Here is a 140038-nt window from a genome sequence, read left to right on the forward strand (position 1 = left end):
TTGGCCTATAGCCTCAGAAGAGCAGTAAGGGGAGGGGAGGTACATACTGTACACTGTTGACAGCAACATACATCTATCTTGTACTGTACTAATTGCCTGTATTTTGGTGGTAATGTAGCACAAATAGTTTTCCTGTAAATTCACAAATATAATACTTGTGGTGTATCAGCAGTGTGTAGTCTCACATTATCGCTTTCAGATGTCACTTATATTGTATCAACTGTATCTACATAACCTCTACTACCCTTTTCACACTTACTGGGCTTACTGGCTTGAACATTTGAGTATAGCCACAGATAGAACAATGAGCCAGATATTTCACTGGATGTATAAATGTGAAGCATCCGGTTGGCGTTTCCACTCACTACCAAACATGGTTATGAGAGGAAGCCCAGTGGCCAGCGGTGGGAGAAGACTGAGTGAGGTGGATTTTGGCCGACATTCTGCACATTTTCTCCTTGATGAAACATTTGATCTCAATACAGTTTTCTGTTTCCAAAACTAGAATCTGTACCAAACAGTGGACTACGTTGTGTAGACTTTATCCTTTGACAAAGTTTCTAAAAATTGCTTTGTTTAGAAGGAGTGCAAGGGTGAATTGCACACAGGCACTTCCCAGAGTAGGCGTTCCCTAACGGAAAAATGCAATTAAATGCTAGAATGCACCAATAGGATCTCGCTAGCTCGTGCTTGGCTCTGCCCACCTCCTTGCTTGTTCTGCCCACTATGATTCATTTGCTCCCATTGGAAATGACATGCTCTGGTCTATCTTGGGTTAGTTATAAATATCTTTGGTATAGCCCTAGCAACTATGGTGGATGCGGAACCAGTCCAGCGCAGTACAGCTCAGCTTGGCTTAGTTGTGTGAAAACTGTACTAGGTGTAGAGTGTGGAGTGAGCATCTTACCCAGCCATGCGAGCGTTGCGTGAGGTGGAGACGGTCCTTCTGCCCATGGTCTGGGCCTGCATACTGCTGGCTCCGGCACTGCGCAAGTAGCTGGCTGACTGGTGGCGGTTAACTCTCCGGGTCGGGGATGGGCTGGACACCCTAACCTGGTAGGAGGATGAGCTGCTGCTGTCCTCAAAGTGGCGTCGGTAGGACGAAATCCTCTCTGGGCTGCGACTCATGTTGGCGGCTGCTTGGGTTTGTCTATCTCTGGGTTCTCTGGAGGTGGTCAATCTTCACCTATGGGACCTCTGCTACTTTTGCTGTGCACTAGCTCCATCGCCTGAGGCTCTTTATACTCCACACGGCCCGGCTTAGCCCAGCCCAAAGGCATGGCCTGGCCCAACCCAACTCATGAGCCAAGACCTCTGGAATCTCTAACCTCAGCACCACACTGGGCCAGACCTGCCATGGCATTCAGACATCTGGCAGCACCCTGCGAGGAGCTGAATAGGGGCTATGGAACAGAAAGGCAGATAGAACAGAGGCAGCACTAGCAGGGCCCATTAGGCAGTAGGTGCATGCAGCAGCAGTCACTGATGTAATCTGCTCAGATGGGGCAGGGGGCTTTAATTGCACGCAGAGCATAGGGCCAGGGGGTGACCCGATGAGGTCAGGCTGGCTTCAGAGGGACAAGGGGCTGCCTGAGATTTGACATAAATTAGAACTTATTAGTCTGGTCTGTTTTTACACCCTAAACACTAACTGGCCACTCCAATTACTAACAAACATAACCCCCCAAACATACTCACAGGCATAGACAGTAAGCACATACACTACCGTTCAAAAGTTTGGGGTTACTTAGAAATGTCCTTGTTTTCGAAAGAAAAGCAATTTCTTTGTCCTTTAAAATAACATCAAATTGATCAGAAATACAGTGTTGACATTGTTAATGTTGTAAATGGCTATTGTAGCTGAAAACGGCTGAGTTTTTATGGAATATCTACATAGGCATACAGAGGCCCATTATCAGCAACCATCAGTCTTGTGTTCAAATGGCATGTTGTGTTTGCTAATCCAACTCTGCCTAGAAGGTCAGCATCCCGGAGTCGCCTCTTCACTGATGACGTTGAGACTGGTGTTTTGCGGGTACTATTTAATGAAGCTGCCAATTGAGGACCTGTGAGGCGTCTGTTTCTCAAACTAGACACTCTAATGCATTTGTCCTCTTGCTCAGTTGTGCACCGGCGCCTCCCACTCCTCTTTCTATTCTGGTTAGAGCCAGTATGCGCTGTTCTGTGAAGGGAGTAGTACACAGCGTTGTACGAGATCTTCAGTTTCTTGGCAATTTCTCGCATGGAATAGCCTTCATTTCTCAGAACAAGAATAGACTGACGAGTTTCAGAAGAAAGTTATTTGTTTCTGGCCATTTTGAGCCTGTAATTGAACCCACAATTGCTGATGCTCCAGATACTCAACTAGTCTCAAGAAGGCCAGTTTTATTGCTTCTTTTAAAATGATAAACTTGGATTAGCAAACACAACGTGCCATTGGAACACAGGACTGATGGTTGCTGATAATGGGCCTCTGTACGCCTGTGTAGATATTCCATAACAAATCAGCTGTTTCCAGCTACAATAGCCATTTACAACATTAACAATGTCTACACTGTATTTCTGATCAATTTGATGTTGTTTTAATGGACAAAAAAATTGCTTTTCTTTCAAAAACAAGGATATTTCTAAGTGCCCCCAAACTTTTGAACGGTAGTGTAAAAACTGTCAAAGATGGTGACACTTTATTTTACAGTGTTATTACTATAATAATTATTGTACATACAGTGTAGGTAATGAATACTCATTGTTATACTGTACTTATAGCAGTAAAACGTTTCACAATAAAGGGGCCATCTCTCAGCTGTTTACCAAAACAGTGGCGGGGTGTAGGCTGTTGTTGTTGTTTGAAATGCAGATTGCACTTTAAGTTCAGTGAAACAATGGGTATTGATTGACAAGATTAATCACATATTAAAGTGTTACCTCAAATACAGTACATTGTTCTCTTGTCCGATAGGCCTTATGCCTGATCTGAAAAACTGCAACATTGTGTGAGGGTGTCAACACTTTTACGAGAGATTGACAGAATTTCCATTGGTAAGATGCTTTCCATTTACCTCAGAGCTTGCAGGCATGTGGGATGTGGAGTCTCCTCTGCATATCTCAGTGATGAGAACAGAAGCTAAGTATGCCCACCAGTGCTGTTCAACATCTAATCAAACTATGACATCACTCATCCATAACATACTCACTCCATTGCACAAGGGTGCGCGGTGCCGGAGCCAAATATAGAGAGATATACAGTGCCTTCAGAAAGTATTCACACCCCTTGACTTTTTCCACATTTTGTTGTGTTACAGTCTGTTACAGTCTCGCAAAGAAGGGCACCTATTGGTAAAAAAAAAACAAGAGCAGACATTGAATATCCATTTGAGCATGGTGAAGTTATTAATTACACTTTGGATGGTGTATCAATACACCCAGTCACTACCAAGATACAGGCGTCCTTCCTAACTCAGTTGCCGGATAGGAAGGAAACCACTCAGGGATTTCACCATGAGGCCAATGGTGACTTTAAAACAGTTACAGAGTTTAATGGCTGTGATAGAAAACTGAGGATGGATGAACAACATTGTAGTTACTCCACAATACTAACCTAAATTACAGAGTGAAAAGAAGGAAGCCTGTACAGAATACAAATATTCAAAAAAATGCAATAAAACTTTTAAAAAATTGGCAAAGAAAATACATTATGTCCTGGATACAAAGTGTTATGTTTGGGGCAATTCCAACACAACACATCACTGAGTACCACACTTCATATTTTAAAGCATGGTGGTGGCTGCATCATGTTATGGGTATGCATGTCATCGGCAAGAGCTAGGGAGTTTTTTTTAGGATAAAGAGAAAAGAATAGAGCTAAGCACAGGCAAAATCCTTGAGGAAAATCTGGTTCAGTCTGCTTTCCAACAGACACTGGGAGACAAATTCACCTTTCAGCAGGACAATAAACTAGGCCAAATATACACTGGAGTTGCTTACCAAGATAACATTGAATGTTCCTGAGTGGCCTAGTTACAGGTTTGACTTAAATCATCTTGAAAATCTATGGCAAGACTTGAAAATGGCTGTCTAGCAATGATCAACAACCAACTTGACAGAGGTTGAAGAATTCTAAAAGAATAATGTGCAAATATTGTACAATCCAGGTGTGCAAAGCTCTTAGAGACTTACCGAGAAAGACTCACAGCTGTAATCGCTGCCAAAGGTGATTCTAACATGTATTGACTCAGGGGTGTGAATACTTATGTAAATTAGATATTTCTGTATTTCATTTTCAATAAATTTGCTAAAATTCTAAAAACATGTTTTCACTTTGTCATTATTGGGTATTGTGTGTAGATGGGGGGGAAAAAATCTATTTAATCCATTTTTAATTAAGGCTGTAACACAACAAAACGTTGAATAAGTAAAGGGGTATGAATACTTTCTGAAGGCACTGTAAATTACTATGGCTCTGCATTGTCCTAGAGAAGACGTCAACTTATCCAAAAATATTTATTACTTTCTGTTTTTGGCTATGTACCCTTTCATGAACAGGGTTCGGGTCAATTCCATTTACATTCAGGAAGTAAACTGAAATTCCAATTTGCCTCAATGGATCTCGTTGCGAAAAATGTGTAATTGGAATGACAATTTACTTCCTGAAATGGTATTGGCCCCAACCCTGGTCATATGTTATTTCAAGATGGCAATGTAATTAAACAGAGAATGTTGAGCCAGGGAAATTGTTGCTTCTGAAGCCATTCTAAACGATCTGCCTCTCATTAATGGACCTGAATTGTGTTTATGGTGGTTTTTTAGTTGGATGAAGTGTAGAACCACTAGGTGAATAGATGCCCGTGGCTATGTACTTGTGTACAAGGACTGCTGAATTTGTCAACAAACTTGACACATCTATCATTGATGACAAAGGAACTTGTGAATGCCTTCTGGAGGTTATGTGGCAAATTCATATAGACGTATTGGTTATTTGAAGTGGTTACTAGATACAGTATATCACCCCAGTGCAACAGCTTTCTACAGGGCAGGGATTAAGTTTCCAATACCTTTTTCATAGCAGACAAATATCCTAATTTAATTCAGTTATATCGCATTTTATATGGCCATGTCTGTTATTTCATGAGAACCTGTATTTCCCTAGTAAATTATGTTCTTTGTTCCTTGTTATAGATTTAGCCTAGTTTCCATTGCTCAATCCTCGGAAAACCTTTGACAATAAAAAGAGACATCGTAAATCAATGTGTGTTTATTTCATTACATAAAAAAGCTAAATAAAATAGTTTATTTGATCAGTATATGCAGCACCAACCTACCTACCTATATTATATCCAATAAATGCATGTTGTATTCACCAATGCTCATATTCACATCACAGGAGAGACCTGGGCCACGTTGAGTAGGCAAACATTGTGAAACGTTGCAGATAGAAATGTCACGAAGAGATGTAATTCTTTATTCTGCATTTCAATAAATCAAGTTTATTTTATAAAGCCCTTTTTACAACAGCAGTTGTCACAAAATGCTTTACCAGTTACCTGCCTAAATCCCAAAGAGAAAGCAAAGCAGATGCGAAAGCATAGTGGCCAGGACAAACTCCCTAGACAGAAAAAACCTAGGAAGACACCAAGAGAAAAATCTGGCTCAGTGGGTTGGCCCATCCTCTTCTGGCTGTACCGGGTAGAGATTTATAGTACATGAGGCATTTAAGGCCTGATTGTTTTTCAGTTCATAGTGTATGTTTCTCCGACTGATGGATAAGCAGATAGAGAATCATGTTTGTCCTACACAATATATTTATATCTGAACGTGTCAAAATGTTGTGCACTGCTGAATGCAGCCCAGATACAATCTGAAGCCAAAACATTTGGTTTCCAACAGCAGAGATTTGTATTAACCTTGCTGTCTGTCTCTCCAACATTTGCAAACATTGTTTCAATATTGAAATTCGATCTCCAGCTGTCCCATAGTAATGAACGTGTCGGGGGTCGGGACGAGACATACAGGCTGGCCGCTTTTCTCAGCCAGTCGAAATCATGAATCAGCATAATTTTTATGGATATATACAAGAAATGTCAGTAGAAAAGTGCTTGTGTAAGCCAACCAACGTTACACAGCTATCTCTTCTGAACAGTGGCCTGGTGAAAGAGCAAATACACCACATGACCAAAAGTATGTGGACACCTGCTCATCTCATTCCAAAATCTTGGGCATCAATATGGAGTTGGTCCCCCCTGTGCTGCTATAACAGCCTCCACTCTTCTGGGAAGGCTTTCCACTAGATGTTGTAACATTACTGCGGGGACTTGCTTCCATTCAGCCACAAGAGCATTAGTGAGGTCGGGCACTGATGTTGGGCGAATAGGCCTGGCTCGCAGTCGGCTTTCCAATTCATCCCAAAGGTGTTTGATGGAGTTGAGGTCAGGGCTCTGTGCAGGCCAGTCAAGTTCTTCCACACCGATCTCGACAAACCATTTCTGTATGGATCTCACTTTGTGCATGGGGCTCTGTAGCTCAGCTGGTAGAGCACGGCGCTTGTAACGCCAAGGTAGTGGGTTCGATCCCCGGGACCACTCATACACAAAAAAAAAATAATGTATGCACGCATGACTGTAAGTCGCTTTGGATAAAAGCGTATTGGCATATTATTATTATTATTGTCATGCTGAAACAGGAAAGGCCCTTCCCCAAACTGTTGCCACAAAGTTGGAAGCACAGAATCGTCTAGAATATCATTGTATGCTGCAGCATTAAGATTTCCCTTCACTTGAACTAAGGGAACCATGAAAAACACCCCCAGACCATTATTCCTCCTCCACCAAACTTTACAGTTGTCACTATGCATTCAAGCAGGTAGCGTTCTCCTGGCATTCGCAAAACCCAGATTCGTCTGTCGGACTGCCAGATGGTGAAGCGTGATTCATCACGCAAGAGAACGTGTTTACACCACTCCATCCATCGCTTGGCATTGTGGATGGTGATCTTAGGCTTGTGTGCAGCTGCTCGGCTATGGAAACCCATTTCATGAAGCTCCCAACGAACAGATATTGTGCTGACGTTGCTTCCAGAGGCAGTTTGGAACTCAGTAGTGAGTGTTGCAACCGAGGACAGGCGATTTCTACGCGCTACGTGCTTCAGCACACAGCGGTCCCGTTCTGTAAGCTTGTGTGGCCTACCACTTCGTGGCTGAACCGTTGTTGCTCCTAGACGTTTCCACTTCACAATAACAGAACAACAGATGACCGGGGCAGCTCTAGCAGGGAATAACTTTTATGAACTGACTTGTTGGATAGGTGGCATCCTATGATGGTGCCACGTTGAAAGTTACTGAGCTCTTCAGCCATCATGGCATTGGCACATTTAGAACGAACGACTGGGTCGCGTCCATAGATTTAGAACAAAAGGACTTAACGACTGGGTTGAGTTTCTGGCATCCGAACCGATAGAACGAATGACCAGCCGGCTTGGGTAGCAACCCTAGATTTGTGTCGGGACTATATCTTGTGGAATAATTAAATAGTATGAATAAATTAATCAAAATAATGTTTTTAATGAAAATATGTCAATCATTATTTGAATATGTTGGTAACCTGTTGTATACAAATGATAATGCCCTCGAAGTCGGTGTTTGGAGGATATATTGACACGGTTTGCTAATTAAAATATAATACACCTTAGCATAGATTCTCAAATAAAACTGATAGGGAATATATACTGTATGTAAAGCTGCATGTTCACAGCAAATTCTCCAATGTTAAATTTAACAATGTGCCAGTGTCTATACAGGTCCACACTTTGTGTTAAATTAACACTGTGCTTAGTGCTGACGCTTTTACAACTGTCAGTGTTAGGGAATTAACACTTTCAGTGTTATACAATAACACCTCATATAGTAATTTTAACATATAGTTTACGCCAATGGGGTTTTGCAATAACACCTCCTATAATATTTTTAACCATTACACCAAGACATTACAATAGTCTTTATTACCACATGCTCTTATGTAAGCGTTTATAAAATTACTTTAGAGTTGGCAGCAGACATGCGCAAACTTTAATTAACATAACCATAGACCACTTAAAATAGTATAACACTTCCACTCACGGGTCGCCAAAAATAACTTTTTGAAAGCCACGCCCCCACTATAATTTCCCAGTGTGCCTTGTCTTTTCAAATGAATTGTAGATTTACCACCCATGACTGTATTTGTTAGTGGTTGTTGAATTCGTTCATTTTTCAGTCCTGTGGACTTCACCAAGTGAATTCCTACTGTAGGCGAATGTCATCATTAAAATATAATTGTTTATGAAAATACATTACATATTTCATAAGGCCTTACTTTGATGGCCAAGTTTTACCTGAACACAGCGGGGTTAGGAACCTCCTGGTTTACATCAGGCCTGCAAGTCTCATTATGCTGGCTTACAAAGTTATGTGCAATTCCTATTCGAATCTAACCAGAGTTAGGACATCAAACAGTTGGAATTTTTATTCACCCGTTTTTATTCACCCGCAACCTGCATTCAGACTGACTATCAGGGTTAGGAGCATTAACAAAAGAAGACTACCTAAACCATTTAAACTGTAACAACCATTTCAGTAACAGCTGCAATAAATCGAACTGATTAGATTATTTTAGTTTATTTATCTTTGTGTAGCTTAAGATTTTGAAATTAATCAATGTACATGCAAAAACACTGATATGAAAAACAATCCTTTTTTTTGCTGCATGCTGGGAAATATGATAATGATGGGCGTGAATTTTAAGGGAATGTTTTACTCTCCACAGAGTAAAACTGACACAATCACACTTGAAACTGGTTATTAACACCCACTGGGTTTATTTTACACCACTGAGATTTAATTTCACTCTTGAATCAACACTAGAAATGTTACACTGTAAAATCAACACTAGGTAACAGTGGTCAATTTGCTGTGTACATTCCCTCTTTACTGATATAAAGCAAATTGGCTATTTATGGATTACCTTCCATAATAATCTGAAATGTCAGATAATAGCTCAATCTTGATTGATTAAATAAAATGACCTCCAAGAATGGCACAATTCTTGAGCCTCTCAGACAATCAGCTTTCTTGTTCACATTTTGCCCAATCTTGCCATCCACCTGCATAGTGTTGTACGCTAGAAAGAGAGAGAAAAGGGAGAGAATAAGTGAGCGAAATTATAAAAAACTATTCATGTTTAAAGAACTGATATAATGCAACAGTCCCTGTTTTTGGCATCTACAGCATAAAAAGTAAATATTTCCTTGTACTTGATCAGATGTTTTGGTACTGTATGTGGCATTTGCCCATGGTGCTGAGCATGCTGGGTAAAGCATTGTTGTGTAAGGAACTGAGATAAAACAGGGAGTTCCCTAAATGGGCCTTAAACAAAATTAAGTCAAGAGCTGAATTGTATTTTCTACAGCATGAAAAAGCATGACATGAGGAAATCTCCAAAGTGAGAAGTTATTTAGAGCCTATGCATTTTATGTCAATATGATATAGACCTGCAATGTATAGTATGGTACTTCTAGTCGGTTGTGGATAATGCAGTCTTTCTCACTCTTTATATCCTAGAGAGACTGCTTGGTCTAGGGCTTTTTGGCTCCTGATCCCAGCCAGGCAGGAAAAGACAATGTGGTCTGTCGGCTGGGGCATGTCTCCACCATACTTCTCCTTGAATTCTTCAGGGTTCAGCTGTAGGGCAATGTTCACCTGTCCAACTGCAATGGAAAAAACAGTATATAACAGAATTGAGGCTTAAAGAGCAGACTCTTTTACACAATTGTGTCCTTCTATGTTTATCATTTCTATCTGCAATCTTCTATCAGTAGCCTATGTCCCTAACAGTGTCCTAGGAATGTCAAACAGGTTGGTGGAAGCCCACGAGTGCTACTAGAAGTTGTCATAACATAAAGTGTTTGTTTACATTGCCATGTATTTGTGCCAGAATATCACATTGAAAAAGAAAAGGAGAGCAGATGCAATAAATTAATAACCAACGTTTTGACAGCCAAGCTGTCTTCATCAGGATAACACTGCGGGTCACTAGTTTATATACAGCGCCTTCGGAAAGTACTCAGACCCCTTGACTTTTTCCACATTTTGTTACGTTACATCCTTATTCTAAGATTGATTAAATAAATAAAATTCCTCAGCAATCTACACACAATACCCCATAATGACAAAGCAAAAACAGGTTTTTAGAAAAAAAACAGATATACCTTATTTACATAACTATTCAGACCCTTTGCTATGAGACTCGAAATTGAGCTCAGGTGCATCCGGTTTCCATTGATCACCCATGAGATGTTTCTACCACTTGATTGGAGTCCATCTGTGGTAAATTCAATTGATTGGACATGATTTGGAAAGACACACACCTGTTTATATAAGGTCTCACAGTTGACAGTGCATGTGAGAGCAAAAACCAAGCCATGAGGTCTAAGGAATTGTCCATAGAGCTCCGAGACAGGATTGTGTCAACGCACAGATCTGGAGGAGGGTACCAAAAAAATGTATGCAGCATTGAACGTCCCCAAGAACACAGTGGCCTCCATCATTCTTAAATGGAAGAAGTTTGGAACCACCAAGACTCTTCCTAGAGCTGGCCGCCCGGCCAAACTGAGCCATCGGGGGAGAAGGGCCTTGGTCAGGGAGGTGACCAACAACCCAATTGTCACTGACAGAGCTCTAGAGTTCCTTCCAGAAGGACAACCATCTCTGCAGCACTCCACCAATCATAATTTTATGGTAGAGTGGCCAAATCCTCAGTATAAGGCACGACAGCCCACTTGGAGTTTGCCAAAAGGCACCTAAAGACTCTCAGACCATGAGAAACAAGATTCTCTGGTCTGATGAAACCAAGATTGAACTCTTTGGCCTGAATGCCAAGTGTCACGTCTGAAGGAAATCTGGCACCATCCCTACTGTGAAGCATGGTGGTGGCAGCATCATGCTGTGGGGATGTTTTTCAGCGGCAGGGACTGTGAGACTAGTTAGGATCGAGGAAAATATGAACGGAGCAAAGTACAGAGAGATCCTTGATGAAAACCTGCTCCAGAGCGCTGAGGACCTCAGACTGGGGCGAAGGTTCAACTTCCAACAGGACAACGACCCAAAGCACACAGCCAAGACAACACAGGAGTGGCTTTGGGACAAGTCTCTGAATGTCCTTGAGTGGCCCAGGCAGACCCCGGACTTGAACCCGACCGAACATCTCTGGAGACCTGAAAATAGCTGTACAGCAACGCTCCCCATCCAACCTGACAGAGCTTGAGAGGATCTGCAGAGAAGAATGGAAGAAACTCCCCAAATACAGGTGTGCCAAGCTTGTAGCGTCATACCCAAGAAGACTTGAGGCTGTAATCGCTGCCAAAGGTGCTTCAACAAAGTACTGAGTAAAGGGTCTGAATACTTATGTAAATGTGATTTATTTTTTATAAATTAGCACAATTTCTAAAAACCTGTTTTTGCATTGTCATTATGGGGTATTGTGTGTAGATTGAGGGGGTAAAACGATTTAATCAAGTTTAGAATAAGGATGTAACGTAACAAAATGTAGAAAAAAGTCAAGGGGTCTGAATACTTTCCAAAGGCACTGAACAAAAATAAACACAACATGCAACAATTTCAATGATTTTACTGCGTTACAGTTCATATAAGGAAATCAGTCAATTGACATATATTCATTAGGCCCTAATCTATGGATTTCACATGACTGGGCAGGGGCGCAGCCATGGGTGGGCCTGGGAGGACACAGGCCCACCCATTTGGGAGCCAGGCCCAGCCAATCAGAATGAGTTTTTCCCCACAAAAGGGCTTTATTACAGACAGAAATACTCCTCAGTTTCATTAGCTGGCCGGGTGGCTGGTCTCAGATGATCCAGCAGGTGAAGAAGCCAAATGTGGAGGTCCTGGGCTGGCGTGGTTACAATGTGGTCTGCGGTTGTCAGGCTGGTTGGACGTACTGCCAAATTCTCTAAAACAACGTTGGAGGCGTCTTATGGTAGAGAAATGAACTTTCAATTCTCTGGCAACAGCTCTAGTGGACCTACCTGCAGTCAGCATGCCAATTGCACACTCCCTCAAAATGTAGACATCTGTGGCAAAACTGCACATTTAAGAGTGGCCTTTTATTGCCCCCAGTACAAGGTGCACATGTATAGTTTGAAAGGACACACACAGGTGTCTGTAATCAAGCCTTCTGTGGCTTGACTTCATTGGTCGATTTACAGATAAAAATAGAACATATAAAAACCATGAATGATTACATATGATTATAGATGCAATTAGGCTACATAGGCCTACAAACGATTTAAAATTGACAGCAAAAACACAATAATCACAAGAATGGCTTCAGATCAAACTCTAGGTCATATTGTACCATGTTGCAGCACATTTTACAATATGCAGATTTGTCATTAGAGGTTGAAGTCATGAGACAGGTCATAATGAAAAGGATAACTCACGAGGTATGTTGATTGACCCCGGGATGTTTCCATACTCTCGGAGTTCCCACGGCTCTCGGACATCTATTACTACACATGTACGGGTAGCGAGTAGTTTCTTTAATTGTTCGTAAGAGACATCAGTTTCTGGCAATTGGAATGAGCTGAAACTACGTAACACGTCCTCTTTGTGAGCGACATGGATATCTGAAAGATACAAAAACAACGGTTGTTGACTAGTGAGCAAAATAAAAAGGGGTTTACCAGCATTTTGAATGAGTTTTAGTGTAAAAGAGTCACTACAATAAGTTTCAACTTCGCTAATTACACAGCCTTAAGACTTGTTATTTATTTCAACCCATGCCAAGCAGACTTACATGATGCACATCGGGAGTGAGAACCGAATGTGTTTGACAGTGCTCTTCTTGAGGCTGGAATGACATTTCGGTTTGCTAAAAGCCGTGGAATCGCTGCAGCAAGCCTCGAACAAGCTTTCTGAGCCATGTCAATATTTACACATGTAACTAAATCAAAGGTTTCAGAACAAAACTCAAAACTACACTATTGTATTGTTAATGTGTATTCACTGCTCCAGCGCCGTTGTTTTCTTCTTCTTCTTTGGATTTTATGACGAACTACACTCAAAAGGTGTATTGTCGCCACCAACTGGACGGGGTAAAACATTTACAAAAGAAAATTCAACTCCATATGGAGCGAAAATTAACATAAATGCACACGGACTTAAAAAAAAAAAAAAGTATCACAAATATATACATTCCCACCCCTTCAGTCCTTCTAAAACTCAAATACCCTACGCAGGCAGAGAAAGTATGGGTAACTGCATACTTGGAGTGTGTCTGAAAGTGGGCGTTGCAACAAAAGTGGGTGGATCAACAGCCATGGGTGTAACATCAGCCCTCCATTATTGGTTAGACCAGTCATAGCCAGGTGCACCGCGGCTTAATGTCACCTGGAGCGAGCGGACCACAGGGGAGTGCCATCACTGACCCCTGGGTCTAGGGCTCCCTTGTGTGCCTGCTTGCTTCTCAGGTTGTCCTTCCTCCCCTCTGCAGATCCAGCACCAGTCCTAGCACCAATCCAGATCCCATTGGCCGGTCCTAGCAGCAGACCACCAGACGAGGTGCGGAGGAGGGAACAAACACCAGACCTTCACCCGGAGCGAGCAGACCACAGGAGAGTGCCACAATTGACCTCCAGGACTAGGGTTCCCTTGTGTGTCTGCTTGCTCCTCAGGTTGTCTTTCCTCCTCTCTACAGATCCCGACCCAGCCCCAGTTCGCGGTTCCGGGTTCCTATTTTCTCTGAGGCCCACAGTCCCATCACCAGACCCAGCACCAGACCCCTGGTTTTCCAGCCCTGTTACCAGCACAATTTCTAACCTGGCCCCAACACCAACCCAGGTTTTCCTTGTCCCAGCCCCAACACCAACCCTGGACACAGCACAGACCAATTCGAACTGCCACCTTCATCCAGCAACTGCTAGCTCAACCCTTCCCTTCCCCTCCCCAAAGACACAGACACATTGTGGACTGACTGACTGATGGACTGAATTGACTGACTGACTGAATTGACTGACAGATTTTTCTGAATCCTTTTTTTGATTAATTGATTGCTTTGTTTCTCTTATTTATTTTATTTTTTATTTTATTATTGGATAACCATTTGGTTTGCTTTATTTGAATTGATTACTTATAGTTTGAATTGTTGATTATTTAGAATTTTGAATTAATGATGGATGAATTTTAACTTGTTGAACATTTTAAACTGTCATGTTTACAGGTTAAGATAACAAATGTAGCAGGTTATGAGAATGAACGTAGTCGGTTAGGATAATTAACGTGGCAGGTTAGGATAATGAGGATTAGGTTAGGAAAAGGGTTAGGTTTAGCTAAATGTAGCTCTTCAGATGTAAAATCGTTTTAATCCCAGAGTGTTTAACTGCAAAAAAATCAAGTACCGTCCTTCTGACTGACATGTGCAACATTGCGTGTGCACCGAAGTGTACGTATCACACCAAAGACAGTAAAGCGCACTTCTCAAATCGAATCTCTAGTATGTTTACACAAGCATACGCCGATCATACATATTTTCTTAAGAAAATAGCTCCATAATTTACTTTCCTACCATCATAATTTCGCCTTTCCTGCTAGCAATTTCTGTCACATGGTAGTGCACGGGATGTATTTTCCGGTTGTGTTTAACCTGAACGAGCCACCGTATTGCTTCACATATTGACTTCAGCAATTTGATCATGTGACTTTTTCTGGGTTCAGACGCTAGCTATCGACATGTTCCCGACAGTTTTAGAAAGTCAAGATTATAACTTAAACTATATTATGAGTTTTGGACATTAGCTACAAGTATTCTGTGTACTTCATTCGAGTTTCTTGTCGTGTATGACATACAATAAAGTCAATCGTGTGAAATAAGCTACGACGCTACAGTGTGTTGACATATTAGCTAGCTAGCTAACTTGCTAGCTCATTGGCCAGTTTAAGGGGAAAATCAAAGAGGTGAGTTGTTTCATGTTAGCAACAACATATTCTAAAATCCTCAGAGGCAATGTGGTATGCCAGCTAAGTAGCTAGTAGTAAAAAGCTTTTAAAACCACGAACTCCCAAGTTAACTTAGCTAGCTAACGTTACAGTCAATACGGCGGTTAGTAGCTAACGTTACCTGTAACGTTAGTTAACTTGTCATGCACTGCGTTAGCTAAACCTCACGGTGGCTTGACTTGGTTGTATATTGTTACATTAAGTGTAACTCAGCTAAAATAGATTTGGAAATTTGTAGGTATGGCCTTCTACAAACTAGAGCTGTGTCATATGCTTTTGCATCATGTTGAAGTTGATGACTTTTTATAAATTAGTTGAATGAACCATTGTCGATATCTTTACAGAACAAAACAGATTTCAGCTATTGTTACTGTGTCTGTGCCCTCCTAACGTTAGTTCACTCTGGAGGCCAGGCATCATCAGTCTGGCCATTCTACAGCTCTTACCCACACTAGATTTTGACAAATAAACATTCTTTGGATATCTGAATGTCTAGCATCTGTTTGATGCTACAGAGCCCTGTACAGCTTATATAAATATATTCTGTGAATTCATAAAAGCAGACACTTTTCGAAGAGTGATATATCCATATTTATTTTATGGTGGTTTTATGTCAGGGCTCTCCAACCCTGTTCCCAGAGAGCTACTGTCCTGTAGGTTTTCACTCCAACCCTAATCTAGCACAATTTATTCTAATAATTAGCTGGTTGATAAACTGAACCAGGTTAGTAACAACTGGGGTTGGAGCGAAAACCCACAGGAGCGTACCTCTCCAGGGACAGGGTTGGAGACCCCTGTTTTACATGGTGAAATGCTGAGCCACACTAGCTGCGTTTTACACAGGCAGCCCAATTCTGATATTCTTCCCACTAATTGGTCTTAATTCAACTGAGATCTTTTTCAAAACTGATCTGATTGGTCAAAAGACCAATTAGTAAAAAAAGATTTGAATCGGGCTCCCTGTGTAAACGCAGCCATAGTCCTTTATCCGGCTTCGGTACACTGGCAATGGTGTTCGGCATGGTGGGCTGGGGAAGCTGAGACTCTTTGTGCTTATGGTGAATGGTCTTTTGCTGTCTGCGGTGTAAGTCGCTCTGTATAAGAGCGTCTGCTAAATGACTAAAATGTAAAAAATGTAAAATGTAGATTAGACTAATTCTAATGGAAATTCAAGACCATGACTATGTGATTCTTTGAATCTGGTGGTGTGTTGGGGCTGGGCTGGAACAAAAGCCTGCACATACAGCAGCCCGTCAATGCCAGATTTTCCCAGTAAGTAAGTAGCCTTGCACGAGTTGGAACGGCTCATAGGAGCAGATCTCCTGTTTCTGTAGCGTGAGGCAGCTTGATGAACAAGTACATCCCCTGCACAGGACACTAGTCTATCGCAGGTCCTTACCCCCAATCTATCTCCTTAATGCTGGGTGCAGAGACACACCAGTCCCATTTTTACAGTCTTTGGTATGACTCGGTCATGGATCGAACTCCCAACCTTCCAATCTCAGGCGGATACTCAAACCACAAGGCCACTGAGTTGGTTAGAGTTGCCCAGCTCTATACTAAATCATGCAGCAAAGCTCTTAGATTTGCCTTCAATGTTTTCTTTTGGCCCTGTCAATTTTGGGCACTGCTTAAAACCCAGAGTAGTACTGATATTCCTATGTCTCTCCAGTCTACAGCTACAGATGCGGCTAAAGGATCCCTTCTCCTTGAAAGCCGCCGACATGACTAAGCGGACTAACAAGCCGAGGAAGCCTCGAGATGAGGAGTCGTCGGACGAAGTTAGCGGTAAGATCATGGGAAGCTCATGCTCCCTGTTGTGATGAAAAAAACATATGCCTAAAAAAGTTTAACTGACCCAATAAGCCTTCCACATGTTTTGCTCTATTAATGGCTAGTCCAATCATGTCTGATTAATTCTATGGCAGGGGACCTGTGGAGTTCAGATTATGACGTTATTTGATATCTATTGTAAATCATGGTCATTAAGGGATTTGTAGATGCTAGATTAGCAAGCAACATCAATGTGACTTCTTGCTCCTCAGGGCTGACCTGCCAGCATGTCAGCAAGGCGGTGGACCTGAGCTCAGTCAAGAAGGCGGTGACCTCGAGCATGTGGTCGATGTGTTCAGATTGCCTGAGGGAAAGGACTATGATAGATGGAGAGCCAGCCAGTGGCCACGACATCCTCGTATGCCTCAAGTGTGGCTTCCAGGTGAGCTTGGACTTTGAAAGCTTTTATCTAAGGTGGGGGGATGAAGGTTCCATCAGTATTTTGATGTATGAATTGCTGCACTTGACATGTGATTCAGAAATGTAACACTGTTTGTTTCATTTGTAACAATCTGACCTGCAAATAGTATGGATGGTGGTAGCCTATCTAAGAAATGGTGTTCCAGTGAACTGTACCCCTTTCACAGGGCTGTAGCCAGCCAGAGAGCCAGCACTCCACCAAGCACCACCAAACCCTCCACCCTGAGTCCCATTGTATCACCATCAGCCTCGGCACCTGGAAGGCCTGGTGAGGACCCTACAGCAACACATGGAACATACAGATTATAACAGGACAACAACAAAAATGTTACAGCCATTCTGCCGTTCTAAATAGGCTGATGTAGCACTATCCCTGTCCCTTTGTGTCCACTGTAGGCAGAGGATCTTGAACTGAAAAGTTATTCAAATATTTACATTTTGCCTCAGAATATCTCCAGTAAATGTTATGAGCAGTAGTTATTCACACCACCTCAAAGAATGACAACTTCATATCAGTAAGCTGATGGCTGTGTTTGCTATTCTCTCTCTCTCCAATTCGTTCACAGGTGTTTTGAATGTAATGAAGAGCTCTCCACTCATTGCAATAAGAAGGCTTTGGCCCAGACCCTGGATTTCCTACAAAAGCATTCTGTCAAGGCAGCCTCAGGTAACACATTCAACACACCTGACAAGGCCACGGGTTGCCAGCCACCCAATGAAAGGTGATCAATTTTAGGTATATTTATGTGTAGACTAAGACGACAGCAGGCTACCACCTGAAATGAAAAAGGGTGTGTAAACAGTGCTACACCATTTTACAATTTAGGCATTTAGCAGATGCTCTTATCCAGAGCGACTTAGTTAGTGAGTGCATACATTTATTTTTTTCATACTGGCCCCCCGTGGGAAACGAACCCACAACCCTGGCGTTGCAAGCGCCATGCTCTACCAACTGAGCTACATGGGGCCTGCCTGCCTGACTGACTGTGAGGGACCAGCCTGAGCTTGGGCATGAACATGGGGCAAATCATTTATTTTGCTTATGAAATATTGACATTTCTTGGCTTTGACAAATGCACTGGACTGAATGAAAAGCTGAAGAATTTAATAAATGAGAACCAATATTAAAAAAACTCTTCAAGGCTAGAGCCTAGATTTCCAAGAAGCCATTTCATCCTCCTTTCACTTCTATATTTTGAGTGCAAGTGCTATTGGTTTTTACAATATGTGCTATTATATAGAGATATAGGTTATTACTGAATGCAGAAACCCTCCGTGGAGACTCCTCTCCTCTACAAACTTAAATTGATGTTCACCTGAAGGAGTGGAGTTGAGTGCAGCACGCCAACTCCCCCTGGTGGCCAAGGCTTTTTGGATTCCAGAATCCAGGCAATTTTTTCTTTGCAACTGTGGCCCAGAAAATTGTTAACTGAGGATGTGCATCTCTTCTTTAATGAAACGATTCAATACGCATCTAGATGCATGGGTTCTGATATGATACAGGAACGATACGTTTTAGATTAAAACAATTCAGTGTAATTCGGTTTGATTAGGGGAACGAATTGATGTGATACAATTCAATGCACTAAAATGTATTGCATGAACACATTCATTTTCCATTTAAAATTAATATCTGCTGCTGAAGGGAGCTCAGGAACTGGGCCTCTCTGAGCTGGACCTGTCTGAGATTACTTCTCTAAACTGAGTGGCCCTCTCTCTGTGTGTATGTGTGTCAATGGTGTGTGTGTAGGCAGCTGAGGCCAGACTGAGCATCTACCAACTCACTATCAGATTAGGGGTGGTGGAAATGTATGCTTTTTGTCCCCCCACTTTTTATCTGAAATCACCATCACCCACTGATTAACTTGTCATTTTTACAGATTCAAAATGTTTTGAGCTAGTACTATGTCAATATTTATATTTAGAAATTAGCATAGCATTTAGCCAATTAATATTATGCAGCTTTGTATTTTACCCCATCTCGAAAGCGAATGGTTTAGACCGTTTGGAATTTAATCTCAGACCAATGAATGCGAAATGATTGCTGTCCTTTATGAAATTCCCCTGTTCATGTAAAAATGACCAAATACACTGACTGTTTAAAGCAAAACTATTTCTTATGATGAACCTGAACAATCTAAATAAAATCTGAATGATTTAAAAACCCAATCAACAGTTGGATCTGAGTTGCTGCTTCCACTCCTGTAGGCTACACAACTCCGGTAAAACACAATTGTCTACAGCACATTTGGTAACAATGACCCAACAATTTACATTGGTTGTCACTCAACTAATAAAGCCTATGATTTGACATTGCAAAAAAACATTTTACAAGCATCTGAATACTGAAGGTGCCAGATGCACGAATAGCCTATAAGAAGAACAGGGATAGGCCTACCTCTCGTTGGCACGAGCAGTTGTTTCCCACACTGTGTGCACAGTTATTATCTGACAGTCATACGCACTTGATAGGCTACTGAACTGAAGGAGAGGACGCATCAGTTCAGTCACAACAGATAACTTATTTTCGGAATAAAACAATATGAGGAAAAAACATTAGTGAATGCGATTTTTAACATTTGAATCGAATTTCTGACCGATGCTTGCTTAATTTGGATCGGTTTGTGCTCCGACAGATGCACTCATTTCTTACGCATCAGTCCCCGGTTCAAATGTTTATTGGTGAATCGTTGCATCTCTATAGTTAACTGTAATTTTCCCTATCAGTCAATAATCCTCTAATGAGAATGTTGCATGTAATAACAGAGGTATTACTGTGCAAATATATAAAATAATCATTTGCAATGGTTGCATCATGTTCAAAAATGTTCAATGCTTTGTTACAGCACATTTCTGCATTAAAAGATGCACTGAGGTGTGTTTTAAGTTGACAAAAGCTGTGATGACCTCCCCATTCATGTTTGGTCAGGGCCACAGTATGGCTTAACTGCTGACATCACTGAAATGAAAAGCTGCAGTATGGATGCTACACAGGTGACAACAACTGAAAACTTGTAAAGATGAGATGATTCATATTTTTTTCCTATTGAAATTATATTTAATAAGCGATTTGGTGAATGCTTTTGTGAAGGGGCTTGTACAGGATTCATTTGTATACAGTAATTTCCGTCTTTCCTGCACTTGCCATTACTTTTTCATGATTCTGCCAATTCACAAGTGGTTTTGTAGCCTAGCCATGCGTATCCCAATCTGTACAGACCAAGCCAATTCCACCTTAACCCAGCCAGCTGAGCCACCCTCACCTAGTCCACCACATTCTCCTAGACCCCCCCATCACCCATGTGGTAGATTCACATTCCTTGTGATGCCCTGTTTAATAAAGTTCCCTGGCCTAAAGACTACCAACTGCCCTTACTGATCTGCCCTGTGGATGTCCCCTGCCTTTCCTGAGCCTCCTACCTCCAGCTCTGCTGCTCTTCCTTCCGCCTGCCCCATGTTCATGCCCAAGCTCAGGCTGGTCCCTCACAGTCAGGCAGGCAGGCAGGCCCCGTGTGGCTCAGTTGGTAGAGCATGGCGCTTGCAACGCCAGGGTTGTGGGTTCGATTCCCACGGGGGGCCAGTATGAAAAAAAATGTATGCACTCACTAACTGTAAGTCGCTCTGGATAAGAGCGTCTGCTAAATGACTAAAATGTAAATGTAAAATGTAGTGTTGCGGGAGTGACGCTCCAGTTCCCCACCTCTGCCGCATGGCCGCACTCATTAGTGGCATTAGGCGCTTGAGCGGCGCTCCCCGGCTGGGTTCCCTGAAGAACGAGAGCAGCTGTGTGGGGTCCGGCCACTGCGCTGAGCTCCCCTAACCTCCCCCTCTCCCACAGTCCCCCCCCACCTCACTGTCCCCCTGTCCCACGCTGCATGTCTCAGCACCTCTGGGAAGGGCCTGTTGGGGCATGCTTGTGGGAGCCAGGGTCCAACAACGAGTCCAAAGGGATGGAGATCAACAGCTGCAGCGCATTCCCAGGGATGAACACTCTACATGACTGGACACACACACACATTCCTTCAATTGTATACAATGTGAATAGGTACATTGTTTTTTTTAGGTATATGAGTTTGTTAGTGTTGACTTTAAAAGTCTCTTCCTGTGTCTTAGAAATCACAGAATGGCGCTGTAGCCTCCAGTAGTATTTCCCCAGCTTCAAGGGCACTGCGGTTTGAGCATACCAGTATCCAATTAGATTCTCCAGTCCAGTCCTCTCACTCCAGCCTTCACAAAGCGTACAGGACTACACAAACTGAAATTCCATCTTGTTCCCTCAGAAATGACTTTCACTGTGGTTGTGGTGGCGGAGGTGGGCATTCCTTTTCATGAAACATGGTGTTCTCTCTAGATAACTTCCTGTCACCCATCCACTCACTCAGTGGAATAGACAAAACCTGCACGAGTCACATGTCGATGTCCCTGATCATTTGTTTTTTGAGCAGTCCCTTTGAGTCCGTGGGGGCGGCACAGAGGGCCGACATCCCTTCCCCTTTACCTCCACGTTACCTGTCACCTTTCTTCCCACTTGATTGTTCCACACCGGCTGGCTAAATAGGGAGAGAAAACAGGCAGCCATTGTTGCGGCGAAAATGGACTGCTGCTTTCGGATGGGGAGCTGGTGAAATTGCATTTCTGCTTGAAGGCCAGGTTTTTAGGCAGAGGCTGTTGTTGTATTCTCTTTTTACCATAGATCCCAGGCACAAAAGAGCCCCAGCAAGAATTTTTCAGAATCCATAATAGTTTTGTACAACAACAGCTCAGGGTAGAAAGAAAATCTATTAACGGTGCTCTCTCACCAACAAGGCCTTCAGCTGAAGTACCAGAGTCCCACTAAAAGGAGACTTGACCTCAGGGAGCTAGTCTTCAGCTTGTAACACAGCTGGGGTGTCTTTGTGGAGGAAATTAAAATGTTTCCTTTGAATAGGCATCAGAGCTTGGCGCTCGCTGCGTTTTGCCCATTATTTTCTGGTATTGATTTTCATCCAGTGAGTAATTTTTCCCCCTCTTTGTTATTAGTGTACTTGCAATAGCAAGGACACGCACATAATTGTACGGAATCTTTACTTATTACTATTATACTATTATATCTTTCTTCCACATGCCTCTCCTACTCATATACCAAAACCAATGGCTGTACGTTTAATAGGTAGCTTGTGCTTTTTAAGCTGATTCTTTTTAATTACATTTTTTAAGACCAGCATACAATCTCATAACGTCTCTATGACCTTAATATTTCAGTATTTAATGGTCAATAGAATTTTCAGAAGTATAAGAACCACAGCTCAATTTCTAAATTTGATGGCACAGAAATGGGGATTCTTCAATACCAAATGAGAGAACCCATGTCAACTTTGTTAAAGGGGCAGTGCAGTCAACAACATGATTTTCATGTTTTCTTAATGATATTTCCACACTATGAGGTTGAAATAACTCTGAAATTGTGATAATGTCATTTTACTAGTGTAAGAGCTTTTTGAAAAACAAAGCCAGGAATTTCAGCATGTTTAGGTGGGATGGAGTTTATGGCCAACAGCATGACATCACAATCTGATCGTATTATTCTGTCCAGTCATAATTTATTTGCATAATGTATCCTCCTACTTTGAAGGGGTAAGCGGGGTAGGCTCTAGACTAGAGTCTAGTTGATCCTATCTGCCAATCAGTGCTGTGTATGTAGAAATATTGAAATTTGTATCAACACACCCACACGATCAGACTGAGCATTTCAATGGCAAAAGGAGGCTCAGGGAAATAAATGATACAAATATATATTTTGAGTTATTTTAATGAAATAAACACACACAGTGATGATTTAAAAATACTGCATGGAGGCTTTAATATGGCTTCTCCCACCTCAATCTTGCCATTCATACAAAATGCATAGGTTCTTCTACTATTGTTTCAGCGAAAACCTTACCTTTCTAGTTACTGGTGTTATGTATTTTTTGTATTTAGAAAGATGCTAGCCACAGTGGAACGGAATGCTGTACCTGGTGAAAGCCAACGTTTTTTTTCTCTCTCTTGACAAAAAAAACACGTAATTTGTGCTATAGAAATATTACCCTGCCAAAAGAGACAATAAATACCATCTTGTGCAATGCATTCCATTTATACAATGGAGCTAGACAATCTCATTCTCTTTTTGACATTTTGGTTTTATGTGTTCAGCCTTTTTCATCTAGGACCTTCAACCATGAGAAAATAATGTATTTATTCTTTGTGTCCATTTACATGGCATCTCTCAAAGGATAAAACTATTCAACTCTTACCATGTGACTTGTAACCCTCTATTAGCATTCACGGTTTTGTGTAACCTTTTAAAAAATGACTTGTCCTGTCAAAGTTCTTAGTTTGATGTAGTAGGCTAACTCCCACAGTAGTGTTACAGTTGGCTAGATTTTCTATTTTTGGGGACCCTGGTCAGCCCATAAGACCCTTGTTTAAATCCAGGGTTTCAGTTCTACATGTGATGTAGTGTTGGTCTACAGTCAGTCAGTGGGTAACGTCCATAAGAAAAAAGCTTTTACCCTGGTGGTCCCTTTATGAAGCGAATCAAGGGTGCTTCTGTAGTATTTCCCACCACTGCACACTAATGTAGGCAAGCAATGTTGCCAGCAATGGCTTGGAAAGTGTGTGTGTCTGTTTGCGTGCATGCGTGCGTGTGTTTAACATGGCAGTGGGCTCTTTTGGCCTCAGATGGCAAGAAAGCAGGCTTTTCATGCCCTGCAGTCACAACAAATTAACAAATTAATACGACATTTGGTGTTGCCCAGCCTTCCCCTTGACTGCCTGTTCTCTGCTGCATGATGAGAGCTGTCCTTGGCTCTCCACTCCGGTCCCATTCTCAATGGTGAAATTAATCAAACAAGCCTCTTGATAAATGCTCTCTTACAAGTATCTGCTTTAATGTTTTACTGTGATGACACTGCTTCATAGGCTTTTGAGGAAGTATGTCAAACGAGAGGTCATGTAACATTTAGCATGTCTGTTGATAAGTTAGGTTTTGAATGTCCATTTTGTTTTAGCCTAGCTCTATGCTGTGGCTGGTATATTCAAGTTTTCAACCATAGTTACAGTACTCTGCTCTAGACCAATAGCTACTGTAGTGATTTTTGTATTTTTAATATGTCAACATCCTAAATATGTTTCATACACAGCATCAATCCAGTGAGTCTTGTAAATTCAAATTATAGTTCAAAATTGTTTGTGGTGGAATGGCGGTATATTTGATCATATGAATAACCTCTATCGTCTTGACATATTTGCGTAATTTTTTTGTGAACAATTGTTTTTATTAGATCACAAAGGCAATACAATCAATAAAACAATTAAAATAAATCCTCCTTTTGAACCCCGCCCCCCAATCCCTAACAACGCATACTATTAAAAATGTAACTCCAACATAACCATTTCTTTATATGAAGGTCATGTGGTGGCAACCAGTGCTGAACATGTTTTTTTGGCAGCAGTCAACCAAGCCAGCCAAACCTTGCGTTGTTTCTCATTCAGCTGCATACCTGATCCGTCATTAAGTAACAGAGGAATTGGTTCAAGGGGTACAGTTTTAGACAACACTTTCCTCCAAAACTCATCAGGACAATCCCATATCATATGTTTATATGTGCCAAGTGTATTGAGGGAACATAGGTCACAGTTTGGGCTTGGAGACTGTTTGGATGAAATCTTAAAAGTGGTGTCAAGTATGACCTATGAGCTTAAAATGAATTAACTGATGGTTTGGGTTCTTTGAGTGAAATATATTCTCCCAGACATTCTCCCAATCAATAGCGTCATCATCAATAGTCATATCTTTTACCCACGCTTTAACAATTGAAATATCTTTCCGCTTTAGTAATTGAAGATGAGAGTAAATAACTGACACAGAACCTCTGGACGGGAATGTAAAAATTCACTGCTGACCGTAGTCTAAGATGAAGAAAGAATGACGACCCTGGCAAACTGAAAACTAAGGAGACCCTCTGAGTTAAATACATATATTTCCCCTAGATTATTGACCCCTTTTGCAGACCAGACTTTTGACTCAAATGCTTTGTTACCTGAAGTAACAGCCTGGTTATGCCACAGAGGGGTATGGAGATGCCTCTTCCAGTTACCACCTACCTACACACTTCTCAACCCTCCTAAAATTATATTTTGTATTAGAGATAATGGGACCATAATATAACATGCATTTCTTAATAGTTATACCAGAAAATAACACGTCTAATCTAATAGGAAAAACTAGTTCCTCCTCAATAGCTCTCCAAGTGACTGATGTAGACTGATCAAACCATGATCTAAGTAGGCGTAACTGGAAAGACTGGTAAATATAAACATTTGGTAATGCAAGTCCCCCATTACCCTTCTGTCATTGTAGTACCTCAAACCGGAACTTTGGATGTTTGCCATTCCAAAGGTATTTACGTACAAGTTTATCAATCCTTACCCAATAACCTAGTGGTGGAGAGAGTGGGATCATCATTGCTTAGGAAATTAATACGTGGCAACACACTCATCTTTATGGAAGCAACCCTCGTTTTTAAGGAAGCAGGCAACTTCTCCCAAATGTTTAGATTTCATTCAACCTCTTTGTAAATGTTCTCATAATTAAACTTCACCAAACCATGCAGAGATGTTTTGTAAATTAAAGATGCACTATGCAGAAATCGCTCCGCCATTTCTTGGTTGCTAAAATTCTGATAGTTTGCCTAATTTCAGTTTGTGACAAAACAAGCAATTATATAGTGTAGAGGATCATTGTACCATCTAAACCACTGTGAAATATATTTTCCTTAACCAAAAATATTGTATTTTCAGCTGTTTGAAGGTGGTGTACAAAAACCAAAAGTAAAAGACGCAAAAACAAAACTTAAGAATGGAAAGCATAGAAATAGCACACATAGAACAGATCTATAATACACATTTCTATGTGAATTTGGTCGGGTCGCCCAAAAGTTACATATTGCAGCTTTAATGCCCAAATAAGTGGACTGGGTGTGAAACTTTCTTTGCCGCTTCATTAAGCAACATTTAATGCTGACTTATACCCTGACAGCAATTTGAAATCTTCAAATGTGGATAATAAAGATGAGATTGAATTCTCAATATCTATCATAACTAAGATGATATCATACGCTTATAGAGATATGATATGACAGGATGATTTAATCAGTATAGGAGAAGCAATTGCAGAGAGATAGAATAAATGTCGGGGATAAGTCTACATCCACGAAAAATAGGAATGGACTTGATTCTATGTCATTTGTAGACACCATGGCAAAAAGTTTAGCATACGATCCACGAACCATATCGATAAAATGCTTTCCCAAACCAAATATCCTTAAGGCCGCCCACAATACTGCTATTTGAGCCTGTCAAAATACTTTTCGGCATCTAGAGACAGCACAGCGCACGGTGTGTCCAACTGTTGTGTTTCATGTATTCCGTGCATTAAATGACGGACGTAGATTTGCGCTATTGAATTATTGAGATAGTAGCTAGTGTCCACAAATTCAGATATAAATGAAACCTCAGCCTCAATATGAATGCAACATTCAGGCTTGCCTGCTTTCTGGTCCAATTCCGTTCAAGTTTTTGGAGATAAAATAGTTATTTTTTCATGAAGAAAGCAAACAATGACCATTTTTCTTTCTCGCTTGTGTGAAAAAGAGCTGGGAGTCGAGGAGGAAGTCAGCAGGCGGGGGGTAGGCAGGCAGGCATCGTGATCGTTTAGTCTGCCCTGGGGACAAGCTCCACAGTGTCACTGCTGCCCATATTCGGTGGCTGAGCAAGGAGGGCCAGGTGGTGGTGCCGAGCGCGGCACAGTCAAGCGTGGACGCAGCTCATGCTGACATTTGCCTTCCCCGACTGCTGCAGGGGGAGGAAAAATCTGCTTTTCCATATGCTTGTGCTCGTTGGGTCCCCGGCAGATGGCTCCCTGAACATTGTTTACCTTGAGTGGCGGTCCCAGATAAAGAGTGTGTCCATAGGCATTCCCATTCCGCCCAGTTTTCCCCTCTCTCCTTAGCCAAGGAGCCGGTCGGAATGCTCACACACACATACTTGTGTAAACAGGCACATTCTCACAAAGCTACATACCCATCTCGTCACACATTCCCCATCGCATACAGATTCCAGAAAAACCGTATAGTATTTCTCTAACTCGTTCTCTCATTCTACCAGGAACTACCCTGTCCACACTTGTTTGCTATGAGTTGTGTGTAGTGTGGACATATGGCCACCTCCCTGATGGCTGTTTTGTTCCAGACAGACAGGCCTCCAGATGTTTCCGGTGTGGAGGCTGGAGGGACAGATGCTTTTGGCTCGACTGGGGTGGACTGACACTCCATTCAATGGTCCCAAAGCGGAACCCCGCCCCGCTTGGTCACAGAGACCATCACAGTGCCAGGCAAAGAACATCCATCTGCCATAAATCAGAGTAATTATCATCAATATTTGATGATGTTTGACATTCTCAGTCAATGTTTTAGCAGGATCACTAACCGATTCTGTGGTGGTAGAGTAGATCTAGGGGGAGGGTTGGGGGGAGACCGTAGCGTTTCCACATCCTCAGCCTTCCATAGTTACACACTTGTCCTGATCTCTGTTACGGGTTTACAACTGGGTCATACTCAATGGTAGTGATGGGGGGGAAAGAATCGATACAGTTACATATCAAGATATTATATTGATATTTGACTCAAAGTATCCATTTGTAAAATACATTTATACTTGGTAGCGGTAGCTAGCACTAGTCGGCTGTACCTGCGCCAAAATGTTTCATCCTATAGCTTGTTCTCCATCTTTTTAAAGTGAGCCAACACGTTTTCAGCACTTATTTCCATGACTGATCAAAACAAATGTTCTCATGCTCTCTCTTGTCCTTCTGCAGCAGACATACTGTATAGTGAGCAATATGTTTGGAACATCAAATAAAATCACAGTATCGAATCGCAATACTTATAGAATCGTGAGAATCGCAATACATATCGTATCAGCACCTAAGTATCGTGATAATATCTTATTGTGAGTTTCCTAGCAATTCCCAGCCCTACTCAATGGGTCTTCTTTAATATTAAATGTTTTGCATAAACCTCATGCTGTAAAAATAATTTCATTTTTGTCTATTTGGTCTATGCTTCATGCCCCCCCCCCCTCATTCCATGTGGATAACACACGGCAAGTGTGCTTTTTAAAAGTGAAGTGTTCAGGTTCCACTCTGCTATGTGTGTGAACATCAGAAGGCCAGGTCACGCTTGTCAAGGTCCTTCTCCCCTCAGTTGGGCAGTACCAAGTGGCGGACTGACTATGGCTGCTCGGCGAATACCTATTTTTATCAGTGTCTTGTACTGACCCCGAAATACTTTTTTTTACTAAGGAGTGATTTCTTATTTTTACAGGGAGCATGTGCAAGGCCTATGTGTTTGTTTTGAGGAGAGAAAGGGTGGGCAGGAGGGTCGGTTGTTTTCACAACGAAAACCTTGGGTTAAGGGTCATGCCGTCCATGTCTCTCTCACCTTGCCCTTGTAATGCTGGGTCAAAGCCAGAAGGCTTGGGGAGCAGGGCAGCAGCAAGGGGTCCACTGCTAACTGAGACATCTGTCTGTCTGGTCGGGGTGAAGTGCTGCTGACTGATAGCAGAATACATGGTCCTGAGTCCTCAAGGTAGCTTAACCTCCTTCTCTATCCAAGCACATGCTGGTATGATTTACTTATGGTACATGCAGCTATGACAATCTCCATTTGATACCATTTATATGATGAAATAGGTAGGTACTGCAGGTAGCCCCATAACCTGTCACCCAAATAATAACAATGTCACATAATTATAGTCAGAAAGATAATGTCACATACTGACATTGAGCACCTAAGATGACCACATTTCTCATGTCTTCCCGTTAGAAAATCACAAATCAACAGAGAGAGACGGACAAAGGCAGTAAAGCAAAATTCCAATCAGGTAGATGGCACGGCACCCACCTTTTCCCGTCTCTGGTAGACTTGTAACACTGATTAAGGTACACATAAGAAGTGTGCATTAATTCACGGTTAAGCAGCTTGCTGTCTTCCGGAGCATGAAAAAAAAGGGCAAAATAGTGTAAATTATGGGGAGGGGGAGGGGCAGGAAGGCAAACAGGCACAGAGGGTGCTTTCTCTCATCTCAACAGCCTTGGGTCCTCTCACTTGTTTTGTTCATTAATGCCTAATGTGACGGAACACCACTTGTCTCTCCCTTCACAAATGACACCGATGACAACGGAATAGGAAATGATGGGCTGCTGGGAGAATTATAAATGTTTTATTGCTTGTAACGTTTGTACTAGGTCCTAGCATGTATAAGGCAGCCCATTGACTATACAGTACACTATATATACAAAAGTATGTGGACACCACTTCAAATTAGTGGATTCAGCTATTTCAGCCACACCCGTTGCTGACAGGTGTATACAATCGAGCACATAGCCATGCAATCGCCATAGACAAATATTGGCAGTAGAATGGCCTTACTGAAGAGCTCCGTGACTTTCAGCGTGACATCGTCATAGGATGTGGTAATGTCTAGGAGCAACAACGGCTCAGCTGCGAAGTGGTAGGCCACACAAGCTGACAGAACGGGTCCGCCGAGTGCTGAAGAGCGTAGCGTGTAAAAATTGTCTGTCCTTTTGTAGCAACACTCACTACCGAGTTCCAAACTGCCTCTGAAAGCAACGTCAGCACAAGAACTGTTCGTTGGGAGCTTCATGAAATGGGTTTCCATGGCCCTAGCAGCCAAGCTTCGCCTGGAGTGGTGTAAAGCTTGCCGCCATTGGATGCCAGGAGAACGCTACCTGCCCGAATGCATAGTGCCAACTGTAAAGTTTGGTGGAGGAGGAATAATGGTCTGGGGCTGTTTTTCATGGTTCAGGCCAGGCCCCTTAGTTCCATTGAATGGAAATCATAACGCTATAGAATACAATGACATGCTAGACGATTCTGTGCTTCCAACTTTGTGGCAACAGTTTATCTTATCACTCTTTCGCCTCTTAGGGGCCGATTTGCCCTATGTTTCAGTGTGAAAGGTTTCTGACTTTCCTAAAGTATTTCTTAGCATTACATCCCCCTCATTTTGTAGATAAGAGGTCAGTAGAGAGATGTTCTTAGTTTGTCTCAGCCAGCCACACCCCATGGTTTGAGTGTTAGACTAGTGCACAGAGCTGTCAGTCTCCTGAGTCCTCCCCAACTATAATCCCTCAGTGCTTGTCCCTGCTGGCCTGCTCTGCACTGACGACTGCCTCCCTCTTGCTGAGTTGGGATGGTCATGGAGGAGTAACAGCTGGGCCAGAGAGCCGTCTCTCCCTAAACAGCGGAAACTTCTCCAGCTGTCATCTGCTCTCTCCCATATGACCCGGCTCTCCTTCCAGCTGCCGCCCTGGCCTCCCACACGTTAACCCACTTCCACCGCAGGAGACCACGCTCGCCGTTTGCTCCGGTGTGTGTGTGTGTGTCTGTGTGCTGCTGGGACCGGGACTGACCCCCACTAAGAAGCCACCCCAGCACATAATTGGGTCAATGCAACCCCTGGCTCTCTGAACAAACTATTAGGCTCTGGTCTCACAGGAAATTGAGAGACACTTTAGGTGTTGTTTTTTCTCTGGCGACCTCAGAGAACTTGGCTCATACGTGCCTCGTATGTAGCTCATGCAGTTTAAAGTTTCAAAATGCCATTGCTGCACCAAACTCTCTTGCAAGGTGACGCCATGTGAAAAACAAAACTTAACACATTTTCACTGCGCTTTACATACTAAACGAACAGTAAGCGCATCTTAGCTAAAACATTTGTCAGTGCATTCGGAAAGTATTCAGACCCCTTGACTTTTTCCACATTTTGTTACGTTACAGCCTTATTCTAGTATTCAGACCCTTTGCTATGAGACTCGAAATTGAGATCCGGTGCATCCTGTTTCCATTGATCATCCTTTTTCCAGTTTCTACGACTTGATTGGAGTCCACCTGTGGTAAATTCAATTGATTGGACATTATTTGGAAAGGCACAAACCTGTTTATATAAGTTCCCACAGTTGACAGTGCATGTCAGAGCAAAAACCAAGCCATGAGGTCGAAGGAATTGTCCGTAGAGCTCAGAGACAGGATTGTGTTGAGGCACAGATCTGGAGAAGGGTACCAAAAAATGTCTGCAGCATTGAAGGTCCCCAAGAACACAGTGGCCTCCATCATTCTTAAATGGAAGAAGTTTGGAACTACCAAGACTCTTCTTAGAGCTGGCCGCCCTGCCAAACTGAGCAATCGGGGGAGAAGGGCCTTGGTCAGGGAGGTGACCAAGAACCCGATGGTCACTCTGACAGAGCTCCAGAGTTCCTCTGTGGAGATGGGAGAATCTTCCAGAAGGACAACCGTCTCTGCAGCGTTTGCCAAAAGGCACCTAAAAGACCCTGACCATGAGAAACAAGATTTTCTGGTCTGATGAAACCAAGATTGAACTATTTGGCCTGAATGCCAAGCGTCACGTCTGGAGGAAACCTGGCACCATCCCTACGGTGAAGCATGGTGGTGGCAGCATCATGCTGTGGGGATGTTTTTCAGAGGCAGGGACTTGGAGACTAGTCAGGATCGAGGAAAAGATGAACGGAGCAAAGTACAGAGAGATCCTTGATGAAAACCTGCTCCAGAGCGCTCAGGACCTCAGACTGGGGCGAAGGTTCACCTTCCAAAAGGACAACGACCCTAAGCACAAAGCCAAGACAACGCTTCGGGACAAGTCTCTGAATGTTCTTGAGTGGCCCAGCCAAAGCCCAGACTTTAACCAGATCGAACATCTCTGAAGAGTCTTGAAAATAGCTGTGCAGCGACGCTCCCCATCCAACCTGACAGAGCTTGAGAGGATCTGCAGAGGAGAATGGGAGAAACTCCCCAAATACAGGTGTGCCACGCTTGTAGCGTCATACCCAAGAAGACCCAAGGCTGTAATCACTGCCAAAGGTGCTTCAACAAAGTACTGAGTAAAGGGTCTGAATACTTATGTAAATGTGATATTTGCTAACATTTCATAAAAACTGTTTTTGCTTTGTCATTACAGTGAGGGGAAAAAATAGTTGATCCCCTGCTGATTTTGTATGTTTGCCCACTGACAAAGACATGGTCAGTCTATAATTGTAATGGTAGGTTTATTTGAACAGTGAGAGACAGAATAACAACAACAAAATCCAGAAAAACGCATGTCAAAAATGTTATAAATTGATTTGCATTTTAATGAGGGAAATTAGTATTTGACCCCTCTGCAAGACATGACTTAGTACTTGGTGGCAAAACCCTTGTTGGCAATCACTGAGGTCAGACGTTTCTTGTAGTTGACCACCAGGTTTGCACACATCTCAGGAGGGATTTTGTTCCACTCCTCTTTGCAGATCTTCTCCAAGTCATTAAGGTTTCGATGCTGACGTTTGGCAACTCGAACCTTCAGCTCCCTCCACAGATTTTCTATGGGATTAAGGTGGAGGCTGGCTAGGCCACTCCAGGACCTTAATGTGCTTCTTCTTGAGCCACTCCTTTGTTGCCTTGGCCGTGTGTTTTGGGTCATTGTCATGCTGGAATACCCATCCATGACCCATTTTCAATGCCCTGGCTGAGGGAAGGAGGTTCTCACCCAAGATTTGACGGTACATGGCCCCGTCAATCTTCCCTTTGATGCAGTGAAGTTGTCCTGTCCCCTTAGCAGAAAAACACCCCCAAAGCATAATATTTCCACCTCCATGTTTGACGGTGAGGATGGTGTTCTTGGGGTCATAGGCAGCAATCCTCCTTCTCCAAACACGGCGAGTTGAGTTGATGCCAAAGAGCTCGATTTTGGTCTCATCTGACCACAACACTTTCACCCAGTTCTCCTCTGAATCATTCAGATGTTCATTGGCAAACTTCAGACGGGCCTGTATATGTGCATTCTTGAGCAGGGGGACCTTGCGGGCGCTGCAGGATTTCAGTCCTTCACGGCATAGTGTGTTACCAATTGTTTTCTTGGTGACTATGGTCCCAGCTGCCTTGAGATCATTGACAATATCCTCCCGTGTAGTTCTGGGCTGATTCCTCACCATTCTCATGATCATTGCAACTCCACGAGGTGAGATCTTGCATGGAGCCCCAGGCCGAGGGAGATTGACAGTTCTTTTGTGTTTCTTCCATTTGCGAATAATCGCACCAACTGTTGTCACTTTCTCACCAAGCTGCTTGGTGATTGTCTTGTAGCTCATTCCAGCCTTGTGTAGGTCTACAATCTTGTCCCTGACATCCTTGGAGAGCTCTTTGGTCTTGGCCATGGTGGAGAGTTTGGAATCTGATTGATTGATTGCTTCTGTGGACAGGTGTATTTTATACAGGTAACAAGCTGAGATTAGGAGCACTCCCTTCAAGAGTGTGCTCCTAATCTCAGCTCGTTACCTGTATAAAAGACACCTGGGAGCCAGAAATCTTTCTGATTGAGAGGGGGTCAAATACTTATTTCCCTCATTTTATAAAAATTTAACATGCGTTTTTCTGGATTTGTTTGTTGTTATTCTGTCTCTCACTGTTCAAATAAACCTACCATTAAAATTATAGACTGATCATTTCTTTGTCAGTGGGCAAACGTACAAAATCAGCAGGGGATCAAATACATTTTTCCCTCACTGTATGTGTAGATTGATGAGGGGAAAAAACGATTTAATCAATTTTAGAATAAGGCTGTAACGTAACAGTCCCGTGTAGCTCAGTTAGTAGAGCTTGCAACGCCAGGGTTGTGGGTTCGATTCCCACGGGGGACCAGTATGAAAATGTATGCACTCACTAACTGTAAGTCGCTCTGGATAAGAGCGTCTGCTAAATGACTAAAATGTAAATGTGATAAAATTTGGAAAAAGTCAAGGGGTCTGAATACTTTCCGAATCCACTGTACATTTCACATGCTAAATAGTTGCATTTGAAAATGTCAAGTACTCCTTGTACAGTTTAAGGTGATACACAGGTTACACTACTCAAAAGTAAAACTGCATAAAATATTCCCGGACACCTCACCACTGTGTGAGAGGTGCAAGCAGGAGGAGGGGACGTTGTCCCACTTATTCTGGACATGCCCTAAATTACAGGCTTACTGGGCTCTCATTTTTGATTACTTATCTAAGGCCTTTGATAGAGTTCTAGCCCCAGACCCATTGATCGCTCTGTTTGGTACAGTTGATGGGAATAACCAGGAGGGGAAAGCTGTCTCTCTTTGTACTCTATTAGCCAAAAGGCTCATATTGCAATTTTGGAAATTGGAGACTGTACCTACCTTTGAAATGTGGTTACGGGATTTAGGGAATGTAATCCATATGGAAAAGATTCGATACAACACCTCCAATAGAAGTCCATTGTTTTACAAAATATGGCAGCCGATACTGGATAAATGGTCTAGTCCCGCTTCATAACTGGGCTGACGATCTGCTGCTACTCTGTGCTGTACTCCACTCAATATTTATTTTTGGCTGAACTACACTGCTTGTAATGACTATATGCTGTCTTCTTATACACGTACCACCTAATAGGATTTTGTTTTATTTTGTGTATGTGTGAGTTAACTTTTGTTTTGTCCTCTAAACTGGCCATCCCATCCAACAGTACAATGAATGTCATTGTTTGTATTGCTGTCTCTTTTACTTTATTTTTATTGGAAAATAATAAACATATTATAAAAAAATAAAAAAAAGAAAATGTCAAGTACTCATTAGTAATCGAATACAAACCTTGAATCGAGTACTCGCGCCCAACTCTAGTCTAGAGTTGAAGAAACCTTGTATCCAGAATATAGAAGTTAAACAACTTTTCCTTTTTGTGTCTTGCAGGAACAACATCGAAAATGATGAAGCTTAGAGAGGAGCCCAGCGACTATGCAGACCAGCCCAGAGGGAAGAGTCTGATCAACAACAGCACACTGGTCCCGGTCAAAGGCATCAGCAACCTAGGAAACACCTGCTTCTTTAATGCAGTTATGCAGGTACGGTCATTATGGGATTGGTTTGTGTACCGTAAACATTATGTCACTGGTGAGGCTGCTTATGAAATGCAACCATAGGGATAAGGTAATGTCGAAGAGAGTCTTTACCACTGGTGTAATAAAGGTGTGCTCATGGGGTATCGTCTCCAAAACACATTTTTGTTAATGTCATAGCATTGTGTGTCTTTATTAATGCCAGCATTACAGAAGCCCTGATGAAGGCAGCGTAGCATCGGAGCTACAGTGTGCTGCTTTTCTTTTCAAAGTGTTTTGCTCCACCAGCCAGCAACTAGCTAACACTGTGGTGTGTTTTCCCGTCTCCTGGCTATATGAAAGCCACAATGGTCAATCTTGATCAGGTGTGCTTCTTAAAGCAGCCCGTTTGTAGAGGGCAACAGAAGTTTCCTTTTCTAAAATGGTAGAGTAGGCTTTAAACCCTATTGCAAGATTTCCATGTGACATCTGTCTAGGGCAGTGGTACCCAAACTGTGGGGGGCGCGAGGGGTCGGCAGGTCCGACTTTCAACTTACTCTTGAAAGTTGAAATAGTAGAATGCACAAGGTGCACTTTCGAAATTGAGTAGTGCATTATCAGTTTTCCTCATGTCAGTCATTGCATACCTTAGAAAACTATTTATAACTTGTCAGAAATGTCCAGATCAACTAGCCCATGTCAGCTAACATGTTTTAGCTAGGTTTGTTAGCCCATAGATGATGTTGTAATGTTTGAGTCACTCAAATATCACATGAATAAACATTAGACATGGCAAAATGTATAGAATTGCAAGAAAATGAGCTTTAAAACGTGCAACATTTTCTCTCCCCCAACAAGAGGGGTGTCAATAGTTTGTGTCATGAACAGTGCTTGTGCCCATAGAAATAGACGTTGCGTGCACGCAGGGGGGCGTGGGATGTACCCCAATTCTGGAAGGGGGGCCTGAGTGAAAAGGTTTGGGAACCCCTGGTCTAGGGAATAGTGTACTGTAAACATGGTGGCTGGTCAAAGTGGTATGTCAAGTGCTGCTCCTCCCTACAGTAAAATACCATAACATACCAGCCATCAGCAACACATGAAAGGCTTGTATCAACAGGTTCTGCCATAATGCCATCGTCCATTATACATTTTTTTTTTTTTATGTCTTTACAATACAGTTGTATAGGCAAGGACAAGTTATGCATATATAGTACAAGGGTATTTTAAATGCATATGTGTGACTCATCTATCCACACGAGAATAGGACTGGTATGGAGCACATTCTCTAAGGTGCATTGTGTGTTGGCTGTCTGCTCTTGGGGATTTGAAACGTACAATCCCTTCCCGTTTTCCACCATTTTGTTAATCACCTTCTGGAGCGCTCTCATGATTGAAACCAGACCGAACATTCTTTCTTTACATGTTTTTTTTTCTCTCTTTCTATTCTCATTGTCTCCTTCAAAATTGCAATTTTGCTGGTGAAACAACATAATTGTCTGAGAAAAAGCTCACACTACTGAAGCCATTGTGTATTTTCCATAGCAACTGTCTTCATTGCCAGGATGTGACAAAACAACTGTCGTTTGAAAGGGAAGAAAGAGATGCTGCAGTAATATGATGGGACAATGGTGGCTCTGGGTTATCCTTTCTGTGTTTCAGTCACAGCTCATCGTTTCTTTGGAAAGGGCTTTTTTAGCATAATGATATTTAGGCTAACACCTGCCAGTTTCTCAGAATGAATAGAGATTTTTCAATTGTAGACCAGTTTTACCAATCATTTTTTTTGCATTTGTAATATTTTTCTGTTTTTATTATTTTTTGTGAAGAGATTATGAAATAAAAAGGAAGAAGTGCAGGAAGATGTTCATTCATGATTCTTCTAACTGATAAGAAAATATTCTGTCCTGTCCATGCAGATGAAAACGATGATGACTAGATTCATGTGAATGCGTTAATAATGGCTGATTTCTGTCCATCAGAATCTGTCCCAGACTCACATGCTGAACGACCTGATACAGGATGTGAAGGAGAAGGGACACAAGCTGAAGATCTGCCCCCCTGCTGAGTCAAACGTGGTACGTTCCACCATCAAAAACCTCTCCCTCATCCACTTGGTATAGTCCAGTCCCCTTTAATCCTGTCCAGTCCACCACTATAGTCTTATACTGTACATGGCACAGGAAGCCACTTAGTACTGTCTATATGGGTGGTTCTTTTTATTATTAGCATAACAGGCTATCGTAAATAACCCTTGAGTCATGTTGTAGCCCTCCCCCAATGTCTCCAGTCATCTGTAAAATGCAGTCAAGCCCATTCAGCTTCTCCATGGTAGTGCAACACTCTGTATGAAATACATGCCTTGTCTAACACTCATATGTTTGCTCGCTCTCTCGCTCTCTCCTTTCCTGTGGTTGTCCTTCAGGGGGCGTTGACGGTGACCCTGCCCAGCCCGGAGCCCCTGACCTCGGCCATGTTCCTCTTCCTACACAGCATGAAGGAGTCTGGGAAGGGCCCTGTCAACCCCAAGATCCTTTTTAACCAGCTCTGCCAGAAGTAAGAATCTACATTGTTCTGCATTTGTCTTTATTTTATGTATTGGCCATCTCACAGCATTGGTGTTGATTGGGCCGGAACCCGGTATAGGCTATTGTATAGCCATGGGTGTGGACTTGACCTACTTCCTGAGCTGGTCCATACTAAAAGATAGTAATGAAAATAACATATGTGGGCTGCCCTGTAGGGTGCCAGAGGAGGCACTACAGACCTGTAAAAGGTTGGCTAAGCTTTCATAACTATATTCTCTTTCATCGTGTACTAATAACAAACTTGATCACCAAGAGATATCAATCGTTTTTGTTACCATCAATTCTTCCTTACTTGAGTGATGAAATCACCACTGCGCAACATTGCGCTGTGGTTACGCCGTCAGCGGTGCATCAATGTTAGCCACACAGCCTCATGTGCAGACAAGCTGCCCCACTCCCAAGGTCACCGTGCCCCAACTGGTCTGGCGCTTCTCCATCGCCGTAGCAACAGTCAACCACGCAGTACAGGCAGGGTCCACAGCTTTTACCTGCCCTATTGTCAAGCTGCCATGGCGAACACTTCAGAGAAGAGGTTTTCTCAACCTGCTGGACTCTACCAGCACCTGGTCCATCCAGTTTTCAGTCCACCCTGCTCCCCAACGCTGGTCAACACTAAACCCATTAACACCAGTACCCACTCCACACAGAACACATAGTAGACCTCACTGCACAAAATGGCTCTGATGCACTCTGCTTCCAGCTGCAATCAAAACAGCATGGCATGTCCTTGTTCTCTTTAACACGCTGCACCACCTGTGTTCGTGTTTGAACCTGAGCGTGGTAAACCAGCTGCTTGGCTGGCCCGGCCAGCCCTCCCAGTTTCATGATGAACGCTTATGAACACGGGGCTCTTTGAACATGCTGAGCGGTTGGTTAGGTCTCTCTTTGAACGTGTGGTGAATGGTTGGTTGGCTCTTGTTGTTGGAACATGGTGAACGGCTGGTTTGGCCCAGGCTGGCTGTAGTGTGTGGGGCCTGTTGGGTTAGGTAGGACCGGGCTCTGTACAGTTGGCTATGTCTGGGTGGGATGGGGAACGTTCGGGTGGCTGGAGCGCAGAGCCTGTCAGCCGGCTGGGTGCCTCTGGTGTGTCCAGGTACCCGGCCTTCCAGGTGCGTGTGAGTGTGAGAGCAATGCCACCCCTCACCTGGTACCACCTCACCCCGCAGCGCACATGCACTCAGCCGGGTGTACACATAGACACAGCACGCATGCACACACACACGTACACCAACACACATTCACCCGGTAGACCTAATTTCATGCCCTTTCTCACGCTCACATGCACACGCATTCCTTAAATCAAACCCTTCTTCCATGCACACATTCACTCGACACATACAAATGCACATGCTACGCACCTCATCCTATGTTTCTACCCACACATATGATTTGCCATCGCACTCCCATCCTTCACAAACAATCTCTACATCTCTCTCCTCATTCTGTCTGTAACTGCAAGGTCAAGAGTCACTCCTCTATACAGGGACATTCTCCTGATGCTGTTTATGATATTTCTCCTGCAGCGTGTTGACCTTCGGAATGGCTAAAGCCATATACACACTAGGCTGTGTGCATGTCCAATCCTCGTCTTTATTTCCTGAGCTCTCCTAGCTCAGTGGTGTGTTGCCGGCCCTGACCTGGGAACGTGCACCCTAGTGCTTAACAACACACAGGCTGGTTAAAGGGGCTACTTGGGTAGGACTCCACGGTGTGTGTGTGTGTTTCTTTCTTTGGTATTAGAGGCAGATTGAGCCTAGTGTGTTGTGTTCACCCTTGACCAGCTGAGTCAGTCCCTGCCTGGCCTGCCCGTCTGGCTGCCCCTCTATACCCAACGCCAGGCCCCCTGTGCCAGCTGGACGGGTCAGGCTCGGACCAGCGCCAGGCCCAGTGGTTTGGAGGGTCAACACCACACACTGTTTCTGGTGCCAGTGAGAGACTCAGCTTGTACCCAGACCCGCCACTAGGCCTATGCTGCTGTGGTGGGGGATGTGTGTATGGTGCACGAGAGGAAAAAGCTCTACCAAAAAAAACGTTTATTCTCAAATCATACAAATTGTCATACGACTTTGGGCATTCATTAAAGCTTCATCTAGAGAATATTATGTATGCTTACACAGGAACACTCTTTTACCCCCCATTTTCCTTACACTAGCATTCAGTTATAAAATAACACACACAAAATACGAAAACACACTTGCACAAATGCACTCTGCAAACACACACACACATACACAATGACTGACCTTCTTTCATGACTTCTAGGCTATTTCTACCAACCTGTGTGTACATCCAACACAGTAGGAAAATAGCAGGGTACAACAATGAGCCACATCTCTAGCAGGCAGCCACACAAAGGCACATGGCCACACAGGTCTGTACATGCATGGAAGATCTCCTGCTGCTTAAGAATTGAAGAACAGGCATTCTCGCAAGGAAGGTCATATTCAGCTGGTCTCACAATGCCTGATAAATAATGTCCACATAGCTGCAGCTGCCTATACAAGGCATTCATTCGATTTCTGATGTTACATATCACGCTTTTGTCTGTCCTTGTGAGGAATAGTCTATATGTGAATGAATGAAAAGAGTCAATACACTCAAATGTAGAGCGGTGGATAAAAAGCTGCATTCAACAATGTGAGAATGGCAGAAGAGCGAGACCTTGCTAAGAAATAGGCCTACACTTATTAAAAGGAATGGCTTTCATAAGTGATTGCTTGTGGGACTGTGAATGTGATTACATACGAGGCAGGGTGTTCTATATGTCAAATAAGTGTTGATTCTTATGTTATAAATGTGTTTTTGCATGCATAATAGATTCGTATTTTTACATGCTTATGCTGGATAGATAAGTGGCTTTTATCATGTAAATATGTGTGTCAATGTGAAAGTGACTCAATGTATATGATTTATATTTTGTATTGAAAGTGTTTGTGAGTGTGTGTGGCCGTGTGTGTGCGCCCCTCTGCCTGTCGAGGTAGTGCAGCGTGCCGGGGTTGCCTTGCGTCTGTTACTAACTCATCCGCTGTTAATTGTGTTAGCACCGCAGCTGTCTGCATTGGTCAGGGCCAGATTGGGAGCAGCGCTACAGGGCCCTTCTGCCTCTCTTCCACTGGGATGAGCTTCCAGACAGCCCCGTTCCCACTGATCCCATTGGAGCTGCTCGTCTGCCTCTCACCCGTCGCTGCTCCGTGCTCCTCTCCCGGAAAAAATACCCCAAGACTGCTGCGTGCCTCTGTCTGTCTGTCTTTTAATCTCAATTATCACTATGTGCCAACCAGATACTGTACCAGTCCAACCCGCTTTGTGTTCGAGCTGTTAGATAAGCAGAGTTGGGGATGAGTGTGTTTGGCATGCATGCTTGATAAAAAGCCGAATTCCTACTATAATCCCCATTGTAATTCCCACTTCAGTTCAATTTCTTTTTTACACTTCCTTTACACAGGATACAAAAGAGGTGGCAAGCTAACAGCTCAAGTATTAAGACAAGTTGGTCATATGATAAGAAAACATTCTTTAAAACCCAACACTCATTTTGTACACATTTGAAGGAAGATATTCCATTATATGTTTTGGCATCTTTAAAGGGGATGAAATGAGGGACATATGTGATCCCCCCTCCGCCCCCCTTGCGTGTGGCAGAGAGAGGGCAAAGGGACAGAGGTAGAGAAGGGGGGCTGAGTTGGTCCTCTAGACCTCCTGCTCATGACCTGTGTTGGGGGCAGGTGGCCATTCGTCTCTCCCCCAGCTCCAGTCACTCATTCTGGGGCTAGACGTCAACATCCATCACCACATGGCAGAGATTATCCAGACTGTAGGCCCATCCACTCTGCTACCAGTTAGAGGATGAATACCTCTGTTCTGATTGGGTCTGGGAGCTCGCCAAGAGGAATTGTTCACCAGTTCAAAGGGTAAATCGTTTGGTTTCGTTTGCATTGCAGGCCAATCTGGACGGGTCATTGGTCTGTATGTAGAGAGGATATGACATCGGATCAGGATGCTATACCTGGGACAATGAAGCCCCTAAAATGCCTTTTAGGAGGACACATTTCTCTGTGGAGAGCTGCTCAGGGGTGTTATAAAGTACATGTAGTACCAGTATTCCAGTTATCCAGTTATCAAGACTGGTGAACACTAGATGGTCAGATGCTAGACTGGTATCAAAGAGGCAACGAATGTACTTGCCCTCCTCTCTGACCCTGTGCACTCAGATAGCATTGGCTTAGCAGTGGTCTGTGGTCCTCTCAGGTCAGCTGCATGTTGTCCTGCCAGCCTGTCAGGCCAACCTGTTCTATGGCTGTGTGGCTGGCGCTGCCCAACAGGTTGTGGTGGTGGCTCTGGCCCTGGCTGCCCATCTGGCCCTAACATCTGTCCCTACATCTGTCCTGCTGTGGCCAGGGACAGGCTCAAGGAGAGCCCCCTCTACGAGCGCTGGTGCGTGAACACGCAGGATGTCCACTGGCACCATCGCCATACATTTTCACCCTTAGCTACATGTACTGCTGGCGAATGATAATGATGGGAGATATGTGTACTCTAGACAGTAAAGTGCTTTCTATTAAAGACATTCTGAATTGGCTTACACAGTAGTCTGTTGGTAAGCCCAGAAATACCATAGAGCTCCATCGCTAACACCCATTTTCACCTGCAATGTCAAATTTCATTTGCAAATACTTGCACAAGTCTAACAATTAGCCACATAAATAAAGAAATTCTCACGTAAACATCAAATAATGAATGTACAGTTGAAGTCGGAAGTTTACATACCTTTAGCCAAATAAATTTAAACTCAGTTTTTCACAATTCCTGACATTTAATCCTAGTAAAAATTATCTGTCTTAGGTCAGTTAGGATCACCACTTTATTTTAAGAATGTGAAATGTCAGAATAATAGTAGAAAGAATGATTTATTTCAGCTTTTATTTCTTTCATCACATTCCCAGTGGGTCAGAAGTTTACATACACTCAATTAGTATTTGGTAGTATTGTCTTTAAATTGTTTAACTTGGGTCAAACGTTTCGGGTAGCTTTCCACAAGCTTCCCACAATAAGTTGGGTGAATTTTGGCCCATTCCTCCTGACAGAGCTGGTGTAACTGAGTCAGGTTTGTAGGCCTCCTTGCTTGCAAACGCTTTTTCAGTTCTGCCCACACATTTTCTATAGGATTGAGGTCAGGGCTTTGTGATGGCCACTCCAATACCTTGACTTTGTTGTCCTTAAGCCATTTTGCCACAACTTTGGAAGTATGCTTGGAGTCATTGTCCATTTGGAAGACCCATTTGCGACCAAGCTTTAACTTTCTGACTGATGTCTTGAGATGTTGCTTCAATATATCCACATAATTTTCCTTCCTCATGATGCCATCTATTTTGTGAAGTGCACCAGTCCCTCCTGCAGCAAAGCACCCCCACAGCATGATGCTGCCACCCCCGTGCTTCACGGTTGGGATGGTGTTCTTCGGCTTGCAAGCAACCCCCTTTTTCCTCCAAACATAACTATGGTCATTATAGCCAAACAGTTCTATTTTTGTTTCATCAGACCAGAGGACATTTCTCCAAAAAGTACGATCTTTGTCCCCATGTGCAGTTGCAAACCGTAGACTGGATTTTTTATGGCGGTTTTAGAGCAGTGGCTTCTTGCTTGCTGAGCGGCCTTTCCGGTTATGTCGATATAGGACTCGTTTTACTGTGGATATAGATACTTTTGTACCTGTTTCCTCCAGCATCTTCAGAAGGTCCTTTGCTGTTGTTCTGGGATTGATTTGCACTTTTCGCACCAAAGTACGTTCATCTCTAGGAGACAGAACGTGTCTCCTTCCTGAGCACTATGATGGCTGCGTGGTCCCATGGTGTTTATACTTGCGTACTATTGTTGGTACAGATGAACGTGGTACCTTCAGGCGTTTGGAAGTTGCTCCCAAGGATGAACCAGACTTGTGGAGGTCTACAAAAAAGATTCTGAGGTCTTGGCTGATTTCTTTTGATTTTCCCATGATGTCAAGCAAAGAGGCACTGAGTTTGAAGGTAGGCCTTGAAATACATCCACAGGTACACCTCCAATTGACTCAAATGATGTCAATTAGCCTATCAGAAGCTTCTAAAGCCATGACATCATTTTCTGTAATTTTCCAAGCTGTTTAAAGGCACAGTCAACTTAGTGTATGTAAACTTCTGACCCACTGGAATTGTGATACAGTGAATTATAAGTGAAATAATCTGTCTGTAAACAATTGTTGGAAAGATTACTTGTGTCATGCACAAAGTAGATGTCCTAACCGACTTGCCAAAACTATAATTTGTTAACAAGAAATTTGTGGAGGGGTTGAAAAACGAGTTTTAATGACTCCAACCTAAGTGTATGTAAACTTACGACTTCAACTGTATGTCATTGTTATAGGAGACACCTTTAACAAAGTCAGTCATCTTCTTTACTTGGAATCTTGCTTAACACATGAAGGCAGAAGGAGGTCATTGTCTGGGTATGCATCTATATTTGTGTGTGTGACCCTAACTGGTTTAATGAAAGCTGTGGGAATGAAACAATGGCTGCCTTTAAGCACCAGAAAGCTGCAGAGAGGAGAGGAAGTTGAACGGATGAAGCAACGAAAAATGTCTTTGAGAAAAAATAATGGCCATTCTCCACTCTCATTGACGTCTCTGTATGCACTATTGATACAGCTGATTGCTTTATGCATGTGGTTGATTGCTTTGTGCATGCTTGTCTGAGTGTGTGGGCGGGTGTGTGTTTGTGTACCAATGATTTGTGTTTGCCTGTCATAGATTTACTCATTTTGTAAAATATTATCCATTATCAATAACATACATGTGACAGGTCTAGCTTAGCGGTAGAGTTGCCAGCTTCAGACCACATGTACTGACCCTGGAGACGGTTCGATCCCCTGTCCACCTCTAACTTGCATCCCTCTCAACTGTCTCCCTCTCTCAAGATCTGTCAAAAACATTAAAATACGTCAGGAATGCGGAATTACGTTGTCCTTTGGGGAAATGTTTTTTACACAAGTGTGCGTATGTGTACACATTTGACAAGGGTTCTGTGTGATTGTATGTGTTCTGACTAAGCTGTGTTCTCTCTGTCTCACCAGGGCTCCACGCTTTAAGGGCTACCAGCAGCAGGACAGCCAGGAGCTGCTCCATTACCTACTGGACTCCATGAGAGTAGAGGAGACGAAGGTGAGACTATAGACCCACATTACAAACGCCACATCCTTCTTCCACTCAGCCTAGTACCATGGCTCCCTCTCTGTGCCAGTGGCCGTGTTTGAGATCCACACTGACTGAGCAGATCGACCGATCTACAAATCGAAATGAGTAATTATTTAGGATGCCTTTTTTATTGATTTATTTATTTATATATATATTAATTTTTTTGGTGATCAGTTAGGCGACTGAGCAGAATGTATGCTCTCAAACGCACCCTGTGTCTTGTGTAGTATGAGCATGATGACATAAAGCTGTTACTCTCTATGTCAACAGTGTATATGATACCAGACAGACTCCCAGCAGCCAAGCTACATGTAGGGTGGTGTCCAAGCTAGTAAGAGTACGCAAAAGAACAGGCATTGTTGTGAGTACAATTGAGAAGCACACTTCAATCGCCAATGGAGAGCAGGCTAAAAGCCATGGGAGACATTCACCTGTGTGCTTGTGGATGACAGTGTGCAGGGTTTGGTCTTTGCCTTTGCGCCTCGGCCAGCCATTGTCTTTTAACCTTATGGTGCCATGTTTTCTGGCAAGTGCAGACTGTCGTCCCCCCCGTTCAGGAATTAGGGGGGAGCCCACCACCACCACTATGGGCCCGGCCCAGGGCTGAGTCAGTTGGCCCCTCGGCCCCACCAGTGGCTCAGCCAGCCTCAAAAAGAGAGGAGAGTAGCGGGTGTGGAGTGGTCAGCCCGGGGCCTGGGACAGGGGGACAAGGGTACAGGCTGGGACTCCCCCCCTGGTTCTTTTTAAACTTGTGAACACTGACAGTTGTGCCACTTAGGGGACTTGCAAGTGGCACGGCGGGCGTCATTGTGTGATCTGGGAAACACGCAGCTGTGGGTCGCCCCATTGTGCTGGAGGGTCACCCCCTCCCCCGCTCCAATCAGGGAGTCCGAGAGGGAGGGGTGAAGGGGGAGCTGGCCCTATTCATACGTTCATTATACATACACTCAAACGTGTAAACACACGCACACACACACGCTTATATGCATTTTACATTTACTGTCTGATGAATTTACAATAAAGTCACAAATTGACCTGAAAAAAGGTGTAATGGGTTTGCACTCAAAAAGATGTCGCATAAAGCTTACTTCATTATTCAATTCTGTACATTATTTTCACTGCATCAGGGATAGCGTATACAGACGTTTCGGCTTTACAGCCGCCTTCAGTGTGTAGGTACAAAGAACAGCCGATGAGCAGCAGGTGCTTCTAATCAGGGTTGCCACTCATCTGCCATAAATTGATCTGCACAGCATACACAACCTAACAAATATTGTGTACACATAGTAAAAAAATTATGACACTTACACATTTTATTTACTCAAAACAGAATTGTAGATACACTCATCGTGTTTAGTTTGCACCAACTCAAATGTCCTCAACTGCACGGAATCAGCCCAAACAAATGTGCAATAAAACACACACACACACTTTGAGTGAATGGCCATTTCTCCCATAGCCTGTCACCACCAACCTACGAGGCCCAAGTGGTTGTGTTGATTGGCCATTTAGTATCAGAAGTCTAAATATGCTAATCGCACACAGTCAATTATCACCAATTAGCTGAGACGTTAGGTAATGCTCCCTCTCAGGGCATGGCCTGTCCTTCTTGGCCCATCTTCATTTTGTTTCCATCCCTCCACCCTTTCTTTCCTCACCCCCCTTCCCTTACCCTGAGCCCCTCTCAGTCTTGCGTGGGACAGTACACGCTGTTACTTTGGGTAGGGGGGTTCAGGGGGGGGCGGATGGGGGGTCCTGCTGGTGATTAATTAGTGTGGGGCTCAGCAGGGTCTGACTGACTAGGGAGAGGGGTACAGGAGGGGTGCAGGGGGGCTACAGAGCTGGGATTAACCAGGCTTTTGACCTAAATAGCCAGTCCAGTGCGTGGGTCCGGGGACAATGGGGGCGACTAGTCGGGTCCACAGACACAGACCACGGCCAATTATCTATTGATTGGTGTTTTACTGTGGCGGTGCCTCTTCACAGCTCTACTCGCCGACACACTCACTGACCATGTCACCTTCAATCACTGCCCACGGCCCCGCCACCGAGACTGTCAGAGACGGCTGGGTGACACACTCCACACATACGCAGTGTACACACACACACACACACACACAAACACACATGGCCGCTGTACACACACGCTGTACCTGCACACCAGCGTACAGTACACACACACACACACACACACACACACAGAGAGCGAGATGCAAGTGTACATTCAGATCTGGAAGAAGTGTGTGTTTGTTTACTAATGTGTATTTACATACACACTATCATTTTTGTAGTGGTTTCAATTCCTTGGCTTCCCATGGTAGCTGTTATATGAATCAGCCTTTGTTGTATAAAACCTACATTTTGTAGTCGCACATTTTTCTATCTACTAAGTGACATTTATATGAGATCAATTTAGTGTTTGACATTCCCAGCGGATCAAAGCGGGCATTCTGAAATCCTTCAACAACCCCACAGAGAAGACTGCAGATGATGAGACCAAACGCCAAGTCAAAGGTTAATGTTCTATTCTGACACAGTAGAATTGACCTAGATCAATAGCCCCATCTTGTGGCAGCTTTATTTACTGTTCAATGGCTTACTATGGAAAAATACCTCAACCACAGGAAACACAGAGCATGTTTTATGAATGAACATAGGCATTGGTTAAAGTACATTTATTCTGAATGATTGTAGCTGAACTTTGTTGTTTTTATTTCCTTTTATCCCAGCATACGGGAAGGAGGGTGTGAAGATGAACTTTGTGGATCGCATCTTTGTGGGGGAGTTGACCAACACCATCATGTGTGAGGAGTGTGAGCATGTAAGTGATTCATTGCCTGTCCATTCTGTTTAAGGTTACTGGAATCTAGGTGCATTTAGGTATGTGTGTGGTCAACCATTGAAGAGTTTGGCTGTATTCCTTAATACTTAATGATGATTAATCATACAGCTACAGTTATAATAATATATGCCATTTAGCAGATGCTTTTATCCAAAGCGACTTAGTCATTCTAAATTCATTTTACGTACAGTGACCCTGGGAATCGAACCCACAATCCTGGTGTTGCAATCGCCATGCTCTACCAAATGAGCCACATGTTTTGTATGTGTCATACACAGTTAAACCATTTAAAAATACTTCTCAATGAGAAGTGTTCATCTTTCTGTAAGGCTATAGTTGTTCCCAGCTGAAAGCCATGCCGTACTTTGATTGTTAGTGATATGGATGCCTGTCCTCTGTCTCCCTCAGATCTCCACAGTGAAGGAAGCCTTCATTGACATCTCCCTGCCCATCATTGAGGAGCGGGTGAGCATATCTTTGCATTAGTTTTGCAATAGTTCCCAGTCCAGAATACTGCTTCTGACATGTTGGTCATATGTGATAAGTGTACAGTATGTTGGTTTCATCTCTGTCTTTGTGTTATGTCCTGGTGCTGTTCAGATGTCCAAGCCGTCCAACACGGGCAGGACTGGGAAGAGCAGTCGGGAGCAAGAAGCTCACGTCTCCCACGGTGACGAGATGCTTTCGGCAGCGCTCAATAAGAACAGCAGAAAACTTAGCGGACAGGTGTGTGTGTTCTTTGTGTCTGTGTGTTAGTGTAGTTTGAGTCAGTGGGTGGGTGTGTTTTGCTGACTGTGTGTGTCTACCTCCCTCAGAAGCAGCAGCAGGGCCGGAAGTCCCCTGGCTCTGTGGAAGAGAAGGGGGCAGACAGCCCCTCGGACCACCCCGAGGAGGAGTCCCCCTCCGTAATGGCCCGTGCCGCTGGAGGTTCCAAAATGGCCGCCACCAGCAGCCTATCGGACGGCAGCGAGAAAGACTCTGGCCCTCAGGACAGCAGCAACGATGCCGACAGCGAAGCCTCAGAGAGCGAGTGGACCCCCCGGCACTCCTCGGGCCACAGCCATGGTGGCAGAGGGACCACCCCTACCCAGTCTCCCACATCCGCTAACCCGTCCGCCCTCTCCCCCAGGACCCAGCAGGTTGGTGCTGTGGAGCAGCTGGTCAGTGCAGTGCATAAGATGAACCTGGGCCCTGGTTCAGGGGACTCACCCTCCACACACTGTCCTGAGGACCAGGGGGAGCCCCAGCCTCAACATCCTCAACAGTCTCCTCACCCCCACCACCAGGGGGCATTCCAGGCCCTGTCCCACAGCTACACGCCCTGCTCCAAGGAATGCTCCGTTCAGTCCTGCCTTCACCAGTTCACCTCGGTGGAGCTGCTGATGGGCAACAACAAGCTGTTGTGCGAGAGCTGCACGGACCGCCGGCAGAAACAACTGCGGAAGAGCACCTCAGCAGGTTATTTAGAACACATACAGCGTTTGAGAGAGAACTTGTGCTGGTTTGAAAGAGAACCACTGTTGTTAAAGACAATTTGTTGAGATCCTGACCTGATAGTGACAGCAGTACGTGATATGGAAATGCATAGCTACTCGGCACCTATCCATGTCACGCATTTACACAGATATTCAAATGCAGACATTTAGGCTACGCTTACTTGTATCAGGCAGAGCAATCATGTATTTGAAAAATTACCATTCACAAAGTGACATTGTGGTGTCTGTATGTGCTTAAAGACAGTGGTCTAAAGTACTTAAGTTATTTTTTAGGGTATCTGAACATTACTTTACTATTTAGATTTTTGACTACTTTTACTCCACTACATTCCTATGGAAAATAATGTGCTTTTTACTCCATACATTTTCCCTGACACCCAAAAGTACTCATTACATTGCGAATGCTTAGCAGGACTGGAAAATGGTTAATATAAGGAATGTGGAATGATTTATACTTTTACACTTAAGTATATTTTAGCAATTACATTTACTTTGGATACTTAAAAATATTTAAAACCATATACTTTTAGACTTTTACTCAAGTAGTATTTTACTGTGTGACTTTCACTTTTACTTGAGTAATTTTTTATTAAGGTATTATTACTTTTACTCAAGTATGACAATTGGGTACTTTTTGCACCACTGCTTACAGAGAAGAAGTCTGACAGGGTGTACACCAGCGCTCGCAAACAGATGCTGATCTCTTCGCTGCCCCCGGTGGTCACTCTGCACCTCAAACGCTTCCATCAGGTTAGCATATTATTTCATGCGTTATTGTACACATCTTTACGTTATATATATGATATATCATGTTCATGTGAATTACGTTGTGTTCTCCTGTTTATCTAAATTGTGGTCATGGTGTAGGCTATTACTGTGTCTTATTGTGTATCGATATATTTGAGGTTAATTGTGATTTTGATTGTGTGTGTGTGAAGGCAGGGATGAACCTACGAAAAGTCAACCGTCACGTCAACTTCCCTCTCATCCTGGACCTGGCTCCGTTCTGCTCGGCATCCTGCAAGGTACTTACTCTTCTTCACGCGAAAACAGGGACAATATCTTTACTAAAAACCTTACACTGAAATTAATATGGGTCCATGGACACTGTAGCTCATGTATTTGTGCTTGTTATGAATGGTTGAAAAGATACAAATAGCTTAGATGCTCCTGTTTCTGTCTGAGCTCTTGGCACTGCTCAATGCCTCATCCTGAGTTAATTTGTGTGTGTTTCTATTTGGGCAGAACCTGGTGGCGGGGGAGCGTGTGCTCTACAACCTGTATGGCATCGTCGAACACAGTGGGTCGATGCGCGGGGGCCACTACACAGCGTACGTAAAGGTCCGCTCGCCCCAGAGGAGAACCGAGCAGCCACAGCGCAGAAACCTGGCAGGTAAGAACTGTCTCTTTCTGTCTGTCCATAAAATACTCTATTCCTTTAGCGATTTTGTCTTAAGAGTCTATGTCAATACGTTTACATAAAAAAATATATATATATCGACCAAAGCATGGAATTGTATGATTGTAAAAAGTATGTGTGTGAAGGCCTATATTTGTGTGAAGGCCTCACTCCGTGTAACCTTGAAGGCGGTATTTATGAGAGAAAAAGCGCTGTAGTGAATATAGATGTCCGGCGTTATATAGATGTATTTTCTCCTTTCCCCACTCAAGGAGAGCGCCTGCCATTCAGCGACGCTCAACTGTAATGAAAAGGTCTTTATGACAGAGGTCTGTGTGAGCAGTTGTCCTCGCTGGTAATTAACTAGTATAGAACTTGAGGTGACATTGTCTTGGCAGCATTGGTGAGCCACCATAGAGAGGTCAGAGGGGCCTCGGTAACCACTGATAGAGTTTGTCTCCATCAAATGGCAACGCCGCTGTCGCCTACCCTCCTTTCCTCATGTCAACACATCCCTTCTTACAACGCTCATCTTTGTTTCCTCTCATTTTCTTCTCATTGCTTTTCCTTTTCTCTTTCGCTTCAATACATGTTTTCCTCACCCTGCTGTAACCTTCCGTCAGGTAAATGCTGAAATACACTACACGATCTTTGCCCGGTCTACGGGCTCTAACCATCGGAGAACCTCTCACATTTAACGATTCAGTCAAGCCAAATCGTAGTGTACACCTGGCGGTCTCCACAGCAGTACGATTGGAAAACTCACACTTGCCGATAATTGCCTGATTTACGTCCAAATATATTAAACATATTTGAAAATTATCGGGACACCGTAAGTGCCTGTGAGAGCCATCAACCGCAAATGGGGTATGCGCTTACACGTTACGGGCTGCAGCGTTACGTTTTACTACGGTTTGCTCCAATTCCCTACGATTTGGAAAAATGCGCCGGGAGCCCGTAGATCAGGCTAAAAACCTGTAGTGTCCGCCTGGTTTAAGTGTAAAATAGAGCCTGAAGTTTATCATTATGTAATATGCTCTGTCTAATTCAATTCATACCAGTGTTGCTATGAACATATCTTTGTTCATTCTGCTCCTCATTCTGTCACTGTTTCTGTGGTAAGCTAGCCACAGTCATTGGTTTCTCACAGTAATGGCTCCTAGAAACTCTCCATCTCTTCCCATTAACCAAAGACCCTTACTGTGTTTCAGGTCCAAGGGAAGCAAGCAGTGCCACACAGGGTCAGTGGGTGTATGTGAGTGACACCAATGTCCAGACGGTACCAGAATCCAGGGTCCTCAACTCTCAAGCCTACCTGCTGTTCTACGAGGAGCTGCTGTGACTGCCAGAGCACAGAGCTGCCCAACAATCATTGGTCTCTCAGGAGAGAGAGGAAGAGGAAAAAAGAGAGAGAGACCTGCTTTGGGCATACCTCTCTCTAAACTTTGACTCCCAAGAGCCTGAAACATGGCATGCACTGCATTATGGGATTTGTAGGCCATCAGGGACATGCTACCTTGATGTATGCTGGACTGCTCAGCATTGAAGGGTTACCATACTCTTCGTGTCTCGGTCCACTTACTGAAAGTCCCCATACAGTTGCTTATACGTCTGTGAAAGGGAGCGAGAAAGGGAGAGAGGGGCAGAATAGTATGTTTAATTAGCACAAATTATACAGAAGAAAAATGCTATGTTATTTATATTTTACAGCCTGCTGTGGTGAATACGAATTGTATTTTTTGTAGAACATGTGAATGTGTGACTACCATTAAATCGTGATTGCCAAAGAGTTTTTGGTAAGAGAAATAATATAAAATGATGGAAAACATACAAGAAAGACTTAAGTGCCAAAATAATGTGATCTCAAACTATTCCTGAAAGGAGAGGTCCATAATGTGGCTGGCCATCCGAGTGTGTTTCAGACCAATACATTACTGTGTTGGTCGGCACAGTTTTTTTCCAATTCTATTTCTATTACATATGCACACTGGTGCACAAACAATCTCTAACCACACAGATATAAACACATTGTGATGTTTAACAAAAGGACATTGCTACATATATGATTGCCAGCTCGCTGGACAATAAACAATCGTTTTCTTTTCATTTCATTTGTCTTTTTATCCCATGTTTTCTGCTGTAGTTAAACTAAAGGCAGTGAATGTGTTGATCAATCTTGGGATTCAAATGTGTCTTACCATTTATGTTAATCGTTCTGCAAATATTTTTGGGGGAATGAAATGGAGATATTTTATCTGTCGGTTGTTGGGAAATTGCCAAATTATTCTGGTGAGGTGAAGGATTACTATAAGTAAGGGTACGGTTTGATTAATTTATTTCAAAACAAATAAATACTCAGTGCCTACACTCTAGGATTATTATGCTTCTGCATGTTAAGAACAAATAATTACAGTGAACATATATTTGCATACAGACAGCTTGTGTGAAATGTGTATGCAAAACCATGAGAATTTGGTGTATTACCACAATACAAACTATTACATTTACATCATTTAGCAGACGCTCTTATCCAGAGCGACTTACAAATTGGTGCCTCAGGCTACAGGGTTTTTCTTCAGGCTTTCTTTTCCTTCTGAAAATGTCATTCGATTTCAATAAGGAACTCGGAACACCATTGGGTTATGTGAAGTCATATATATCGAAGAGAATAAATCTGATTTATGAAATGGGAAACCAACAAGGCTCAGCTGGCATGTTCTTATTTTGAGTGGATGTTTGAATCCTCTCTTTTTTCCCCCAAAGGAAAGTACTTGATAGTGGATGAGTATGGCTGTTGTTTTTGCACTGGAATTTGTGTCATCCCTCTTTACTGTGTGAAGACGGTGCTGGCCATTAGTCAGGGGCTGTCACAGTGAATCCCATGGTGCCATATTCACTCTGTCGGTGGTGGCGATGTGCCATGACGGGTGCAAAGCAGCGCTGTTTGAGAAACATGTCGCGAGCTGGTGAAGAGGAGGTGGGTGTGGAATCAGGAAAAGGGCAACGTCTAAAAGCATCCCATCGTCCGCCCTCCTGGTCCCACACACTGTGACATCCCAATCACGCTGTTAAAACATTAAAGCAGAGTGTCAAGCCACCCACCAACATCACAGCACTTTAAAAAAAAAAAAAAACATGTATTTGGTCTATTTTTAAAAGCAGGGGCCCTCGCTTGGGGACATTCTCTTGAAGGATTAGATATGATTTTAATCTCAGTTAATGAAAGGGCCTGGTCCTCTTTCCTCTGTCACGATGGTAATGGAAACCAGTGACAAGGGACCGTTGCAGTGTTCATCTCTTACAACAGTACAATACAAAGGGACAGTGCTCAAGCTCAGTTTAACATTTAGTCACTGTCATGGAAGGCCTGGGTGGCAGAAATAGAATTGTGTCCCCTTCAAGCTTGGAAGCGTATTGCCTTCAGGGCACTGGGAACATGGTACCAAGAGTTTGTTTCTGAGAACCATGTTCTCTGTCAGCATCTGGGTTAGGCGGCCTACATGGGTGTTTTGTTTTAGTCTATAGCGTTATTGTTTTCTTGACTTGTCATCTTGTGTTTCAAATGTTTATTTCAGAGGTTTTAAGACAGGATCACAATACTGGATGGAATTCAATCAATTGAAGATAGGTTTTCGGATAGAGGCGATGTGCTCTGTCCCAGACAGTCCACCAGATGGCTGCATGCACTGGATACTGGCAGCTGTTTGCCATTGGAACTGAACAGGGCCACGTGCAGTAGGAAAACATCCATCTTTTTAATAGCCAACCACAAAAATTATTGAAATGACAGGCTACAGACCTTGACTGAGAGCAATAAAAATGACCTTGTCTTGAATGCAACCAATAGCCTAGGCCTATGAAAAGAGGGGAGACACACAGATTGTACAATATGACTTCCATCTAACCTGGAGGGAAAAAATAAAAAATACTTTCCAGTGGCATTGACTCTCCCATTGATAAAGATCATTCCAATAGCATCAATTGACATCATGCGTCCGTCAGTGCTCACTGGGCTCTTTCCCACTCTCTCTTTCTCATCTGGTCATGCTCTCTATTTGGGTGCACTACCAAAACAGGGAACTGAATGGGGAAGTATAGGTTCAATTCTAAATGTATGTCCATCTATAATTACGATAAGGATTTATTTGTATTTGTATTTCTAGACCCCCTTGTCCCCAGCTGCTTGCTAAATATTGCTAAATAAGTTCAGGTCCAAAAAATTATTCATGCAATAATTACTGATAAATGAAGTTATTTTTTTATTCCTTTAATGTTCTAGCCAAGCAATGCATAACGTCTCATCTTACAAACAACTGATGCAGTATTTTATCAAAACCCTTCCCCCTGAAAATACGATGTCTCATAGTGATTTTCTTGAAGGTCTATGTCCCTAGAGCTGGAAAACGTGTGATAGCATTACAGTAATGGGAGCTTTCTCTGTGTTATCACTCTTTCTTTCATCTCTCCATCTTTTATTTCATCAATCCATCTCTCCACTTTCTTTAAGACATAATTCGCTATGTACAAATCGAATTAAAAAAAACATGAAAGATAATATTTTCATGTCATTCTTTAAAACGATGAGACAATGTCAGGAAAACATTTGGGATGTTACGCTGACAAAAAATGGCAGTATACAAGTTATTGCTCATGTATACCCTTTCATCAGATATCATTGGAAAGCTTAGATTCCCAGCTATACATCTGACACATTTTCACAATATTCAGGTCAACATAACTTTGACCTCGAGTCTAGGGTACATATCAGAATTACCTCTATAAATTGCTTTAAAAAGGAAACCCAGGTTCATTTCAAAATTAGTTGCAAGTGGTTCTGAAAGGTCATGAAATTACCTTTCAAATGATGTATAATTTAACCAACTTTGAAAGCACCAGCTACAACTATTGTTTAAAAATGGCCCATATTGTGACATTGACATTACAATGTTGGAAGCTTCGCCATAGAATTCCATGTAGTGGGACAGCTGTTTTTGGATTGTAACTTCGGTGATAGATGCACCACATTTCACACACGGCTAGATTTGTAGATACAGGGCCATCACAGGATTCATGCATTAGCTTTGTCAGAGCCTATCTTCTGTAGCATGTGGCAGCTCAATGTACAAGTACAATCCCTGTACAGGACGCTATCGCTGGGCCTTGAACATATATCTCACAGAGAAATTCAGTCTCAAATCGTCACCTGTTTGGGGCCAGATACTGCTGAACATCTGAGCAAAAATATCCATGTCCATGTTCTCCTGGCTGGAGTGGACATGGACAGTGTGGCAGTGCATCTGTATGTGAGTGAGTATTGTCTGTAGCTTGTGAGGTGTGTAAACATTATTATTTTTCTGTATTTTTGTTTGGTTGCTTTTTGTGTTATTGCTCTGTATGTCTGCATGCTAAGTGTTGCTTGTCATACGTTGCTATGCATGTGTTCATTGTCTGTCTGCATTGTCATTTAATTGTTTTTAATAAACTGCACAGGGACTGCGGTTGAAAATTAGCCGGCTGGCTAAAACCGGCACTTTTACAGAAATGTTGATTAATGTGCACTGTCCCTAAAAAAATAAACATAATAAAGTAAAGTTGAGTGAGTGAGAGAATGAGTGAGTGAGTGAGTAAGTGAGAGAGACAGAGAGCAAGAGAGAATTAGAGAGTTGTCATCATCATAACACATTTAGGGTTAGAGACACGGATGCCCAACAACACTGTGGATACCCTGAACTAGAGTACATGCGTGATGCTTTAAGAGTTACTTATGGTGGAAATTTTGCACATCATACAGAGATACTGAGGTACTACTGTACGTCAACCTGAGAGAACATGGTTGTCTAAAACCTGAGAGAAATCTGAATTTACCTCAGCTGATGTAAAGTCCAATTGTTCATTGATGTGCTTAACACAGTTGATGAGAGACTGACTACCTCACTTCTTCTTTTTATAAAAAACAAAGTGTTGAAAATTCCAAATTGTTTGCATAGTCAACTTATACACAGCTCTGACACACACACACGTACCCCACCAGACATGCCACCAGGGGTCTTTTCACAGTCCAAAAATCCAGAACAAATTCAAGAAAGCATATAGTAGTATATAAAGCCATTATTGCATGGAACTCCCTTCCATCTCATATTACTTAAATGAACAGAAAACCTGGTTTCAAGAAACAGATAAAGCAAGGCATCACGGCACAACTCCTCTCCCCTATTTTTTTTTTTTATTTTATTTATTTATTTTTTAGTCATTTAGCAGACGCTCTTATCCAGAGCGACTTACAGGAGCAATTAGGGTTAAGTGCCTTGCTCAAGGGCACATCGACAGATTTTTCACCAAGTCGGCTCGGGGATTAGAACCAGCGACCTTTCGGTTACTGGCACTATGCTCTTAACCACTAAGCTACCTGCCGCCCTATTTGACCTAGATATTTTATGTGTGTGTATGTATTGATATGTGCCGATTTTAAATTGATGTAGTTCTGTCCTTGAGCTGTTCTTGTCTATTAATGTTCTGTAAATTATGTAATGTTTTTTGTGTGGACACCAGGAAGAGTAGCTGCTGCTTTCGCAACAGCTAATGGGGATCCTAATAACATACCAAAATACCAAACACAGTAGAACCCCATTCCGTACCAAGTAGAATGGCCAGCGCATGGGTCAAAGGAAGCCTTGACCTTCCCAGAGACCCTGTAGGTTCTAAAAGCAAAAAGGGAGAACAAGGGAGAGATGAGGAGGACGGATATGAGCGAGCGAGAGAGGGGATGTGCCCCAAATAGCACCCTATTCTCTAAAAGTAGTGCACTATTTAGGGAGCACGCTTTTTAGTCCAGGACTAGAGAATATACAACAGTCACTGTGGTCTTGAGATGACGAGGGTAGGCTATACTGTACCAGTGGAGTTTAGGTCGTTGAGCACCCTGGCAGATGCTCTGAGGAGCATCATCATGGAATGCTCACTACTCTTCAGCTGTTGGGAAGAGAACACCCATTAAACCACTCAGAGATAAAGAGGAATACAGAGAATACAGAGACAAATAAGAATGCAAACAAAGAGAGATGGAGTATAGGTGGAAGAAGTGGAAAAGAGGTGCAATGATTCATTACATAATCAAATACTTTGGTTTTACCTTGGTGTGTGTGAACGCTTTTTCTTCTCTCCTCTTCTAAGATGCTCACTCTTTCACACAGCTCTATCTCCGTACCTCTTTTATCTACATCCTGACTTATTTTCTTCAGTGTTAATTTCAAGGGAATATGTCTTCCAGTGTTGGGGAAGCTACTCTGAAAATATAGTTTACCAAGCTACCAATTACTTCACATTGGAAGAAGTTAAGCTACGCTAACGCTACCCTTAAAAAACATATATAACGTAGTTAGATTTAGCATACCTATATCTGAAATATCATGGAATACAAATTGCAAGAACAGACTGATCCGTTGTGACAAAGCTCTTAAAAGAAAAGGAGACAAAATGAGAATGGACTCTACCTACATGTGTATTTATCCTACTGTTTTTACCAAACAAATGTCAATTATGGAGTCAGATGTTAACAGAATGTTATATTTAGCCTATTAAACACAGAAACGATGTTTCAATTGAGAATTAGGCAGGTCTGATGCCAAAAAAGAAAGGAAATTCTTGCCTACTTCACCCATATTTTATTTTTGCAAAAAAAGGAATGTGTAGTTCCAGTAGTTAGCTACACCACTACATGGCAAAAAAGTTAACTACTGAAAACACTATCAAGATTTGAATTTAGTTCAACTACCACCAAGCTACAGAAAATGTTGATTAAATTACTAGTTGAACTACATGTAGTTCACTACTCCATTGTACTGTATATAAGGATATGAATATATCAATAGTGTGTAAATAGTATTTTTGTTTTCTCTTGGTTTCTTTCCTATATATAACTCTTGTTTTGTTTTTAGTTTCATGTATATTATGCTGTTCTTGTCTATTACTGTTTTGTACTTTTTGTTTTATGTGGACCCCAGGAAATGTAGCTGCTGCATGTGCAGTAGCTAATGGGGATCCTAATAAACTAAACTAAACTAAACTCCCCAACACTGTCTTCAGACCACAGGTGTGTGTGAAACTCACGATAAGATTCCACCTACGGAGTCCTCTCTCCCTGGGTAGGTTGCAGTATCAACCTCTTAGTCTTACACATAAAAAGTTGCAAACCACTAGTTTTGTCTATATGCATAACTTACTGATAATAACCTCCATGGCTGTGGCCCTAATGACACCCTATTCCCTGTAGAGACAATGGCTGCGTTTACACCCAAATCTGATATTTTTTTCACTAATTGTTCTGTAAAAGATCTGATGTGATTGAACAAAATACAAATTAATGGGAAATAGATCAGAATTGGGCTGGCTGTGTAAACACAGCCTAGGACCAGCACAGCTATTGTCAAACAAATTCAATTTCATGAAAACATTAACTTTAAAAATATTTACAATTACTCTACTAAATCAAATTTGGGACAAATTGTTATTTGGAAATAGGCCTGTAATATGTACCAGAATAATGACATTACATCATTTCTGCAGAATTGTTTTAAGTTGATTGTTTTGTCACTTTTTCATGATCTTTGGCCCTAATTTACAATCAGTAGGCCTATTTTTGGCCCCATAGAGCCCAATGGTTTGTGACGAGCGTTTTCTCGCAGACTTTTGCCTCCGTGGCTGCCAGCAAGACTACTTCCAGGTCGTAGCCATTTTGAGTGCTCGACGGTGAAGAAGAACCAAGTTGGAGAGGTGGGAAACGCTCAAGCGTGTTATGATGTTTAGTTTGTGTCCATTCTCCTGATGCAGCTGTTACAGTAGATGATATTAGCTACTGTTCTTTGAAGCATTATTCCAAACTATAGCTAGCTATTTTCTAACTTTCCAACCAAAATCTTGAAAACAAGCAAGCTGACGCTAGCTAACTGTTAGCTAGCTAACGTTAGCCAGTTGCATTTCGTCACCGAGCCCGGGGAATTTGGAAAACACTGACTGAAGAAGCAGACAGGTAATGCACAATCGTTTAGATACAATTATATAACGCGAGAATGTTTACCTACCAAGATATCAAAAATTAAGTGCATGCAATGTAAATGAAATTCACTGGTAGCGTGAAGCGCAAACGTTCGCTAGCTAGCGCCACCCAGCAAATATCCATAGCCAGCTGACCTAACTTAGCTAGTTAACATTCATGCCCCTAACTGCCGCTAGCTAGCCACAATTACGCAGATCTCAATTAGCTATCAAGGTTACCCATTTAGCTTTGTTTTTTTTTTTTTAAATTATTAGCTGGTTTCTGCACTATCAATAAAAAGTATCTGCATCGATATCAAACTAACGTTACTAGTTTGATCCGAAGCCATTTGGGTGAAACCCCTAATGTAGCTAACTTTACATAGCTGAGACCGATTTCTAGCCGTTCTGATTTGTAAACAGCCGCTGGCTACCTAACTAGCTTGCTAACACATTCATCATGATACGTACAGTTCGCATGGACGGTTCACATTGAGAATAGCACTATTCACTTTCAGTAATGTCATATCATGCTTCTGTCCCACATAGTCAGGCTCCAGGCGTAGGAACTACAGGGTGAGAGATGTGGGACCAGGGTGGACAGCCCTGGCCGCAATGGCCTATGAACCAGCAACAGTGGATGCAGTCCTTCCAGCACCAACAAGATCCAGGTGGGTGACATCACCTGTATACATAGAGCTCTGTCCAATTGGGAATTATCCAAGATTGGATTGGTGTAACATTGCTTTGATCATGCAGAATGACAGCTCAGTCATTATTTACAATTTTACAAAATGACACCCCAAGCAATGCTTCTCTTGTTGTCTCTCTGTGTTGTGCAGGCCAAGTGGACTGGGCAGCACTGGCCCAGGCCTGGATTGCTCAGAAAGAGTCTACAGGCCCTACAGTAGATCAGCAGAACCTTCATCCTAATGGACAGGACATACCTGGCATGGATCCTGTGGTGCCCAATAACCATGGCTCCTTCCAGGGCGACTCCAATTTTGGCAGAATGTGGCAACCTGGTAAACCATTAACATAATTTTCTGGGGATGGAGAATATATGAGGCTTATGTCCGTGATCTGTTTTCTCACGTTGCAAGAAGACCCACCATACTTGCTATACTCAGTCTGTACATAATTGTTCTTTAGATCTCAGGGAAGGTGTGATGTCACCGATGTATTCCAAACAACATGTTCTGGCCAAATTTCACATCCACCACATTACCATACAGTACCAGTCAAAAGTATGGACACACCTATTCATTCATGGGTTTTTCTTTATTTTTACTATTTTCTACCTTGTAGAATAATAGTGAAGAGATCAAAACGATGAAATAACAAATATGGAATCATGTAGTAACCAAAGAAAGTGTTCAAAAAATCAAAATATGTTTTAGATTCATCAAAGTAGCCTCCCGTTGCCTTGATGACAGCTTTGCACACTTTTGGCATTCTCTCAACCAGCTTCACCTGGAATGCTTTTCCAACAGTCTTGGAGTTCCCACATATGCTGAGCACTTGTTGGCTGCTTTTCCTTCATTCTGAGGTCCAACTCATCCCAAACCATCTCAATTGGTTAAGAGGTCGGGTGATCTGATGCAGCACTCCTTCACTCTCCTTCTTGGTAAAATAGCCCTTACACAGCCTGGAGGTGTGTTGGGTCATTGTCCTGTTGAAAAACAAATGATAGTCCCACGAAGCCCAAACCAGATGGGATGGCGTATCGCTGCAGAATGCTGTGGTTGCCATGCTGGTTAACTGTGCCTTGAATTCTAAATAAATCACAGACAGCGTCACCAGCAAAGCACCATCACACCTCCTCCTCCATGCTTCACGGTGGGAACTACACATGCAAAGACACAGCGTTTGGAACCAAAAATCTATAATTTGGACTAATTAGACCAAAGGACAGATTTCCACCGGTCTAATGTCCATTGCTCGTGTTTCTTGGCCCAAGCAAGTCTCTTCTTCTAATTGGAGTCCTTTAGTAGTGGTTTCTTTGCAGCAAGTCTCCTCTGAACAGTTGATGTTGTGATGTGTCTGTTACTTGAACTCTGAAGCATTTATTTGGGCTGCAATTTCTGAGGCTGGTAACTAATGAACTTATCCTCTGCAGCAGAGGTAACTCTGGGTCTTCCTTTCCTGTGGCGGTCCTCATGAGAGCCAGTTTCATCATAGCACTTGATGGGTTTTTGCAACTGCACTTGAAGAAACTTTCAAAGTTCTTGAAATGTTCCGTATTGACTGACCTTCATGTCTTAAAGTAATGATGGACTGTCATTTCTCTTTGCTTATTTGAGCTGTTCTTGCCATAAAATGGACTTGGTCTTTTACCAAATAGGGCTGTCTTCTGTATACCACCCCTACCATGTCACAACACAACTGATTGGCTCAAACGCATTAAGAAGGAAAGAAATTCCACAAATTAACTTTTAACAAGGCACACCTGTTAATTGAAATGCATTCCAGGTGACTACCTCATGAAGCTGGTTGAGAGAATGCCAAGAGTGTGCAAAGCTGTCTTCAAGGCAAAGGGTGGCTACTTTGAAGAATCTAAAATATAAAACATATTTTGATTTGTTTAACACTTTTTTGGTTACTACATGATTCCATATGTGTTATTTCATAGTTTTGATGTCTTCACTATTCTACAATGTAGAAAATAGGAAAAATTAAGAAAAACCCTTGAATGAGTAGGTGTGTCCAAACTTTTGACTGGTACTATAGCTGTGCCCCAATCAACTTAGTTCCCCTGCATTCCAGTAGTTATTGTTAGAATAGCATAACTGCAAGTGTACGTTTTGGATTTTTGATTTGTCTCTTGTAAGACAAGCCTTTTGGTGGGCTTAAAGAGATCCTAATAAACAATAACAATGCACATGTGGTGTTTACAGAATGGGGGATGCACGGTCAGCCCCCTCCTCCTCCCATAGACCAGGCGTGGATCCCCCCAGGAACAGGACCTATGGGGACTGGACCTATGGATGTGGTGGCTCCCTCTGAGGACAGCAACAGCCAGGACAGTCTGGAGTTCTCTGAAGGCCACCATAGGGTCTACCCCCAGAACAGCCACGGCTTTGGGGGTCAGCCCGACAACTACGCCATGAACCCAATGGCCATGAACCAGTTTGATTATCAGGTACACACACACACACCACACACTTAAAGTAGAGTTCCATGGCTGCTGTTGTGTAGGGCCTCTCTGTCATTCAACTAGTTTGGATGGTCCTCATTTTCTCTCTCTGTAGCACGGGGCGGCTGCCACCTACGGCCCCACTCCCACAGGGTTCCACCCTCCATATTGGCAGCAGGGCCCCCCACAGAACAGACGGGACAGGCCCCCAGGCTTTAGGGACCGCCAGAGATCCCCCATCCAGATCCCCAAACAAGACGCTCCTGCTGCTGCCGCCCTCGGTGAGCATCTTCACCAACACCTCGGTAAAAAAACTTCCTCATACTGCTGTCAGAGAGGTAGAGGCTTGCTTCAGCTCTCTTGCCGTTCATACCCATACCATCCAAAATGTTGTATCTCACCATGTTTTGTATCTCAGAGTTGCTCTCTACTTTTCTCAATTAGCTTTCCCAGGCACGCAGGAAAACAGACACACACACACAGCATCCAATGACCTGGCTCTCCTCTCAGATGCGATGAAGAGGCGCACCCTGCCGGCCTGGATCCGAGAGGGCCTGGAGAAGATGGACAGGGAGAAACAGAAGAAGCTGGAGAAGGAGCGCATGGAGAAACAGCGTGCCGAAATGGCTAAAGATGAAGACAAAGAGAGCGACGCGGTGGACGAGGGAGGCGATGGGCCTCGTTTACCCCGCAAGAGTAAATTTGTAAGCATCGATCTCTTTTTGTTTCCATGGCGTCATGAATCCCATTAACCTTATGAACAATGAGTTGAAAAATCCCCAAAACAATTGCATTATATTCCTGTAAAACTGTGACACTGGTGAGCTTTCAGGAAGTCCTGTTGTCGTGTCTTTGTATCTGACCTACCACCCCTTTCCCTCCTCTGTAACAGGACAGTGATGATGAAGAGGTTGATGAAGATGAGAGGGAAGATGAGGACCGGGTCCTGACCAGGAAGCAGGAGCAGGCCAGCAGGAGCCCGTCCCCTCCCCCGGAGGACCAGAGCGAACCAGAGATGACGGAGGAGGAGAGAGAGTTCCAGCTGGTCAGTTTTGGCTTACAGCTACCATTCTGACACATTGGGGTGGGTGTAGGGCTGGGCGATATATCGAATTCAAATGAATGTTCTTGCGCGATATTCTAAATGCCAATATTGCAAGAATCTAGTTTTGTATTTTTATGAGCGTTTGTCGGCTTGTAGGCTACTCATGTCTTTTTGGTCTCTTCTCTTTTGTCCTCCTCCTGTGTGCACCTTCCCATTTACACCAGAGATCTGTATATAATGATGACATGCTCATGTCTCCTCCCTAACAATGGGAATCGTCCCGAAGGCAGACGACAAGCTTATGTCCAAAATAAGCCCATAGAAACGCATTGGGTTAATATTGGACAGATTTTGGCGAGAGCGAAACCTCTCGCTTCGCATCTTCCTCTCTGTTTACACACACACACCAAGCCCCTTCCCCTGCCACTCACAACAACAAAGATGAGAGATCACTTCTTCCTCTCTGACAAGCGGTTTCAACACACAATTTGCATGTGAGGTTTGGTCCAACAGAATCGGTCATATGAACACCGAAACACATTGATACATTATTTTACTGTAATAAAGTTAACCTTTCTAGCAATACCCTTTTTATGTCAACTCCTCAAATTGCACGCAGAGCAGACACTACTAAAACGGGAGTATCAATGAACATTGATTCTGGAAAAGTAATGCTCAGTTTGTCGGGGTGGCATTGCGGTACCACTAGCAGCATTTTAGCCAAATACTGTTATACTAGCTGTCTAGTCTGTTTTATACATTTGCAATAAGCATAAAACACTAGTTATATAAGGAATTGGTCATTTGTTCTCATTCTGAGAAAAAAGTAGGCCACTTGAATTCAACATCTGAACAAAATGGACAGGCTAGCATGCTGTTCAAACAGTTGGAGACGGACAGAAGTGTGTGTTCATAGCAATTCAACTGTTCTGCCTTGTTAACTACAACTATTAAGATTAGCTAGCTACTCACTAGCACTTGTGCTTGAGAGATTGTTTGAGACCTGCGTACATTTTCTATAATGACTGTTATAAGAAGTTAGTCATTATTAGTGAATGTGCATTATGCATGGTTCTGGTAAAATTTGTAACAAAAAGGAAATTTTAATAGACAGACTTGAATGCCAGATCAGTTATTATTGCAAAAAATCAGGTTAAACTCTTTTGATAAAGTATTTAAATTATTAGTGGGTTGTGGAAGGCTTACATTTAGCCTAGGTATAATTTCACAAGCCCTGAATTCATTAGATCAATGTATTGGACCTTTAATTGTAAACTAGATGTGTATATATTGTGAATCGCCTATAAGTTTGAAAAAATCAAGATATAATTTTTAGGCCATATCGCCCAGCCCTATGAGGTTGTCTTTTGTTATAAAAAATTGTTGTGTTATGTTATAGAGCCCTGATGCTCAAATAGCAGCCCGGTTCACTAATTTCAATATATAAGAAAACATCCTATCCAAGACTGCAAAAATTGCCCTCTTGACAAACAAGTGATTATCATTAACTCATGTCAGAGCCTTTTCTCACATTTCTCTCCAAAGATGATTGTGACTAAAACTCTGCTGACGGAAATCCTACTGGAGGTCACCAACGAAGAGATCCAAACTGTGGCCAAAGAGACGCACCGCAAAGCCACCAAAGGTCTGCTTACCCCCATCTCCTCGAGCCCACGCATCATCTGTGCCTGTCACAAAGACATTTTTAAGCCTGTTTTATATAGTCTGAAAACGTCACTCAATTCATCTCTGTAAGTCAGGGTAATTGAGTGGCAAACTTGGAGTATTTTCAAAATGTGATCATATGCATCTTCAACCATTCTCTGCTAATGCAACGGAAGAAAAAGAAAATGTCCCTGGTAAAAAAGAAAGAGCAGCTGGTGTATTTAAAAGAAAACAACAGTAACCTAAACTGTTTTCCCTGGTTCCTGCTCCTGAAGGTCCTCCTGAATGACTGTATTGCTGAACCCATTGACTCTAACAAACGCTGACCTATAGATCAGATTCAAGTGACTTGTCCCTGTTTATCTGACACTAGTGCATTAGTACAGAGTGGTTCTTCTCCCCCATTCCAACTGTCTTGACTTTGAATGTGTGTGACAGACGTTGTTTGTTAACCCCTTCTCTTTTCTCCGTTTTTGTCTCTTTTTTTTATTTTATTTTGCCAAAGACCGCTCTTGTGAATAGTGCATTATCTGTGCCCCCTTCTCTAGAGACTTCTCTATGGTGGCTGTCTCTATGGTGGCTCTATGTGTTTTAACATGTTGTTCCTGTTGTTGATGTGAATCAAAGCTCCTGCCAAACAGCTGGCACAGTCAAGTGCACTGACTTCTCTGATCGGCATCGGTGAGTTCCTCCTCTTTTCTTCCAGGCGGGGGGGGGAGGGAGGGGTTGTTGGGGGGGTAAGAATCAGAGCTCAAACCCCTGTCCCCTCACTGCTTTAGTAGCTCAGAAGAGTGACTGAGGCAGCCGAAGGGAAGGGTCCACCTCACAGCTAGGGTTGAAAAATTCTCCAAACATTCCCCAAAATCTTATATTTTTTTATTCCGGTTGAAAGGGAATAAGCTGTGAGGGAATCCTCCAACCTGGAATCTTTCAACCGGGATTTCTGAAAAAAACAGGGAATTTGGGGAACGTTTCTGAAATTGTGCAACCCTTCACAGCACAGTTTGAGTGTCTTAGCCTTAGATTTACTAAGTATTTTCTTATCAGAACACTAAAGAGCATGCCATCTTACAGTAAGTGGAGTGTCAGTGGGTTTCTAGTGTGTAGTTCAGTTGGAAACATAGACAGTAGGCTGCGTCTTTGACGGGAAGCTTGGTTGGTTGTATGGGTAGTTACTGCGATCTTGCTCAAAAAGCTGGGGGCTCTGTTGTGGCAGGTGGACTTGGCGACTATGGCTCGGACTTGAGTGAGGAGGAGCACAGCGCCCGGGCGTCCGAGTCCTCTGACACGGACGAGGAGGAGCTGCACCACCGCATCCGGGAGAAGATAGACGCCTTCCGACGCAAGGAGAAGGAGCTGCAGGAGAGACAAGCGCAGGAGGCGCAGCACGCACGTGGTGAGGGAACTAAACGCAATATCAATATCAATAAGCAGTGGTGACGTTGTCTTTGAGAGTAACATAAATGTTTTGTTTTTTGTGTCTCCCAGAAGAGATGGTGCTGGACAGAGTGAGCAGAGAGAGGGGGGATTATGACGAGGGCCAGTTAGAGAGCCTCCATAAACAGGAAGTGAGAGAGAGGGAGGCGGAACCCACAGCAGAGAGACGCAGGTCCCGCAGTGAGCCTGAGGTTAGCAGCGAGGTCAGGCAGGCGGGCCGGGGTAAGGAGCGCAGCGGAGGGCGGGGCACCAGCGGTTCCCCCAGCAACGGACGCAGCTCCAGCTCCAGCTCCAGCAGCGCCAGCAGCCGATCGTCTTCCTTCTCCTCGTCATCCTCTGCCTCCTCACGCTCCTCTTCGCGCTCCTCCTCGCCCCGGAGGAAGAGGAGGCGCAGCCGCTCCTCCTCGCACAGGGCCCGCGGTGGCGGCCGGCGCAGCCACAGTCGCAGCTCCCACAGACGCCACGGGGAGCGCAGCGACGACAAGGCCCGGGAGAGGAGGAAGGGCAGCCGGAACCACAGCACAGAGCGCTCGGCCCGCCACCGGAACCGCAGCCACTCTCGAGAGCGAAGGGTCAGCAGGGGAGGCAAGAGCAGGTCCAAGGACAGGGCCAGCCGCAGCAAGAGCAGGGACAAGGAGAGGAACAGAGACAGGAAGATGAGCAGGGAGCGCAGGGATAGTCACAGCCGCAGCAGCAAGCACAAGCAGAAAGCCTCCAGCAAGGATAGGGACAGGAAGAAAGACCGGAGTGGCAGCCACGACAAGAAGGAGAAAGAGAAGAAGGAGAAGGAGAAAGAGTTAGATAGGAAGAAAGAGAAGCAGAAAGCCAAAGAGAAAGAGCGGGAAAAGGAGAAAGGGAAGGAAAAGGAGAGGGGGAAGGAGAAAGCGAGGGATAGGGAGGTGAGCGCTGTGGTGGCGGAGGAGAGTAACGGCAAATCCAAGAAAAGAAAAGAGAGCAGCGATCACACAGACCCTCAGGGTGACAAGCACTCCCGTCAGGATAGCAGGGCAAGCAAGAAGGGCTCTGCCAAATCTAGCAAGAGGTACTCTGACTCAGAGTCGAGCAGGTCCCCCACCCCCGAGGTTAGCAAGGAAAAGAAGTCTAAGAAATCCAAACGTAGTCGCTCAAGATCAACGGAAAAATCTCACAAGTCTGGTAAGAAGGCAAGCCGCAAAAACAAGTCTAAGTCACGATCAAGGTAGTATTCCATTTTTTACCCTCTTTTTCTGTTGTATCATGTTGTGTGTGGGTGCGTGTCGTATTGGAGGCCTACTAACCAGTAATATTTTTTTAGCTCAACTTTCTTCGTTCACTGTCAGGGCTCAAGGCTACCTTACAAAGATAAATAGTAAATATTTTCATGTTGTGTTAAAAAAGGAACCATTTGTAGCCAAGTTTATGTTCCTCAAAGACTGTCTCCATAGTGCCCTCTGTTGGGCATGTGGAGCATATCAATCCATTTTAGTGCCTTGTGTGAATGTAGTAACTGTTCTTCCCAAAGGAGAGTGACTAAGTTCATTCAAAAATCAATGCAATATTGTCCTCATGATGACCTGATGTTAACAGGGCCCCAGTGGGGCTGTGTGAGGATGTGACTGTTTCTTTTGCCTGTGTCTGTCATTTTGCATGAGTGTGTGTGAGTGGTGCAGCACCATTAATGTTCCCCTTCGCGTCTCTGTTTCAGGTCCACGTCTCCCGCCAGGCGCTGGCGTTGAGGAGCACAGGGCTCCCTAATCTGTGCACTTACTTTTAAATTCCATGAGTTTAACAGGCTTGTCTCATTATAGAGGCAACGGTGTAGGTGAACTCTCCACTCCCCCCTTCCCCCAATCCTCTATCTTTGTAAATATGTTATTTTTAAGTGCAAGTCGGCAAACAGGACATTTTGAATGCTAGGTTTTTGCCTTGTATCATGCAAAGCTCTGAGGTTTTGTAGTCAGTAGAATCTTGGAAAGATGTCATTTTAAAAAGCTAAACAGGATAAACTTATTCATGTAAATTGTCCAATAAAACTGAAATGATCCCTTGTTCTGGATATTTTCTTTGTCTACTGTATAACTGTTGCCAAATAATGAAGATGAACTCATCATGGGAAACACCCTTTACAGTGCATTCGGAAAGTACCCCTTGACTTTTTCTACATTTTGTACGTTACAGCCTTATTCTAAAATTGATTAAATAAAAACTTTTCCTCATCATCTACACACAACACCCCATAATGACAAAGCAAAAACAGGTTTTTAGATTTTTTGCAAATGTAATAAAAAACATAGCTTATTTACATAAGTATTTAGACCCTTTGCTATGAGACTCGAAATTGAGCTCAGATGCATCCTGTTTCCATTGATCATCCATGAGATGTTTCTACAACTTGATTGGAGTCCACCTGTAGTAAATTCAATTGATTGGACATGATTTGGAAAGGCACACACCTTTATATGTAAGGTCCCACAGTTGACAGTGAACGTCAGAGCAAAAACCAAGCCATGAGGTCGAAGGAATTGTCTGTAGAGCTACGAGACAGGATTGTGTCGAGGCACAGATCTGGGGAAGGGTACCAAAAAATGTCTGCAGAATTAAAGGTTCCCACAGTGGCTTCCAATATTCTTAAATGGAATAAGTTTGGAACCACCAAGACTTCCTAGAGCTGTCCACCTGGCCAAACAGAGCAGTCGGGGGAGAAGGGCCTTAGTCAGGGAGGTGACCAAGAACCTGATGTTCCTCTGTGGAGAAGGTAAAACCTTCCAGAAGGACAACCGTCTCTGCAGCACTCCACCTATCAGGCCTTTATGGTAGAGTGGCCAGACGGAAGCCACTCAGTAAAAGGCACATGAACACCTGCTTGGAGTTTGCCTAAAGGCACTTAAAGACTGACCATGAGAAACAAGATTCTCTGGTCTGATGAAACCAAGATTGAACTCTTTGGCCTGAATGCCAAGCGTCACGTCTGGAGGAAACCTGGCACCATACCTACTGTAAAGCATGGTGGTGGCAGCATCATGCTGTGGGGATGAAAACCTGCTCCAGAGTGGGGTGAAGGTTCACCTTCCAACAGGACAATGACACTAATCACACAGCCAAGACAACGCAGGAGTGGCTTCGGGACAAGTCTCTGAATGTCCTTGAGTGGCCCAGCCAGGGCCCGGACTTGAACCCGATTGAACATCTCTGGAGAGACCTGGAAATAGCTGTGCAGCGACGCTCCCCATCCAACCTGAAAGAGATTGAGAGGATCTGCAGAGAAGAATGGGAGAAACTCCCCAAATACAGGTGTGCCAAGAACAATTTAATCAATCTTAGAATAAGGCTGTAACGTAACGTAACAAAATGTGGAAAAAGTCAAGGGGTCTGAATTCTTTCTGACTGCACTGTATGTACCACACTAAAGGCATGACTGAAGTGTTGTATGTCACTAATTTGTTAGTAGTGTATTTATTGAAAAATGTGTGTGCAACTGACTTCCAAATAATAATTGTTCTTTTTTTGGGGGGGGGGGGGTCATTAGACCTGCAGTAATTTGGATTGAGTGCAATTGATAACATGCCATTATTAATAAAATGTTATTCATATTGATAATTTTGTACACTCAAATCTACAAAGAGGAACATTTTGTAAGTTAAACTATATGAACACTACAAAAATCACCATATTTTATATATACTGGACAAAAATATAAACGCAACATGTAAAATGTTGGTCCCATATTTAATGAGTTGAAATAAAAGCTTATTTCTCTCATTTTGTGCACAAATTTGTTTACATCCCTGTTAGTGAGCATTTCTCTGCCAATATAATCCATCCACCTGACAGGTGTGGCATATCAAGAAGCTGATTAAACAGCATGATCATTACACAGGTGCACCTTGTGCTGGGTACAATAAAAGGCCACTCTTAAATGTGCAGTTTTGTCACACAACACAATGCCACAGATGTCTACATTTTGAGGGAGCGCGCAATTGGCATGCTGACTGCAGAAATGTCCACCAGAGCTGTTGCCAGATAATTTAATGTTAATTTCTCTACCATAAGCCGCCTCCAACTTCGTTTTAGAGAATTTGGCAGTACGTCCAACTGGCCTCACAACCGCAGACTACGTGTAACCACACCAGCCCAGGACCTCCACGTCCTGCTTCTTCACCTGAGGGATCCTCTGAGACCAGCCACCTGGACAGCTGATGAAACTGAGGAGTATTTCTGTCTGTAATAAAGCCCTTTTGCCTATGCCCTCCCAGGTCCACACATGGCTGCGCCCCTGCCCAGTCATGTGAAATCTATAAATTAGGGTCTAATGAATTTATTTAAATTCACTGATTTCCTTATATTAACTATAACAAAGTAAAATTGTTGCATGTTGCGTTTATGTTTTTGTTCAGTATATATTACTGGCATAGTCCAATTTCATCTTTATGTTATGTTTGCAAGATACAATAACGCAGTACACAAGATTGTGTTTTATTAGCCCAAAGGCCGGCAGATGACGATATTGTTGTTTCATTTTAGCGTCTAAAGGGAATGTATGCTGCCGGCTGTACACGTATCCCCCGTGGACCGACCAGTTCGTGCATAAAATGTTCTCCATTCAGATGAAACAAGATGAAACGACTATCGCCATAACGGGGCTTGGTTTAGGGTTATACACTATATGGCTAAAAGTATGTGGACACCTGCTCGTCGAACATCTTATTCCAAAATCATGGGCATTCATATGGAGTTGGTCCCCCTTTTGCTGCTATAACAGCCTCCACTTTTCTGGGAAGGCTTTCCACTAACTGTTGGAACATTGCTGCGGGACTTGCTTCCATTCAGCCACAAGAGCACTAGTGAGGTCAGGTACTGATTTTGGGCGATTAGGCCTGGCTCGCAGTCGGCGTTCCAATTCATCCCGAAGGTGTTCGATGGGGTTGTGCAGGGGCCTAGCCCGAACCATGAAAAACAGCCCCAGACCATTATTCCTCCTCCACCAAACTTTACATTTAGCACTATGCATTTGGGCAGGTAGAAGTCTCCTGGCATCAACCAAAGCCAGATTTGTCTGTCAGACTGCCAGATGATGAAGCGTGATTCATCACTGCAGAGAATGCGTTCCCACTGCTCCAGAGTCCAATGGCGGCGAGCTTTACACCACTCCAGCCGAAGCTTGGCATTGTGCATGGTGATCTTAGGCTTCGCGGCTGAGCCGTTGTTGCTCATAGCAGTTTCCACTTAACAATAACAGCATTTACAGTTAACCGGGGAAGCTCTAGCAGGGCAGAAATTTGACGAACTGACTTGTTGGAAAGGTGGCATCCTATGACTGTGCCACGTTGAAAGTCACTGAGCTCTTCAGTAAGGCCGTTCTACTGCCAATGTTTGTCTATGGAGATTGCATGGACGTGTGCTCGATTTTATACACCTGTCAGCAACGGGTGTGGCTGAAATAGCTGAATTCACTAATTTGAAGGGGTGTCCACATACTTTTGTATATGTTCCACACAATAACACCAATCATCAAAATGTGTCACCCCCCACCTTATTTTACAACAGGCTACGTTACAGCTTTGTGTTTAATCGTTGATATATTACTGAACTCATAGTATTGGCTTAATTGAGCTTTTATACACTATTATAATAATTTGGGACTGGAGTTGATTGTGCCCGGAACCAGTAGCTAGTAGGAACTGTCTGTGCTCAGCAGTGTTTCCACTCGAACAGTAAGAGAATGAGTACACAACGGTCACATTGACCTGTCGATACAGAACAGAAATATAAATGTAAAAAACAGACAGTTTATCCAATAACATGTATTCAAAGAAGTTTGGACGGCTCATCTTAGGGTTTTGTACCCGCTGTTCAACAAATGTGGTGAATGGCACTCCTACTTCGACTTCAGCTAGGACTGCAGTTAGCTGGACTTCAGTATGTAAACATGGCACTCAGTTTCTGGAGCGTCGCTCTCAAATGGTTTTCGAGCATGTGAGGTATGGTACTATTACGTTTTAGTTTGCAGATGTGGTCTTGGCGATTGCAGATGGACTCAGTTGCCTAACTAACTCAATGCTCTCGGAAAATGGTTTCGTCCCATGCGAATCTCAGAAGGGCGCGGTATGGGTATTCATCACTAGACTAGAAAGCAAACGGGGAGGGGCCTACGTGAATGTGTCCAATAGAAACTCGTTTTCCATTGCGAAACGTTTTTCTACTGTTTGATACTGTGTGCACTAATTATTACAGCCCAGGGTTGTATTCATAAGTGCACGCCTTAGCAAAACTGTTTACTCCAAATGCTCTCTAGTGTTATGTAGACTGTTTAGTTTCGCTTCTGTGTGTGCCATCCCTATTCCACAAGGGGGCAAAAGGGGCCTCAGTTGAAACTTGTGCCCCCTCAGTTTTAGTTTCATGTCCCTATATAAAAATAGCAAAAAAGTTCAAATGATTGAGAGACAAGTTGGCGCAAAATCTGTATCTTCACCCTGAAGAAGGCACAGTGATGCCGAAACATTGGTGTTTTTTTACCCAATAAATTACTGGGAGTTTATACATGGCGTGTGCGATTCTCATTATTTGTTTTTATAGATTCTTCAAAGTAGCCACCCTTTGCCTTAGACAGCTTTGCAAGCTCTTGGCATTCTCTCAACCAGCTTCATGAGGAATGCTTTTCCAACAGTCTTGAAGGAGTTCCCACATGCTGAGCACTTGTTGGCTGCTTTTCCTTCAAACCATCTCAATTGGGTTGAGGTCAGGTGATTGTGGAGGCCAGGTCATCTGATGCAGCACTCCATCACTCTCCTTGGTCAAATAGCCCTTACACAGCCTGGAGGTGTGTTGGGTCATTGTCCTGTTGAAAAACAAATGATAGTCCCGCTATGCTCAAACCAGATTGGATGGCGTATCACTGCAGAATGCTGTGCATGCTGGTTAAGTGTGCCTTGAATTCTAAATAAATCACACAGTGTCACCAGCAAAGCACCCCCACACCATCACACCTCCTCCTCCATGCTTCACGGTGGGAACTACACATGCGGAGATAATCCGTTCACCTACTCTGCGTCTCACCAAGACACGGCGGTTGGAACCAAAAATCTCAAATTTGGATTTATCAGACCAAAGGACAGATTTCCACCGTCTAATATCCATTGCTCGTGTTTCTTGGCCCAAGCAAGGCTATTCCTATTATTGGTGTCGTTTAGTAGTGGTTTATTTGCAGCAATTTGACCATGAAGGCCTGATACACGCAGTCTCCTCTGAACAGTTGATGTTGAGATGTGTCTGTTACTTGAACTCTGTTTATTTGGGCTGCAATTTCTGAGGCTGGTAACTCTGAACTTATCCTCTGCAGCAGAGGTAACTCTGGGTCTTCCTTTCCTGTGGCGGTCCTCATGAGAGCCAGTTTCATCATAGCGCTTGATGGTTTTTGCGATTGCACTTGAAGAAACTTTAAAAGTTCTTGAAATGTTCCGGATTGACTGACCTTCATGTCTTAAAGTAATGATGGACTGGCGTTTCTCTTTGCTTATTTGAACTGTTCTTGCCATAATATGGACTTGGTCTTTTACCAAATAGAGCTATCTTCTGTATACCACCCCATACCCTGTCACAACACAACTGATTGGCTCAAACACATTAAGAAGGAAATAAATTCCACAAATTAACTTTTAACAAGGCACACCTGTTAATTGAAATGTATTCCAGGTGACTACCTCATGAAGCTGGTTGAGAGAATGCCAAGAGTGTGCAAAGCTGTCATCATGGCAAAGGTGACTACTTTGAAGATTCTCAAATATGAAATATATTTTGATTTGTTTAACAATTTTTTTGGTTACTACATGATTCCATATGTGTTATTTCATAGTTTTGATGTCTTCACTATTAACACTGGAATGAGTAGGTGTGTCCAAACTTTTGACTGGTACTGTACATATTGTTAATGTTCATCATAGAAATAGATACATTCTATTATGGTTTTCTTGGTAGCCTATTGGTTTTCCTGGTTGTGAATGGAACTGTAGGCCTACGTATTGGAAACGTGTTTATGGTAGGCATTGATTTTGTGGTTCGAATTTGATCCACAGAAGTGTATTGTGTCATATCACAACGTATTGCTGTACTCATGAGCGGCATGGTTTTCCATTTGTTTGGAAGTAGTAGCCTGTAGGCTATGTTTTGGTTATTTGGATCTCCATTTGCCTTTTGTTTACTCTGTTTGTTTACTATTAATGTAACTAGCCTAAATATAGATTTTGTCATGCATTTATCGATCTGATATTTTGTATACAAGGCCTACTTGCTACCGTAGTTTTGTTCTGTTCGCATTTGCAGTTGTCAGTATTCAAACCCAAACTGCTATTCAGTATTTCTGCTTGCATGCATGAATAACTAGGCTACTACCTTCAGCATTTAGTTAGCATTATTTTGGTAAGACATTCACATGGGCTGTTTGTAATGGGTAAATTACCCTATCTGTCTTGTAGCCTATATTCGTGACCAAAATGGCCTTGTTTAAGTGTGTAGGGCACTGTCCATTGTGCTGATACAGTGCAGCGGAGATGGGCTACAGATTTCACGCCAACCTGTCACTTAAAAAGCACTTAATCAATGGTCTCGGAGTCTCAGCATTTGAACTTGATGTTTAATGTAGTATATTGTGATATAAGCAGAATTCTATATAATTCCAATGCATGAACCCCCCAAAATTGTGCGCCCTCACTGATTTCAACTGCCCCCTTAGTCACTTTATCCTGGCGTTGGGTCTGGTGCGTGCTCTAACGAATACGACCCAGGCGTTGTGAGATCTACGCTGTGTGACTGCAATAGAGACGACCTGGGACGTCCCCAATGTCTGATACATGTCTGTATTTGAGTGCCTAATGACAACTGTTTTGCATCTGTAGGATTCGCTCTGCCTCCAAGACCACTGTGGACCCAAATGAGGTGAAGACGTTCCAGCTTCTCGCCAACAAGTGGTGGAACGAGCAGGGAGACTTCGCAGCCCTCCACTCAATGAACGACCTCAGGGTGCCTTTCATACGGTGTGTGTGCGTGTGTGTATGCCTATAGTTTATTCACCGCCATTATTCACCCCATTGCATATTAAATATGCCACAATCATCCACTGATTAGGGCTACTTTAGACCTAGAATCTATGTCAGAGCCAGTTACAGTGAGGGAAAAAAGAATTTGATCCCCTGCTGATTTTGTACGTTTGCCCACTGACAAAGAAATGATCTGTCTATAATTTTAATGGTAGGTTTATTTGAACAGTGAGAGACAGAATAACAACAAAAAAATCCTGAAAAACGCATGTCAAAAATGTTATAAATTGATTTGCATTTTAATGAGGGAAATACGTATTTGACCCCTCTGCAAAACATGACTTAGTACTTGGTGGCAAAACCCTTGTTGGCAATCACAGAGGTCAGACGTTTCTTGTAGTTGGCCACCAGGTTTGCACACATCTCAGGAGGGATTTTGTTCCACTCCTCTTTGCAGATTTCTCCAAGTCATTAAGGTTTCGAGGCTGACGTTTGGCAACTCGAACCATCAGCTCCCTCCACAGATTTTCTATGGGATTAAGGTCTGGAGACTGGCTAGGCCACTCCAGGACCTTAATGTGCTTCTTCTTGAGCCACTCCTTTGTTGCCTTGGCCGTGTGTTTTGGGTCATTGTCATGCTGGAATATCCATCCACGACCCATTTTCAATGCCCTGGCTGAGGGAAGGAGGTTCTCACCCAAGATTTGACGGTACATGGCCCTGTCCATCATCCCTTTGATGCGGTGAAGTTGTCCTGTCCCCTTAGCAGAAAAACACCCCCAAAGCATAATGTTTCCACCTCCATGTTTGACGGTGGGGATGGTGTTCTTGGGGTCATAGGCAGCATTCCTCCTCCTCCAAACACGGCGAGTTGAGTTGATGCCAAAGAGTTCCATTTTGGTCTCATCTGACCACAACACTTTCACCCAGTTCTCCTTTGAATCATTCAGATGTTCATTGGCAAACTTCAGACAGGCATGTATATGTGCTTTCTTGAGCAGGGGGACCTTGTGGGCACTGCAGGATTTCAGTCCTTCACGGCGTAGTGTGTTACCAATTGTTTTCTTGGTGACTATGGTCCCAGCTGCCTTGAGATCATTGACAAGATCCTCCCGTGTAGTTCTGGGCTGATTCCTCACCGTTCTGATGATCATTGCAACTCCACAAGGTGAGATCTTGCATGGAGCCCCAGGCTGAGGGAGATTGACAGTTCTTTTGTGTTTCTTCCATTTTGCGAATAATCGCACCAACTGTTTTCACCTTCTCACCAAGCTGCTTGGCGATGGTCTTGTAGCCCATTCCAGCCTTGTGTAGGTCTACAATCTTGTCCCTGACATCCTTGGAGAGCTCTTTGGTCTTGGCCATGGTGGAGAGTTTGGAATCTGATTGATTGCTTCTGTGGACAGGTGTCTTTTATACAGGTAACAAACTGAGATTAGGAGCACTCCCTTTAAGAGTGTGCTCCTAATCTCAGCTCGTTACCTTTATAAAAGACACCTGGGAGCCAGAAATCTTTCTGATTGAGAGGGGGTCAAATACTTATTTCCCTCATTAAAATGGAAATCAATTTATAACATTTTTGACACGCATTTCTCTGGATTTTGTTGTTGTTATTCTGTCTCTCACTGTTCAGATAAACCTACCATTAAAATTATAGACTGATCATTTCTTTGTCAGTGGGCAAACGTACAAAATCAGCAGGGGATCAAATACTTTTCCCCCTCACTGTACAAGACCCTTAGACCCGAGGGACTGGATCCAGAATTCAAAATAATGTCATGGGTCTGGGTCGGATCTGATATGATTGTCACGGCTCGTAGGTATGTGTCATTTGAACGGACTTGTCCGGAAGAGCCCGTACAGATCCGAACACGACTGCTGCAGTAGGGGGAGAGAGGGAGCAATTTGTTAAATTATGCAGCTGCTCTTGCTTTTCACGAGAGTGGAGCGTGTAGTTTGTTGTTTGTTGGCCAATCATAAATCATCAAAGCAGCAAAAGGCTACAGTCATAGAGCCTCGCTCCGTGTGTGGCAAAAGCTAGGAGATATCGAAGTTAATCAATGGAAGATGGAATTAAAATGACGGAATTAAAAGTTAAAGGAGAAGGATAGGCTACAATGACCAAGAGCCAACCGGTAGGGTGCAACTTAATATTTTGAATGCAATTCTTGTTATTTGTAACTGTAGGATGAGAAAGCGCATGCACTGTAACCACAATTAGCCTAGCTAGCTAACGTTAGCTAGTTTAACTAGCTTCTCCCGGTTTGATGCAGTTAAGACAGGTACTACTTAATCATAGCTATGGCAGCTATTAGTCTACTATAGCGCGAGTCGGCTTGGTTGGTTGCGGTCTCTAGTCTCTCCCTCCCTGCTCCTCGTGTCACTCGCTCACAGTACGGCCCCTCCCCTGCCTGTTAGAGGAGCACCTCTCTTTCACTGATGACATTCGTTATGTGACCTAAAATGATGTCAGAGCCAGGCAGTACAAGTTAGTGACAGACCCCAGTTGATCCATGTTACATTGAGACAAAAAGTTCAGAAGTGAGAAATGCCTGAAGTAGGTGTGAGAGGTCAGAAATAGAGGTTCGGGGGCTTTTATATGGATAGGGTTGATACAAGGGCAGATGATATGGAAAGAGTTGATTCCTCCACATCAAAGCTATGCAAGCTATATGTCTGAGGGTATTTCGATTGATAAGATATGCAATATTCTCCACGCCTAATCAGTGCATTCCCATTCATCCAGCCTACAGTAGCAAATCCCTTTCCTTCCAGTGGTGACAGTGTGACTGAGGGATGTCTGACTCAACACTGATGTGTCTCTGCCCTCGGGTTATGTTTGAACGAGGGGACAACAGCACTGATTTGGTTGGTTTAGCATCAGAATCCTCAGTTTTTTAGGAATGTTATTTGTTTATTTACTTATGCTAGCGTAGTTTGCGAGCAGAAACCAGAAGGAAGCGCAGCGGTAGGCTACATGGTCCCTCATCAAAAGCATTAGAGTTGTGTGTGGAGATGGGCTGGATGGGTAGTGTTAGCATTGAGTAGTGTTTAGAGTTGCTGAAGGGCATCCAGGCTAAAGCTCTCTCCCTGCAGCCTTCTCAGGCTTTCTCTCCCGCTCTCTGTGCCAAGGCTGTGGGAGATCCAGTGGCAGGGCAGTAATGAGGGACACACACATGACTCCTCGCCCGCTCCATATACATCTTGCCTGGGGGGACAGCAGCCAGAGGGAATGGGCCGGAGATGGGGGTCAAGAGAGGGAAATGTAATTTAGCTGGGGGATTATTAGAGAGCAGCGTTTGTCCTGGTGACTGTGTAGCCAAGGCGATTGAGATTCTGACAGTAGGAGGTGTGGGGAAACATGGAGACCACACACACAAACAGACTAGGGATAGGCAATTTAACATTTTTGGCTGTTCGAGTACTCGAATGGGAGAGAAAAAAACAAGATGTGCAAAGCTGATAGAGACATACCCATGACCACTCAAAGCTGTAATCGCTGCCAAAGGTGCTTCTACAAAGTATTGACTTAGTGGCGTGAATACTTATGTAAATTATATATTTTTAAAATGGGGTATTGTGTGTAGATGGGTGAGCTTTCTTTTTAACATAATCCATTTTGAATTCAGTCTGTAACACAACAGAATGTAGAATATGTCAAGGGGTATGAACACTTTCTGAAGGCACTGTATGTACAGTGCATTCGGAAAGTATTCAGACCCCTTGACTTTTTTCACATTTTGTTATGGTACAGCCTTATTCTAAAATTGATTAAATTGTTTTTTCCCTCATCAATCTACACACAATACCCCATAATGACAAAGCAAAAACACATTTGCTGAAATGTTTGCAAATGTATTAAAAATAAACAATGGAAATATCACATTTACATACACTACCGTTCAATAGTTTGGGGTCACTTAGAAATGTCCTTGTTTTCGAAAGTCCATTGTCCATTAAAATAACATCAAATTGATCAGAAATACAGTGTAGACATTGTTAATGTTGTAAATGGCTATTGTAGCTGAAAACGGCTGATTTTAATGGAATATCTACATAGGCGTACAGAGGCCCATTATCAGCAACCATCAGTCCTGTGTTCCAATGGCACGTTGTGTTTGCTAATCCAAGTTTATCGTTTTAAACTGAAGATCTCGTATAACGCTGTGTACTACTCCCTTCACAGAACAAGAAAGAAGAGTGGGAGGCACCGGCCCCGGTGCACAACTGAGCAAGAGGACAAATACATTAGTGTCTAGTTTGAGAAACAGGCGCCTCACAGGTCCTCAACTTGCAGCTTCATTAAATAGTACTCGCAAAACACCAGTCTTAACGTCAACAGTGAATAGGGAGAAGAAAAAGCCATATCTCAGACTGGCCAATAAAAAGAAAATATTAAGATGGGCAATCTGAGATATGGCTTTTTCTTTGCATCTCAGCCTAGAAGGTCAGCATCCCGGAGTTGCCTCTTCACTGTTGACGTTGAGACTGGTTTCTCAAACTAGACACTAATGTATTTGTCCTCTTGCTCAGTTGTGCACCGGGGCCTCCCACTCCTCTTTCTATTCTGGTTAGAGCCAGTTTGCGCTGTTCTGTGAAGGGAGTAGTACACAGCGTTGCAATTTATCGCATGCAATAGCCTACATTTCTCAGAACAAGAATAGACTGATGAGTTTCAGAAGAAAGTTATTTGTTTCTGGCCATTTTGAGCCTGTAATCGAACCCACAATTGCTGATGCTCCAGATACTCAACTAGTCTCAAGGAGGCCAGTTTTATTGCTTCTTTAATCAGCACAATAGTTTTCAGCTGTGCTAACATAATTGCAAAAGGGTTTTCTAATGATCAATTAGCCTTTTAAAATGATAAACTTGGATTAGCAAACAACGTGCCATAGGAACACATTACTGATAATGGGCCTCTGTACGCCTATGTAGATATTCCATAAAAAATCAGCCGTTTCCAGCTACAATAGCCATTTACAACATTAACAATGTCTACACTGTATTTCTGATCAATTTGATGTTATTTTAATGGACAAGAAAATTGCTTTTCTTTTGAAAACAAGGACATTTCTAAGTGACCTCAAACTTTTGAACGGTAGTGTAAGTATTCAGACCCTTTACTCAGTACTTTCGTGAAGCACCTTTGGCAGCGATTACAGCCTTGTCTTCTTGGGTATGACGCTACAAGCTTGGCACACCTGTATTTTGGGAGTGGGATAGTGTGTGTTCACAGCCTGACCTCTGACCTCTTTCAGGGATAATCTGTTGAATGCACATGGCGGGCGGCAGCCGGGGAAACCCCTGGCAGGGCTCAGAATACTGGATGTAGGCTGTGGAGGGGGGCTGCTCACTGAGGTAAAACGTGTGTCTTGTCTTTTGTGTGTGTGTGTGTGTGTATGAATGAGATAGATATGCAGTCTGATGCTGCTGTGGACAACAGACTCCTATCCCTATACGCCTGCTTGGAAATTCCAATTGTTTGAATTGCAAGCTATCAAATCAGATTGAGCTTCACTTTGAATGTAGCCCATACAGTACAATTCTGCTTGTGATGCAAGCCTTTTCCTTGCTCTACTTGCTCTACCAGTTGCTAATAATATGTTTAAATGTCAACTACATTCATATTCTTTCTCAGTTTGACTGGTCAGGGTTTGGTGGAAAGGACAGTTGGTCGTTTGTTGTTTATGTGTTTGTTAGTTTTTGATAACTTCACATCTGCAAAGGATTGCATTTGTTTCCTTGCTCTTATTTGAAGTGAACACATACCAGCAGTTTTGTTTGATTTGAGAAGACAACTTCAGGTCTGATATAGCTCTCTATCACACACACACACTAACACATAAGCTATTACACACACACACACATACACAGACAGAGAAACAGACACACACACAGTCTATGTTAGACTTTGGACTGTATGAGTCCGTCTCAGAGAATCGCGTCGTTAGGGAAGTTCCCTTCAGAAGAGATCAGCTGTGGAAGGATGGAGATTGGCTGCGGGCGAGCAGGCAGCATTACGCTGTAAACACATGTGCCACGCCATACACACATTTAGCCAGAAGGGGGCACTGCGTCTCAGGGACTTTCATAAACTCTCCTCAAATTCCCTTTATCTAATTTCCTCCCAATCCCCACCTGCCGCCTCTCTCTCCCTCTCTACATTCCTTCCAGCACTTCACTCACCAAATAGACTGTTAGTGTTCTTTCAAGGGTCAGGTATTCGTCATTCTATTCTAGAATCCATATGTATAAACTCTCTCACTTTCGCTCTCTTTTGTGGCTTCCATCACGGTACTCTATAGACTGACAGTGTTCTTTCAAGGGCCAAGTATTCATCATTTTATTCTGGAATCCATGATAATCCAATTACAGTGCCTTCAGAAAGTATTCACACCCCTTGAGTTTTTCAACATTTTGTTGGGTACAGCATGAATTTAAAATGGATTAAATTGAGATTGTGTGTCACTGATCTACACACAATACCTCATAATGATTTGTTTTGGTAATTTTTTTTAAACAAATGTATTAAAAATGAAAAGTTGAAACGTCTTGAGTCAATAAGTATTCAACCCCTTTGTTATGGCAAATCTAAATAAGTACAGGAGTAAAAATGTGCATAACAAGTCACATAAGTTGCATGGACTCACTCTGTGTGCAATAATAGTGGTTAACATGATTTTTGAATGACTACCCCATCTCTGTATCCCACACGTACAGTTATCTGTAAGGTCCCTCAGTCGAGAAGTGAATTTCAAGCACAGATTCAACCACAAAGACCAGGGAGGAATTTCCAATACCTCACAAAGAAGGGCACCTATTGGTAGATGGCTGTAATTTAAAAAAGCAGACACTGAATATCCCTTTGAGCATGGTGAAGTTATGAATTGCATTTTGGATGGTGTATCAATACACCCAGTCACTACAAATATACAGGTTTCCTTTCTAACTCAGTTGCCTGAGAGGAAGGAAACCGCTCAGGGATTTCACCATGAGGCCAATGGGGATTTTAAAACAGATACAGAGTTTAATGGCTGTGATAGGTGAAAACTGAGGATGGATCAACAACATTGTAGTTACTCCACAATACTAACCTCAATGACAGAGTGAAATGATGGAAGCCTGTACAGAATAAAAATATTCCAAAACATGCATCCTGTTTGAAATAAGGCGATAAAGTACTGCTAAAAATACTGTAAAAAATGTGGCAAAGAAATTAACTTTTTGTCCTGAATACAAGGCGTTATGTTTGGGGCAAACACAACACATCACGGAGTACCACTCTTCATATTTTCAAGCATGGTAGTCGCTGCATCATGTTATGGGTATGCTTGTCATCGGCAAGGACTAGGGAGTTATTTAGGATAAAAATAAATGGAATAGAGCTAAGCACAGGCAAAATCCTAGAGGAAAATCCTGGTTCAGTCTGCTTTACACCAGACACTGGGAGACACATGTACCTTTCAGCAGGACAATAACCTAAAACACAAGGCAAAATATTAACTGGAGTTGCTTACCAAGACAACATAGAATTTTCCTGTGTGGCCTAGTTACAGTTTTGACTTAAATCGGCTTGAAAATCTATTGCAAGACATGAAAATCGCTGTCTAGCAATGATCAACAACCAACTTCACAGAGCTTGAATCATTTTAAAAAGAATGGGCAATATTGTACAATCCAGGTATGCAAATCTCCTAAAGACTTACCCAAAAACCCTCACAGCTGTAATCTCTGCCAAAGGTGATTCTAATTGATCTAATCAAGATATATTAGTGTTTTACTTTTCATATTTTTTTTATTTTTTTTAGTAGAATTCTTCTTCCACTTTGACATTTATAGAGTATTGTGTGTAGGGATCATTGACAAAATGTGCCTATTAAATCAATTTTAATCCCACTTTGTAACATAACAAAATGTGTAAAAAGTCAAGAGGTGTGAATACTTTCTGAAGGCACTGTATGTATAAACTCACTTCCTCTACCCTCCCTCTTCCTTAACCCTCCCTCCTTCTTCCTCTACCCTCCCTCCCTCTTCCTCCATCACGCCCTCTATCCCAACCTCCCAGCCCTTGGGTAGACTGGGGGCAGATGTGCTAGGTATTGACCCGGTGGCAGACAGTATTGGGACAGCGGAGGTACATGCGTGGCATGATCCAGACCTGCGTGGCAATGTGCGCTACCGTGCTATCACCCTGGAGGAGCTCTCTGAAAAGGGGGGGCAGGGAGCGGGGCAGTTTGATGCCGTGGTGGCCTCAGAGGTGGTGGAACATCTGGCCGACCTGGAAACCTTCACGCTCTGCTGCAACCAGGTGCTCAAGGTGGGTCATGTGACTCGTCTCACATTCCACACACTCGCGTGTGATGTGGTCATGTGATGGTTCTCTCTGATTGTTGAGTGGATCAGTCGCTTCATTGAGTTAACCATGTACCAGGTGGTGTGTGTGTGTGCGTGTCAGCACATAAGTGTGTGACTGTGTGTGCGTGTACGTGTGTGTCAGCACATAAGTGTGTGTATGAGCGTGCGTGTGTGTGTGTGTGTTATTTGTACTATCGACTGTATCTTTTGGCTTGACCTCTGTATCAGTCTGAGGGCCAGATGCCTCCAATCTCCTGGATCAGTGTGTTGGAGGACAAATGAGTTGAGAGAGAGCCCAAATCATCCTAATCTCCTCTAATACTATTACATCCAGATTCTCACTCTCTCTGGCCCAAATCTCTCACCCGCTCTTTTAACACTGACCATCAGAAATATAATTTGTTCTGTACAGTGTCATGTTTAAAATAGCTTTATTGGTTGAGATGTAAACCAGCTCTCATCTCTCCTTGTTACAGTTGTGTGTACAGTCTCTGATGTGTTAGATAAAGCATTCAAAGCCTGTCCGCTTTACCTGATCTTTCAGTTGTTTTGTTCTATTGAAGTCTTATCTATCAGAGTTGTGTTGCTGCCTCTCAATTGACAACAATAGTGCCATCAGAAGCAACGCACATCTGTTGTGGCACATTCATTAGGGTGCACAATGAAAAACATTTTAAAACGTTTTGCAACGGAAAATGAGCATTTCTTAATGGACCAGGTACCAGTCCAGGTAGTCTCTCCTGGTTTGTTTTCTTCTGTTTGGTGCTTAATGAACACAACCCTGGGTTGTAACGGTCTCCCTCCTGTGTGCAGCCAGGAGGCTCTCTCTTCATCACCACCATCAACAAGACCCAGCTGTCGTACGCCCTGGCCATTGTAGCAGCAGAGGAGGTGCTGCGCATCGTGCCCAGCGGGACCCATGACTGGAACAAGTTTGTCAGCCCCGTGGAGCTGGAGCGCTTGCTAGAGTCCAGTGAGTCTGCCTGCTCTTCATCCAAATTCTGCTGCTCCTCTTCCTCACTCTCCTCCTAGCTCTTTCTACTGTCCCTTTGGACTCTTACTATTGTGCTGGTGCCTCTTTTTGAATGCATACTGGTGTCTTTGTTTGGCTCAGTCTCATTCTTTCGTTATCACTTTCCAATAGGAGGTTGTGTGTGACCGTCTGTCTCTATCGCTCTCTGTCTTTTCAATTGTCCCATTCTCTTATTTCTCATCCTCTCTTTCTCACCCATTCTCTCTCTATTTCTCTCTGACCCATTCTTCTCTATCTCTACTCCATCCCAGATGGTTTCCATGTGGAGTCTATCCGAGGGATGCTGTATAACCCTCTGTCAGGGGCCTGGAGCTGGATAGAGAGCACCAGCATCAACTACGCCTTGCACGCGGTCAAACTCGAGGAGGAACCGAACCCCGACGAGGACGACCCCGAAGACCCCACCGTGATAGTGGCCCAAGCTAAGGCCAGACGCTGGTACAACTGACTTGACCATGGGAGATGGAGAGAGAGTGGTCATAAGTGGTCAGCTGCAGCACAGATCCTCTGGATCTCTAAAGGGACTGAAGGGAAAGGCAATGGACCTGAAAAACACAAAGTCTATGAGAAAGTTACATAGTTCAGAGCTTGATACAAGTATATGATGGTGTTTTCTTTCAGCCAGGCCATGATTATTCTGTGAGTTCACAGCATAATGAGTCCCCCTGAATTGCGTGAACTGTTTAACCTTTCGAGGCTTGTCATTACAATGTCATATGTTATGGTAGAAGTGTTCATCACTGTGATTGACATCTCAGGTCTCTGATTTACTATTGAGCAAGATGTTTACTTCAAATACAGTCATAATGTGTCTGTTCATCAAAATCCATCATGTGGATATTGTTTATATCTTGACATACTTATCATATCCTCCATTAGGAAATGAAATCGTTTTCTTTACGATTCTCTGATCTGATGATTATTGCTCTCTAGTGTCATTTCAACAGTGTGAAGATCTAGTCCAAATCAGTGATGTGATGTTTCAGTTGTGAATAAGTCCTGTGTTGAAATTCAGGATCTGAGTAGAGGGCTCTTTATATTAGAAAATTCTTTAAATTTTCTGTCCACATATTTTCTGCTAATCCATGAAATATGGGAGGGGGAGATCAGGCTCCTTCAGCCTTCTCTCTCTTGTTTGCTCTCTGTAGCCATGGTGACTTTTAGATAATAATTGGCTTCTTGCTGAACTATTACATAAGACCCAAACAAGCCTCCAACTAAACTAAATCATGCTTGGAAGTTATTCTTCAAAACAGACACAATCATTGGCTGGATGTTTCAAGAAGTACAGTCACAGTAGTGTATTTGATCCTCCACAGATAGACTTAGTGTTTCTGTTATATATTTTTCCATTTGTATTTTTCCATTTGCCCTTCTTATATGTAGACAACGCCCAGGACAGTGTGCTGGAATGCAAAAGAGGTACATGTTTTTTTCCTCATGACACAAATGTTATTCATGTCACATGCCCAACTGGCTTCTAACAAGTTGCATTTAAAAGCTGTTCATTGTATGTCCAAACTATTGATTGTGGGTCGATGTAGGCTATAGTACAGTCCAGGGATGGTTTTCCGTCTCATACCTAAGCAGCCATAAATTTAGCAGACCAGGTTTGAACAGGATGAACATGTACAACTGGTCCAATACAGTGTAGTCTACCGCCAGTGATATGAGCGCTCGCCCACGAAGCCGATGAAGTGCGCACGCTTCTTGCAGTATGGCTGCGCAGTAAGGATTTTGGATGTATAGGCCTTCTAATGGAATATATCTATTTCAATATTTAAAGAAAAAGTTAATCTACACAAAGCTATAATAAACGGATTATTGAATACGATTTCAGAACGACTATGAATCGGTTTGAAAAGCATTTATTATGAGGTGCGATGCTGATTTCAAACAGAACCGGTTTGGGAAAAGCACAGCGCACGGATGCAGGCGGCACTTGGTTGGCACCAATGATTTATATATACACTAGATGACTGATAGGGGGCGCTGTGTTGAAATCACCATGCCTCCATCTAGGCACTATTTTGGAAGCTATAGAAATGTATTTATTAATGTCTACATTAGTGTTTGCCACGGTTATTCTATTACAGACACCTTAATGCATACTTTTCAATAATATTATGTGAGCTAAACATAAAAATAAAACAAATATTTTCTTTCAAGTATAATTTTTAGAGATTACTAATGTTACTGTCCCCACTACAACAACAAAAATACTTAAATACATGTAATTGTGTTCTTAACATTCAATTGAAAGACTGTAGAATTCCATTCATTCATATGGAGGACTGCTCCTACTGGGGTGTGCCAATATGCCCGATCGGAGGCTTCAAAGCCTATCAATTGCCAATACATATCATCAGCAATCCAGGGTTTATATACACTGCTCAAAAAAATTAAGGGAACACTTAAACAACACATCCTAGATCTGAATGAATGAAATAATCTTATTAAATACTTTTTTTTTTACATAGTTGAATGTGCTGACAACAAAATCACACAAAAATTATCAATGGAAATCAAATTTATCAACCCATGGAGGTCTGGATTTGGAGTCACCCTCAAAATTAAAGTGGAAAACCACACTACAGGCTGATCCAACTTTGATGTAATGTCCTTAAAACAAGTCAAAATGAGGCTCAGTAGTGTGTGTGGCCTCCACGTGCCTGTATGACCGCCCTACAACGCCTGGGCATGCTCCTGATGAGGTGGCGGATGGTCTCCTGAGGGATCTCCTCCCAGACCTGGACTAAAGCATCCGCCAACTCCTGGACAGCCTGTGGTGCAACGTGACGTTGGTGGATGGAGCGAGGCATGATGTCCCAGATGTGCTCAATTGGATTCAGGTCTGGGGAATGGGCGGGCCAGTCCATAGCATCAATGCCTTCCTCTTGCAGGAACTGCTGACACACTCCAGCCACATGAGGTCTAGCATTGTCTTGCATTAGGAGGAACCCAGGGCCAACCGCACCAGCATATGGTCTCACAAGGGGTCTGAGGATCTCATCTCGGTACCTAATGGCAGTCAGGCTACCTCTGGCGAGGACATGGAGGGCTGTGCGGCCCCCCAAAGAAATGCCACCACACACCATGACTGACCCACCGCCAAACCGGTCATGCTGGAGGATGTTGCAGGCAGCAGAACGTTCTCCACGGCGTCTTCAGACTCTGTCACGTCTGTCACGTGCTCTGTGTGAACCTGCTTTCATCTGTGAAGAGCACAGGGCGCCAGTGGTGAATTTGCCAATCTTGGTGTTCTCTGGCAAATGCCAAACATCCTGCACGGTGTTGGGCTGTAAGCACAACCCCCACCTGTGGACGTCGGGCCCTCATACCACCCTCATGGAGTCTGTTTCTGACCGTTTGAGCAGACACATGCACATTTGTGGCCTGCTGGAGGTCATTTTGCAGGGCTCTGGCAGTGCTCCTCCTGCTCCTCCTTGCACAAAGGCGGAGGTAGCGGTCCTGCTGCTGGGTTGTTGCCCTCCTACGGCCTCCTCCACGTCTCCTGATGTACTGGCCTGTCTCCTGGTAGCGCCTCCATGCTCTGGACACTACGCTGACAGTCACAGCAAACCTTCTTGCCACAGCTCGCATTGATGTGCCATCCTGGATGAGCTGCTTCCTAAGTGGATAGTTTGATTTCACAGAAGTGTGATTGACTTGGAGTTACATTGTGCTGTTTAAGTGTTCCCTTTATTTTTGTTGAGCAGTGTACATCATTGGTTGGCACTAGCTCAGACTCTGAGGGGTACCAGTGATGTAACTGACCTTACATTATAGAATTCTTACGAAAGCGCGATCCGTTTTTCAAGCAAAGTTGTTTCGCAAACAATCACAACGGAAAGCGCATTGATCGGGTGTATTTTGGAAGATGAATGCCTTTTTACACTTCCGAAGTTACTGCAGAGTGAGTATAACCGACTATAGCTAAAGTAGCCAAAAGCATGCACCTGTGTGGGGATCTAGATGTGATGACTAGCTTACTAAACCACGCTCAGTCTCTACTCTGATTGGCCAGCAGGGAGCGGGAACTATCTCTGTCAGAGTATTTTAAGAAGAACTCATAACAATGGCTTAGTTCTCTGAGTGCCCTGCGTGGTATTTCAGTGGACCCCTATATACGAACATCATATTTACCATTGAAGTGGTTTGCATTAATTAAAATACTAGTCTATTTTAGAAGACGTGTATTGACCTCTTTTGTTCCTAATACCAGATTTGAATTGACGCAACTTAACACCTGCTATGCAAGCATATTGTTGTTGAACATGCACCAGTCGTTATACCAATCGAAGAGTCTGTTCTGCATTCAATAATGGCTAAATACTAAGCCTACTGTTGTTTTTTATATATATATATATATATATATATATATATATATATATTGGTCCATGCAAATACAGTTGGACAAGTAAATGTTGCTATGGAGATATTGCAGGACTTTGTAAAAGAGATAATAGTGAAATTGCCCATATTTTTTTTATTTTTTTTATTTCACCTTTATTTAACCAGGTAAACCAGTTGAGAACAAGTTCTCATTTACAACTGCGACCTGGCCAAGATAAAGCATAGCAGTGCGATACAAACAAAACACAGAGTTACATATGGGGTAAAACAAAACAAAGTCAAAAATACAACAGAAATACATATAATATACAGTGTGCAAATTTAGCAAGTTATGGAGGTAGGCAATAAAATAGGCTATAGTGCAAAATAATTACAATTAGTATTAACACTGGAATGATAGATGTGCAAGAGATGATGTGCAAATAGAGATACTGGGGTACAAATGAGCAAAATAGATAACAATATAGGGATGAGGTAGTTGGGCGGGCTAATTTCAGATGGGCTGTGTACAGGTGCAGTGATCGGTAAGGTGCTCTGACAACTGATGCTTAAAGTTAGTGAGGGAGATAAGTGTCTCCAGCTTCAGAGATTTTTGCAATTTGTTCCAGTCATTGGCAGCAGAGAACTGGAAGGAATTGCGGCCAAAGGAGGTGTTGGCTTTGGGGATGACCAGTGAGATATACCCGCTGGAGCGCAGACTACGGGTGGGTGTTGCTATGGTGACCAATGAGCTAAGATAAGGCGGGGATTTGCCTAGCAGTGATTTATAGATGGCCTGGAGCCAGTGGGTTTGGCGATGAATATGTAGTGAGGACCAGCCAACAAGAGCGTACAGGTCACAGTGGTGGGTATTATATGGGGCTTTGGAGACAAAACGGATGGCACTGTGATAGACTACATCCAATTTGCTGAGTAGAGTGTTGGAGGCTATTTTGTAAATTACATCGCCGAAGTCAAGGATCGGTAGGATAGTCAGTTTTACGAGGGCATGTTTGGCAGCATGAGTGAAGGAGGCTTTGTTGCGAAATAGGAAACCGATTCTAGATTTAACTTTGGATTGGAGATTCTTAATGTGAGTCTGGAAGGAGAGTTTACAGTCTAACCAGACACCTAGATATTTGTAGTTGTCCACATACTCTAGGTCAGACCCGTCGAGAGTAGTGATTCTAGTCGGGTGGGCGGGTGCAAGCAGCGTTCGGTTGAAGAGCATGCATTTAGTTTTACTAGTGTTTAAGAGCAGTTGGAGGCTACTGAAGGAGTGTTGTATGGAATTGAAGCTCGTTTGGAGGTTTGTTAACACAGTGTCCAATGAAGGGCCAGATGTATACAAAATGGTGTCGTCTGCGTAGAGGTGGATCTGAGAGTCACCAGCAGCAAGAGCGACGTCATTGATATACACAGAGAAAAGAGTCGGCCCAAGAATTGAACCCTGTGGCACCCCCATAGAGACTGCCATAGGTCCAGACAACAGGCCCTCCGATTTGACACATTGAACTCTATCTGAGAAGTAGTTGGTGAACCAGGCGAGGCAGTCATTTGAGAAACCAAGGCTATTTAGTCTGCCAATAAGAATGCGGTGGTTGACAGAGTCGAAAGCCTTGGCCAGGTCAATGAAAACGGCTGCACAGTACTGTCTATTATCGATCGCGGTTATAATATCGTTTAGGACCTTGAGCGTGGCTGAAGTGCACCGCATGACCAGCTCGAAACCGGATTGCATAGCGGAGAAGGTACGGTGGGATTCGAAATGGTCGGTGATCTGTTTGTTGACTTGGCTTTCAAAAACTTTTTGAAAGGCAGGGCAGGATGGATATGGGTCTGTAACAGTTTGGATCTAGAGTGTCACCCCCTTTGAAGAGGGGGATGACCGCGGCAGCTTTCCAATCTCTGGGGATCTCAGACGTTACGAAAGAGAGGTTGAACAGGCTAGTAATAGGGGTTGCGACAATTTGGCAGCTAGTTTTAGAAAGAAAGGGTCCAGATTGTCTAGCCCAGATGATTTGTAGGGGTCCAGATTTTGCAGCTCTTTTAGAACATCAGCTGTCTGGATTTGTGTGAAGGAGAAGCGGTGGGGGCATGGGCAAGTTGCAGCGGAGGGTGCAGAGCTGGTGGCCGGGGTAGTGGTAGCCAGGTGGAAAGCATGGCCAGCCGTAGCAAAATGCTTGTTGAAATTCTCGATTATTGTAGATTTATCGGTGGTGATAGTGTTTCCTAGCCTCAGTGCAGTGGGCAGTTGGGAGGAATATAACATTGAATATAACATTGCTCCAAGAAAACAACATAGTTGCTTAATCCATTTAATTGGCATTTAGAAATCAATATACTAATTAATAAGGCCTGGCCTATTGCCCTATATTAAAGCCTTTGCTGTTTTAATTAAAATAAACTATTTCTAATCATAAACCCAAACTACCCCAATCAACTTGTGTGATGGTTTTGTTGTCACTGAGGCTCAGATGTTAGGGGAGTGCTCATCGTCTGCCACCAGTTTTGCCGCGGTGACGTCACTCATTTCCATTGGAACAGACAAAGGCTCCGAGGGCTGGCGGAGGATGCCGAGCTGGGGTGCGGGCACCATCAGCCCGGAAGATGTCTATTTCTCCTGTTTGGCAGATGAAATAGCATATCGCCATGCAGCATAGGACTGTTGTGACATATTGATGAAGCCGAGAGTGGTTTGCGGGACGCAGGCGCCACGCGGTGATTGAGAGAGTATGTGGGGTGCTGGTTTCGCCTCGTCCCGACCGTGTGTGGTTGAACTCGGGCGGAATCACAGCCTGCCCTTGGGGCTATGTGGCTCCGACGAGCCTCACTCTCTGTATGGCTATATCGTCGCAATCACTTTACAGGATTACGGTGGGATCATGTCGGGATTGGGGTCAGATTCCTGGTGGAAGAAGACCCTCTATATCACCGGTGGTGCCCTCCTCGCCGCTGCTGCTTACCTATTACACGAGCTGCTCGCCATCAGGTAGGCTACAATGGCAAAAATATGCTACAATGACACAATCTGCAAGGGTATTGCTTCACATGATGAAATGTGTGTATCTGTGTGATGTTTAGGCTGTGTTTGCGTAGGCCTAATCTACAATATTCACAATAATGATCAGAAATTATAAAATCATTCACACCCTCGGGGATGTGCTGGGGGTGTGTGGCTGGTGGTGCGCACTTACTGTCACCTCTGAACAGCTGCTCTTGACAGATCTTTGAAAAACAGAATATTGTTATCGTTTGTTTACATTTCTTCACATATTCGCGGAATCATCTATTCCTGCACTGTAGACTAGACTGTGCAGCTGTTTTATGATACAGTTCCCCGCAAGGACAGGAGATGGAAAAATATTGGAATGTGGAAAATCACGCGTCAGGTCTTGTGCAATGTCTCGTGCCAGCCACAAGATAATATAATAATATGCCATTTAGCAGACGCTTTTATCCAAAGCGATTTACAGTCATGTGTGCATACATTTTTACGTATGGGTGGTCCCGGGGATCGAACCCACTACCCTGGCGTTACAAGCGCCATGCTCTACCAACTGAGCTACAGAGGACCACACTTCAGAGTAAGTATGAATTTCTCTAGCGCTGCAGCAGTTGTGTCAGAATTACCTTTACTAACCTCTTACGTGAGCTATTTTAAGAGTTATGTTTAGTGAAAGCGGACGTTTGTACCCTACTGTTGAATGAAATGCGTCTGGTTTAATCTTTGAGAGGGAAGATTAATCCAGGCCTATTGTTAATGTAATGAATGGCGCTCCTGTCCCCACACAATCGTCAATCAAGGATTTAGGCCTATGGTACATTCTGTAACAGTGGCTCCATATAATCTGTCACACACTCTGAGAGGACTGGCTTTGCATTTCCCAATTTGGAAACATTGCTGAAACACGTTGCATACGCATTCTATGGTCATGCTTCTACCATAGAAAACTACATTTTGACAGTAAATCTGCAGCATGTGTGTTGTTCTATGCCACCCCTTTGAGTGCTTCTTCTCAAAAGAACTCCCTGTATCTAGGCCTAAATACAATAGTGTTTCTATTACATGGTCCAGAATTTCAGCACCATTGAAAAATGGACTTCGACGTAGCCTACGTTGTTTCGACGGTTTCAGCACCACGGTTCTATGGACAGCGACATTTTGTGGGAATGTGAGTTGTTTATTGTCGTGGACTGTCCTGCGCAAGACCATTGTACCGAAAACCTAGCCTATACATTTTATTAGCCAAAGTAGGCTATCATTGATATACATGCCATATTTATTTCCATACATTTAAGTAGAATTTCAAGGTGTTACAAAATGTCTGATGTAACTGACTTTGGATGGATTCCATTCCTGCTCTATGGACATGATATGTAGGCTATAATTCATAAAATTAACTTCGGTAAGAACTAGAGTAATTGCAAGGCAGCACACCCCTGTACTGTAGGCTATGTTTAATTATTAAAGCCAAAAGATATGTCAGTGTCAGTCACCCACACCCACCATTTAAAAACTGTGGGGTGGAAATGTGAGGACTCTATCAGCTTTTCACAAGCGTGATTAGCCTCATAGGCCTTGATTTCAAGGGTGGTAGAGGATTGAAATGGAAGTTCAGACAAATCCTAGAGTTTCTTCTGCTGTAGGCCCATTGAATACCATGGAGTCAGTAATATGATGATGAGTTTACCCTCTCAATATCTATCTCATTATCTTAAATGTGTGTATTGTATCTGTGTATTGTATCTGTGTATACTTGTGTGCATGAGTGTTGAGACTGGTGACTTAAATATAGTGAGGGAACAGGTTGTTTTAGGGCAATTCAACGATAACAGAATTACGCTTTGACTCAGATATTTCACTTTAAAATGTATGCCAACAAAAAACATTGATTTCAAAGTTTAACAAACCATACAACTCTATGCACAAGGACTACTTTGAACAATTTACACAGAACATTTCACAAAAAAACACATTTACTTGAAGAACTGTGCAGATGCAAAGTTTGGTAACAGAAAAATATCCCTCAGTTTTTTATGCGACCACATTTTCCAAAAACTGTTAAATATCTGCTCAGTATTAAGATAAAAAAATGTCTACAGAAAAAATGGGGTGTCAGCTATGACATGACACCTTGAGTTAGAATGTTTTGTTTGTTATTGAACTACAATAGGTGAAGTGGATTTACATCTGGTAATATAATTACGGTAACGGAATTACATCATGGGTCCATGATCTGTACCATACAAAAATCGATAATTATGGATATGAATATCATTATCTTCATGGTGATGTATCCTGAATAGGCAAACAAATGTAGAAATATGCAATATCTTTTTGCATATTTGGGTATTATTCTACACACTGGGTATTATTGTAATGAGCTCCGTCCTCAAACAAGACCACATTTGGTTGGTCCAGACCAGACCAAATCTGAAACAATCATAGACGTCTATGTTTCACAAGTTTGGACATCACAGTGGAGCACAGCACAGCAGAGTTCAGCACAGTACTCTAGTGTGCTCTACTGTACTTTACTCCACTTTACTGTACTATTCTGTACTCTACCGTTCTCTACTGTGCTCTACTGTACTGTACTATACTGTACTGTGCTGTCCAAACTTGTGAAACATAGACATCTTTGATTGGTTCAGATTTGGTCCGGTCAGGGCCAACTACTTTTCAACGTCCGTGGACGTCCGGTGTCAGTCGGTGCTCAGTGGGTGAGGATGCTTGTTACAGTAAATGGAAAGAGGGTAGGTGGTAGGTGTCAGTAAGAGCCGGGAGACGTAACATTAACTGGCGAGAGAAAAAATAGAGAGAGAGCGGCAGAGAGAGAGGGAGGGGATGTCCAGACTGTTTTCACAGTCTTGCTTTGACCTGAGAGACTGTATATAATGACAAGATGGTCTTGTCTCCGCCCTAACAATGGGAGTCGTTGTCCCAAAGGCGGGAAGGCAGGCAGTCTGCTTATCGTTCTGCTTATCGGTCTGCTTATCGTGGACAGATTTTGATTGAGGAAACCCTCTCGCTTTGCCTCTTCCTCTCTGATTTGACCACCAGATGACAGAAAGGGAAAAACACAGTTATGAGCTGAACATAACAGTATGCCAGTGGAAGGGAGGACAGTAGCAGGTGACCCAAGTGTGGTTTGTGACTAGTATGATTTCCCATTGTAGCCAATTCAATTGCAGTAATTCCATTACTGATTTTGCAGTAATTCCGTTACCGATTTGGTAACAGAATTACGAGTTTTAATTACTTAATAATTAATAAACAAACTTGATATCAGTAAAAACACTATAACTACCTTTACTTATTACTTCTGTGAAATGTCATTATCCTCCCTCATGATGGAGAGAAATTAGGAAACATCTTAAAGATATGTGGGTTTTTGGTAACAGAATGTATATTTGCCTTAATTTCTCAAAAATATAGACTCTTTGCTTTCATTTGACACAATTTGACATGCTTCTATGAACTTCACATGTTGATGCTCATCGGCCCTTTTAAATGGAAATGCCCTCTGTAACACAGAGCAAAGGGAATAGTAGAATAGTTCCTCTCGCTGCTGTGTCACCATGCTATAATAGGCACCAGGTGAGACCCTCCCCTCCCAGTGAGATTACTAAGAGCCTGAAACAGAGCTGCAACTAATCCTACTCTCTCCTATCTGATCTCCTCCAATCAGGGCGAGTTATGACATTGTTCTCACATCACAAACTGACCTGGAAATAGCTGTACTGTTGTCACAGAAACTTTGATGACTTTTAAAGTGGCTGTCACATAGAGATAAAACAATTGTTTTCAAGTGTTATATCTCATGGGGCTCCCACCTGTGTAGTTTGAAGTTGCCTCAGTATAGCATACCTTTTCAGATGGCCTTTTTTCTCCCCGGGTGTTTTCCAGGAAGGAGCAGGAGTTGGACTCTAAAGATGCCATCATCCTCCACCAGTTCTCCAGGCCAAACACGGGGGTCCCCAGCCTCTCACCATTCTGCCTCAAGATGGAGACCTACCTACGCATGGTGGACCTGCCCTACCAGGTACAATAGTCTGTGTAAGATAAAGTAGAACTTTTAAAAAGTAGAACTGGTTTCCTGTACACAGATTAAGCCTACATTCCTGGACTAAAAAGCACTTTAAATGGAAATTCTCTGTCTGGGAAATCAGTCCTACATATTCAGATACAACTAGAGTGTGTGTTATGATGAGTTTCTCGGGTATCAAGTAATTCATGATGCAAGAAGATATTTAACACTTAGATGGAGAGTTCGTTCAAGTATTTAATAGGTACCGTGGTTCACATAACAAAAAGACATGTCCTTCGCCTCTTGCCATTCGAACTAACTGAACAAAGAAAACCTCTCAGTTTATATACCTCATGTGACACATTTCTTGAACAACATCTGTTAACCATCATTTGGCACTCCCTTCTTTGATGGTATTACCCTGTACCCAAGTCAGTATATTACTATCTATCAATCATTCTAAGATAAACCACCAGTAAGCTCCCTTGACATAATGGAATCCTTGTTATTCAGACTGTGCGGCGCCAAGTCACTTATCTACTAAATCTACCTTGTTCTTATGACACTGTGAAATGACATCATAACAGTGTGTCAATCTCCCAGTGCTGAATCCCATTCTGTTCTCCCTCTTGCAGAACTACTTTGATGGGAAGCTCTCTCCGCAGGGCAAGATGCCATGGATTGAGTATAACCGGCAGCAGGTGTCGGGGTCAGAGTTCATCATTGACTTCCTGGAAGAGAAGCTGGGCGTCAACCTCAACAAGAACCTCAGTCCCCAGGAGAGAGCCGTGTCCCGGGCTGTCACCAAGATGGTGGAGGAGCACCTCTACTGGTGACTCAGTCAATTAATATACCCACAGCTACATTGGTGACTCCGTATATGTCACAGCCGGTCCCAAATTGCACCCTACCCTCCCCCTTGGCCCTTAACCCTTGATGTTAGCATGTCTGAAGAGTCTAGATAGGTACACTATATATACAAATTAGTGGATTCAGCTATTTCATTCATACCCGTTGCTGACAGGTGTATAAAATCGAGCACACAACCATGCAATCTCCACAGACAAACATTGGCAGTAGAATGGCCTTACTGAAGAGCTCAGTGAATTTCAATGTGGCACCGTCATAGGATGCCACCTTTCCAACAAGTCAGTTCATCAAATTTCTGCCTGGCTAGAGCTTCCCCGGTCAACTGTAAGTGCTGTTATTGTGTAGTGGAAACGTCTAGGAGCAACAACGGCTCAGCCGCGAAGCGGTAGGCCACACAAGCTCACAGAGCGGGACCGCAGAGAGCTGAATCGTCTGTCCTCGGTTGTAACACTCACTACCGAGTTCCAAACTGCCTCTGAAAACACTGTCAGCACATGAACTGTTCGTCAGAAGCTTTGTGAAAAGGGTTTACATGGCCATGCGCAATGCAAAGCGTCGGCTGGAGTGGTGTAAAGCCATTGGACTCTGGAGCAGTGGAAATCCGTTCTCTGGAGAGATTAATCACACTTCACCATCTGGCAGTCCGACGGACAAATCTGGGTTTGGCGGATGCCAGGAGAACGCTACCTGCCCCAATGCATAGTGCCAACTGTAAAGTTTGGTGGAGGAGGAATAATGGTCTGGGGCTGTTTTTCATAGTTTGGGCTAGGCCCCTTATTTCCAGTGAAGAGAAATCTTAATGCTATACAGCATACAATGACATTCTAGACAATTCTGTGCTTCCAACTTTCAGCATGACAATGCCCCGTGCACAAAGCGAGGTCAATATAGAAATGGTTTGCCGAGATCAGTGTGGAAGAACTTGACTGGCCTGCACAGAGCCCTGACCTCAACCCCATCGAACACCTTTGGAATGAATTGGAACGCCGACTGCGAGCCAGGCCTAATTGCCCAACATCAGTGCCTGACCTCACTAATGCTCTTGTGGCTGAATGGAAGCAAGTCCCCGCAGCAATGTTCTAACATCTAGTGGAAAGCCTTCCCAGAAGAGTGAATGCTGTTATAGCAGCAAAGGGGGGACAAACTCCACATTTAATGCCCATTATTTTGGAATGAGTTGTTCGACGAGCAGGTGTCCACATACCTTTGGTCATGTAGTGTATAAGCAGTGTAGTGGTAAAGTTTCCACCATATTGCTTCCACCTTACAGATCTGCAAAGATTGACGGGTTAGGGCCAAGGGGAAGGGTAGGGAATGAATTGTAACCGGATAAGGTCACTCACTATTCCCAAGTGGTCATCCACAGTTACATTACTGATTCACTTACAGTATATCCACCTCCTGGGACGTTACATTATTGGTGAGTCACTGCTGGGCATCTGTCCTGGTGAGGCTTCTGCTGGGAAGTCACTGATGCTGCATTCCAAATGGCACCCTATTCCTGATATAGTGTTCTACTTTGGACCAGGGCCCATAGGGCTCTGGACAAAGTAGTGCATTATGTAAGGAATAGGGTGCCATTTTGGACGCAGGCTGAGCCTTTCCTGGTTGGGCCCCAGGGAGAGGCAGTCAAAGAAAAGAGGAGGGAGTGCATACTTGCTCATCAAGCTCTTTTCTGCAATATTTACAAGGTGAGAAATCAGTCAGCAACACGTTTCTGTGCATCAGATCTTGTGAATCTCATTCAGAACCAGAGCTATGAATTGGAGGGGGGTCGGGGGTTCCATAATATTGCTCTGCAGCTATAGAGTAAGGGTCATTCATATAACTCTCATTTCCACTCCCTTTCTCTCGCTCTCTCTCTTTTCTCTCTGTTTATCTCCTGTCGTCTTTTTCCCCCTCCCTCTCGCAGGCTATGTTTAGACTATTGATTACATGATTTATGGCTATGCAGGACTATGGGGCTGCTTGTTGCTCTGTTTGGCCAGCTGAGGATAGCAGCATGGGTTACAGCATGCTGAGATCATATACAGCTCTTCAGGCCCGTAAATTAGCATGATTGATGTTGCTATGACAACATGGAGATGAAGGCTGCTCTGTGACAGAGATATGCCTCTGGTCTGTGAGATTGTGCTGTTTATCACAAAGTACATGTACTGTATATTAGGTTCAATGTCTGGTTTAGTGAAGATTGTCATTTGTCTTCCATCCCTATTGTGTAGAGCTTGAGTTGTTATAAGTAAGGACACTGTTTAATGGTATTGAAATCCTTTAAATAGTTATGATTTGATCTTAGGTTGATCTCAGGTTTGTCTGGTTTAGCCCCTGAAGCAAATTTTCCCTCAGATCCTTTTCTAGACAGCTCAATCTTTTTTTGTCTAGAGAGCTGACTGTTAATCATCACAATACATTCATTACTTTTGTCCTGATAACTGAAGGTGAAAGATTAATTCAAAATGTCTCTGTGATCTCATGGCACGGTAAAAAAAAAACACAACACATTAGACAGTGGCAGCAAAGATTTTTATAACGAACCCAAGATAGACCACAGCCTGTCGTTTCCAATGGGAACAAATTAGTAATAGTGGGCAGAACAAGCAATTAGGGGGCAGAGCCAAGCACGAGATAGCAAGATCCTGTTGGCGTGTTCTAGCATGTAGTTGCATATTTCCGTTAGGGAACGCCTACTCTATGAAGTGCGCGTGTGCAATAACTTAATTTGCCCTTGAACTCCTTCTAAACAATGCAATATTTTGCATTTTACAGTCCACTCTGTTTGTTATAGATTCTAGTTTTGGGAACAGAAAACTGTATGGAGATCAAATGTTTCATCGATGAGAAAATGAACATAATGTCAGCCAAAATCCATCTCACTCAATCTTCTCCCACTGCTGGCTACTGGGCTTACTCTCATCACCATATTTGGTAGTAAGTGGAAACGCTAACGGGATGCTTCACACTTTAACATCATGTGAAGGTGAATTATCTGACTCATTGTTCGATCTGTGGTGGCAGGCTAAGTATCGAATAGACATAAGTTATAGCTCCACCTTGTGACAGGGAGGGGAAGGAACATGGCACTGGTATCAGTCCCTGCTGTTGTCTCAATTACATATGTGCATATAGTACACATATGCACACCCTACTTTGTGTGGACCAGATGGCAAACTCTCTGGAAAGACTTATATAAGGTCTTGTAACCTTCTTCTTCATTTCACTATGTTGTACATCACATTTCCACTAATCAGATATTACATATAATGTAGATTGCATCAAGTAATGCATAGGTGAACCAGTAGGGACAAAGGAGCCCTAAAAGCCAGTGGTGGAAAAAGTACCCAATTAATATACTTGAGTAAAAGTAAAGATACCTTAATAGAAAAGTCACCCAGTAAAATACTACTTGAGGAAAAGTCTAAAAGTATTGGGTTTTAAATATACTTCAATATCAAAAGTAAATGTAACTGCTAAAATATACTTAAGTATCAAAAGTAAATGTAAAAGTATAAATCATTTCAAATTCCTTATATTAAGCAAACCAGACGGCACGATTTTCTTGTTTTTTAAATTTACGGCTAGCCAGGGGCACACCAACACTTAGACATCATTTACAAATCAAGCATTTGTGTTTAGTGAGTCCACCAGATCAGAGGCAGTTGGGATGACCAGGGATGTTCTCTTGATAAGTGCGTGAATTGGACCATTTTCCTGTCCTGCTAAGCATTCAAAATGTAACAAGTACTTTTGGGTGTCAGGGTAAATGTATGGAGTACCATTCAAGATAGGGAATGTTGTAAAATAATTAGTATTTTACTTTCTATTTATAGCATTTTATAAATAGATAAGACAGCATTAGAAGAAAGGATAATTAGCTAAATAATACATCTTCAAATATAACGAACTGGAACAAAAAAGTACTCAGAATCAACATGGTAGGTATAAAAACACAGCAAACAGAGGACATAGAAAGCACAGTATGTGGGTATGTGCTGGTGTATTGTGATGGAAGGTGGGGTGTGTGTTTTTGTGTTTGGAAAAGTGTGGAGTTAAGTGAGTGAAAAAGGAAAATGATTGTAAATCCCAGAGCCCAAGTGTGTCTGCGAGCAGGGGTTGTGAGCGAGAGCTTTCACACTTTATGATATGGGATATACATGTTTAAATTATAAATATAGTTTATTTATTGTCCTGTCGTGATGGAACTGTTCCCAACCCTATACCCTAGACACCCACCTGAGCGACCCATACACTAAGGAGAAGTCCTTATCTGTTTTATGGGCCTACTTTAAGTAGCCTATACAAAGCCAAAACAGAAAGATAAATGCGGTCTGAGACCCACTAAAGCAGCACCGCTGTATGCCTGGCAGGGTTGGTCCTACAAAGCCAAAGCCCCCTGATGGGTGAGCATAATATACAAGGCATTTCTCAAAGCTGCTAATGAGAACCTTGACGACCTTGTACCTAGCCGGTGGGGATTCCGGTGGGGTGCTGTTAGAATAATTATTAATGACTAATTATTACACCCTGAAACTGTGTGAAATGTGTTAGAATGTGTGAGTGTAGGACCAGTAAAGACTATGACATTGAGATGCTATTTAGCAATGTGAGTAAGAGTTAGACCAGACAACAAAGGACAAGGAGAGCTGTCTACAGACAGCTGAGAAACCAAGATAAAGAGGCCTCCCAATTTAGGGAGGAGAGAAACCGTTAGGCTTTTTAAAGAGTATGAAATATGGTGCAGGATATTGTGAGGATGGCGATAACTAAGGAATGCAGCCTATGATAAGAACATGTGTGTGTGACCTGATGGTTAGGAGAGCAGAGGAAAACAGCCTGCCTAAAAGGGGTGGGATTTTTGTATGATGTGTGAGTATAAAAGATGGACTCTGAAATTGGGATAACAGAATTCTCAATGAATAAAGGCCTGACTATGCAGACCGGGACTCCGTTTCTTGATCCAAAAGCCTTACAACCTTTTGGGAGACGCACAGAGACACTGAAATAGTTAGTTCATAAATGATCTTAACAGGTGCCCCCACCCAGGTAGTGGCAGTGCTGGCAACACTAGCTGTAGTAACCCATGGGGAGGGGGTCACACTCGGACAATCAGAGATGGGGCAAATTATTGTGGCCCTGGTAGCACAAAATAATCAAAGGTTTGACTGCACAGAGATGCTTGGGAAAATGGTCACAACAGGGGACCAGCGTGTGTATGTTTCAGGGGAAGGGGGTGTATCTCCCAATTTGTGATTTTTTTTGCTAAATTTTGCATGCCTTCTCAAACAGCTGCAACCGTATATGCATTCGCACATCAAGTCCTTTCTTAAATTGGGCTTGGGGATGGAACAACTGCTGAACATCTGAGCTTGTGGTTGTTTGTGGGGGAAAGGGTTGAGTGTGTATGAGTATGTGTGTATATATCCCACATCTGTTGCTATGGGGTAATGATATTAGGGACAATATAGGATGAATCACAATATTTGTTTGCTAAAATATTAATTGCTTGCCAAAAATGTACTTTTTGTAATGGCAATCCTGGTTATAGGTAACAATCCTTAGCATTAACTGCCTACATTATTACGCATATTACTCGTTAATTGTGGAAATTAAGATACGCAATATTTTTTTTATATACACTAGCGGGCAAAAGTTTTGACACACCTACTGTTTCAAGGGTTTTTCTAATTTTTTAAAACTATTTTTGACATTGTAGAATAATAGTGAAGACGTCAAAACTATGAAATAACACATATGGAATCATGTAGTAACCAAAGAAGTGTTAAACAAATCAAAATATATCACTCTCCTTGGTCAAATAGCCCTTACACAGCCTGGAGGTGTGTTTTGGGTCATTGTCCTGTTGAAAAACGAATTATAGTCCCAGATGGCATGGCGTATTGCTGCAGAATGCTGTGGTAGCCATGTTGGTTAAGTGTGCCTTGAATTCTAAATAAATCACAGACAGTGTCACCAGCAAAGCACCCCCACACCATCACAGCTCCTCCTCCATGCTTCACGGTGGGAACCACACATGTGGAGATCATCTGTTCACCTACTCTGCGTCTCACAAAGACACGGTGGTTGGAACCAAAAATCTCCAATTTGGACTCATCAGACCAAAGGACAGATTTCCACCGGTCTAATGTCCATTGCTCGTATTTCTTGGCCCAAGCAAGTCTCTTCTTCTTATTGGTGTCCTTTAGTAGTGGTTCCTTTGCAGCAATTAGACTATTTGAGAGCGACGCTCCAGAAACTGCGTGCCATGTTTACATACTGAAGTCGAGCTGACTGCAGTCCGAGCTGAAGTCGAAGTAGAAGTGCCATTCACCCCACTTGTTGAACAGCGGGTACAAAACCCTAAGATGAGCCGTCCAAACTTCTTTGAATAAATGTTATTGGATAAACTGTCTGTTTTTTACATTTATATTTCTGTTCTGTATCGACAGGTCAATGTGACCGTTGTGTACTCATTCTCTTACTGTTCGAGTGGAAACACTGCTGAGCACAGACAGTTCCTACTAGCTACTGGTTCCGGGCACAATTTACTCCAGTCCCAAATTATTATAATAGTGTATAAAAGCTCAATTAAGCCAATACTATGAGTTCAGTAATACATTAACGATTAAACACAAAGCTGTAACGTAGCCTGTTGTAAAATAAGGTGGGGGGTGATACATTTTGATGATTGGTGTTATTGTGTGGAACATATACAAAAGTATGTGGACACCCCTTCAAATTAGTGAATTCAGCTATTTCAGCCACACCCGTTGCTGACAGGTGTATAAAATCGAGCACACATCCATGCAATCTCCATAGACAAACATTGGCAGTAGAACGGCCTTCCTGAAGAGCTCAGTGACTTTCAACGTGGCACAATCATAAGATGCCACCTTTCCAACAAGTCAGTTCGTCAAATATCTGCCCTGCTAGAGCTTCCCCGGTCAACTGTAAGTGCTGTTATTGTGAAGTGGAAACTTTTAGGAGCAACAACGGCTCAGCCGAGAAGCGGGACCGCTGAGTGCTGAAGCCTAAGATCACCATGCGCAATGCCAAGCTTCGGCTGGAGTGGTGTAATGCTCGCCGCCATTGGACTCTGGAGCAGTGGAAACCATGATCTGGAGTGATGAATCACGCTTCACCATCTGGCAGTCCAACAGACAAATCTGCCTTTGGCTGATGCCAGGAGACCGCTACGTGCCCGATTGCATAGTGCTAACTGTAAAGTTTTAGGAGTAATAATGGTCTGGGGCTGTTTTTCATGGTTCGGGCTAGGCCCCTTCCAGTGAAGGGAAATCTGAACGCTACAGCACATAATGTCTAGACGATTCTGTGCTTCCAATTTTGTGGCAACAGTTTGGGGAAGGCCCTTTCCTATTTCAGCATGACAATTCCCCCGTGCACAAAGCGAGGTCCATACAGAAATGGTTTGTCGAGTGTGGAAGAACTTGACTGGCCTGCACAACCCCATCGAACACCTTCGAGATTAATTGGAACGCCGACTGCGAGCCAGGCCTAATCGCCCAAAATCAGTGCCCGACCTCACAAATGCTCTTGTGGCTGAATGGAAGCAAGTCCCCGCAGCAATGTTCCAACAGCTAGTGGAAAGCCTTCCCAGAAGAGTGGAGGCTGTTATAGCAGCAAAGGGGGGACCAACTCCATATTAATGTCCATGATTTTGGAAAGAGATGTTCTACGAGCAGGTGTCCACATACTGTTGGCCATATAGTGTATAACACTAAACCAAACACCGGCAGATGGCAATAGTCGTTCCATCTTGTTTCAGCTGAATGGAGAAAGTTTTATGTACGAACTGGTCGGTCCACAGGGGAGACATGTATAGCCGGCTGCATACATTCCCCTTGAACGGTAAAATGAAACGACTCAATATTTGGGCTAATATAACACAATCTTGTGTACTGTTTATTGTATCTTTCATACATAACATAAAGATGAAATTGGACTGTGCCAGTAATATATACTGAACAAAAATATAAACACAACATGCAACAATTTCAACAATTTTACTTTGTTATAGTTAATATATTGGAAATCAGTCAATTGAAATAAATTCATTAGGCCCTAATCTATAGATTTCACATGACTGGGCAGGGGCAAAAGGCCATGTGTGGACCTGGGAGGGCAAAAGGGCTTTATTACAGACAGAAATACTCCTCAGTTTTATCAGCTGTCCGGGGGTAGAAAATTGTATAAATAAAGAAAAACCCTGGAATGAGTAGGTGTGTCCAAACTTTTGACTGGTACTGTAAGTATTCAGAACCTTTACTCAGTACTTTGTTGAAGCACTTTTGGCAGCGATTACAACATCGAGTCTTCTTGGGTACGACGCTACAAGCTTGGCACACCTGTATTTGGGGAGTTTCTCCCATTCTTCTCTGCAGATCCTCTCAATCTCTTTCAGGTTGGATGGGGAGCGTCGCTGCACAGCTATTTTTAGGTCTCTCCAGAGATGTTCGATCGGGTTCAAGTCCGGACATTCAGAGACTTGTCCCGAAGTGTTGTCTAGGCTGTGTGCTTAGGGTCGTGGTCCTGTTGGAAGGTGAACCTTCGCCCCACTCAGAGGTCCTGAGCGCTCTGCAGCAGGTTTTCATCAAGGACCTCTCTGTACTTTGCTCCGTTCATCTTTGCCTCCATCCTGACTAGTCTCCCAGTCCCTGCCGCTGAAAAAATCCCCACAGCATGATGTTGCCACCACCATGCTTCACCGTAGGGATGGTGCCAGGTTTCCTCCAGATGTGACGCTTGGCATTCAGGCCAAAGAGTTCAATCTTGGTTACATCAGACCAGAGAATGTTGCTTCTCATGGTCTGAGTCTTTAGGTGCCTTTTGGCAAACTCCAAGCGGGCTGTCATGGCCACTACATTACATTTACATTTTAGTCATTTAGCAGACGCTCTTATCCAGAGCGACTTACAGTTAGTGAGTGCATACATTATTATTTTTTATATACTATCTGGGAAGCGAATCCACAACCCTGGCGTTGCAAACGCCATGCTCTACCAACTGAGTGCTGCAGAGATGGTTGTCCTCCTGGAAGGTTCTTCCATCTCCACAGAGGAACTCTAGAGCTCTGTCAGAGTGACCATCGGGTTCTTGGTCACCTCCCTGACCAAGGCTCTTCTCCCCTGATTGCTCAGTTTGGCCGGGCGGCCAGCTCTAGGGAGAGTCTTGGTGGTTCCAAACTTCTTCCATTTAAGAATGAAGGAGGCCACTGTGTTCTTGGGGACCTTCAATGCTGCAGAAATGTTTGGTACCCTTCCCCAGATCTGTGCCTCGACACAATCCTGTCTCTAAGCAATTCCTTCGACCTCATGGCTTGGTTTTTGCTCTGACATGCACTGTCAACTGTGGGACCTTATATAGACAGGTGTGTGCCTTTCCAAATCATGTCCAATCAATTGAATTTACCACATGTGGACTCCAATCAAGTTGTAGAAACATCTCAAGGATGATCAATGGAAACAGGATGCACCTGAGCTCAATTTCGAGTCTCATAGCAAAGGGTCTGAATACTGATGTAAATAAGGTATTTCTGTTTTTTTATCTTTAATACATTTGCAAACATTTCTAAAAAACTGTTTTCACTTTGTCATTATGGTGTATTGTGTGTAGATTGCTGAGAAAAAAATTAATATTTAATCCATTTTAGAATAAGGCTGTAACGTAACAAAATGTGGAAAAGTAAAAGGGTCTGAAGACACTCCGGGGTGAAATATTCATATGGCTCATTAATCTATACTGTCCAAATAATGATGATCCACGCTTCTTTTAAAATATATATAATAATTTATCAAACCTACACGCAATACAAGACTCTATTATTATGGTGGAAGATTATAATACGGTTTTAAATACCTCAATGGACCGTAAAGGAAAGCACAATACAAACTATCACCCTCATGCACTTATGGAAATCACGAATGTCATGGATATATATTGGAACTGGTAGATATATGGAGGCTTTAATATCCTGACCTAGTGAGGTATACATGGCGGAGACTCAATCAAGCTAGTCATCTTGACTACTTTCTTATGTAATTCTCGCTGGCACCAAAAGTTTAAAAAGTGTTGATATGGGACAGAATGCGGTCGGACCATCAAATAATTGGCATATACACTACCGTTCAAAAGTTTGGGGTCACATAGAAATGTCCTTGTTTTCAAAAGAAAAGCAAATTTTTTTGTCCATTAAAATAACATAAAATTGATCAGAAATACAGTGTAGACATTGTTAATGTTGTAAATGGCTATTGTAGCTGGAAACAGCTGATTTGTAATGGAATGTCTACATAGGCGTACAGAGGCCCATTATCAGCAACCATCAGTCCTGTGTTCCAATGGCACGTTGTGTTTGCTAATCCAAGTTTATAATTTTAAAAGGCGAATTGATCATTAGAAAACCCTTTTGCAATTATGTTAGCACAGCTGAAAACTGTTGTGCTGATTAATGAAGCAATAAAACGGGCCTTCTTGAGACTAGTTGAGTATCTGGAGCATCAGCAATTGTGGGTTCGATTACAGGCTCAAAATGGCCAGAAACAAAGAACTTTCTTCTGAAACTCGTCAGTGAGAAATGAAGGCTATTCCATGCGAGAAATTGCCAAGAAACTTAAGATCTCGTACAACGCTGTGTACTACTCCCTTCACAGAACAGCGCAAACTGGCTCTAACCAGAATAGAAAGAGGAGTGGGAGGCCCCAGTGAACAACTGAGCAAGAGGACAAATACATTAGTGCCTAGTTTGAGAAACTGGCCAATAAAAAGAAAAGATTAAGTGACCCCAAACTTTTGAACGGTAGTGTACATTACTCTTACAGAATTTCCATGTGGGCGAGGATTTTGGAAATGTAATCAAAGCCTATTGGATGATAACTTGTTTTTAACTAGGACAGAATAATTTATAACCCATTATTTGAAAGAGGAAGCTGTCACGATCGTTGAGAGACGGGTCAGACCAAGGTGCAGCGTGGTATGCGTACATATTTATTAATGAAGATAAACACTTGACAAAACAACAAAAGCAACGTAACGTGAAGTCCTATGGGCTATACTCACAACAAGCCAAACAGGAACACAAAACACGAGTCAAGATCCCACAACTAAGGTAGGCAACCAGGCTACCTAAGTATGATCCCCAATCAGAGACAACGAGCGACAGCTGCCTCTGATTGGGAATCACACCCGGCCAAACATAGAAATACACATACTAGATCCTAAACATAGAATCTAATAACATAGATCTCAAACTGAACTCACACCCTGACCCAACCAACAAGAGTTCTCTAGGTCAGGGCGTGACAGAAGCAAAGTACTTTAAGCATATGTTTTCGTTTCAGTCTCCTCCATCTCCACTAACCGAAGCTAATTGTATGGATTTTTTTCTATGAATAATGTAAAATTAACAGCTGTACAGAAAGACTCAAGTGAAGGCCAAGTTACAGAGGAGGAACTTCTTGATGCAATTAAAGCCTTTACGTCCGGGAAAACTCCAGGGCTGGATGGCATACCAGTGGAGGTATACCAAACCTTTTTTGATATACTCAGAGGACCATTATTAGCATGTTTTAACCACTCCTATAAAAATGATAGATTATCAGATACTCAATAAGAAGGTCGGATTTCATTATTACTGAAACAGGATCCAAATGGTAAATATAAAGATCCAGTCCATTAACAAAATGATAGGCCCCTTACACTTTAGTGTTGTGATGAAAAAATTCTAGCAAAATGCATAGCAGATAGAATTAAAAAGGTATTATCTAATATTATTAATCCTAATCAGACAGTTTTTTTTACATGGACGATACATTGGAGATAATATAAGACAAGTACTGGAAACAATAGAACATTGAAAAATCTGGGAAACCAAGCCTGGTATTCATAGCTGACTTTGAAAAGGCTTTTGATAAAGTAGGACTAGAATTTATATATAAATGCCTGGAATATTTCAATTTTGGAGAATCTCTTGTAAAATGGGTTAAAGTTATGTATAGTAACCCTAGGTGTAAAATAGTAAATCATGGCTACTTCTCAGAAAGTATTAAACTGTCAAGAGGAGTAAAACAAGGTTGTCCAGTATGGGCATATCTATTTATTATGGCCATCGAAATGTTAGCTATTAAAATCAGATCCAACAATAATATCAAGGGGTTAGAAATCCAGGGCTTAAAAACAAAGGTGTCATTGTAAGCTGATGATTCATGTTTTCTTTTAAATCCACAATTTGGATCCCTCCACAGCCTCATAGAGGATCTATATACTTTTTCTAAGATCTCTGGATTACAACCAAATTATGATATTACATATTGGATCACTAAAACGTACAACTTTTACATTACAGTGTAGTTTACCAATAAAATGGTCTGACTGTGATGTGGATGTCCTCGGAATACATATACCTGAAATAAAGAAATTATCTCACTACAATACATTTTTATAGAAAGTTAGCAAAAATAGATAAGATCTTGCTACCATGGAAAGGAAGATCTATTTGTGGAAAAATCACCCTGATTAACTCTTCAGTCATACTGCAGTTTACCTATTTGCTTTTAGTCTTGCCTACACCTAGTGACCTGTTTTTATTTTTAATATATGAGCAAAAAATTAGCAAAAAATATTACTTTTTATTTGGAACAGCAAGCCAGACAAAATCAAACAGGCCTATTTATATAATGAATATGAGGGCAGAAATGATTTAATAATAAAGCATTAGACCTCTCACTAAAGGACTCAGTCATACAAAAGTTATACTTAAATCCGAACTGGTTCTCTAGCAGATTAGTAAGAATGTCTCATCCCATGTTCAAGAATGGCCTTTTTCCCTTTTTATTCAGATTACAACCTCTCACTTTCAGTTATTTGAAAATGAAATCATCTCCAAAGTATGGCTTTTTTTTATACAAGCCATAGAAAGTTGGTTGCAATTTCAGTTTAATCCACCAGAATAGACAGAACAAATAATACAACAAACATTGTGGTTAAACTCAAATATACTAATTGATAAAAAAAACATAATTTTTCGTTTATAAAAAAAAAAAGTATAATCTATGTAAATGATATGACAAATAGGACTGGTGGAGTTATGTCACACATGCAGCTAACAAAAATATATGGAAATGTCTGCTCTACCCAAAATTACAACCAACTAATTGCAGCATTACCGAAAAAAATGGAAGAGTCAAGTGGAAGGGGGAAAAAGTAAGGAACCTGTCTGTCGGCCCTGCATTAAAGACCAAAATTGTTTAAAGAAAATTGTGATAGATAAAAAAGTATGCCAGTTTAATTTAAGGACCAAAAAATGGACAGCTGTGCCATATACTGTAGATTGCAAAATAGTTGGGAAGAGATTTTCGATGTACCGATTCCATGACATATTGTTTATGAACTGATACGCAAAACGACGCCGGATTCAAAAAGTTTAATTTTTCAATTTAAATTATTATACAAAATTCTTGCAACCAATAGAATGTTATATACAGCTCTGGAAAAAAGTAAGAGACCACTGCAAAATTATCAGTTTCTCTGGTTTTACTATTTATAGGTATGTGTTTGGGTAAAAATAACATTTTTGTTTTATTCTATAAACTACTGACAACATTTCTCCCAAATTACAAATACAAATATTGTCATTTAGAGCATTTATTTGCAGAAAATGACAACTGGTCAAAATAACAAAAAAGATGCAGTGTTGTCAGACCTCGAATAATGCAAAGAAAATAAGTTAATGTTCATTTTTAAACAACACAATACTAATGTTTTAACTAAGGAAGAGTTCAGAAATCAATATTTGGTGGAATAACCCTGATTTTCAATCACAGCTTTCATGCGTCTTGGCATGCTCTCCACCAGTCTTTCACATTTATGTTGGGTTACTTTATTCCACTCCTGGCGCAAAAATTCAAGCAGCTCGGCTTTGTTTGATGGCTTGTGACCATCCATCTTCCTCTTGATCACATTTCAGAAGTTTTCATTGGGGTTCAGGTCTGGAGATTGGGCTGGCCATGACAGGGTCTTGATCTGGTGGTCCTCCATCCACACCTTGATTGACCTGGCTGTGTGGCATTTGTTGTCCTGCTGGAAAAAACAATCCTCAGAGTTGGGGAACAATGTCAGAGCAAAAGGAAGCAAGTTTTCTTCCAGGACAACCTTGTACGTGGCTTGATTCATGCGTCCTTCACAAAGACAAATCTGCCCGATTCCAGCCTTGCTGAAGCACCTCCAGATCATCACCGATCCTCCACCAAATTTCACAGTGGGTGCGAGACACTGTGGCTTGTAGGCCTCTCCAGGTCTCCGTCTAACCATTAGATGACCAGGTGTTGGGCAAAGCTGAAAATTGGACTGAGAAGATGACCTTACTCCAGTCCTCTACGGTCCAATCCTTATGGTATTTTGCAAACCTCAGCCTGGCTCTTCTTTGCTTCTCATTGATGAAGGGCTTTTTTCTAGCTTTGCACGACTTCAGCCCTGCCCCTAGGAGCCTGTTTCGAACCGTCCTCGCCGTGCACGTCACCCCAGCTGCCATTTGCCATTCTTTTTGTAGAGAAGAAGAGACTTGCTTGGGCCAAGAAGAAGAGACTTGCTTGGGCCAAGAAACACGAGCTATGGACATTAGACCGGTGGAAATCTGTCCTTTGGTCTAATGAGTCCAAATTGGAGATTTTTGGTTCCAACCACCGTGTCTTTGTGAGACACAGAGTAGGTGAAATGGATGATCTCTGCACGTGTGGTTCCCACCATGAAGCATGGAGGAGGAGGTGTGATGGTGTGGGGGTGCTTTGCTGGTGACACTGTCTGTGATTTATTTAGAATTCAAGGCACACTTAACTGTGGTCCTCTGTAGCTCAATTGGTAGAGCATGGCGCTTGTAACGCCAGGGTAGTGGGTTCGATCCCTGGGACCACCAATACCTAAAAATAGAGTGATGGAGTGCTGCATCAGATGACCTGGCCTCCACAATCACCTGACCTCAACCCAATTGAGATGGTTTGAAGGAAAAACAGCCAACAAGTGCTCAGCATATGTGGGAACTCCTTCAAGACTGTTGGAAAAGCATTCCTCATGAAGCTGGTTGAGAGAATGCCAAGAGTGTGTAAAGCTGTCATTAAGGCAAAGGGTGGATATTTGAAGATTTTTTTTTATTTGTTTAACACTTTTTTGGTTACTACATGATTCCATATGTGTTATTTCATAGCTTTGATGTCTTCACTATTATTCTACAATGTAGAAAATAGTAAAAATAAAGAAAAACCCTGGAATGAGTAGGTGTTCTGAAACGTTTGACCGGTAGGTAGTATATATATATATATATATATATATATATATATATATATATATATATATATATATATATATATATACACACATATACTGTATATATATATTTACAAAAATATACATATTTACAAAAATATACATATTTACAAAAATATACATGGGCGATTGTAAATGATGGAGACAATTACGTTGATGGAAGCTACAATCTATCTGCAATATTAAAGCTGATCTACCCCCTAAGATTAAAAAAAATAAATAATGTATGTAGTAAAAAGTACATTATTGTCTTTAGGAATATATTGGAGTAAAAGTAAAAGTTGTCAAAATATAAATAGTAAAAAAAGTAAAGATACCCCCCAAAACTCCTTAAGCAGTACTTTAAAGTATTTTTTCTTAAGTACTTCACACCACTGCTAAAAGCAGATCATACAGTCAGATAGACATACTGTATTAAGAGGAGAGCTGTCATTTACCGCAGGGTTTCCCAAACTCGGTCCTGGGCCCCCCCAGTTTCAGAAACTCTGATTTAACGTACTGTAATGTACCTCTCTGTGTTTGTCTCTTGTCGAGAGAGCGAGAGAGAGAGGACAGTAGGCCTGGCTGGGCAGCTCCCTCCCAGTGCTATTGTCCTTCCTCAGGGACAGACAGTGACAGTTATTGAGACCGATGGAGGGTTTTCTCCCTGCCACCCTGTTTTACTGCCTACTGGGCTGCTAGAGGCCTACAGCACAGTGTATATCAGCCAGCCTGGATTCACCTGGTCAGTCTATGTCATGGAAAGAGCAGGTGATTCTAATGTTTTGTACACACAGTGTATGTGTTTCCATATGACTATACTATACTACCGCTGGGTTAATAACCTGTATTATGCTTGTGTAACTATGCAAGATGATAGCTTACTGCCAGTAGACAACCTATCTGTGTGTTTCTATGTAAGACTGTACTATAATCTGTATGTATGTGTTTCTATACAGGACAATAGCCTATTGCCAGTGGGTAGACAACCTGGAGGAGACCCAGAAGATGCTGTCAGTCACTGGACCTCTCAGTGACATGCTAAAGTGGATCCTCAGCCACCTGAACAGCAGCATGGTGCAAAGGCAGATGTACGGCCACGGCATCGGACGCTTCTCCAAGGAGGAGGTCTACAAGCTGATGGAGAAGGACATGCGCACACTGGCCGAACTGCTGGGTATGTATGGAGAGGTACAGGGGGATGGGAGGGTAGGGGTAGACAGAGGGTGAATCCCAAATCAACCCTTAGGCACTACCCTTAGGCCTAGGCACTTGTGTAGATATGAGAGGATCGGACTAGTGTAAGCAATATAGCGATAATTCTCCCTGGCCTATCAGAGGGCAAAATGGAGCAACAACCATATTGCTTACAGCGATCCAATCCTCTCAGATCTACAGAAGTGCCTAGGTGGTTGGGACTAGGGGTTGATTTGGGATTCAGGGAGAGACTAGAGGCAACTGAAGGACAACTGATGTTGTAGCCAATTTCTCAACGCTCTCACAGTATTGAGAAATTGGCTACTGATGATGGAGATATGAGGAACAATGGGAAAGGAAGGCTTCCTAATCATCCGGTATCACTTATAACATGGGGTCAGTTGAAGTTCACTGTAAGATTGACTTTGTAGTGGGGTATGTCCTTTATGCACAGCTCCATTTTACTCTCTTCCACTCTCTAGTGGTGAGATAATGTATATGCACAGTGCTTCCAACTACAATATGTGTTTCAAATGTCTTTTAGTAGGGAAAAGAGCCGAGAATGTCTATTGATTTTAGCGTAAAATCTTTGCAAGGTCGTAAACTATAGTGTCATCTTTGCAAGGTCGTAAACTATTGTGTAATATGTGCAATTTGAATTTACTTTATAACGCTTTTAATATAACTACTATAACGTCAAACTGTTCTCCTGGTTGGCTGGGTGTTTCCCTGTGGGTATGTTGATGGTTGGTTGATGCATGGTTGATGCTTGGTTGATGCTTGGTTGATAGTTGGTTGATAGTTGACAGATTTTTGACTGATAGTTGACTGATTGTTGACTGATAGTTGACTGATATTTGCTGATAGTTTGCTGATGGTTGGTTGATATCTGTTACTGACCTCAGTTGTTAATCTGTCCTGCAGGAGATAAGAAGTACTTCATGGGGCATAAGATGTCGACAGTAGACACTGCTGTGTTTGGTCACCTGGCCCAGGCCATGTGGACACTACCTGGCACACGACCTGAACAGCTCATCAAAGGTCAGTTCAATCTCTCAGCCTCTCTGTGAAATGTTTTACTCATACTCACAATACCAAAGCATCATAATTGATTGGTTTTAAAAGTGTGCATTGTGATTGTGCTATTATTGTGTTATTGTTATTAGGTTGTTATCAAGATTGTATCCAAAAATTCTGTACCTAATGTATTATTCTATAGATTTAAAGGCATGTGGAGAATAGGATGCAATAAGGTCCTCCTGTTTTATACAGGTGTACTTGCCTACTTCTTCCACTAGATGACAGTGAAAGACTGTAATGTGCAGTGTTGTTGCACATTTACTAGTCATGGTTTCAGCCTTTAGAGAACAGAGACAATAGAGATGAAACTATTGAACAAAAATAAAAGTAAATAGAAAAATACATTTTTTGAGTACTGAACAGGAGAAGAGAAATCAGAGATGAAAGACTCTCTTTTCATTTTTGAACTGTACAAAATCTGACAATCAAGGTCTAAATATGAAATCAGAGGATGCTCTGACACTGATGTACATTTTCCTTGAGTACTGATGTTGGAACCTGTACTTCCTGTATCCCCTGTCCCCTGTGTTTTAGGCGAGCTCATCAACCTGGCCATGTTCTGTGAGCGCATGCGGAGAAAGTTCTGGCCTGAGTGGTTTGTGGACATAGAGGACCTGTACTATGACGGAGCAGACACTGACAGCAGCGAGGGCTCTCCTACAGGCCTGATGGACTTTGGCCTGTTCTCCAGGACAGACACCATGGAGGAGAGTGAAGCCTCCGACAAACACACACACTCACACACTCACTCCCCCGATACGGACCACTCGCTGTTTGACTCGGACGTGGGCACGGGCTCAGACAACGAGCCGCAGCTCAAGTGTGAACCTCCAAGTCCTGACCCTCCTAATCCTGCCCCTTCCAAACCCAGTCCCAAACCTCCCAACCCTTGACCCACCCTCATCCTGGGAGGTGGGGTGGGTTTGGCTGAGGCGGTCAGACGGCCGGAACTTCGAACTAATCAGGGCGCTGCTATCTGGATTGGCATCATAGAGCTGCGGAACACAGAGGCACAGTTCTCGCTTCTGCTGCTGCCCCTCCCTCTCTTCCAGAGATCTGTGCTCACACATGGAGGCGCAGTTATATCCCATGATGACTGAAAACTGTATCCTAACAATGTAATATCAGTGCGCCCAGACAAACTGGGTATTTGTATGCAGAGCGTATAAATCGAACCCCCTGTTACATGTGTTACAGTAATATGATTTCCTCACCCCTAGTGATTGTAACATTGCCAATATGGCACTATCACAGACATTGCCTTATTTGTGTCAGTTGTCCCAGGGTACAGACTAGTGTAAAACATTATTAGAGAGATTGTTGGTGGAACCAGTTAGTGGTGCATCTGTCCATGGAATACAGACAACATGGTTGTTTCTTAGAAATGTAGCTAGTGAAAGAGAGATGATGATGATGGTAGCAGAAACATGAAAACACTGGATTTGAGAGGAAACGGAGGACAGTCATTTGCTATAACTTGGACACATATTGTAAAGAGTGATATATAAAGAATGTTTGACTTGGGTGGCTGCTCTAGTCTGTGTCTTACTAACGGTGGGCTGTTCTACTAGTAGTCCTATTGTTTGTGGCTTGCTGCTGAGCATCAGCCATAATCACTGGCCTTTCCATCAACTCTGTGTCTAACTTCACTCTAGTAAAGGAGATTGGGATACACGAAAGGAACTGGAGATGTAACACTCTTGTCGGAGTACACTTACTAGTACAGGCTGGTTGTAGATCCGTCTCTTGTATCTCACCACTAGAGGGTGCTGTATCTATACATCCATCCTGCGGTCTATTTAACTCTATGGTCTTGAGTCCTGTCAGTTTCTGCCACTTGGAATGTTAAAGGCCCAGTGCAGTCAAAAACGTGATTTTCCTGTGTTTTATGATATTGTGAAATGATATTGTGAAATGATTGGAATGATATTGTGAAAATTATGATAATGCCCTTTCAGTGTAAGAACTGTTTGAAAAGACTGCCTGAAATTTCAGTCTGTTTTGGCCTGCCTGGTGACATCAGACCAATAATAATATGCCATTTAGCAGACGCTTTTATCCAAAGCGACTAGCAGACGCTTTTATCCAAAGCGACTTACAGTCATGCGTGCATACATTTTTGTGTATGGGTGGTCCCGGGGATCGAACCCACTACCCTGGCGTTACAAGCGCTGTGCTCTACCAGCTGAGCTACAGAGGACCACAATAAGAATAGACCATTAAGAAATAGAGTTCCAAACCTGTCTGCCAATAACAGCTAGTTTTCAGTTTTCCCCTCCCCACCCAGACCACTCCCAGACAGTCCTAGCAAAATTTTAGCTTGAGAATTTGCTCTTTGCTAAGAAGCTGTTTTTGTTTCTTTTTGACAATTTTAATTGAAAACAATCACAGTAAGGTACGTAAATGTTACCCAGAAATTATTTGAATTTGAGATCAAAACAGCTGCATTGGATCTTTAATGAAATAATAACAATAATACAAAGCATTCTTTATCACTTCAGTATTAACACCAAACTAATACAGAAAGTTACTGAAAACAGAATGGAAAGGCCCATTTGTAGGAAGTAGTGTTATCCCTTTACGTGTGTGTGTCTGAGAGAAAGAGACCGGAAAGATGATAGTGGGCTGTAATATGACTACATTACTACGTACAGTGAGGGAAAAAAGTATTTGATCCCCTGCTGATTTTGTACGTTTGCCCACTGACAAAGACATGATCAGTCTATAATTTTAATGGTAGGTTTATTTGAACAGTGAGAGACAGAATAACAACAACAAAATCCAGAAAAACGCATGTCAAAAATGTTATAAATTGATTTGCATTTTAATGAGGGAAATAAGTATTTGACCCCTCTGCAAAACATGACTTAGTACTTGGTGGCAAAACCCTTGTTGGCAATCACAGAGGTCAGACCATTCTTGTAGTTGGCCACAAGGTTTGCACACATCTCAGGAGGGATTTTGTCCCACTCCTCTTTGCAGATCTTCTCCAAGTCATTAAGGTTTCGAGGCTGACGTTTGGCAACTCGAACCTTCAGCTCCCTCCACAGATTTTCTATGGGATTAAGGTCTGGAGACTGGCTAGGCCACTCCAGGACCTTAATGTGCTTCTTCTTGAGCCACTCCTTTGTTGCCTTGGCCGTGTGTTTTGGGTCATTGTCATGCTGGAATACCCATCCACGACCCATTTTCAATGCTCTGGCTGAGGGAAGGAGGTTCTCACCCAAGATTTGATGGTACATGGCCCTGTCCATCGTCCCTTTGATGCGGTGAAGTTGTCCAGTCCCCTTAGCAGAAAAACACCCCCAAAGCATAATGTTTCCACCTCCATGTTTGACGGTGGGGATGGTGTTCTTGGGGTCATAGGCAGCATTCCTCCTCCTCCAAACACGGCGAGTTGAGTTGATGCCAAAGAGCTCGATTTTGGTCTCATCTGACCACAACACTTTCACCCAGTTCTCCTCTGAATCATTCAGATCTTCATTGGCAAACTTCAGACGGGCATGTATATGTGCTTTCTTGAGCAGGGGGACCTTGCGGGCGCTGCAGGATTTCAGTCCTTCACGGCGTAGTGTGTTACCAATTGTTTTCTTGGTGACTATGGTCCCAGCTGCCTTGAGATCATTGACAAGATCCTCCCGTGTAGTTCTGGGCTGATTCCTCACCGTTCTCATGATCATTGCAACTCCACGAGGTGAGATTTGCATGGAGCCCCAGGCTGAAGGAGATTGACAGGTCTTTTGTGTTTCTTCCATTTGCGAATAATCGCACCAACTGTTGTCACCTTCTCACCAAGCTGCTTGGCGATGGTCTTGTAGCCCATTCCAGCCTTGTGTAGGTCTACAATCTTGTCCCTGACATCCTTGGAGAGCTCTTAGGTCTTGGCCATAGTGGAGAGTTTGGAATCTGATTGATTGATTGCTTCTGTGGACAGGTGTCTTTTATACAGGTAACAAGCTGAGATTAGGAGCACTCCCTTTAAGAGTGTGCTCCTAATCTCAGCTCGTTACCTGTATAAAAGACACCTAGGAGCCAGAAATCTTTCTGATTGAGAAGGGGTCAAATACTTATTTCCCTCATTAAAATGCAAATCAATTTATAACATTTTTGACATGCGTTTTTCTGGATTTTTGTTGTTGTTGTCTCTCACTGTTCAAATAAACCTACCATTAAAATTATAGACTGACCATTTCTTTGTCAGTGGGAAAACGTACAAAATCAGCAGCGGATCAAATACTTTTTTCCCTCACTGTATGATATAAGCCTTAGTGCACAGAAATTATGAAAAGGGGTTGAATGTGAATCGTGAATGCAGATTGATTTAGCTTTCTTCACTCAGTAACTCACTCTTATTTGAAAACAGTGCCAGCACTTTGTATTTATATTAAACTTAAGTTTGCAATGTTTTATCATTTGTATCTTTATTGCTCTCAAGGAGAGAAATCATTTTGCAATATTTATTTTTTAATGTAATGGGATTGTTATGATAAGATGGTAGCTAATGCCAAATGAATAGACTGGGATGTGAATATCTATGGGTATGTTTTAACTCACCTAGTACCCTGAATGGGTGGAGTTTTCACTTTATTACCAATATAATGGTTTCAAATGGGCAAACTCAAACTAACACACCTATGATGCTGTGGATTGTTGTGATAAAATGGTAAGGCCAAATTAATGGAATGAGACATGAACATCAATGACACAGGCCACTGGATGTCTGTGTAGTAGCTAGGCATTTAAATTGAAATATTGATAGGTGTGTGTGTGTGTGTGTGTGTGTGTGTGTGTGTGTGTGTGTGTGTGTGTGTGTGTGTGTGTGTGTGTGTGTGTGTGTGTGTGTGTGTATCAGGATGACCCTGAGAGAATATCATATTTATTCACAAAGTTGCAATGTCAAAGTAAATGGTTGTTTGCAAAGGAACATTGACAAAAGACCAAATAAAACAGTAAATTGTCAATCTGCTAGGATTATACACACCCTACCTCCCAATGATGAAACATAAAATTGCAAAACAATGTGGACCAAGACATGGATCTTTTAATTTGGCTTTTTGTGTTTGTAATTGAGAAAATAGTTTTGAGGGAGGTTGATTGAGTTGCATTGCCGTACTGTTGAAATTAAAACATTTTAGAAGCATGGGCAGACCAGACCCGCAATGAGAGAGCAGCAGGGGAGGCGCTATCACATGGGGCAGAGCAGCCTCCAGAACATGATTCATCCCAAAATATGTCAACCTGCGGTATATTATGGGATGTGTTTTTACCATGCTACATATGGACAACTCATTATATCAGTGCGACTGCTTTATCAAGCTAAATTAGAACAATGTATGTCCTGTTAGTGGAAATATTACATTACGGGGAAATGTACATAAGTGTGATAAACTCATGAATCCTCTGTAACATACTGACAAACTACCTATGGATGTCCAATTATGATAACCCAAAGGTGAGGTGGCTGTATGACAATGATTACTCTCAATGATTTCATTAAACAATAGCTGTGACGATTTAAAAACTGATCTGTGTCTGAGTTTTGTTACTGTGTGTCTGAATGTTGGTATTATTTACTGTAAATGTACTAAATTTGCACATTCAGTATTTATAATAATTAATTTCACAATGATTTTCTTGTGTGCATATATTAGTATTCTACATATTAGTACCCTATATTATGACTCTGCATTTATTGTGTGTGTGTGTTTGTGTTTGGGTCTGTGTGTGTTTAGCATGTGAGCCACAGTGTTTTCAATCAGTCTAACGAGTGGCAGGCATCCAGGCGCGGAGGCGGGCTGATTAAGGCTCTGCCAGGCGCTGGAGGCAAGGAGGGGGAGTGGAGGGGAGAGGAGGAGGAGAGAAGGCTGGGGCTCAGGGAGAGGGGAGAGGGGGCTGTGTGGTGGTGCTGGGCTGGGGGATTGGTGAGAGCGGAGAGAGGGCCACGGATCAGGAACCAGGATCCCCAGGGATGGAGCAGGTGCAGGCTGCGAGCGAGGCCTTTGGGCCCGAAGGGGCACACAGAGCTTAAAACAATCTGCACAGCTCCTTTTTTTAATTTTCCTTTTCTGAAACACCCCACCTCTCTCACTGCCTCTCTTTCTCTGTGCCCCCTCTCTTTATTTTTCTCAGTCTCTCTCCTTAGCCCTCTCCCTCTCTCTCTCACGCTTAACAGATCAGCGCTCCACAAAGAGGGATAAACACAGAGAGGAAAATTAAAAAGGGAACTCCCCTGGCACACCAAAACAAATTAGAGCAAACAAATTACACCGAGTCAACACACAAATACTGGAGCATCTGTGGCTCTGGACTGACTGAGTGGAGCTGGTGGCATCCTCAACCTCAGACACTACCATTACAATATTGTACACTCTCTCAAACCAACCCACACACTCTACACTCATAGAGTTACACTAACAAACTTTAACAGATTAATTCCAACTATCATGTTTACAACAACAACAAAAAAATCTAGTTGGGTATGCCATGAATGTGCATTCACGACTACAGAATGAATCCGAGATTGTTAGCTCAGTATATTTAAGAGTAGGCCCATACACGTGACATACAAGAGGTATGAGAAGTTAGTGGTATGTGAATATTTCAGGGTAAAAATGTGTATGTTTCAAAAACTGTTTGTAGGAGTGACTTGTTCAATTTGTGCTTAAATCGTAATGTGCGTGAATTCAAGTCCTAATACATGATACATATGTAATGAGTTTTTATAATAATTTTGAAGTTAAAGTTCTGTCTGTACATTTCACTAACCATGGCTAAATTCACTGTATATCAACATATTCAAGCATGTTGATCTGTTCCTCTGTGAGTGTGAATGTGTGTGTTTTGATGGTTTTGGCTGGCCCTTCCCTTGGCCCTCTGGCAGTGGCAGTGACCTGTCCATCTGCCTCCCACTGTCTGTCTGGGGCCCTGGGGGACAGGGGCCACTGTGGCCCCCGGGCCAGCTGGTCATCCCCCAGAATCAGCCCTCCTCTGCCAGGTGGGTCCCAGTGGGCCCCGATGGACCCCGGGACATGCCACACTACCTCCACAACCAGCACAGTACCCCCACACCCAGCCGCCCGCCGCATCCCCCACAGGCTCAGGTGCTCCCCACAATGCCTGGGTTCAGGGGGACTTGAAACCAACAGGTGGCGCTGTTTTCTTTACTAATTACAGCTTTATTTATTCATTGGCATGTGGAGGCTTCCAGATGACTTTGGCCACCCCACTCGTTCACGGGATAGGTGCCAGTGTCTCTCTCTGTGTGTGCGTGTGTGTGTGTGTGTGTGTGTGTGTGTGTGTGTGTGTGTGTGTGTGTGTGTGTGTGTGTGTGTGCGTGTGCGTGTATGCGTGCATGTATGTGTGTGTGTGTGTGTTTATATACAGTGCCCTCCGTAATTATTGGGACAGTGACACATTTGTTTTTATTTTGGCTCTATACTCCAAAAATGTGGATTTGAAATCAAACAATAACTAAAGTGCAGACTGTCAGCTTTAATTTGAGGGTATTTTCATCCATATCGGGTGAATTGTTTAGAAATTACAGCACTTTATGTACATAGTCCCCCAATTTTAGGTGACCAAAAGTATTGGGACAACTTCCCTTATGTGTATTAAAGTAGTATAAAGTTTAGTATTTGGTCCCATATTCATAGCACGCAATGACTACATCAAGCCTGTGACTGCAAATGTGTTGGATGCATTTGCTGTTTGTTTTGGTTGTGTTTCAGATTACTTAGTGTCTGGTTTAGTTTTTGCCATTTGTCCTCATGACTAAATGTGGCACTTGTACATATTGTATGAGGTATATGGAGTACCATAGACGGTCCTCATACAACATAGTTTTATGTAATGTTTTGAGTAAGCACTTAGGTTTGATTTACAGACTGTCATAGTAAACCTTAAGAGCATTTTGTCGCTCTATGAGCCTTTCATTCGTGGCTCTATCAGCAGAAGTAGTTGTTTTTCTATGTCACCTGGTCTGTGGGGATGTTTCAAGCACTAATACACTTTGAGGTTAGTGACTCTAATGTTGACTTCTCCTCTGGGAAAAAGAAAAAGAGGGCAGAGAGAAAGTGAGAGAGCAAGAGAAAGAGGAAAGGAGAGAGAGAAAGAAAGAGAGAGAGAGACTAAGAGTTCAGGCCTTTATACCTCAGCGCAGAGCACAGACAGAGACACGACTATGGACCAGGCCCTATCATAGCTTCCCTTCTGTTGGCCCATTATCTCTCTCCCCATGCTGCACCCCCCTTCTCTTCTTCCCTCCATCCATCCTTCCCTTCCCCTGGATGTTATCTTCAGCCGCTTATGCCCTAATACCCCAATTGTTGGGCTCTAAAAACAATAATTAGCAATCCCAAACGAGACTGAGGGGCAAATTTAACAGATTTTTTCTCATGTTTTTTCTTTATTTTTATCTTCCTCTCTCTTTTTTCTGAAGAGCAGAGGGATATTGGCAAAGCCTCTTTAAACTCTCTGGCTTTGTGGGGGATTATTTTTGTGCCGGGATCCTGGCGGGTGTTTTTTCCTTCCTGGTTGTGGTGGCAGACACGCTAGGTAAACAGTTTGTGTCACACTCGATTGCATTTTAGAAAAAAAAAAAAAGAGGGAATGACAATGGGTCGGGGATGGGGACACTGACATCATAAGACCAGGGCTCTTTGGGGACCAATGGTATGTGTCGTGACAGAGTGGCCCTCACGGCCAGAACAATGCCGGGGCCTGTCCTTCAGAGTATGCTCCCAGTTCCCAGTCTCTAGCACTATCTACGCTAGGCCATCTGTCTCGCTCTCTCTTTCTCTCCTCCTCCTCTCCTCCTCTTTTCTCGGGCTGGAATGGCAGTGGATTTGAATGTGTTGAATGTGGCTCAATTATTCAGCTGTTTACAAACACAGTCAGGCTGGAGGTGTGTGTGTGTGTATGTGTGTGTGAATGTGAGTGTATGTGTGTGTGTGTGTGTGCTGCTGATATTGCGGAATTCCCCTGGGCTGTGTCTGTGCCATTCAGAGCTCAGGTCTAGAGAAAACACATTCTCTTAATTCTTGTCCTCTGTGCAGTTTAGCAAAGACTTAGGAGGTGTCTGAGGGTTTAAATGCACAATAGTATATTTCAGTCTCCATGGTTTATACAGAGATGTTTCACAGTTGTGTTGGATTATAGTAGCCCCAGATGACTGGATGACAGTTTGCTTCTATCGTCAAGATGGTACAGTAGTCAGACTCACTACAGTTTAGATGGTATTAAAACTCCACAGATGGGTAATGGTGTCTGTGTATGTATGAATATACAGTACAGGTTGGTATGAAGACCTATAGAGGGCAGTGTTTCACTACAGAACAGTGACATGTTCGCTATTAGTAGAAAACCGCTGACCCCACTAATGTCAGAGAAGACATCTATAGAGGACTGTACTGCACTCACATTTAAATACCACAACACTTTTGAATTTCCAGTCTATGGGTGAGGCACAGTGCATTTACCCTTACGTGCCTCACCCACCTGGGTTGTATTCACTAGGCACTAAACAGACAAAAACAGGGAGGGACGACCTGGATTTTCCCAATAAGAAACGTTTGTTTCCGTTTTCCATTACAAATGTTTTTCTACGTTTTGCTACAGTGTGCACTAATGAATACGACTCAGGTTTCTCTCCTTGTCTCCTGTCCTTCTTGATTTCTGATCTAATCTGTCTGGATAGAGTGATATAAAAGAATGGCAAGAAGAGTTATTCAATCTGCTCCATGTCCTATCAGATCATAGAGACCCTTTATATCAAACATGTTATTAGCTTTCAATGGGTGGTAACTACAACTCCAGCAGTTATCTATCGACCTTTAGTTCAGGTCAAAGCCAAAGAGGCTACCAGTACCCTTTTCACACTATCATATCGACCTGAACCGTACTGCGAGAGTACAGTTCAGTTCGACACAATCGTCTGAAAAAAGGAACTGGTAGGACTGAGTTTACCGTTCTGTTGTCACCCCCCCAAAAAACATTTTATTTATCATTAACACCACCTTCAGAATTCAATCTTGAATTACTTAACGATCAAGTTTTTGTTTACTCACATAAACAAATTTGTGGGGAAAATGATTTGCATTCTGCAATTTCGTAGGAGGTAAAACGGGAGACAGGTTACACAGCCATCGTACCTGTCACATATCGCAGTTCAGTCGCGAGGGACCGACCCGTACCAGTCTGCCTGGAGCGTCGAGGGCCTCCCCTCATATATAATCTGTTGTTACACTGTCACCGCGAGGAGCTCGCCGAGCCCTGGGAGAAGGCACAGAAATTCATTAATCTAATTAAATATGTCGTATTGCCCAAATGAGACGCTGCACTGACTTTGCTGCAGGATAAGTGCAAAGTAAGGCTTGGTCCCACAAGAGAAGCATACAGCCGACTAGCACTAACGCTAACATGCTTCATTAAACTCTTAATTACCTATTGTTTCTAACTAGTTTGTAGTGTTTTAATGAGAATCTACGGGCGGTTAAATGTAATCTAAATTTTCTAATCTACTGGTCCATTACCAAGGAGTCAAAATGTTATTGGTTTTGTGAGTAATCAGACTTTTAAATGGCACTGATAACGCTCCCGAGGGGTAGGAGTGAGGTTTCAGCTGTGTAATTGAATTCCGCTTTTTTCTAAATTTTTTGGGGAGGGAAAGGGGAAGCATTTTCTGTTGCGCTCAGTCACTCAAGTTGTGGAGAGTCTCTCTTCGGTTCCGGTCGGATCACACTCTCCCTGCTCCGCATCCTCTACTCACGCCCGGGTCACCATGACAACCTATTCAGAAGAAAGTAATCTGAAGATGCAATAGGAGCCTACAGATGAAGGCAACCAGTGTGTGTGTGTGTGTGTGTGTGTGTGTGTGTGTGTGTGCGTGTGCGTGTGTGTGTGTGTGTGTATGTGTGTGTGTGTGCGCACCTCCATGTATGTGTATGTGCATGTGCATGTTTGTGTGTGTGGTTTGTGTGTGTGTGTGTGTGTGTGCGTGTGCATGTGTGTGTGTTTGTGTGTGCGCGCATCTGTGTGTGTGTGTGTGTGTGGGCACGTCTGTGCGTGCGCGCTTGTGTGTGTATGTGCACACTGTCAGTACATGTGTGTGAGTGTGTGTGTTTGTGTCCTATGCACTTCCCTGTGCTGTCACCTGGATCCAGATAAGCCAAAGGATTTATCACCCAGTGAATTGCCTTCAAGTGGTGGATAAAGTGGCTCCAATACATTCTCATATGAAAACGCTGCGAGGTTAACGAGTGCCAAACTCACAGAGGACTAAATCTATTAGGAGTTTCATGGATGGAATCAATCAACATGCACAACTCTGATGCACTGATTTGTCATTTTGAAGCATTGCCTATTTGAATATTACAAAACACAATCCGCATGGAATGTTTCGTTTTGATTTTGATTGGCTCTTCATCAATGAGATGGAAGCAATTGCCCTAATTTGATTTCGATCATGTTACACAGTTATTAGCATGGGCTGTCTGTTTCTCTCTCTGTTATGAAGCTGGAGTCTGTTTTCAGGTCTGACATAATAGCAAAACAGCAGAATACTCTTCTAGCTGTGGTTATTGCACATCACCTACAGTGGGTATTGGCCTATTGCTTAGATTTAGTCTCTTCAATTGGGCATGGTTGAAATATATTCTCATCAACAACTGACTTACACCTGTTTTCAAACCTCTCTATTGTTGGCATCGATCTGATTTTACCTAAAAACCTGTGAGGCACTGTGACCCTGTGAATTCTGTAGGCTTTACAAGATGGATTTGCCTGACATTGAGTGGAGGGGTTGCTTGCCACAGTTCATTCTAGGTAGCAAAGGATGAGGAGGAGGTAGAGGGGGTCAAATAGGAGTTAGTAGAAGATCACTGAGATTGAGTGATGATGAAGTGTCCAGTAGCAGGCCCTGGTTCACTAGAAATAGCCTGTTATCATATTAGAACAGGCCGTTGCTCTCTGGGACGTGTGGTTTGTAAAGTTGATTAGTTTTTTCCATTGGCGTTGGTGCAATTTTCACAAGTATGTGGTACATTTTCAAAACGCTTAGTACAAAACTCTAAACAGATAATCAAAAAGGCAGTTGTTTCAAAACTCTAAGCACATTTTCAATTGACTAAGTAAAACACAGAAAATTATACACTTACTTTTTCAACAACTTTAATCAGTGTTTCTTCACATTGCAATGCATGCTCATATAAAGTAATTGCTTTTCACAAATCAATGCTCACATTACTTTTGATATGATTGTCTTCTCATTTGTTAAAATACATTTTACTTAATCTGACTGTTCTCAATTGATAATCACGTAACCATTTGTTAAACCTATAGATTTTAAACTGGTTTGTCTACAACTATCACGTTTCAGGAGAAGACGTTGGATGTATACGGAGGGTACGGGGCAACAGAAGACGAACAGCAGAGAGGAAAGGAATGGCGGAGGGTAGCTTGGGGAGAGGAATGAAGTGGCAGGCTTTGGAAAACCAGTCCACAACAGTCAGGATGGTGGTGTTGCCATCAGACGGGAGAAGACCCGTGACAAAGTCCAGGGATATGTGAGACCAGGGATGGGGATGAACAGGCAGAGGTTGGAGGAGACCAGCCGGAGCTTGCAGAGGAGTCTTGTTCTGCGCACAGATCGTGCAGGCGGCGACGAACGCAGAGACGTCAGGAACCATGGCGTTGTCGCACAAAGGCCAGGGTCTGACGGGAGCCCGGGTGGCAGGCAAGCCTGGAGGAGAGGGCCCACTCCAGGGCCGAGGAGCAGACAGCGTCAGGAACAAACATCTGGTTATCTGGGCCCCCCCCCCGGGGTTCGGCTGGGAATGCTGCGCCTCCCGGACCTGCTTCCCTATTCCCCAACGGAGTGCCGTCGCCAAGCACGAGGTGGGAAGGATGGTCTCGGATTCCGGGGTTGTAGCCGCGGGGCTATAGTGTCGTGTCAGCGCATTTGGCTTGACATTCTTGGATCCTGGTCGGTATGAGAGGGAGAAGTTGAACCGGGTGAAAAGCAGGGCCCACCTAGCTTGCCTGGACTTGAGATGCTTGGCGGTGCGGAGATATTCCAAGTTCTTGTGGTCTGTCCACACAATGAACGGATGTTCCGCCCCCTCCATTCAGCGCCTCCACTCCTCCAACGCCATCTTCACCGCGAGAAGCTCTTGATTCCCCACATCATTATTCCTCTCCGTGGTGTTGAGGCGATGGGAGAAGAAGGCGCAGGGATGTAACTTGAGGTCCAGGGCCGAATGCTGGGACAGGACCGCCCCCACTCCGACATCCGAAGCATCGGCCTCCACCACGAACTGGCGGGATGGGTCAGGATGAACCAAGATGGGAGCAGTGGTGAAACGGTGTTTGAGGTCACGGAACGCCCGGTCAGCAGCTGGGGACCATGTGAATGGAACCTTGGGAGAGGTGAGTGCAGACAGGGGGGAAGCCAGGGTGTTGTAACGTGGCGATAAAAGTTGGCGAATCCCAGGAAACGTTGCAGCTGCACTCTGGACGTAGGCTAAGGCCAATCCACCACCGCTCTCACCTTCCCGGGATCCATCTGTACATTCCCTGCAGCGATGATTTAGCCCAGGAAGGGAATGGTGGAGCGATGGAATTCGCATTTCTCCACTTTCACAAAAAGCTGGTTCTCCAGGAGGCGTTGGAGGACCTGTCGGACGTGGAGCACGTGTTCTTGGGCGAAGCGGGAGAAGACGAGGAATTAATTGAGGTAGTCGAAGCGACCCGGTTCAACATGTCACGGAGAGCATCATTAACCAGGGCCTGGAACACAGCTTGAGCATTGGTAAGGCCAAATGGCATGACCAGATACTCGTAGTGACCGTTGGCCGTGTTGAAGGCAGTCTTCAACTCGTCCCCCTCCCGTATCCGCACCAGGTGGTAGGCATTCCATAGGTCCAACTTGGAGAACACGTTGGCCCCCTGGAGTGGCTCGAAGGCCGAGGAAATGAGTGGTAGCGGGTAGTGGTTCTTCACCGTGATACCGTTGAGGCCCCGGTAGTCGATGCACAGGCGCAGGGTTTTGTCCTTCTTCACCACAAAGAATAACCCTGCGCCGGCGTGGGAGGCAGATGGACGGATGAACCCGGCAACTAGGGAGTCCTCAATGTAGGTCTCCATAGCCTTGGTCTCCGGACCCGACAGTGAGTACAGTCGTCCCCGGGGCGGAGTGGTGCCTGGGAGAAGGTTGATTCCGCAGTCATAGGGTTGGTGCGGTGGAAGCGAACTGGCCCGGCCCTTACTGAACCCCTCCTGGAGGTCCTGGTACTCCGCGGGAATGGCGGAGAGGTCCGAGGCAACTTCCTAGCCCCCAGGAAGACGTCCCGGGGCAGGCTGCGCTGACTTCAGGCAATGAGCATGGCAGAACGGGCTCCAGCCCATGATGGCACTAGTAAACCAGTCAATAAAGGGGCTGTTTCGCTGGAGCCAAGAGAAACCCAATACCATGGGAACCTGAAGAGACTTAATTAGCAGGAATTGGATCGTCTCGCTGTGGTTCCCTGATACTAGTATTGGGTTGATGGGGGTAGTATTGTGGGTGACCCGGCCTATAGAGCGCCCATCCAGCGCTCTAACGTCCATGGGAATGGAGAGGGGCTAAGTGGGGATGCCCAGCTTGGACGCCAGGGTAGCGTCCATAAAACTCTCATCGGCCCCAGAGTCGATGAGTACCTGGAGAGATTTCGACTGGTTCCCCCACAGCACGATGGCATGCAAGGGGGTGCGAGTAAGGGGAGAGGAAAAGTTCTCTGTATGGCCCACCAGAGTACTCGCTCCTACCGGTGAGCCTGGTCTTTTAGTGGACAGGTGGACACAAAATGACCAGTAGTCCCGCAATACAGGCAACTCTTCATGTGAAGCCTGTATTGCCATTCGGCTGGAGACATCCTAGCTCTGCCTAGTTGCATCGGCTCGGGAACGTGTCGAACAGCACTTCCGGGTTCCTGGCAAACTCAGCTGCCAATGTGCGGAAATCCACTGCATAGTCTGCCACACTGCGGATTCTTGCCGAAGCTGGTGTAACTTCCGGGCAGCCTCTCTCCCGGACAATGGAGCATCGAAAACCTTCTTTACCTCCTGCATGAACTCCTCCAGACTGAAGCATACGGCCGTCTGTTGTTCCCACACTGCCATAGCCCAGGCGAGAGCCCTCCCGGACATCCGCGTGATGAGGTGCGCTATCTTAGAGTGGTCCGAGGGGAAGGAGGAGAGCTGCAGCTCGATGATGAGCGATCACTGAGTGAGAAATGCCCGACAGGTTCCCGACTCTCCAGCGAAGCATTCCGGGGGAAGTAAGTGGGATTCTCAGGAAACCGGGGTGGCCGCTCTGCTAACAGCCGGGTTACTGAGGGGCTGGGAGGTTACCGTGGTGATAGGATGCCTAACAGACAACCTGCGAAATTGCTCGAGCAATGTGTTAAACGCTCGGTCATGGCGTTCGGCCAAGGTCTGGAACCCTTCCATGAGACCACGAAGCAACTCCTCGTGCCTTCCAAAGGTGGCTCATTGGGAGGAGATGGCATTGCGGAGCTGGTCCGAGTCTGCTGGGTCAGTCATGGCCAGTCCGTACTATCACGTTTCAGGAGAAGACCCAGATGCAGACAGTGTCGAAGTAACAAAAGTTTATTACAAAAACAGGGGGCAGGCAAACGACAGGTCAAGAGCAAGCAGAGGTCAGTATTCCAGATCAGAGTCCAAAAGGTACAGAACGACAGGCCGTCTCAGGATCAGGGCAGGCAGAGGTCAATAATCCAGGGTAGTGTGACAAGGTACAGAATGGCAGGCTCAGTGTCAGGGCAGGCAGAATGGTCAAAACCGGGAAAACTAGAAAACAGGAACTTGAGAAAGACAGGAGCAAGGGGGAAAATGCTGGTAGGCTTGACGAAACAAAACGAACTGGCAACAGACAAACAGAGAACACAGGTATATATACACTGGGGATAATGGGGAAGATGGCGACACCTGGAGGGGGGTGGAGACAATCACAAAGACAGGTGAAACAGATCAGGGTGTGACAACAATAGATTTTGAGAACTACATAATGAAAATGTATGTAATACACATAAACATATAAAGTGTTATATATTGTAATATCCTATTATGACTATTATGATTTTATTTCCCAGTAAATTAGAAAAAATCTGATATTGACAAGATCAGATATGTACTATATTTAATGCATCCCTTATACAGAAAACATATATCCAAAGTTGTTGTGGTCTTTCTGATGGTGGTGTTTCACATTGCTTTACTAAAATTGCATTGGCTAATACAGTACTGTATAACAGTAATAAATGCCATTTACGTAGCAGGCGTTTTTATCCAAAGTGACAGCAGTGAGTCCACACATTTCTGTATGTGACCCCAGTGGGAATCTAACCCACCACTTTGGTGCCATGCTCTTACTAACTGAGCCACACAGGATCACTACAATACATAAGTAAAATACAATATTGTAAAATACAATAAATGATTACAATACAGGTGGAAGGTATGATCGCCATCCCCGTTAGCATGCCACCCTCCTCCAGGCCATAGATGAGGCGTGCAATGACATCAATCCAGACCTACACTACCAGTCAAAAGTTTGGACACACCTACTCATTCAAGGGTTTTTCATAATTTTTCCTATTTTTTACATTGTAGAATAATAGTGAAGACATCAAAACTATGAAATAACACATATGGAATCACGTAGTAAACAAAAAAACCTTTGCCTTGATGACATCTTTGCACACTCTTGGCATTCTGTCAACCAGCTTCACCTGGAATGCTTTTCCAATAGTCTTGAAGGAGTTCCCACATATGCTGAGCACTTGTTGGCTGCTTTTCCTTCACTCTGCGGTCCGACTCATCCCAAACCATCTTAATTGGGTTGAGGTCGGGGGATTGTGGAGGCCAGGTCATCTGATGCAGCACTCCATCACTCTCCTTCTTGGTAAAATAGCCCTTACACCGCCTGGAGGTGTGTTGGGTCTTTATCCTGTTGAAGAACAAATGATAGTCCCACTAAGCCCAAACCAGATGGGATGGCCTATCGCTGCAGAATGCTGTGGTAGCCATGCTGGTTGAGTGTGCCTTGAATTCTAAATAAATCACAGACAGTGTCACCAGCAAAGCACCCCCACACAATAACACCTCCTCCATGCTTTACGGTGGGAAATACACATGCGGAGATCATCCGTTCACCCACACTGCGTCTCACAAAGACACAACGGTTGAAACCAAAAATCTCAAATTTGGACTCCAGACCAAAGGACAAATTTCCACCAGTCCAATGTCCATTGCTCGTGTTTCTTGGCTTAAGCAAGTCTCTTCTTATTATTGGTGTCCTTTAGTAGTGGTTTCGTTGCAGCAATTTGACCATGAAGGCCCGATTCACACAGTCTCCTCTGAACAGTTGATGTTGAGATGTGTCTGTTACTTGAACTCTGTGAAGCATTTATTTGGGCTGCAATTTCAGAGGCTGGTAACTTTAATGAACTTATCCTCTGCAGCAGAGGTAACTGTGGGTCTTCTATTCCTGTGGCGGTCCTCATGGGAGCCAGTTTCATCATAGCGCTTGATGGTTTTTGTGACTGCACTTGAAGAAGCGTTCAAAGTTCTTGAAATGTTCCGTATTGACTGACCTTCATGTCTTAAAGTAATGATGGGACTGTAGTTTCGCTTTGCTAATTTGAGCTGTTCTTGCCATAATATGGACTTGGTCTTTTACCAAATAGGGCTATCTTCTGTATACCCCCCTACCTTGTCACATCACAACTGATTGGCTCAAACGCATTAAGAAGGAAAGAAATTCCACAAATTAACTTTTAAGAAGGCACACCTGTTAATTGAAATGCATTCCAGGTGACTACCTCATGAAACTGGTTGAGCTAATGCCAAGAGTGTGCAAAGCTGTCATCAAGGCAAAGGGTGGCTATTTGAAGAATCTCAAATATAAAATATATTTTGATTTGTTTAACACTGTTTTGGTTACTGCATGATTCCATGTGTTATTTCATAGTTTTGATTTCTTCGCTATTATTCTACAATGTAAAAAATTGTAAAAAATAAAGTAGCTGTGTCCAAACCTTTGACTGGTAGTGAATATCTGAAAAATACATTTATTTTTGCATCAATGATTGTGAAATATGTCTTCAATGATCACACCTTTGATCACACATTTGATTTTACATTTTTGATGGGTCAATTTGTGTATTGCCTGATGTAAAAACAGTGTAATGTACATATTACATTCGAGGGGCAATTTTGAAACATGTATCTTGCATTTTTTGATATTGGATTAACTGGTTGTTAGAACAACCAGTTGAGAAGACATCATTATGTTGTATTTTGGTGATTAAATCAATGTTTCATGGTATTTCACAGTAAACTGGATCAATGGTTGTGTGGTGAAAGATGTCTCCAAACAAAATGAATGCACAATAAAAGGTTTTGAATGTAAGACTTTCTGAGTTAAAAGAGTTAACAATTTGGAGTTTTGTATTAAGAGTTGTGAAAATATAACCAAAGCGATAAAAAAACTGTAATGTGTGTGCGTGTCTGTGTATGTGTGTGTGTGTATGTGTGTGTGCCCACTGGGCACAGATGTCAGTTCAACGTCTAGTTTTGATTTACATTTGGTTGAGTTGTCAACTAACGTGAATTCAACGTGAAATCAACAAAAACTTCCACCCTGTCATTGGATTTAGGTACAAAGTTGGGTGAGAAAAAGAGGAAATTCCCTTACGTTGCTGACTTTTTGCAAATCCAATAAATTTTGCACGTTGATTCAACTGGCTTGTGTGAGTGTGTGTGAGCTGCCATATGTGACACTGAGCAACACTCACTCTCTAGCTGTTCAGTTTTGGAAGTAAGTCTGGTTTACATTTACCAAAGCATTTATTATCGTAAATTGCGATAATAAGTGATATTTTCAAATGTACTGGAGTTTATGTTTCAAGCTGTGTGGAGACCAGGGTTTCAGATAGGGGAGAACAAATGTGAAAGTAGAGAAGTCGGATTATTGGTGAGGAAATAACAAGACAGAAATGCATTTGCCTGCACTGCTTCATACTTCTCTCTCTCTCTCTCTCTCTCTCTCTCTCTCTCTCTCTCTCTCTCTCTCTCTCTCTCTCTCTCTCTCTCTCTCTCTCTCTCTCTCTCTCTCTCTCTCTCTCTCTCTCTCTCTCTCTCTCTCTCTCTCTCTCTCTCTCTCTCTCTCTCTCTCTCTCTGTTGATGGATGACAACCTTCGTGCTCAGTTGCCTTGTTTGTCTATTGTGGCGGTGCAAAGTGACCAGGGATAGACAGGAGCAGAAAAAAACCTCTCCCCAAGCTAATAAGCAGCATTATTCAAATAGAGGCTGTGTTGTCAGAGCAGAACTGTCTACAGCAGTCTACTCTACATCGCTTGTTATCTGAGCTACTTCCTTCAGTGGACACAACATCCTCCTTTTGATTTAGCAGAAAAGTACTCCATCTACCACTACTTATAGAAAAGTACAATAGCAATGTATTATGCTGGAGACTACTCTGACTGGTTCAACATTTAGATTTAGTTTGTAGAATAAACAGCTTTTAATGAAATGGAGTATAATGGATAACTACAGAGCAAATTGGCCAGTTTTACCTAGTGTTGAGTTTTCAGTGTAACATAACAATTAACACTGTAAGTCTTAAATGAACACTCATTGGGGTAAAATAACCCCAGTGTTGGTGTTAATACCAGAGTTGAACCAAAGCCACGCCCCTCATTATCATATTTCCCATCATGCTCTATTGCAGGTTGGTTTTTAGAATTGTTTGTTTCAATATCGAAGTTTTTGCTTGTACATTGATTGATTAATTAATCTTATGCTACTCAAATATAAATGACATACATTTTCTAAACTAATCCAATATGTTACTTGGACTTATTGCACCCGTTACTGAAATGTTTGTTCCAGTTTAGGTGATTTAGGTAGTCTCATATCATAGTCTTCCCAACCCTGGCAGTGATAAAATATTCCAATGGTTGGATATCCCTACTCTGGACGGATTCAAAAAGGAATTATACATCACTTTGCAAGCCAGCATAATGTGACTTGCAGGCCTACTGTGGCCAGTAAACCATGAGTTTGCCTTATGAACGACATATTGTGTTAAATCATTTAATTTGAATGTTAACATATTCGCTAAGGATTTCACTTGGTGAAGTCCACAGGACTGAACATTTATGAACACAACAACCATGTCTCTGTCACTAACAAATACAGTCATGGGTGGTAACTCTACAATTCACTCGAAAGGCAAAACACTGGGAAATATGCAAACAAGGCTTTACACTAAGCAGTGTGGTAATTTAATACTCTTCCACTGCCTATACGGGTCCACACTTTCAGTGTTAAACTTAACACTCTCAGTGTTGATTTAACACTGGAGAATTTGCTGTGTAGTGAAGACGTGACACCTTGAGGGTGTGCTAAAGTATTTGGCCTGCCACCTAAGAGGCAGGTTACTGTACTTTTACAGTAGGAGGTTTACCACCCTTACCTTGTTGTCATACATAGTGTCAGGATCGCAGGTGGCCACTGAGTTAAAAGCACATAAAACTACATGTCAGCTCTTGCAATTTCACACAGTTTGTCGATGGCAGTGGAGTGGCACATGGAGAAAACCAGGAGTAGAACTTTGCTTTCAACAGCTGCAACAGTTGACAGGAGGAGTAGTGGAGAAGAAAGGAGGAGAGAAAGACAAAGCGAAAAATTGGCCTTTGAAAAAAAGAGGGAAAAAAGAGGGGAAAAAGAGGGAAAAAATAGCCCTTGGGTGGGTGTTAGAGGAAGCTCTTCAGACAGAGCCCCATCTCCGTCTGTCACAAATCATTTCTGCTCGGGAAGTGAGGGGAGGTGAAATGTCAAAATATTTGAATAAATTCAGCAGAAGCCTGTTGAAAGGGAGGAGGAGGGCGGAGGAGGGAAGAGGGGTGTATTGTTGTCAGCGGTGGCGTGGAGAGAGGTGGTGAGGAGAGGAGGGGTGGCATGTGAAATAGCCCTCACTCAGCTGGAGGAGGAGGAATATGGACTAAATCGGAACTGGCCACCATAGTTGTATTATGGTCTGTTTTGACGACCATGCTATCTGCCTGAGATAATCAACGTATTTGGATATGGCTGTGAATCTTCAGTATTAAACCTCTGTGGCTGTTTATCCATCCTTTCACCAATGTACCGTTACATAGCAGCAATGTATTTTGGGGCTTTACATGACTATTTCCCTACCCCTGACCATTTGTCCATACCCTTCCACTGCCCACTGCCCTCCACTACCAGCTAGAGTGAGTCCAAAGAGACAGATAGGATGACAAAAATAATCCCCTCTGCGCAGCCATGTTAACCTTTTGGATGAGAGAACCTCCAGCAGTGGGTGGTGTGTTAGTTCACTGTGAGTAGCTAAGCACCTGCTGTGAGGTTTGTGGTGTAACGTGTGCCCTCTGTGTCTGAGGCTGTCATAGCGACGAGTCGACAACGCACTGCGTCAAGACTGCTCTGCTTTACTGTATAAGTGCATCCTTGAGACCTTGAGAGGTGAGAGAGTTCTCCTGCACCAGGACTGGTGTTTACTGTAGTCCTGGCTCATAGAAATAGAATGACTAGACAAGAATGCCATTCTGTCTACGCCATGGATGAATTGGGAGGTTGGGAGATGCCCTGGTACACTGATGTTCTGAACCAAGGAAAGTGGGAGGGGTGGAGAGACGATGTGGGGAGTTTAAAGGAACAATAGAACAATACAGTATTATAATTGTCAATATGGATCACACTCTGAGGACGGTTTATTGGGTTGAGACTATTAACGATATTGCAGGTTAGGGTCCTGCATAGCCCTATACTCAAGAACCCCCACCCCCTAAACTCAATAACCCCCCCCCCCCCACATCAGCGCTGACCAAATCCAACTGTGGGCTATTTTTCAAATCTCTTTTGTTTTCACCATTGGGTCATAATATGAATCTAATGAATTCTTATGAATTTACATTACAAGCACATTTGACTCACCTTCCTGTTCTAGGCATGACATTTGACTGTGTGTGTGGTGAACCTGCCATCAGCTGGAACAGTGGCAAGTTGATATACAGTATATCACCAACCTAATGAGCTAATGTTTGGTCTGCTTCCTTTTCCTTTATACCCCCATTAATGTTCAGCTGTTAGGTGAAAAGTAAATGAAGAACAGGATCTGATAATAACAAAGGTCTAATGATGGTTGTTTGTTAAAGACTCTGAGTACATGCTCTTTATTCCGGGGTGCATTTAATAATCTCTTTGTTTAGTGGATCTCTGGAGTCTATTAGAAGTTGCAGGGTCAGAGTCTCCTCTGTGTGCCTGTGAACTCTTTTTTACACTGTATTTAATTAGGCTTCTAATCAGCCACTAAACACAAAATAAAATGAAACAATCTGTGTCTGTTTACTTTCCACCCCAACCCACCTCCTATTTGCATGTACCAGGCAAAAAGAAAATATATATCGAAAGGAAAGATCAAGGTCATGACTTTTCATCGCAACCGATTTCCTGAAACCAATTAAAGAGTTAGCGGTGAAGTTCAGTTGGAGGACACGCACTGGAAAACAATAGCAGAAGGAGATGACAGCTCTTCCGCTATCTTGCTGTATTTCATCCTGTGCTAATTATATTTGCAGATTCTGTCATTTAGACAAAAAAGCCAGATAGCTTTTGTAATCAGGGTGAAATATTTCAAATGCTCTTTAGATAGTATTGCCAACCTTTAAAACTGGAGTCAAATGCTAGATATGGGATCATTTTGATTGGGAGGTTGGAATTTAAGACATAATTAATGGAATGATATCTTATAAATGATTACAAATGAAGGTTGGCCCTGATGAATGGTGAAAGGAATCGCCTAATACTAATGATTGTTTAATGCAAAGGCTATTGCCACCGTCAAGTCAATATTTATATTGTTCTTGGATTTGGACAAACCATTATTTACAAAAGAAGTGTAACTTCTTCTGCTAAGCATTCTCAATGCACATTGAAGTATATCAGATTCAGAAATGCAAAGAATGCTCTCCTTCTTCTTCTTCTTCAGTGCTTTTTGTTTTCTCCTAGCATTGCCTCCTATAACCTCACTAAAAGCCTCCTGTTCCCTTGGTTGTAATGCAAAATGTGTATGATTTCAAGTGAGTGTGTGTGTCTTTTGCTGTGTTTCTGTGCCTCACTTTCTTGTCCTTTCCTCCATCTTCTCTTCTATTCTTCATATTGATACAGTATACACCTACCATCCTCTATTATTTACTGCATTCACTGCTTATTTCCCCACTTACACATCACCTCCTCTCTTTTTCAACCTCAGTCTTTCTTCACCTTTCTTTACCCTCTGTGTTTGTAGAGGAGACCTTGTGTAGCAGCCTGTGATGTGACTTCAGTCGAGCATCATGCTGGGGTGATGTGCAGCATACATTTGTTAACACCTGTTGGGATATCAAATTCATTTAAATGTATGTGAATAATAAACATACTGGCACCTGGAAGTCAAGTTTCTAATAGCTGGGACATTTGATCGCTGACTTATTTGACGTGAGAAAAAAATTACATACATGGAAATAATACATCAGAACTATTGCAACATTGTCTACCATTGTCTGTTTTCTGTATTCAACTTCAATGAGGGTTGGTGAACATAGAAATATAATTACTAGACTGGACATTCCGTTCAAATCAAATCAATTTTTATGATGGGTGGACTGGTGGCCATATTGAGTGCACCCTATCTATTTCTATGGTAAGGCAGGTAAGGTCAGATTCTATGCTAATATTGAGGTGGATGGGCACTAGGCATGGCTAGATGTTCTATGCACCCCATGAGATGTTACCCCATGTGGCTTGACTGAGGCTGCTTGTGAAGGTGAGCATAGCTATAACTCTATGCAGAGTGGCTTCTCTCTCTACTGTCAGTTTGACCCCACCTTGCATCAGTTTTTCAGGGGAAATGGAAGAAAGCCTGTGATGCGACTTTCGCTTTTGGACATTAACAAGGCGACACTCCATCTGAACTCCTCCTCCACATTTACTGGATTGTTTAAACAGTGCAGAAGAGAACCAACCCCGACAGTTTCCCCCCCCCCCTTTAGGACCAGAATGTGGGGCATCCCATTCAGGCGTTCATTTTACGCTTGCAATGTTAGTGTGGGGCGGCAGGTAGCTTAGTGGTTAAGAGCGTTGTGCCAGTAACCGAAAGGTTGCTGGTTCTAATCCCCGAGCCCACTAGGTGAAAAATCTGTCGATGTGCCCTTGAGCAAGGCACTTAACCCTAATTGCTCCTGTAAGTCGCTCTGGATAAGAGCGTCTGCTAAATGACTAATTATTATTATTATTAATTATAGTGTAGCACATGTGGATGAGTGAAAATTACTCCTCAGCCTTAAGTGTCCCGCTTGCGTCGCCTCATTAGCTGGCTTTTGAGGTGGCGCGATCGGCTAAGATGCTTGAGGAGGGCGGTCACGTGTGCTATTAAGGCAGAGGTCCTGAGTTCGCGCCAGTATGGGCTGAATTGGGAGGAAGTGGTACTCACTAAGCAAGCAGCGTGACGTCCTTTACAGTGGTGCCGTGAAAAGGATCTACAGTTGCGCTCAGCTCAACGCTGGGGTCGCTGTTGAGTACGTTTGAGGGGTGAATGTAGCACATGTGGATGTGTGAAACTT

The 140038-nt window shown here is 43.1% G+C and overlaps 6 protein-coding genes across 11 annotated transcripts in view; 4 read left to right on the forward strand and 2 right to left on the reverse strand.

Moving 5' to 3' along the window:
• Positions 1 to 1223, reverse strand: part of LOC121585887 (glial fibrillary acidic protein-like) — a 7666-nt gene extending 6443 nt beyond the window's left edge. Inside the window, exon 1 of the mRNA XM_045217017.1 lies at positions 908 to 1223. Coding sequence (XP_045072952.1) covers positions 908 to 1128 — 221 coding nt within the window. The 5' untranslated portion in view covers positions 1129 to 1223. The remainder of the gene's footprint in view (positions 1 to 907) is intronic.
• A 7259-nt stretch (positions 1224 to 8482) lies between these two features.
• LOC121585888 (thiosulfate sulfurtransferase/rhodanese-like domain-containing protein 3) lies at positions 8483 to 13129 on the reverse strand. Its single transcript, XM_041902192.2, has 4 exons — positions 12837 to 13129; positions 12481 to 12666; positions 9573 to 9732; positions 8483 to 9146 (listed from the first exon to the last, which is right to left on the reverse strand). The coding sequence occupies exons 1-4, from the start codon at positions 12961 to 12963 to the stop codon at positions 9089 to 9091; spliced, it is 531 nt and encodes a 176-aa protein (XP_041758126.1). The 5' UTR covers positions 12964 to 13129; the 3' UTR covers positions 8483 to 9088.
• A 1603-nt stretch (positions 13130 to 14732) lies between these two features.
• LOC121585889 (ubiquitin carboxyl-terminal hydrolase 45) lies at positions 14733 to 53172 on the forward strand. Of its 2 annotated transcripts, none has more exons than XM_041902193.2 (18): positions 14733 to 14992; positions 16707 to 16822; positions 17080 to 17249; positions 17455 to 17555; positions 17854 to 17954; positions 35136 to 35287; positions 37240 to 37335; positions 37683 to 37813; positions 44948 to 45035; positions 47501 to 47582; positions 47798 to 47889; positions 48319 to 48375; positions 48511 to 48636; positions 48726 to 49368; positions 50059 to 50156; positions 50345 to 50431; positions 50652 to 50799; positions 52017 to 53172. In XM_041902193.2, exons 2-18 carry the CDS (start codon positions 16720 to 16722, stop codon positions 52145 to 52147), a joined length of 2406 nt encoding a protein of 801 aa, XP_041758127.2. In that variant the 5' UTR covers positions 14733 to 14992; positions 16707 to 16719; the 3' UTR covers positions 52148 to 53172. The 2 variants fall into 2 exon arrangements, with proteins under 2 accessions (XP_041758127.2, XP_045072955.1); XM_045217020.1 differs by having other exon boundaries at positions 16714 to 16822.
• Positions 53173 to 59489: 6317 nt separating this feature from the next.
• Positions 59490 to 69145, forward strand: LOC121585890 (arginine/serine-rich protein PNISR). 5 transcript variants are annotated; one of them, XM_041902195.2, is made up of 12 exons: positions 59490 to 59574; positions 60385 to 60506; positions 60678 to 60860; positions 62733 to 62977; positions 63087 to 63276; positions 63416 to 63675; positions 63864 to 64016; positions 65562 to 65661; positions 66309 to 66362; positions 66898 to 67077; positions 67170 to 68316; positions 68803 to 69145. In XM_041902195.2, the coding sequence occupies exons 2-12, from the start codon at positions 60419 to 60421 to the stop codon at positions 68831 to 68833; spliced, it is 2631 nt and encodes an 876-aa protein (XP_041758129.2). In that variant the 5' UTR covers positions 59490 to 59574; positions 60385 to 60418; the 3' UTR covers positions 68834 to 69145. The 5 variants fall into 5 exon arrangements, with proteins under 5 accessions (XP_041758129.2, XP_041758130.2, XP_041758128.2 ...); XM_041902196.2 differs by having other exon boundaries at positions 59524 to 59830; positions 67173 to 68316; XM_041902194.2 differs by having other exon boundaries at positions 59525 to 59830.
• Positions 69146 to 72806: 3661 nt separating this feature from the next.
• Positions 72807 to 86419, forward strand: LOC121585892 (ubiquinone biosynthesis O-methyltransferase, mitochondrial-like). Its single transcript, XM_041902200.2, has 6 exons — positions 72807 to 73075; positions 75986 to 76123; positions 81385 to 81484; positions 84192 to 84443; positions 85295 to 85454; positions 85766 to 86419. Exons 1-6 carry the CDS (start codon positions 72897 to 72899, stop codon positions 85960 to 85962), a joined length of 1026 nt encoding a protein of 341 aa, XP_041758134.2. The 5' UTR covers positions 72807 to 72896; the 3' UTR covers positions 85963 to 86419.
• Positions 86420 to 92403: 5984 nt separating this feature from the next.
• LOC121585893 (failed axon connections homolog) lies at positions 92404 to 117336 on the forward strand. Its single transcript, XM_045217019.1, has 6 exons — positions 92404 to 92841; positions 96763 to 96898; positions 97519 to 97715; positions 114019 to 114236; positions 115181 to 115297; positions 115871 to 117336. The coding sequence occupies exons 1-6, from the start codon at positions 92585 to 92587 to the stop codon at positions 116227 to 116229; spliced, it is 1284 nt and encodes a 427-aa protein (XP_045072954.1). The 5' UTR covers positions 92404 to 92584; the 3' UTR covers positions 116230 to 117336.
• The last annotated feature ends 22702 nt before the right edge of the window (positions 117337 to 140038 follow it).

The sequence above is a fragment of the Coregonus clupeaformis genome, unplaced genomic scaffold, assembly GCF_020615455.1.
Source record: "Coregonus clupeaformis isolate EN_2021a unplaced genomic scaffold, ASM2061545v1 scaf0890, whole genome shotgun sequence".
Taxonomy (NCBI): domain Eukaryota; kingdom Metazoa; phylum Chordata; class Actinopteri; order Salmoniformes; family Salmonidae; genus Coregonus; species Coregonus clupeaformis.

Coding starts and splice junctions, on each gene's coding strand:
- LOC121585889 (XM_041902193.2), top strand. CDS start 16,720: ATGCGGCTAAAGGATCCCTTCTCCTTGAAAGCCGCCGACATGACTAAG. Junction 17,955..35,135: donor TTCTGTCAAGGCAGCCTCAG/GTAACACATTCA, acceptor TGTGTCTTGCAG/GAACAACATCGAAAATGATG. Junction 37,814..44,947: donor TTTAACCAGCTCTGCCAGAA/GTAAGAATCTAC, acceptor CTGTCTCACCAG/GGCTCCACGCTTTAAGGGCT.
- LOC121585893 (XM_045217019.1), top strand. CDS start 92,585: ATGTGGGGTGCTGGTTTCGCCTCGTCCCGACCGTGTGTGGTTGAACTC. Junction 96,899..97,518: donor TGGTGGACCTGCCCTACCAG/GTACAATAGTCT, acceptor TCCCTCTTGCAG/AACTACTTTGATGGGAAGCT. Junction 115,298..115,870: donor ACCTGAACAGCTCATCAAAG/GTCAGTTCAATC, acceptor CCTGTGTTTTAG/GCGAGCTCATCAACCTGGCC.
- LOC121585892 (XM_041902200.2), top strand. CDS start 72,897: ATGTATTCAAAGAAGTTTGGACGGCTCATCTTAGGGTTTTGTACCCGC. Junction 73,076..75,985: donor ATGGTTTTCGAGCATGTGAG/GTATGGTACTAT, acceptor TTGCATCTGTAG/GATTCGCTCTGCCTCCAAGA. Junction 84,444..85,294: donor GCTGCAACCAGGTGCTCAAG/GTGGGTCATGTG, acceptor TCCTGTGTGCAG/CCAGGAGGCTCTCTCTTCAT.
- LOC121585888 (XM_041902192.2), bottom strand. CDS start 12,963: ATGGCTCAGAAAGCTTGTTCGAGGCTTGCTGCAGCGATTCCACGGCTT. Junction 12,667..12,836: donor TCACTCCCGATGTGCATCAT/GTAAGTCTGCTT, acceptor TGTATCTTTCAG/ATATCCATGTCGCTCACAAA. Junction 9,733..12,480: donor GGGGTCAATCAACATACCTC/GTGAGTTATCCT, acceptor TTTCCATTGCAG/TTGGACAGGTGAACATTGCC.
- LOC121585890 (XM_041902195.2), top strand. CDS start 60,419: ATGTGGGACCAGGGTGGACAGCCCTGGCCGCAATGGCCTATGAACCAG. Junction 67,078..67,169: donor GGAGGCGCAGCACGCACGTG/GTGAGGGAACTA, acceptor TGTGTCTCCCAG/AAGAGATGGTGCTGGACAGA. Junction 68,317..68,802: donor AAGTCTAAGTCACGATCAAG/GTAGTATTCCAT, acceptor TCTCTGTTTCAG/GTCCACGTCTCCCGCCAGGC.